Below are 144,179 nucleotides of genomic sequence, written 5' to 3'. Positions count from 1 at the left end.
AGCCCGACGCCACCACTAACCACCTCTGACCTCCCTTCCACCTCTTAAGGACTGGATTACTGTTGTTTCAAGCAACTGTCATCAAAGAAAAAAAGCTGAAAAATGTGACTTTGCTATAATATGCACATACATCCACCCATACACTTCAGCTGCAAAACATCATGGTTTCATGACCTTTTAAGTATGCCAAAGGATCCTCATGAAACATGAGAGTAATGTAACATATATACTACTGCAACATGTATGGACAATGGGCAAATGTCACATTTAGTGTATTTGGTGCAAAGATCTAAGAAAGTCTGCAGAACAGTGTGGAAAAAAAAGTTGTGTATAAAGTCCAAACACCAGTATTGATTCATCCTCGGATTATTTCTCAAATTATTTTTAATGACCATTAAATATTTAGAGACTCCAAAAATATGGGACACGTACTGCTGTTTGTCTAATTGACTAACAGCTTCAAAGCAAACTAAACTCAGATTCTGACATTTTCACTTTCATTCAGAAATGTACACTACCAGTCAAAAACCTTTGTTTTCTCTTATATAATGACCTGGTTGACTTCTTTATGAATCATCTCATTCTTACATTATGACCAGAGGTTAGGTTTAAGTTATGTTATCAAAAACAATGAATTTCGGTTTCCAGTGTTAAAAAATGTAAGTATTTCTGCCACAGTGTGAGTAAATGAGAGCTTGAAATTTGATGGAAACAGTGTCTGTGTCTTGCATTGCACAAAGTCATATATTAAAGCTATACCTACCGATGTGGCATTTCTCACAGCTCTTAGTAAAAATCTGAACATGATCAACTCGCCTCCCTCCAAAGCCCCGCCCGCTTCTCCCTGCCTGAGTTCTGATGCTCTCCTCCTGTCACCTGATGCGTGCGGTGGAAGCGGAGGTGGAGGCAGAGGTCCAGTCCACTTTGGCGTGTCCACCGATCCCTCCTTCAGCAATCAGATACATCATCCACCTGCTGGGCTCCTGTTCATCAGTAGATCCTGTATTTAAGGGTCTGATCTGTGCAGCACGGGGTCAGTGTCTTCACTGCACCTCATCACCTGGGCAATGAGGTGCCCAGTAATATATATAATATATATAAATATATATTATTATAATATTATATTATAGATTCTAAAATATATATATATATATATATATATATATATATATATATATATATATATATATATATATATATATATAATAGTTATAATTCATTTATCATCCTACATCATCCTACATTGTGTGACACCAAGTTCATGTGCCTGTATGAGTCCCAGGGTCATAAAAGCTGAGCTTTGGGCAGACCTGTCTGTCCAGTACACCTGACTCCTGGACTGTATCTCCATCCTTCATTCACCGGACTCCTGTTTGTTCCCCTTGGTTGTTGTTTCTGTTAATAAATTTGTTTTTTCCCCTCAACATGTGCATTTGAGTCCTATCCATTCAAATCCCCAGACAGGAGACTGGTCAGTGCCAAGAGGAGCAGCGCAAGTGAAGCATCAGATTCAGAGGTACACATATCAGATGCGGGACGGTGGTAATGGATCGGATGCGGGACAGTGGTAAAGGTTGATTGACAGGAGGCTCAGCCAGGGTCGGCCAATTATTTCATTCGGACCAAATAAAATGATTGGTCAGAATTTTATCAGAAATATGAGCAATATATGAGAATTAAACATTTTTGAGTTTCAATACCTGGTGGATTTCTTTTACATTTTAGTTTGACACATGCTTATTAGGAGCATTTTAAGATGACAAAAGTGTAAAAATGCCACATCATACGGTATAGCTTTAACATCATACTGATGAGAAGAAGAAATGAACCAAATGTGGAGGTCATTATAATTCTTATAATGTAAGACTTTCTTTTCCTGTAAATGAAGGTGTTCTTTCCCAGGAAACTGAGGTGTGTGAGAACTAGTGAACGGTGGTTTGTATATATTTTTAGATTAAAGTCCTCTGCAGACATGTCAATTCACTATGCAGTTACATTTGTCTTTTCTTCCTGTTTCTAGTTTCCCTGTTTTTGTCTGGTTTTCATTTATTCTTTGCTTTTACATTCATATTTATTCCTCTTTTCTGGCTCTTTAGACAATCAAACCTTGCGTACAGCTGAGTTCAAGCCCTTCGTTGTGTTTGTGAAACCACCATCAATTGAGAGACTGAGGGAAAACGAGGAAAAATGCCAAAATCATATCAGGCAAGGACGACAAGGGAACAGCCAAGCCCTTTACGGTGAGTGTCTGGAGCTGTGAGAGGGCTTATGTCTCACACAGGATCACTGATCAACATCACTTATTATTTAGAGATTAGTCTTGTCTGCATTGATTTAGAAAATGGCCGGAAATTGTATTATATTTATCCAAACTTGTTCTTTTCAATCCAATTCAATCCAATTTATTTATATAGTGCCAAATCATAAAAGTCATCTCATGATACTTTACATATTGAGCAGTCAAAACCAGACTCTCGAGCCTTTAACTTGATCGAAGTAGTTGTTATTGCTATTGAAATAAAATTAGACTAGATGAAAGTTTAACGATCTCAATGAAGTAATTAAGTAATTTTTGCAGAAAATAACAGGATACAGAGTGTACCTTTAGTAACAGTCAGAGGACAGAATAAACATGTAGGGACAAAGTTCATTTACAGCACAAAGATTATCCAAACACTAAAATGGTCTAATTTCAAACAGCAGCCACATCAGGCTTACAATAGGCTACTGAAATGTAATAATGAATGTCATACTGCTGTTTTCAAGTCATATAAGGTGGGGGATTTTATTTATTGTTATAATTTGACAGTTTCCCTATTACTGATCAGAGACTGAAAAAACAGGGTAGGTAAAATTCAGAGGAACCCTGATAAAACAACATATTTGATAGAACATTAGCCACTGATAGACAGCAGTGAACATCAACCACTTCCTGCTGATATATCAGTGTGTTGCATGATACGATGGGAACGACACACTATCAGTGGTAATGCACATGTATTGAAAGGTGGGGTACGAGATCTTAGAAAAACGGTTCGAGCAAGCTTCATTTTGAAATTACTCAATTCAAAAGTCCAAACCCCTTTCTTCAGACATTTCCTCTGAAGGCCACGCACAATGCTTGTTCCCGAGGGTTCACAAGCACTGCACAGCAACAATTTCGCTGGCTGAGGCTTTGGCTCCAGCCCCATAACAGCCCTGGCTCAGGCTACGGCCCGGTTACAGCTATGGCCCCCAGCTCCGGCTCCAGCTCCAGCTCAGAGCCCGGCCCAGCTCCAGCTCCGACCCCAGCTGAGGCGCGGGCTCCGATGCTGGCTACGGCTCCGGCCCGGCCCCAGCCCTGGCTCCAGCTGAGGCGCGGGCTCCGATGCTGGCTACGGCTCCGGCCCGGCCCCAGCTCCGGCTCCAGCTGAGGCGCGGGCTCCGATGCTGGCTACGGCTACGGCACCGGCCCCAGCCCTGGCTCCAGCCCCATACGGCCCTGGCTTGTGCACCGACGCCCACTAAAGCCCCAGCTCAGGCTCCAACCCTGGCTGAGGCTCCGGCCCCGTACGGCCCCGGCTCAGGCTCCCACACCGACTACGGCTTCAGCTTGCAGATCTGTGTACCTCATTCAATCTCCTCCAACACCCCCGCTCTTACAGAACAGCCCCAGTTCATACCTATCTGACTAATGTTACATTTCCTAGTGATTTATGTTAGTGACAAACAGTTTGCTGGTGAACTTTCCATCCTAGTATAGCTAATATAGCCAAGCTCTGGCTCTGGCTTCGCTTCCTGTACAAGCGCTCCAAGCCTCTGAGAACGCACAATTCATTCAAGAAGGGGTGGGGGGGGCAAATGGCAGTTGAGTTTGATAGACATATCACCATTCAATCACCGTTTAATCGCTCAAAATGATTGGATGGTGTTTTTTCAGTCCTGTCCATTCCACAGGTGACTAATTTTTTTAAATTTTTGTGTTAGAGCATTTAATTATTCATTCATTCATTCATTTTCTGAACCCGCTTTATCCTCACTGGGGTCACGGGGGTCGCTTGGGGCCTATCCCAGCTACTTATGGGCAAAGGCGGGGTACACCCTGGACATTTCGCCAGTTCATCGCAGGGCTGACACATAAAGAATCTCTCTCACATTCACACCTATGGGCAATTTAGATTAACCAATTAACCTATCAGTGCATGTCTTTGGATGGTGGGAGGAAGCCAGAGTACCTGGAGAGAACCCACAAAGACACGGGGAGAACATGCAAACTCCACACAGAAAGGTCCTACCCCCATCAACTGGTGTTGGAATCAAACCCAGGACCTTCTTGCTGTGAGGCACGAGTGCTAACCACTGCACCACCGTGTCGCCAGCATTTAGTTAATTGGTTGTAATCGGGGTGTGAAGGCGATTTTAAGCAGTATATCACCAGGAAAACATCTCGCACCCTACCTTTAAGCATGGAAATTAAAAAAAAAAAACAGTGGATGTATTCAACTTAGTAACTTAACAGAAATATTCGAGTTAACCTTAATGTGATGCTGCATAACATGCTCAATGGAAAATTCATTTCTCTGTTCGTATGTATTAGATACAGTACAAAAATGTGTTATAAGCTGTTAGTATTGTGAAAAGACAGCAGGACAGTTAGAGAGGTATTTGTTTTTTATTTGATGGTTCAATCAGTCAATCAATCAATCAAATTTTATTTATATTATGCCAAATTACAACAAAAATATTTCATAGCACTTTACATATAGAGCTGGTTGAAACCAGACTCTTAGGCCAATTTACAGAACCCAACAGAATCCTCCAGGAGCAAACACTTGATGACAGTGGCGAGGAAAAACTTCCTTTTGACAAGCAGAAACCTTGAGCAGACTTCGACTCCTGGAGGATGGTCATCTGCATTGACCAGTTGGGGAAGAGAGAGCGAGTGAGATATTGGGGGAGCTGAAATGGGGGAGACACAAGGATGCACAGCAAACTGAACTAGAACTGGTTAAAACTAAAGCAGCTGGTGCTGGTATAATTACCAATAGCTAGAACAAATGTCCATAACTGTTAATACTACTACTGCAAATACAAGTATTAACAGTGGATATACTGCTACTGTATCTGTTAGTACTTATAATAAAAACCTCTACCAGTTTTGTAACTATATAATAAACACTATCACAACTATATGGATGAATGATTAATGATGATGGAGGCAGAAGAGAAGCAGGACCACAGCAGCAGATCCAGATATGATCCATGAAAACCTGTCAGGCGATAAAACACAGAGACTCTGGAAAAGAAGTCAAGTGTTCAGTGTTCAATCAATCAATTAATCAAACTTTATTTATATAGCGTCAAATCATAACAAAAGTTATCATATAACACTTCACATATAGAGCTGATCGAAACCAGACTCTCAAGCCAATTACAGAACCCAACAGAATCCTCCAGGAGCAAATACTTGGTGACAGTGGTGAGGAAAAACTTCCTTTAACAGGCAGAAACTGAACAAGCAGACCCTGACTCCTGAAGGATGGTCATCTGCCTTGACCAGTTGGGGTTAAAGAGAGAGAGTGAGAGATCTAGGGGGGACACATGGACACCATGCGACTCTAATCCACTGAGTTTAAAGCTGTGGGAGACTTTCGTAACCAATTTTTCATCAAATCTGTAAAACCCCAGTCATAGCCTAAGTATCACAAATCCGTAAGTCTTTCTGTGATTACGCACCTGAATCTCTTCCCTCATGGTGAACGATTTTGAAGTGCCATCCACCATAAACAAACCATGTGTTTACAAACAGAGCCGGGAGGTAACTCGGGCATCTTTGGAATTTTGTCGCAATGTGCATTGTTGGAAACAAAGGTTTGTGCAGCTGCCTGGCAGCGCAACCATATGATATTATATTTGTAATATGATATTAAAAACATGACATGGAAACGGCTGAAATGCGGAAACAGCAGGAGGGAAGCGGAACTCCAGCCGTTTCCGCGTCATGATTGCTGCAGCTGCCAGGCGGAGTTCCGTTTACTCCGTTTCAGTCGTTTCCGTGTCGTGTTTGTTTCATCCATGTAATATCATATGGCTGCACTGCCGCTGCCAGGCGGTTGCGCGAACCTCCGTTTCCACAATGCACGTCGCAACAAAATTCCAAAGATGCCCGAGTTCCCTCCCAGCTCTGTTTGTAAACACACGGTTTGTTTATGGTGGATGAAACTTCGAAATTGTTCACCGTGAGGTAAGACATTCAGGTGAGTAATCACAGAAAGACTTACGGATTCGTGATACTAAAGGCTATGATTGGGGTTTTACAGATTTGATGAAAAATTGGTGACAAACGTCTCCCGCACCTTTAAGCCTCTGGACATTCACTTTGAAATAGTACAAATGTATATACACTGTTACCCATAAACTTGGAATAATTTTGTTTTCAGACACATTCCTCATTTTATTCATATTTATACACATAAGTCACCACCTTTGACACGGTGCAATGACTACATACTGAGTCTTAGCTCCACTTTATCTATCAAGAGTAAATCACATTTTCACAATAATCTCATGAAAAGAGGTAAAAAAAAATATTATATCCCAACTTATGGAAAACAGAGCATGATATCTCAGTTGAGTGTTTTATTAACCATCCACAAATTGTGAAAATAAGCATTCATAACTGGTAGGCCTGTAACGGTACACGTACCGAACTGAACCGTTTTGGTACGCACCTGTTCGGTTCGGTACACAGCTGTACCGAAACGGCACAGTATGATGAGAAAAAGAAAAAAGAATGAAAGATGTTGTTCGATGCGGAACTTTAAATCCGCGCAAGTTTCACACGGACATATTGAGGGAACACACACTGAACCGAAATATGAAATAGCAGTTGATATAAGGTTAAAAAAAACAACAATATGATGTGAACCTGGAAGGAAGGACTGAAGACCCTCCACCATCATTACAGTCCAGTTTGGATCGGTTCAGGTCCTGGTGAAAGACAACAATGTGGAAAGAGGCGTTAATAAGACGGACGTTGTTTGGCCCCTATGAACTGCGGTAGTTCTAAAACACTTACACTAGCTCTGTCTGTTTGTCTGTCTGTCTGTCTGTCTGTCTGTCACGCACGCTATATAATAGAGGAATAAATACAACGTTGAAAGTATGTAAAGTTTCACTTTCGTTTCACGACAGCTTTCGTTACGTTAGTTATGGACCGCACCCCAGGTATATAACTGCGCGTCCCCCCTACCCCCCGGCTCCGACAAAAAAAAAAAAAAAAAATCCCCCGTGCACACAGGCACACACAAATACACACAGTGTCCTAAACAGTTTGTTCTCTGTCCTAAAATAAATAATTTGGTTCATTGTGTTGTCAGTGTTTCTCTTCAGTTTGTTTAAACAGAATACCAGTTTACCCTCTTGTTAAAATTGCACTTAATGTGGAATTTTTGTTTTATTTCTATGCAGAATGTGAACTGACAGAACTGTGATTAGAGTTTTCTTGTTTGTTCGAAACTACCTTTCAAGGGAAAAGTGCAATGCTAATGTTTTAAATACATTTAGTAATATTAATAATTTATTTCATTTTCTATTTGATTTGTAGCAGCAGAATTATATTATTCCTGTTTTTCTATATTCTATTATCTCCAAAAATTGGGGGAAAAATGTTTTAAAAAATTCATAAATGCATTAATAGACATTTTGAGGGGTTTTCTTTCTTCCCATACCGAACCGGAAAAAATGAACCGTGGCTTTGAAAACCGAAAACGTACCGAACCAAAAATTTTGTGTACCGTTACAGGCCTAATAACTGGCACAATACCTAGTCAACAAACAGCTCATTATTGGGTCTAACTGACACATAGCTAGCTAGTAACATGAGCTACCCCATTTCCAGAGCAAAACATGTTAACAAAATGGTAGATGTAGTAAAATAATATGCTAATGAGTTAGTAACATATTACATCACATATTGCCGTACTGTCTGTAGCTGGCAAATTATATGATCATCTCTGAGTGAATGAATGGATACCAAGGTAGCTATTTAGCAGGTAACTGTGGCTAGTTAATTTGGTTTTGACTGGGATCATGAACAACATAAATGTCAAGCTAACCCACACCCAAAATGTCATAAATTTCACAGTACCTTAACTGACAATATTTCAAATTTGAACAGAAACACAATACCTTAAATTCCATAGTTAATGTGTATTTAGGTTTCAAGGGGATTTATATGTCTACAGTCAGCATGTAGACTGTAGATAAGGTGGGGTTATTGTGGCCTTCTTACTTAGAGAACCATACAGAAAAAAAACAGAAACACCATGTGGCCGTTGTATGTAACATACATGTGTGTGAGAGTGATGAGGTCATCCAGGCCCAGCATGGGACACACATGAAACCAATCAGCCGCTGTTCAGAGCTGCTGTTAGATTCAGTGGATATGGGGAGCAGCAGGGATGGGTCGATGGTGGGGTGGGGTGGTGGAAGGGGTGTTCTGGGGGTAGATGATGGTTTTCCCAGCTCCGCCGGGCCCAGCTCTTACTTTCTTGCTCGCGTGTCTCATTCACCACGGCCGCAGTAAGGCCACGTACTGGGTCACCGACACACTGAGGATGACGATATGATGGGACACTGAGGAGGAGTGAGCGCTGTCAAGGGGATGGAGGCTGACTAACCACAAGCGTGCACTAAAATATGTGTCCAGTGACAATGGAGTCTGCAGGTGGAAATCGCCTTGTGCAACTTGGCAGTGATTTCTGTTTCATACTGTATATTTTTTATTGAGAACAGATGCTACAAGCAAGGAAATCTGACACGTGCTGTCATACAGTACACCTTAAAATTTTCCACCTTATGGCTACTTGCACCATCACCATTCTTCAACCTCCACCTTTAGCCAAGATGGAAGACTACAAAATTGACTGCTGAGTTGGGATCTTCACTTGAGCATTGAAATGCACCAATAAAGACCTGGTGGCCACTAGGTAGCATCTGAAAGGATTTTCATTCAATGCCAAACATTCCAGTGAAACAAAATAAGGATGGGATTACAATTTTTGCACTTTCAGTATTTTTATTTAGTTAGGATTTGGCTGACAAAGCTGAAGGTTGCTATGACATCACAAAAGTGTTTTTTGTGGTTTTTTACCAAAAATTTTGGCAACGACATAAGAATATTTTTATGTCCACAAGGCAAAGGCCAAATTCAGTGTGACATCATTATATTCTGCAAAAATATTTTTATACATATTTTTCAATACCATACTTCAAAACAAATAATCTTAGTTCAGACTGCAAGTATTCCACTGGAACTATGCAATCAGTATAGTGAGACCTGAGGTGACATTGAACAACAAAAACATGTTTTACTAAATGTATTCCAAGTCTTATGTTCATACACAGCCTGGCCAAAAAAGTCACCATCTGGATTTAACAAGGCAAATAGTTCAGATCCTTCCATTGGATAAGTTTTTTTAACCCTTTAACTGACAGAGTGAGTAGTGAGTATTGGACTGTATTTCAATGGGGGAAAAGGTCACGTGGTCTGATGACTCCAGATTGACCCTGTTCCAGAGTGATGGTCACATCAAGGTCAGAAGAAAGATGAAGGAAGTGATTACCCATCATGCCTAGTACCTATAGTACAAGCCTTTGGGGGAAGTTTTATGATCTGAGGTTGGTTAAGTTGGTCAGGTCTAGGTTCAGTAATGTGTCCTGCTGAACCTCAGTGTACTGAATGACCAGGTCTTGGGACCAGGGATTTTTTGTTCCCTGATGAGACTAAAATATTCCAAGATGACAAATACCATGCTTAATCAGTATCAGATTGTGAAAGTCAGGAGCATAAGACATCATTTACCCATGGATTGGCCACCACATAGTCCAGACCTGAACCACACTGAGAATCTTTGGGATGTAAAGGAGAAGACTTAACAAAACAGTCTGACTCATCAATACAAGATGTTGGCCAAAAATTATTGCAATTGCAGTAGTGCTCTGGCTGAAAATAAATGCCATGACATAAACAACCACCCTGAATGTATCCTGTCAAAGGCAGTTGAAACAAGAAAAGCACTTGGAGAGTGCAGACCTCCACCAAGGCAGATCAGTGGGCCACCCCCGATCACCACCAAAATTTAATCATTTCTTCCTTGTGCCAGTATCAACATCTCCTGAAAATTTCATGAAATCAGTCCATAACTTTTTGAGTTATCTTGCTAAAAAACAAACAAACACGCACACACACAAAGCAAAGTGATCACAATACCTCCTGGTGGAGGTAAATGAGTGTACACCCAAACTTAAGTGGTTTCTAGAGGCATACAACCATGTGGCTGTAATTGTACTTCTTATATGAAGGGATGTCAAGGTTATATTTCTATCCACAATTCACTCAGATGAAGACAAGAAAATGTGATAAATAGTAGTGTAACATGAGGAGGGGAAATGTCAAAAGGATATCATCTGATTGCTAAACAAATCTACCTACAGGTGTAAGTAACCTAATACTTACCCTGAACCTGCAGTGCTGTATACCATATGTGGCTCACGAGGTAGAGTGGGTCGTCCAATAACCGAAGGGTTGGCGGGTCGGATCTCACTCTGTCATAGTCATGTACTGTTGTGTCCTTGGGCAAGACACTTCACCCACCTTGCCTCCAGTGCTGCTACTCACACCGGTGTATGAATGCGTATAAATGTACAGTGGTGGTCGGAGGGGCCGTAGGCGCGAATTGGCAGCCATGCTTCCGTCAGCCTGCCCCAGGGCAGCTGTGTAATTTACCACCACCAGAGTGTGAATGTGTGAGTGAATGAATAATGGATCCACTGTACACGCTTTGAGTATGCATTCGTAGAAATGTGCTATATAAATCTAATCCATTGATTATCATTATTATTACCAAACTACCAAGATCAAGAAAATGTGGCAAATTCTCTACTTGCTACGTAAAATGATCTGTTTGCATGGAGCATTCTAACATGAGGCCAGTGATAAGGCCAAAGTGTAAAACACAGACACAGAGTAAAATCAACTTTGTAAAATCCTGGTAGAGGTACACAGTCAGTTTACATTACTCCCACAGTGAAATAGAGCTATGCTTCAGTCTGCTCCTCGTTTCCCACTAGGGGTCTGGAAAACAATGTGTTTTAGTTGTAAGAAACATGACTGCTAACAATCCACGGCTTTAGCTGTTATTATTCACTGTCCCTTTATTAGCCCCTTCTATTCTCCTAAGTAACACAAATGTACCTGCATAAAACTGTGCGACAGGGAGGCATATTTTAGCCAGGTAAAAAAAAACCTTGTTCTGTGATCATGTTCGTGTACAGTGACAGGACATAAGCCAGCACAGATTTGCTCTTAAAGCCACTGAAAAAGAAACTGTTGTCGAGTGAGTCGTCTCAGACATAGTGCATTGACCGCCAGCTGTATTTCTCTCAAACAGACAGGTCTGCTTTAATGATAAAGCTGAGAAACAGTTGTCTCATTTCAACAGAGTGGTCAGACTTTAGCTCCACTGTTTTGGCCAAAGAGGATTCAGAGTTGGTCTTTACGCAGCACAAACAAGCAAAAACAGGCTGATTGAACGTACAATGCAGGTTGTAATGATATAACAGCACAGATAGTGCATTAGCAGACAGCTTTTGACTCATCAGAGCTGTTTTAAATACAAAGACAGGTGTGTTTTACTGGAATCAATAAAATCAGATTTTCCACTGTGGACAAAGTGTGTGGTGGTGTGATATCTGAGGCCGACACGTTCTGTTTTATGCCACGTATTATGCCAAGTATTGAAAAGGTTTATAGTCCCATTGGGCTGATGAGTTTCCTTTCAAGACAGATGTTACACTCTGAAAAATTACAATATATATTAAAGAAAACAAAGAAATACATAAAAACAAGACATAAATACAATAAATCAATTAAAATGTATTAAGTGTAGACAAAACTCTGTGGCAAAACTAGGCTTTGAGTCGCCAGCCTCAGATTGTGCAATGAAAACTGCCATTTATCAGTGTTGGAACAAAGTAGTTAAACAGGCACAAGACGCTACATCATTTCATGTGGAAATTAAGCAATCTAATGGCATTGAGGATAAATGAGTCCCCGGTGTTTTTGCTCTCAGATTTGGCCCTCCAGAAGTGGCATCAGCTCAAATTGCCCTCTGAGGAGAGCGATCCAGCACCAATCATCAGATGCCAAACACTCACTCGAACTCGCCCAGCTTTCCATTCGCCTCCTTCAGCATTCTACCCCTGTTATTTCACCCTACATCTATCTTATAATTTTCATTCTGATTCTCTTTCCATCTCAGTGTCCCTTAAGCAGCTTCCTGCTGTGATTAATGTTCTTTTACCTGGAATGGCCTGACTTGAGACATATGCATAGAGACTTGCCGGTGGACATGGAAACATCACACACACGAAAGAAAAAAGCAAAAACAACAGCAGTTTATTTAGTTTCCAGGACAGGTCAGAGAGGTTGTCTTCCTGGCACTGGACACAGTGGTCATCTGTAAGTCCTGGTCCAGCTGAGCTCAAACAGAGCAGAAGGGGGGGATTCGGTCCAGATGAGAGAATATAGCCCCACAGTGGATCAGTTTCCTCCACAGGCCAACAAACCTTCTGCACTCCCTGAGCTGCTTTCAGTCCTCTCATCCTTCAGGCTGATAAAACCATCACATCTTCCTCACAAAAGACAATAGAGCGTGAGATAACATAGATTTGTTTTTGTAGCTGCCTGTGCGGTTTTATACTGTACATGCATGACAGCCGAACAAAAAATAGCAGACAGGGCTTTTGCTAAGTGTCACAGTGAGTGAGTGTTTATATTTAGCTGCGCAACTAATCCATTATGAAGCGGAAAACCACCAGAAATATTCTGAAGTAAGACCTGGCTGGAGAGAAAGTCTCTAAAAACTGAGCCGTTTAGGACTTTTCAATTTTAATGAGAGAGTGTTTATGTGCGTACACAGTGCGTGCACGTAAACACACGCAACACAAATCCAGCGTGTGTGTGTTTGTGTGTGTGTGTGTGTGTGATTGAGTTTCTGCACATGAATGTGCATCTGTGTATGTATTTATAATTGTGTGTTTGGCAGAGAGGTCACTATAAAACTGAATCTGTCCAGAAATCTAAAGTTGAGTGTTCCCAGTAAAAACATAAAGCTAAATCAGTGCAGCTACTTTAGCCCCACTGTTGGACTGAGGGGTAGAATGAGCCAGGACCCACACAGCTGAAGCCAGAGTGGACCACAGCGAAGCGATACCTGTGCTGCTTTCAGTATACTCTAAGAATACAGGAGCCTCAGATTGGTAATATTTACTCCTAGCCTGATAAAAATACAGCAGTTGGCTTTTCCTCCAACTTAGCACAGGGTTTTTCTCCTGGCACCGGACAGCTGATTTGCTTAGTGACTTGGAAGGCTCTTTGTCCACCTGGAGGACCCCTGGTCAACCCTCCATGTCAGTGTGCAAAGATTTTATGCATCTCATTTGTCCTGATAATGAACACATTTTACAATTGAGGTCACACTATCACTTGTTTCTTCAAGAAGTCTGAGAGGAATGAGATACAAGTTAGTGTAACCAATGGAGCTGCTGCTGTTGTTGCTGCACTTGACATAACCCTGTTAACCCAGACCCCCACTTTTCCACCATCATGCATACAGCTGATTTTGAACTGTTTGGAACATTTTGACCAAATTAGTTCAGAACACAGAGAGTTGGTTTTCCAATTAGAAGCAAAACATTGAAAGTTTTCCCTTGACCTGAGGTGTGACCCATTCTGGGCAAGTCATACTCTTCAGACAAGAATGAGGCCGCAAATAAAACAGCAACATTGGAGTAGTCTGAGAAAACAGAAGGAAAAAAACGAATCTGCCAGCGAAATCCTATGTTTGGAGGCAATTTGCTCATCCAGAAAGTAGCAGGAGGCGGACTAAGCTGGAAGCTGAACTTGTCATAGAGTTGACCAATGCTGGTTTTACCTGAAGACAAGCTCGTATGAAAATAAATTAAAAAAAGCAAGGCTTCTTAGTAAATTTGTCAAAATTTAGAACTGGAGGACAGAATGATATCCATATTATGATCTGACACATCCTTGATTACGATGGTTCCCTTCAAAACTATTGGAAACTTGGGTTGGGCCACAAAATGGCGCCAATGTCCCAAAAATCCTGAACGGAAATGGTTCAAGAACCAGAGCTAATTTGGTGGAAACAACCACCACAGTACTGTGGCCATTTTTATATTTATGCCTCATACCCTGCTTAGATAAGAAATGCCTTGTTTATGAAAAACAAGAAATTTTTAGAGTTTTTCTTTGGCATTTTCCACTTTATTTGTTCATATGTTTTTTTTCTCAATTACATGAAAACCCCCAAAAACCTGTGTAATCTAGTCTGTCTATCTCCATCCCTCTCAGGTCACTATCACTCAGGAGTACGAAAATGCTTACCCAATCACACTCATGTTGAAGAAAATTTCTGCATTTAAATGCAGCTCGAAGGTTCTTATTGTTTTGTATATGTGGAAGAATTTTGAAGTATTAACAGATGTACCCCAAGGGAGGTGAATGCCATGTGCAACAACTGCAATAGTCATCTTTCTTTGGGCTAGACTAGGCAAATCTTTCAATCTGTTGGCCCCAGCAGTCTTCATTGTGTGTCTTTTTGCTGCACCACTATCGTGTTGAAGAGTTGTTAGCATTGCACACATCATTTTTAAGAATGAAGTATAGATATACCAAGTAACAGCCAAAACGCAATGAAAGTCATTGGTGTTAAATCATAATGGAGCTGTATATTGCAAGATTACACTGTAACCTCTGTGGAGAGATGTTTTGCAGGCCTAAAAGTCAATCTGTGCCATGTTTTTTGTTTCCATTTTGGTGCCAGTTCCCATAAAGTATGGTAAGCTTTGCAGCAGGTTTGTTCCTGACACCAAAAAACATTGTCCACAAGCTGTCATTTCAAATTAGATCCAGACAGGCAATCATGTATGTTTTACATGTCTGTCTTTTGTAAAATGATGGTTATGTTTGTCCTCTGCTTATTTTGAGGAGGTTTTATTTTCTTTGTGAATTGGATAACCGTGCGTGTTCAGCAGAGGAAATGATGAAAATTCCTTGAGGTCAAGTTCTTGTATGGGCAAGTTTTAGTGCGTGGTCAGTGCCAGGGTTCAAGTGTGGGTACCATATCTCCGGGAGGTTATAACGGGCTCTGTTCAGGCCACTTTGTGTTTATTTGCGTGTTCAAGGCCATGTAATTTATGTTTACAGTATGTGAATTTATCTCCCCTTGTTTACTGTGGCTGATGTTTCTCTTTGTAGCAGATGCTCAACTTAAATTGAACAGTTCTGGCTTCACATGGTTTGTACATTTCATTCTGATCACTGTCTTTTTCTTTTTTTCCCCATCTATCCATCCTTCTCTTTTCTCTCTGTACTCATGTATACTGCAGGAGGATGACTTCCAGGAGATGGTGAGAACTGCCCAAATCATGGAGACTCAGTATGGACATCTGTTTGAGAAAGTCATTGTCAACGATGACCTCTCAACTGCCTTTAGTGAGTTGCGTTTGGCGCTGAAGAAGGTGGAGACGGAGAATCACTGGGTTCCAGTCAGCTGGACTCACTCCTGAGACCTGCACAACACATAAGAGGGAAAATAAGGCAAGGGCTTTGACAAAACTATGCAGGTTTTTATCTTTGTGTCTGCTGTGGCTGGTGTCGGGGGGGAATAAAACATGACATTGCCAGACTGCTGGGTCGCCGTACTTGAGCTGCACAGAGCTAAAAACTGGCTCTAAACTTTAGCCACGGTTTGGATATGGATGTTCAAGTCTGACCAGATCTAACACTACTCTGGGTCAACGCTCAGGGCGTCTGTCCAGGGTACAGTCCTTGGACATTACATGTGGGTCTTAGTCTGGGTCATAACCAGGGCACGAGTTGGATTTCTTTAGTCCAAACCAGAATGTGGAACGAGCCTGGACCATCACAGCATCAGCAGTTCTGCCAGCACATCAACAACCCCGCCAACCAGGAATCCCAATTTTAGCGTGTTTATAACTGTAGACCATTAGAAACCAAAGGGATTGATATATTTCTTCATGGTGGACGATTTACATGCACATGTCTGTAAAGAACACAACTTATGAGGGGAAAATGGGCAGAGAAGAAACTATATTTGCCTTGTGTCTTACTGTATTTCTGTGTTTCTAAAATGCTTCCATGACTGTTACTCCAACATCCAAACAAACATTTGTCAGGTACACTTTCAAGAAAGGGCAATAAGTGTATTTTATTTAAGAGAAATTAATATATTTTCTAATATCTTCCAGTTATTTTTTCATACTTTTTATATACATACCTTGACATTTGAGCAACCTGATCCCAACTGTAGCCACCTCTCTGTCAGCCTTTTATGCTACAGGCGTCTCCTCTTGCAGTCGGGTGTTTTGATTTCATCTAGTTTTCCCCCTACAAAGCACATACAGAGCCATTTTATTTAGGTGTTACATATTCCATTTAGGAGCATTTTGAAAAGCCACCCTTCATATGAAGGTGCCCAGCATAACAGCTTTGCCATTTAAAGTCCCACAACTGGACACATTTGGCAGCGTGTAAGAAGAAAATGTTCACAATTGTGTTTTATTAGGGTGGAGTCTTTATTTTTACTCACATAAAAATTGCTTTAGTAAGGCTGCTAATAGAGGGTCCATCGCACACCTCCAGCTTCGAAATGCTAAGTAGCTGCTCCTGGCTTTACGAGAGTTATGAATTTATTGCTAACATGAGCCTCCAATTCCCAGTCATACTTAGTCATTTTCTTTTACTCAGTACTTAATATTTTATATCTCTATCATATAGATAATTAGCTTCCACATCTGGGTCATTAATTTTTTTTTAAGCTTCTTATAATCTCGAGTATCATTATTATTATTTCAAAGTTTTGCTAATGCTTTGAGTTGGAATAAGATGAACAATATTGCTTGACATCTATAACTACATTTTTATGAGGCTTCAGAGTCATGAATCAAAAAGCCTAGGTTAGCTTAGCATCTAGTTAGGACTGAAAGCAGAGAAAGAAAATAATTAGCCTGTCTGGAAATTAGCCGGGCGCTTTCCAAAGTATATAAATATTACTTGCACAGTTATGTGAGGGTACAAACTTGTGCTTTTTACATTTCTGTTTTCATATGGATTAAGCAACAGGGTGAAACATGTCATTTAATTAGTGTTTCAAATGTGGAAAAAGCTATGCTACCTGTTTCCTTCCAGCAAATGATCATTCTTTGCTAGGCTGATTGTCTGTTGATGCTAGTTTGGTACTGAATATAAAGACATGAACATGGTATTGATCTTCTTATCGAACTCTTAAGAAAGTGAACTAATGAACATCAGAAAATTATTGTAATCACTTAATACTTCTTTAAAATTTGAAAAATCATCATATAAATTCTCAGAAAACATGATGATTCTCCCATATGCTAGCTGTGTGACCAACACAGTGTATCTTGCCCAATGTCTTTTTCTGTATATTTATTTTTACTTTTTTATTAAACAACAATATCCATGTTTGATTGTCGTCAATTTTCAAAGAGGTGATAAGGACAACAGTATCATGTTAAAGTATCATGTTAAAGGGACTCTCACAACCCTCCTGATCTTAGATGTTTTTTTTTTGTTTTGTTTTAGTCTACTTTTGCGTTCCCTTTTTATAAATCTTCTAGTTCCCCACCTTGTAGCTCATCCCTCTGCTGTATTATTAATCAGAATCAGATTAGTACAGTCACCAGAAATATTTTTAATTCCTTGCTGTAATTGAAATGCTGTTTATGAGGCAAGTTGTATGAAATGACATATTCTTGATAACTGCAACATTTTATATTAAAACAAATCCCAACTAAACTGTTTAAAATGTGTTATTATTGATATAATTAATTTCATTTGCTGGGTGAAGAAAAGTGAGCTATGATGTGAGGTGGAACGCTATGAGACATAGATTCCAGTGTCCCTGGGATTTATGCCTTTGTGTGCCATTCACATCCATCTTTGTTCGGTTTGGAGGAAAGTCATTCAGAAACATCTGTCAGCTGCTCTACAGAGGATCACTGTGGAGCGCACAGTTAAGTAAACAGCACTTACAACTTTCATCTTGGAAATGACTACACATGAAAATGGTTCTTGTCAAACTCTCTGTATTAGCTTTCATAAAAATTCTGGACCAATCCCAATATTTAACATAATGTGCGTGCACTTGAAAACCCTCGGCCTGACTTATCAGGCACATTACTGCCCCCAGTGGCCTGACTTATCAGTGCATGACAAAGTTTTTGGACAGACGGATGGATGGACGGCCAACTGATGACAATACCCCACAGCCAGTGTGGCTGAGCATAAAAATGACAACTTGGCAGATAGCCAAGCCCCATTTTTTTGCCAGGAAAATCTTTATTTATATATATGAAAATAGGTAAACTTAATAGGTCAAGGGAAAGTGAACATGTATGATAAAAATCAAAGTTATTCTTAGGATATACTGCATGGGCTTATTTTTTTTAGCTTAGAATCTCTATTTTTTAAAACTGTTTTTCAATTTTCAATTGATTCAATAGAAAAAAAAGTTATAACCGATAGAACTCAAGTAACTTAAATTTATTGACACCTCTTGGCACTGACTTTTTACCACATTTTCACAATACTATTACTTTGTCAAAAAATTCAAACATGTTTTTATTGTATTTGTTACTTTTATTCATTCATATTATTACTGTCTTAAATAAGTTTTCACACACTGTTTGTAGAAAGATTTATATATTTGATTATATTTGAACATACTTTTAGACACCTTAACCACTTTTTTTACAAGACTTGAAAGAAAATGTGTATATTTGATGTCCATTTCTGTAGCTCCATAACCAGTAGTGGAGCCACAACACAAAAAGCATTTCATATACCCTACATTACTTATAAGATTTGCATTTTTTGTTGTAAGTTTGCCATTAAATTGCATATTAATTACATACTAATCATTAATAAACACAATTTTTTTTTTTTTTTTTTTGCAGTACTTAGTGTGAGCAAGCTGGCAGGCTGTAAGATATGGTGTTGGCCATTTTAAGTCAATGCTCCAGAGATTCAAAGACTTTTAAGCCAGAATTGGTACAATATTGTACATGTGATAATTAAGTGTGATAATTAAGTTCAGATCATGCATTGGTGAAATGCAGAGTATTGGCATTCTTTGAAAGACAATCTACAATATAGCAACTTACCATTGTTTTTTAAATAGTTATACATTTCAGTGTTTCTAGACCTATATATATAGTTTGGTGTGCAGACTCAAATGCTGCTTGAATAGACAGCTGTCTCTTTATTAATAGTTGACTTTAGGCTATCCATCCATCCATTCTCTTCCGCTTATCCGGGGCCGGGTCGCGGGGGTAACAGTCTAAGGCTAGACTTTAGGCTAGTTCAGATTTAATTCCCTTTACTATATAAATTCTAATTAGAAATAGCAAGTGAACAATAGACCTCCCCCATTCCTCCAATACAAGGGATAGGAGAGCTTTGCAAGATTTGCACCCAAAAACCACCCACAGGAATAAACGTTGCATCCCAAAAAGAATCAAAACAAACAGATGGCAAATAGGTCAACTATTACTTCTACTGACAGTTCAGTAGGTTACACGTTAGAAAGTGGAAGATCGTGGTTCACATCCTTGCCAAAGGAGCATTTTTTTCTGCAGATTTTCAAATGGGGGGGGGGGGGGGGGGGCACAGATAGGTAAATACGCCATTGGATATACATACTTATACATTGTGATGAATAATAGTGACTAATACCCCCCATTTGTGCCTGAGTGCCCCCTTTCAGCTTTCTTGTTCAAAACCCCTGGGGGTGTACCGCCCCCGTTGAGAAACCCTAATTTAAATTAATGTAAGCTGAAAATTAAAAATGTTCTGGTAAAAATGTTTATGTTTTACAGTGCCCTGTAGGCTCCTAAGTTCAATCAATCAATCAATCAATCTTTATTTATATAGCACTTTTCATACATTCAGGATGTAGCACAAAGTGCTTTACATATAAGTTTAAAAATCAGTACCACCACCCACCCGCACACACCCACCCACCCACTCACATACACACGCACACATATGCACAGCCACAAGCACACACACACTTAAAAAGACTAACTAAGCACGAGAGGACCAGAAAGTAAAAGTAAAAGAGGAGGAGCTGTCTCAGGGAGTCATCTGCACCAGGAGGCAGCCGCCGACCCCAGCAACCAGGTGCCAGCGACACAGCACCACATCCCAACCAGTGGGAAAGGGCCACCAGAAAGGAGCAGACCCCAGTGAAAGAAGGCGCCACATATTTATATATATGTAAGACATATATATAAATATAATATAAATATTAAACATTAAAATGACAAAACAGAAGCATTGGTTGAAAGAATCTTAAGACATATAAAATTATAACGATAAAACCTTAGTGGATAAAAAGGGCATTAGTTAAAAGCCAAATTAAAGAGGTGGGTCTTGAGTCTGGTTTGAAAAATTTCTACATTCTCTGTGGCCCTGAGGTTCCCTGGCAGGCTGTTCCATAGGCGAGGAGCATAATGCTGAAAAGCTGCCTCGCCGTGAGTTTTTGTGTTAGCTTTTGGAACAAGTAAAAGGCCAGTGCCAGAGGACCTCAGGGTCCGCGAGGGTTCATATGGTAAAAGCATGTCTAAAAGATAAGAAGGAGCAGGACCATTAAAACATTTAAAAACTATTAAAAGGACCTTAAAATCAATCCTGAAACACACAGGGAGCCAATGCAGTGATTTTAAAACCGGTGTAATGTGAGCCCACCTTCTGGTCTTCGTCAGCACTCGAGTGGCTGAATTCTGAAGAAGTTGGAGTTGTGAAATTCTATCTTTGGGAAGACCAGAAAGCAGGGCATTACAGTAGTCAATTCTACTGGAAATAAAAGCATTCATCAGCATCTCTGTGTTGGCTTGAGAGAGAACTGGATGGACTCTGGCTATGTTCTTAAGATGACAAAATCTTGTTTTTACAATGGATCTAATATGTGGGATGAAAGTGACCTCAGAGTCAAAGATAACGCCCAGGTTTTTTACTTGTTCAGATAGGTTAAAAGAATACGCTTGTAGTTTTGGTAAGTATTTCTCTCTCGTAGCCTCAGGACCGATAACTAAAACTTCAGTTTTGCCCTGGTTGAGCTGCAAGAAGTTTTCTGCCATCCAGGTTTTAATAGCTAAAATACAGTTAAAGAGGGCATCAATTCAAGTTAACCATAAAGAAAAATAAATAAATAAATAAATGACCTAACCAAAATAAATAACCTAAGTGGAATTGTGACATTACAGTTTTTCTGAATCACTAAAATACAAAACCGCATTCTCTGACTCAACTAGTCAGCTGCACAAACTCATTTATCAATTCAAACACTCTTTTGACACACCCTTAAACTGATTCTTGTACTTAGACACAATTTTCTCACCTGTAGCACTTTTTTTCCACAATTTAACACACATTCTCATTCTCTAAAATACATTTCTCACTGTTATACACATGAGCTGCAAAACAGTGAACACAGGAGGCAAATGCTAGACACAAATACAGCACAGTTGTCAATAAGTAAATACAGCCACTCAAAACTGAACACACTATTTTCAAACCAACTGCACATGATATAAGCCAGTTCAAAGTGCACCAGACACCAACAATGGATGGAAACAATCTAAGAGGCAGAGGATTCTATTTATGTTGTGGTTTGGGACATTTTCCAGAAATGGGAGTGGTTCAGTATCAACCAGAGTTTCATAAATGATTGGCATCCACACAAAAATATATATATATATGTGTGTATATATATATATATATATATATATATATATATATATATATATATATGTATATAGTACTCACTTTGGAAGTCGCTTTGGAAAAAAGCGTCTGCCAAATGCATAAACATAAACATAAACATATATATTGGGGACGCACCAGTACCGCTTTTTTCCAGACTGAGTAAAAGTACGAGTATTTACATTTGAGTATTTGCCGAGAGCAAGTACCAATACGAGTACTTAATAATCCCATTCCAGTTCTTAGTTCCTTTTGTAAACGTGCTTTATTGTAGTTGTCATTAGTCTGACTGGAACAAAGTGCTGCTACTGACATCTACAGTTTTTTTCAATTGCTTACATACGAAACCGTTGTGTAGCACACAATTTCTAAAACCTTTCACTCAGACTTCACAACTCCACATCAAATCAGCAAAACCATAAGCTAATTCTCAGTCTTGACAGTTTTCAATTTAGCTTTTAAATTTTTGCATATCAATACACACAATTCTCTACCTAACACACAAAAATCTATCAGGAAGTAACTTGATTTCCGATTTCAAACACAACCAATCAAAATGCCACACTTATTCATCAGAGCCTCAGACTCTGCCCTCACATGTGCAAGCAATAATTGCTTTACTGAACACCAACCAAACACTGCCTGACACTGGCCTATAAATACACCAAAGGTCAAGTTACCTGTCTTGAACAATGGATAACAACAATGCAGAGAGAGACAGGGGAGTCAGAAGAGGATGCAGAGGACGGCAAGGGGTTCGAGTTCATGGAGGACACTTTGGAAGAGGAGCAGGAAAAGGAAGAGGACGCTTTGGAAGGGGAGCAGGAAGAGGACGACTTGGAGGAGTAAGGGAAAGAGAGGAACCAAGAAGAGTAGTCTGATGAGATTAGGGCTACTCTGATGATCATGTCATCAATCATGGGTTGACTATGAGAGAGGCTGGACTCAGAGTCCGACCTAACTTGAGTCGATTTACAGTGGTAGCCATAATTCGACCCTTTTGAAATGAGAACAGGTATGCAACAATCAACAGTAATATACATGTACAGTAATAGCCATTTCTGCATGTATTCTATTGTAGCTCAAAACATCCATTGTACGTACTGCACTACACTGTATGTTTTCCAGAGTGGAAAGACGACAGTATCATGGAGGATGAAGTCGTATATTCTCACAAGAGCAGGAGACCACAATTGTGAATATGGTTTTGGCAAATAACGGCATTAGAATCTGTGAGATTCAAAATCATACTTTGCAAGATTAAACCATATTCAACAATACTGATGCTGTAAGTCTTTCAACAATACATCATATCCTCCAGAGGAATCAGATCCAAATGAAGCAGCTGTACAAGGTCCCATTTGAAAGGAACTGTGACAGAGTAAAGAACCTGTGCCATGAGTATGTGGAGGTATATACATAGCACTTCCAGTACATCTGACTTTCATCTGCTGAGACAGACTATTGTATTGTGCATATCCTGATCTATTCCTTTGTCTGTGTAATACAGAGAATATTGGAGATGGATGCCCACCCCATTCTGCATGAATACATCAATGTGGATGAGGTGGGATTCAACCTCACCAAGTCAAGACGGAGAGGGAGAAATATCATTGGACAGAAGGCAATCATCAATGTCCCAGGCCAATGTGGAGGAAATGTTACCATGCCATAACTAATAATGGTGTTCTACACCACCTTGCAACACTTGGCCCCTATAACACTGGACCTATCCTGACATTTCTGGATATTCTTCAGGGAATTCTTGGTCCAAATGAAGACAATCCAGACCAGACAAGATACATGGTTAATATGGGATAATGTAAGCTTTCATTGCTCTCAGTTGGTCCAAAATTGGTTTGTCAACCATCCATTTTTTTCTGTTGTAAACTTGCCTCCATATTCACCTTTCCTAAACCCAATTGAGGAATTCTTTTCAACATGTTGCTGGAAAGCGTATGATCGCCGTCCCTATGCCCACCTGCCATTTCTCCAGGCATTGGAGGAAGCATGTGGTGACACTGATGCTGCCTCTATCCAAGGTTGGATACGCTACACAAGAAGGTTCTTTCCTCGATGTTTGGCAAGAGAAAATATAGCATGCGATGTGTATGAAGTATTGTGGCCAGATCCAGCCCGGAGGAGAGATGGACCCTAAATACACACCCAACTAGCTCTCCCTCATCAACACACACACACACACACACATACATGCACACACACACACACACACACACACACACACACACACACACACACACACACACTCTCTCTCTTTTTCATACAAATCTCTATGTTTTGGTTGCTGTATCACCATATGTGGTGGTTGGTGTACTTCGCTTTGTTTTTTTGTATGTGCTGTACAAAACTGAATTCACAACAGCAACTGATTTATTCAGAAAAATACATATTTTTGGTTCCAGTATTGCTTGGGTTGAGTTCTATTTGCATGTTACTGTATTTTCACTCTAATATGGCATTATATAAAAATTAAAAAAAATCCATAAAAACAAAAGAGCTTTAGATTTAGAGCAACAGAATGTAAATGATATACATAAGTATATAATACTGTGAAAATGTGTTTATGATGTGAGACAAATGCTTGCTTTTGAGATATGTTTAGAATATTTTGAATACTGTGTTTCATTTTGCAAGAGATAGGCCACTTTTTGAATTTCATTTGAGCAATAATTGAATTTGCGTGTAGAGCTTTGAGAAAAACAGATAGAGCTTTGAAATTGTGTGTAGGCAATTGAAAAAAACTGTAATGTGTTGGAATGAGTGTTTCTCAATTAATCCACCAGGGGGCACCGCTCTTAATTAACCATACTGGACAAATACCACAAGGAAGAGTAAAGTTTTTAAGAAGAAGAAAGTCAGAAATGGCAAACATGCAGATGACAGGAGTAACACTAATGTGATACTAACCTTGCAGCGTTTTTGCTAGTAAGGTTTAAAAGCAAAGCTTCAGCAGGTAGGGAAAAGATAAATGAGCGATAAGTTTCATTTTCACTTCCGCTGGCGGCGGTCTGCACTGCTCCATTCCCCTGGCCCAACCCTGGGTAGTTGTCATAAATCTGTCAGAAGTTTTTCACTAACTCACACAGTTGCTCTTTGAACAGATCCTCTACCTCTATGGTTCTTGGTGGTATTCTCCATCTGAGTACTCATCCACCAGCACCTGGAAAATGGATGGAATGTACACAGAGGATGGACAGAACACTCCGTCCGTATCTGTCTGTCTTGAATGTTACTTGCAGTCTGCTTTACTTTTATCACCGTCATTTATTTTGAAAAATCTCCACACTCTTCACACCCCCCACACATTATTCCACTGCCGCGTACCTGCTGCACTGAAGTGTGAATGTCACATGGCCGTAAATGGTATCGGTGCTTTTGTATCGGATTACTTTTACAAGTATGAATACGAGTACACACACTGAGTATCAGAGCTGATGATGCCCAATACTGGTATCGGATCGGGGCATCCCTAATATATATATATATATATATATATATATATATATACACACACACACACACACACACATATATATATATATATATATATATATATATATATATATATATATATATATATATATATATATATATATATATGTGGTATATGTGGTATATATATGGTATCGGATCGGGGCATCCCTAATATATATATATATATATATATATATATATATATATATATGTGTGTGTGTGTGTGTGTGTGTGTTAGGGTGCATCAAACCCCCCTTTTGTCAAGTTTTTTCCTGTCCCTAGTCTAAAAAGTTTCCATTTGAGTAGAAAACACTAACTGTAAAATATTAATTAATTTTGACCATGTTTAGGTGGGCCACCACACGTTTGAAAATTTGAACTGCAAGATTGCTGAATTCAGCAGGCTCAGAAAGTGAATATACCATTTAATACACTTAAGTCAAGTAAAACTTCCTAAGTTGCTCAAATATGCTTTATAAATCTTACTATCAATAGTTTAAGCCCTAATTAAAATATAAATTAAAAAAAAAATACAATAAATTTTCAAAGAAATTATTGGAAAAAGACCTAAAAATGCCATAATCTCTTGTTAGTGCCAAACTGATCTCTGATGAGTTGCCCATTTGCAGTATGTGTTTTAAAATAAATGCATGTAAAAACATATGAATGAATTCTTTGAAATGGGGATTTTTTGTTAGGTGATGATTATGCATTTGGAATTTCCATTTGACAATTCTGGTCAAGGTCATTTGACACTGAAAAATGGGTAAAATCACACGTTTTTGCTGATTTCTTTATTGCCTAGTCTTATTTCACAGATATGCACTCAGGGCTTTCACTTGAGAACATTTGATCCTAGATTGCCCATCGGGTACCCTCCCTTTTCTTCAGTTCAGCAGGTACTAGATTTCTTTTTCCAGACAAGGGTGGGTGGCTGTGGCTCAGTTGGTAGAGCAGGTCATCCAATGACCAAAGAGTCGGCGGTTCGAATCCCGGCTCCGCCTGTCCACATGTCGAAGTGTGAACTCTGAACCCTGAACCCTAAACCCTTGCTCCCAGTAGGGCCAGCCTGCGCCTTGCACAAGTTCAGTCCACTTACCATAACACATTCTCAGTGTAAATATGCCAAATATGCTAAAGGTAGTGAAGAGAAGAAGGTGAAGCACCCTTGGGGCCCTTTGAAGAGAAAAGGTGGCCCTGCAGATAAATAGGAGGAAGTGATTGGCCCTTCACTGAATGCTATTCCAGCCACTCAACTTCATTTGGTAAGAACAGTCCTTCAAAGGTACAGATCACTGCCATTAGCAAAACTATAGCAAAAGAAATATCTCCAGAAGTTGAGGTAATATGGAATAAAGCCAGAGTTCCACCAAAGGCCCACCATAACTGTGTTCTAGCTGCGTGTGATGTGATCATCCTCTGGAAAGACTGTCATAACCCTGGCTGATCACATCACACACAGCTAGAAAGCTAGGATGCAGGGTGCTGCCAGGCCCTACTGGGAGCAATGTAGGGTTCAGTGTCTTGCCCAAGGACAGTCGGAGGCGGGATTCGAACCGCCGGATTCGAACTTTGGTCATTGGATGACCCGCTCTACCAGCTGAGCCACAGCCACCCCCATTGTCTGGAAAAAGAAACCTAGTACCTGCTGAACTGAAGAAAAGGGAAGGTACCAGATGGGTAATCTAGGATCAAATGTTCTCCAGTGAGAGCCCTGAGTGCATATCTGTGAAATAAGACTAGGCAATAAAGAAATCAGTAGAAACGTGTGATTTGATCCATTTTTCAGTGTCAAATGACTTTGACCTTGTCTAAAATCATGTGACCTTGACCTGTACATGATTTGAGACCTTCATAAATGACAGTAGCATCCCCCAAAACCTCTAATATGACATTTGCATGAGCAAATATGGCATAACTAACCGATAAATGCATGATTTTCCATTGAAAAATGGGTTTTCTGCACTCGGCTGATGGGCACCCTAAAAATGGGATGGATTGGAAGAGAAGTCCCAAAAATGAGATGCCCTAATTGATGCACTGAATGTCATCAACGACTGCACTGAGAGGGGAGTTAATGCCACGTCTCCACTACATGAACCAGCTCGACTCGACTCGGTATTCCTGGAGACCTTTTCCATTACAAGATACTACTGACTTTACAGTACCTGGTCGTCATAGCGATGCAGCGTGTTACTTGCTTGTCTGTTCAGAGAGTCGCTGATAAACTCGCTCATTGCATGTTGTCTCGTCTGAATTTTTACGTCAGCCACCAAAGACTGATTCTCCTCGACCGACCATGGTGTAGTTTTGTGATACCAAAAAAGTAGTACCGGGTACCAGATTCCAGGTCTTTTTTCGTAATGGAAACGCAAAAAAGGCCTAGCCGAGTCGAGTCGAGCCGATACCACGTAGTGGAAACGGGGCATAAGTTAAGTGCAGACTATCTCTCTGCATCAAAAAGTGAGGATCACTACTAAAATGTTCTACAAGTTGTTGAAGAATCCAGGAGATCTGTTCCAAATCTGTGGAAACGCAAGGCAAAGACTAGCACCTAATTATTTTACGAACTGTAGCATTATACTGTTGAACATTGTAAGGCAAAACACATCTGATACCACTGATGTCTTAATGTACTGTACTTGTAAGTTGAGCTAAAACTGTTACATTTATATAGTAATCATGTGCCGAAATTTCAAAATAATTGCTTGAAAAAGTTGTCGAAAGTTTCAAACTCATCTCAAATCTACCTTGCCATTTTTTGTTTATTTACTTGTTATGAGTTTATAGCAAACAGGAATGAAAAAACAAACCAGTCAAAACTTTGGATTTTTGAACCTGCCGAATTCGGCGGCCTTGCAAGTCAAATTTTCAAACGCCCGGTAGCCCACCTAAACAAAAACAAATTTTGCTAAAATTTTGCAGGAATTACTTTTTCACTAAATGGAAAAAAGTTAGACTAGGGACAAGTAAAAAGCAAACACTGCAAAAAAAATGGGGGGTTTGATGTACCCTAATTTATTTATTTATTTATTTATTTATTTATTTATTTATACACACACACACACACACACACACAGCCCTTTCCTCAGCTCAATAAGAGAATGTTTCTGTGCATGTCAGTAGAAGGTCTGTGACTGAACCCATATACCAGGGAAAATCTGTTAGAGGCATTGAAGATGGTCTGTGATGATGCAAGTGAGGAGTGTTGTTAAAGCTGGATCTGACATACCAGAGGGTTTTTCACCCATTACCTGGAAAGGGATAATATGATGTGGATGAAGTCCTTTTCGCAATGTAAAGTTGCTACTTTACAGTGTTACATGTACTCCATGTGTCTCCCCCTACCTCCCCCCTCTTCCCCAGTCTCTCTATATCTCCATCGCTCTCTCTTTTCTCCTCCTTTACTCTCGCTCTTTAACCCCAACTGGTCAAGGCAGACGGCCATCCTTCAGGAGTCTGGGTCTGCTCGAGGTTTCTGCTGTTAAAGGGAGGTTTTTCCTCGCCACTGTCACCAATCACAAGTGTTTGCTCCTGGAGGATCCTGTTGGGTTTCTGTAAATTTGATTTGATTTGATAAAGAACTTTGTGCCTCTGTCTGTGAAAAATGCTCTATAAATAAAATTTACTCACTTACTTACTCTGGCCAGATGCTGCACAAAGACATGATGCTGAGGCAGAATGACTCTGTAATCAGTTTAATTTGAAGATGTACAAGATTTATGAGTGTTTTATAGTGCTTTTCTTTTAGAGTTTGCTTTGGTCTTTTAAGAAATGCTAAATGTATTTACAATATGTAATAAACATTATTTGTGCATACCCTGGTTGCAGTGTTTTCCATTTTGCTGAGTAGTGTGTAATGACTGCTCTGTAGTGTCTACATGTTGCCTGGTTGTGTGTGTGATCTGAAAGCCATGTTTGCTTTTGAGTGCAGGTTAAAACAGTTTTGAAGCAATTGTTTGCTTTTGTAAGAAAAGTCAGAGATTTTGTGAATGTGGTTTGAATTCTGGGTTTAGTGTTTACAGTTTTTGAGAAAAAAAGGTGCAGCTTTGGAAAAATGTGTATAGTGAAAAACTGTAAAAAAACAAAAAAACAAAAACAAAACAAAACAAAAAGAAAAACAAGAATTGACACAGTATAGTTCATTTGTAGTTCTAACATATTTAAGGTGTTTTTATACTCACTTTTTGTCTCTCATTCAATATTATTCCTCTCTCCTACATTGTTCACTATAATTACATGCATATTTCCAATTATAACATTTAGGTGATGACATCATTTAGAAACTTCTAGTGGCTTTTAGGACATACAATAGATACTTTCCTCACTGAGGAGCTGGAAACACTGAGTGCAAACATTCATAGTGTACATGGAGTCCAACATCAACACAGTGACTTCTTAGCCTAAACACCCTAAACCTAAAAAGGCAACTAGAAACAAGTTGAGTTCAACCAGTACCATGTGATAAAAAAAACCCCTCAAAAATATACCTTGTTGTTGTCACATCACCATTAAAAGCCCACCACAAGACAAAACAGAATCTATCCTTGCTACCTGAACATACAGGCGGACTCTGAGCACCAAATCGAGACTCTGAAGGTCTGTTGAATCAAGGCAAGAGTGAAGGAAAGGCTCTGCTGAAACCACCAGACCAGCACAGCCCAATTAAACCCCAGTGTCCTTCTCCAGAATGGGGCCAAATTACTAACTCAGATGTCACCCGACTTTGAAAATTGTTGTTCTGCAGATGGGGTGGAGTTTGTGGGGATGGTAAAAAGGGACTCTTGAGAAGTCCAGCCTCCAACTAGCAAGCCACCAGAGATTTTCATCTGTCATCCACTTGATGAAGATCCAAAAAAAATTCCCCAGCTGGTGCAAGTCAGGTTGCCTAACCTTCACATTTCCTCTCTTCCACAGTCCTCACCTTGATGGCAGTGAGGAGCAGGGGAATGGGGAGAGGGGTTCAATCAAAGTGGATAAGGACACAGTAAGAGGTGGGATGAGGTAGCAGGGAGGGTTATATGAAGGTGAGGATTCTCAGACAAAGGGGAGGAACCTGCTCCTTTGCTACCATTATGTTTTTATGTCTTTCTCTCACCCCATTTTTCTTCCTAATTAGGATGACTGAGTGGTGATGGGAGTTACATACAGGAATATGGCACTGTCCCATTATGATCTGGGAGCCAAGGCAGGCTGAGTGTGTTACTGAGTGATTGACCGAGCATTTTCCCTTCCAAAAACCGTCAAGCTCAATGGTCCATGTTTAACACAAGGCTAATGCCACCTCATGTTATCCAAGAGAGATTGGTGGCTGTGAATACTAAAGCTGCATACATAGATGTAGGGACTAAGTGAGTGTGAATAGACCCCATTTCCTCTCACATCATAATGTCAAAGGGATGGGTCTTCGGGACATCATCACCCAACGACTCTGGATAGAAAAAGTGTCTTCATTGGAGACTTGGAGGAGCCAAGATAGTTGGCGTCACCTCTTTTGTTTCATCCCAAGCACTCATTTCACTTTGTAGTTCCACCCATCACACCCAACACCTTGAAGTTCATGTCTTTATTCACCTATCTCATTTGCTATAGTGTCTTTTAGATGTTTATTTCACTGTGTCTGACATGAGTCTGTGTTTTGATAGCACTCCAAGTCCCCTGCTAGGGAGTAGTAATCCTTGCACTCACAAGCTATTATTTTCCTCCAACATCCAGTAGTAGATGTTATTGAATCTGTTTCTGAAAGCACTAATACTTCTCTGCAAGTAAACATTCTGTAAGCCTTACAATGTAAAAAAAAAAAAAAAAAAAAAAAAAAAAGTGTGTTAGCAACAAAATATATTGCAAGTATGAAAAGCAAAAGTAGTTGTCAGTGTCAGTTTTACTCTTGTATGTGATGTTTTTTGAGTTTTTTTTTTTTTTTTTTACAGCTGCATTCATATGTTTGTTCCTTTTTACAACATGTTTAGCTTATTTTAACAGCTACATGAACACTTTAGGTAATGTAATCTACAGTAATAACATCATATTCATTACAATCATGTTTGTAATGTGGTTCTCCTGTTTTTAAAGAGTTTATTCAGCTAACATTCATCCTTTATTTAACAGGACTACATGTCAATCACAAGCTATTTTACAGTCTTACTTTGTAGATATGGAACATAAATATTCAAACTGATAATCATGAAATATTTTATTTTGAAAATCCATATTGCGTCTCTGGCTTTAAGCATCATCTTGCCTTTGGACGTTTGTATAGTCATTGACAGTCCTTTCCCATCAAACTGGAACCATTGCTGTTTTGAACTATGAACCTAATTTTGATCCATTCTGAGCATTTTCACCGCAAACAAATTGGTTGCTTCCTAGCTTGAACCAAAAACTAGTAGAATTTCCCCTTGATGTGAAGTGCGAACCATTGTGGCTTCATCTTTTAACATTCTACAGTTTGGAAAGAGAGGATGGAGACAACCACGATGCAGAGGTCCAGAGACTTCGATGGAAAAACTTTGGGCTGTGTAAGGTGGTGATTTAGTATTGACTGAGTTTTAAAGGGGTCATATTTTGCAAAACCCACTTTTATTTGTCTTTGGCACGTTTATTTGTGTATTTGGGGACCCTAATAGTCACAAAATTCAAATTCACAAAGTTTGAATTTGAACCCTACAGGTGCAAAGTTATATTTATATTCATTTTGGCAAAAATCAAGCGGATTTCTACAACTCATTTTAATTTCTTCTTAATTTGTTACGTCTATAACTAGTTACATCTCGACATTTGCACATATAGGGTCAAGACTTCTGATGAACATTTCTCCAAGTACACCATAATTGTTTGTCAGCAGTAGTGGTTCCAGTCCATACTGAAAATATGTCCACATTTCAAGCCGATTACCTAAAATGTTCCGTTGTTGGTTGTATTAATGAATTTGAGTGGCTGAATGGGACAGAGCAGCACAGCCAACAACCTGGAGGGGGTGGGGCGTGAAGTAGCTCTTTTGCATTTAAAGGGCCAATGCTCAAAACTGCTTTTCTGGTGTCATTACTCAGAAATAGGGTTGAAGATGAACCTGTGGAGTTTAATTAAGGAAGAATCCAGACCCAAGCAGAGCATTAACAGTTTAGACCACAGGGAAATGTTTTAAAATGCATAATTCCATTTAAAAAAAAAAAAAAAAAAAGCAAAATATCACTCCTTTAAGGAAAATATAATTGCAAAGCAGTATAAAGAGAGTAACACAGCTCATTTCACATATAATAATAATAATAATAATAATAATACTAAATTTTTTCAATAGGCGCCTTTCAGGACACTCAAGGTCACCGTATGAAGTTGTTAAGAATAAGTAAAACACAATTAAAATTAAAGCTGCAAGCAGCATTGGGCAAGACCTCGCACCGGGCAATCCGCCTCCCGCATGATCCGTCTCCCGTGCGATCTGCCTCCCGCATGATCTGCCTACCCCGCAATCCGCCTCCCGTGACCGTCGACACCTCAGCTCCACTCACACCTCTCCGTGCCGATACCAGTTCCCACCCTTTAGTGTCCGTCCTCCTTGTATCTCTACAGAACACCAGCGACCCTCTGCTGAAACCACAATCACCTTTAAATGAGACTTTTATTTTGGAAACCGTACTGTGTGTATGTGCATGTTTTGTATGTGAGGGAAAGAATGAATTTGAAAAATGAATTGAAATTGTATGAATAATGGAGCATAAAAGTGATGATTTATCACATTTAAGGCTATTATTTTGGAAAAACCTATTGTGTGAGCATGTGTGTCTGTGAGAAAGAGTACTTTTGAATGAAGAAACATTGTACCAACAGTTGAGCGTTTGGTCATAAAAATGAAAAGAAGTTATGTAATAGACATCATGTAATATTTTTAAAAGGGGTTTTATTTGGAAAAAATGTACTCCGTGTACTTTATAATGTGTGCAAAATGTCCAATATCCACAATATAATGCAGCAAAACCTGTTTTAAAATGTGAGGGGGAGAAAAAAATAAAAAATAAAGTCACTAACTAGCCTAGGTTTTGAACTCATACTTCCTGCACAGTAGACCAGTACTTTAACCACTGGTCTATTATCAGACACATACAGGTGTACACTGGTAAGCCATATATAGGAATTTTGTCATTGTGAAAAGTGAAAGTAAACATACTCTTCAAAAAATCACCATAATTCCATAACCGTAGGTCGTATCTGAAAAATTCTTTCACTTTTGGATTCTGCAGACTTGTGGGAATTTAATGAGGTATAACGTTTCATTCAAAAGTCTGAAATGAATAAGCAGTAATTGCAGAAATGTAGAGTAACTTTCAAAGGCAGATTGCCAACTTCCTGTTGGAGTTAGCTCATGAGTGTCAGTGTATGATTTGTCGGGCTCAATCAGACCAACATTTTGGTATTTGTTTCATGTTTCTGTGACATTCTTACTGGCTGCTAGGGCAGATTTTGTGTGTTTTTTAGTACATAGGTGGTGCTACAGAGTCCATTTTGGCACCCAAGGGGTTAATTTTGATATTAAATGAAAGTGTTCACCAGCCATGACATACATGGAAAATTTGGTGAGTTTTGGAGCATGTTAAGGGGGTCAAATGGCAGTCTAAAGTGGAAAAAGTATTAAAATAAACAAATTGGTATAAATGAATAACCGTACATCATATCTCAAAATTTTTGCATGTGAGCATTGTGGTGAGTCCCGTGAACGGATAGATATGTCACATGTGGGGAAAAACTCAAAAGTGAAAAATGAGTTCCAAACATTGCAACTTTGCAGGCTTCTAAAAAAAAAAAAACTAAGACAGTTATGGAAAAAGTACAAGATCACTTTTTTGAAGAGGGTTCACTCTCTCTTTTGGTGCTATTTAGAAGTCAATACGACAAATGGTGTCATCGGAGTTAGTTTTAAAAATTTTATTTTGAAAGGCATATTGCAAACTTCCTGTTGGAGTTAGGTCATAAGTGTGAGTGTATCATTTGTAGTGCTTCATCCAACAAACATTTTGGCACTGGTTCCATGTCTCTACAACATTCCTACTGGCCACTAGGGCCGTTAAGGTTTTTTTTCACATAGGTGGCACTAGAGAGCACCTATGGGGTAAATTTTTAGATTTTATCAAATTTTTCGCCAGGCCTGACATGTGTGCCAAATTTGGTGAGTTTTTGAGCACGTTTAGGGGGTCAAATTCCAGTTTAAAGTAACATCGGAAAAAGAAAAAACGAACAAATAACAATAGGGCCTTGCTTGCAGGCAAGGCCTCTCACTGTGTGAGAGGGCCTTACCTTTCGGCTCGGTCCCTAATTACACATATACATATATAAAACACATAGGTACATAAAATGACAGTAGATATATCCACGAACAGATAAACTAAAATCAAAATTTACAGACTTAAAAAAAAAATGTCAAAAAGTTAATCTGGACAGGGTAATATGTTACCAGGCTGTGGTCCATCATCAGTTGTGTACCACTATCCATTATTAATGCATCCTTGATTAGAATAATTTCCCCTCAAAACTAGATAGACCAAAATCCTGAACAGAACAGGCTCAAGAACCAGAGCTAATTCAGTGGAGAGAGCATACGAGGAATTCTGTGCATCTCTGTCTCCTTCAAATAGTATTTGTGTCACATTTTAAGACCCATGTCAAACCTGAAATCAGTAAGTAGTTGCATCTGTTTAAAGTGGACAGGTGAATTTGGATGCCCCAAGAACCCAAAACATTAGTGCATCGGTGAAAACCACTACATACAGAATAAAGAAGACATGGAGTGATTGGGGAAAAAATGACCAGATCAGAGTCATGAAAACCTGAATAACATAATGACCAGTATACTCTTGGTGTCCCAGTTGGAAGGACTGAGGTATGAAGGGTTGAAAAACTATAATCTGAAAAGTACTAAGTAACTAAAGCTGCTGGAGGAAAAACAAGCCCCAAAGTATAAGAACTTAAAATTTGTCATCGAGTACATGTTCAATTCATTACCTGAAACAAAGGCAACAATGATGGTAAAAATGAACATATTTTATGTAGGCAGCACAATAAGGGGCCTAGACCATTGTTAAAGTCCCCAAAGTGTACAGTTTTGTCTGTTTTCCATTGAGACCAAAAAAAACCACATTTGCAAATTAGTTTTCCTCTTCACTGTCAGCTATAACGAAGGGCTAAGCAATTTGACCAAAGCCAGGAAACTGCATATGTGAAGGTGCTTTAGATGAATGATGATGTAACACTGAAAAATAGCTTGTGTGTACATTCATGTGTGTGTATGTCAGTTAAAGACACACAACGTTAAATGGCAATGCCCTGCAGTAAGTAGTAGCAAAGAATGAGACACTCCTATAAATCTCCATGTAGTTCTATAAAAGTCTGCCTGTGCTCCCTGACTGATTTAAGATAACAAATCTCCTTCTTCCTCTTAATTCATCTTTTTCCGTCATCTTGTGAAGAGTGAGCTGCCATGTTAGTAAAAGGACCAGCAATGGTTTCTCCAGCTCCGATTTGAGCACTAGCACTCACCAAATCAAAGAGCAGCTCTCCGCTTCTCCACTGTTCAGACTGTAACAGTTTAACAGAGCGCATTAGGAATCGGAGGATTTATAGTTAGTAAAGTTCAGCTTTTATTTCAGATCTCGAAGATTAATGCCGTCCCTGCTGCAATACAGTAAGATCCCTTGCAATGCTTGCTTTCTTTTGATGTATTTATTTTCATGTCCATAAATCCATGCATTAACTGAACCCATTGTTTAGGAGATGGGGGTTAGAGCCAGACAAGAAGCACAGGAGATGAAAAGGAGTGATTAGGCTGTGGAAAAGGTAAAAAAGTCCTGTCATAAGAGTTGTACAACGTCCCCCTGACACATTTCGGAAAGCATTAAAGTGAGATGTCACGTTGCCTCCCGTTACAATCCACGCTGCAATCATTTAGATTTACTGTGTTAAAATTACAATGTCAGGGCCAATATCCTGAACAACTGTCTGTGTGATAAGTCCTGCCTTTGTAACATGACAAATTGTACATTATGAGCATCAGAGGAAGTTAGGCAGGGTAAAGAAGGGGGGGGACCCCGGCTCCTGCTGAGATTTCTCATCTCATTCTTCAATGAGCCTTTCTTTCTTTCTGAGTCTTACTTTTCTTTCTGGGCCGTTCCGCCTTCCTGCTTTCGCCTGGCCTTTCATGTGGTGACTCAGTCCATCACCACGGCTTCACGGTCGGAGCCTGCCAGCACTGATGCCGCTCTGTTTTCCCCATCCCTTGTAAATGCCCTTGACCATAGGGATTCTGTACTGTAGACTAATGGGCCTTAAGGCCAGGAACTTCCGCCCACCCTGTCTCCTCAGCCTAATTAAGCTCACCATTACCTCATGTCTGTAGGCAGAGGTCTTGGGGGCATGTTACCTTGAGCTGTATTTCTCAATTACAAGTCTTTCAGAAAGCGAGGTGAGGTGGGGAGTCAGAAGTGAACAGGGGATGTCCTTCATTCCTACTTGGCCTGAGAACGCCTTTTCACCCTGATGAGAAGGAGTCCAAACCATAACAACACATTTGGGTCTAATAGCTGTAGCGCAGTTGGTCATTAATGCGGAGTGGCAAATGTATACACTGCCTGCTGGGGCTGTGCAGGTTACTTCAACTCTGTTTGTGCTCTTTGAAAATGAGACTGAGGGGTAAAAGTTCATCTCTGGGCTGAGAATTCGTCTGACACATGTGGAGCTAAAGCAGGGTACAGGGGCCGAGGTTACACAAAGGCACTGACTATGTTAAGGGAGTACAGAGCTGTCCACCTGTATTTTCTTAAACTTTCACTGCAGCCTTCCCCCGAGCCTTGTTGGCCTCTATCGAAGCAGTTTTAATTGCACAGACTCTGAGCTGTCATCTCTAAAGTTAGAGCACTTTGGAGGTCAGGACTGTCTTTGTGTGTGCTACAAATTAGCCTCAACGTTGCCAAATTTCCTCTGGTTAAGGTGAGCGAGCACTGGAGCAAGGAAAAGAAATGTCACCTGATGTCCAAATGTGTGTTTCCAGAGCACAGTAGTTTTGTTTTGTTTTTTTCTATTATCTTGATGAGTTTTCAACATGGCTGTCATTCGAACACCTTTGTGCAACTTTGTAAAACCCAATACATGCAAATGTAAGTAACAAAACAGTGTTTCTCCACTGTCCAATTATACACCACTCCAATGGAATGTAGTGCAGCGTCCAGCCTGGGTATGAGAGCCTAGCAGCAGTAGCCATGCTGACCCTGTGTAATGACGCTAAGTGGATTACAAGGAGGCCCTGGTCAGTGGTCATTAATATTGAGTCCGCTAGAGTTACCTCCATGTGGCAGCAGCTGCACCACAGGGATTGAGCCCAGGACCTCCAAGACACCTGAGACACTCACTGCTCTATGCAGAGCCTCTGAGACTGGCCTCAACTAGTGAAAAGAAACTCTGAAATGTAAAGGAACTTGGATTTTAAATGTAGTCTACACGTAATGGCATTTTGACTTCAAGCTGTACCGTATGATTTAGCATTTTTACACTTTTCTTTTGTCATCTTAAAATGCTCCTAATAAGTGTGTGTCAAACTAAAATGTAAAAGAAATCCGCCAGGCATTGAAACTCAAAAATCTTTAATTCTCACATATTTCTGATAAAAGTCTGACCAATCATTTTAGTCGGTCCGAATAAAATAATTGGCCGAACCTGGCTGAGCCTCCTGTCAATCATCCATTACGGCCATCCAGCATCCGATCCATTATCGCCGTCTCACATCCGATATGTGTCCCTCTGAATCTGACACTTCACTGGTGCTGCTTCTCCTGTCACTGACCACAGTCTACTGTCTAGGATGTGTATGGACAGAACTGACATGCACATGTGGAAGGGAAAAAACTGATTTATTAACAGAAACAACAACTGAGGAGCACAAACAGGAGTCTGATGAATGAAGGATGGAGATAAAAGTCCGGAAGTCAGCTGTACTGGACTGAACAGGTCTGCATAAAGCTCAGCTTTTATGACAGTGGGACTCATACAGGTACATGTACATGGTGTCACACAGTGTAGGATGATAATTGTATGGACTATGAAACTTCAAATGTACACGGAAAATTCGCAGAGGCCGCGCGTTCACAGTGCGCGCGCCCATCCTCTGGGCACTGCAGTGAAGACCCTGACCCAGTACTGCACAGACCAGGTCTACTGATGGAACAGGAGCCGCGGGCCCGCGGCAGGTGGATGATGCATCTGATTACTGAGGGAGGGGTCCGCGGACACGCCAAAACGGACCGGACCTCCGCCTCTGCTTCCTTCTCCGTTTCCATCGCGCATGAGGAGAGAGGAGGAGGAGCCTCAGAGCTCAGGCAGAGGGAAGGGGGCGGGGCTTTGGAGGGAGGCGGGTTGTTCATGTTCAAACTTTTACTAAGTGCTGTGAGAAATGCCACATCGGTAGGTATAGCTTTCATTGCTGTCAAGTGTTATTAGATGTTTCCACATATCTCTAAGAAGATAAGGTCTATCAATCAGGCAGCTCATTATCTTAAAAACAAGAAATATCAACAACACTTCTACTGAGTTGATGTAGTGTAATTCCATTGATGGCCACTAGATGCTAGATCTCTAAAAATACTTCAATAATAGTTCATTCTGGTCTCATTTGTTATATTTGGGTCCTGTAGCATTTTCAGTGGTCTATTTTTGCTTTATTGGTAAGACTTTAGAATTAACAGACTTTATTTTGTTGTTGTTTTGTTTTGTTTCGCATCACAAATGTCTAGTGAAGTTCTTTTTTGTATCATACCAATGGGTGACATCATGGTGTGGTTGAAATAATTTTTCTTGGCTATTTCAAGTCAGATTGATTAGCATTATGCTTTTATCTTTGTGAAAGAAAGAGATGCTTTTCCCCCTGGTTGTAGTTATTAACAGATTTTCAAATGTACGTATATAATAATAAAGTGATGAAGTCTTGACATTTTATTTTTAGGTCATCTTCACTGCAACAAGATAATAGTCTGACCTATGTTCAATGCCATACTCCTCTGTACGAGTCTCTCAGTGAAAAGAGCATGTTTCTCACTGGAAATGATTCACAAACATCACATATCAATATAGCAATTCATCCAAAAATATATATAACTTTTTTTTTTTTTTTTTTTTTTTTTTTTAACTTTTTCAGGATTTCACTGTAAACTGCCACTTAATGCAGAGCAGTACAATAACAAGGTGGTACTCCTACCTTTAACAAAGATGAAGTCAGCTTTAGGTTACAGTAATAGGTTAACTGGTGAGTCTAGTGTGATGATTTGTGTGTTGTCTGTCTCTATATATTAACCCTGCAATGAAATGGCGACCTGCCTCTGCACACGCTCCATACAGTCCTAGGAAGGATAAATGGTTGGATGTACAGTGGCATTGTTACATTCTTCATCTATATTCACCAACCCTCTACAAACTATTACCTTTGAGTGCACTTAAGAGTGTGATACATTTTGCTGCTTTTCTTCAGAGAACAGTGACAATCAGACTAATACGACAATTCAAGCAAATTTACTAATCCCACTAGGAACAATTTGGAGCAGCACATTGTACACAAAGTAACATACAAACAATAACTGGAAACTCTATAAATAAACAATATTTTCAGTCATGATATGTGATGTGACAGGCATTGGAATATGTTTATTCACAAAGCCCCTGCACTGCATTAAGGAAATTTTTGTGAGCTTTTGTGCTACACACAGTTGGACATGTTACAAGACCCATTACACCATATCTACAGCTCTACCAATAATGAGTTCAGTTTTGGGTAGCCAAGGTTGGAGGGATTTTGTCTTGTTCATATGTCCACATGTATATATGTATAGCCCATTATACTGACAACATATCTAATGGACTTGTGGAGGGAATTTTTGCACATTTTACACAAATGTGCAATGATGGTGTCAATGATGAACTGATTAATTTTTTGACAAAAGGTCAATGTCACTGTGACCTCACAAAGCAGACCTTTTGGTCAAATGTGTAACAAGATAAAATGGATGACATTTTATATCTAAAAATCAACTTCCCTTTAATAACATAACATTGTGATGTTATTTTAGCATATTGCTACATTACTTGTATGTCCTTAGCCTTAATGTACTGTGAAATACTCATACATACAATACGAAAATAAGAATAGTTAGTGATAGACAAAAGTTGATGTAACATGTATCAACTCCATTCATTCATAAAACTTTTATTCTGTCAAAGACCAAACCAGCCAGTTTGTTGACTGACAAGCTTTGAGTGCTATTCCTCTACACATTCTTTTTCAGCGTTTTGCAGCTACGTTTATATAAAATGGTGTACCATTTTTTTCTTACTCCAGTAGCTTGTCATTAGTGTCATACAGTAAATCATTTCATCTAATGGACTATCTGCTCTGCTGGTTTCCAGCTGTGCAGCCTTTATGTCTTGTTCATTGCCCCGATCTCTCAAATATAACATCATATACATGTGTGTTTACCCTGAGGGTTTAGAGCACGAACATGAGCTAATATGAGCAAAAGGTTGGATTCCCTATAGACATGTGAGGACATCATTTATAGTTTTTATACTGTACTCCACAAGGCCACATATATCATCACATTATGAATGTCTGTGTTGATGAATGTAACAAGCTCTCCTGAAACCCCAGCGGTTGATAGAATGTATATGTTATCATCATTGAATGTAAAGGCCTTTTAACAGAAGTCATACTGTTATTGTCCTGTTCTGGGAAACACAATGACATGTTAGGAACTCTTGGCATTTCTGTATCAACTCACTGAAGGTCTCACAGGGGCTTGACCCTGATCATGACAATCACAGATGTTGCTCCCAGAGCCCAAAAAGCTACGACTTGGTCCCTGAACCACCACACTTTCAACCATGTTTTGACACCTCATCTTTGTGGATGGCTAAAAAAGAACATGGGGTGGTTGCAAATATACTCAAAGTGGTCTGTTTGTGTTTCTAATCAGGCATCTGTTCAGCCTTGATAGCCTTCCTGCCCACCTGGGAGGTACAATGGGAACTCACATGATCTGAAGAATGGATGAAAAACAAACAAAATCAGGTCTGAAAAAGTTAGAGGGGTACCCAATAAGAGAAAGAGGAAGAGGAAAAGACTCTGCTTTTCAAAGAAAGAATAACAAGAAGCATTTTGCAACGGGTCATGTCTCTTTATGAGGTGACGTAATTTCCAATGAAAACCTATTGGTCCAGTGAGAAAGCCACTATATTATGTGTAAGAGCTGAAAGGAGACTGTGGCTACCAGGTTCTGTCCAGGCCAGACCTCATGGACAGAGGACACATTTGTGAAAAGAGTTGCTCTACGGAACACGTTATGCTGTCAAACTGCTTGTGACTCACATGAAGGAAACCATGTGGCATGGTCTTAAGACAAACAAACAATAAAATAGCTCACCTATGCCAACTAATAACAGTTAGTTTTATACTCAAGTATGATGACTTTCGGAACTCTGAGGCACAATTGAGGAAACACAGGATGAGGTCAAACAGAAATGGCAGCCATAAGGGGCATCTGACAAGTGTGGTGCCAGGAAAAGAAAAAGATGCTTAGGGCCTTGTTAGTGAGGTGAAAGAGTGGCGGGAAGTTGTTCCCAGCAGTGTTTTGGAGCCTGTGTGTCATATGTTAGCAGGTGTTGATGGTAGGGAGTGGTGCTGCAGCAGCCAGGGGAGCAGTTGAAGTTTTGGCGGCAGACAATAGGCCCTAATGAGTGATGCTCCACAGGGTCCAGTTTACAGGCAGCCAGAGGTTGAGAGAATTGAGTGGCCTCTTTAACTGAAGCCATGTGAAAAAGAGGAAACGCTCATGGTTCAGAGTCTGGCTCCTGGCACTATGACCACTCTAAAGCCCTCTAGAGAGGTTTACGCCGCAAGGATCAACCAAAGCCCCTCCCACAAGTCTGTGTAACAAAGTAGCTGAAGCAGCATCAGCGGCACTCACACGCAGTCCGCAGACAGACTGATTAGTCCTCTGAGCTTTGTGATTAGACTACAGTATTAGCATTGGAACAGCACACACTTTGACTACCTTGTCTTGACTTATTGAGAAACATATTGTATTTCCAAAATTCTTAAACTTCAAATGTAGATGCCTTTTATACTGAACAAATAGACAGAACAGAGATTTTACACTGGTTGCACTGGGGTGTGATGTTAACGGTTGGGTGGTCTAACGACATCTTGTTGTGTCTTTTTGTGGCAATGACAATAAACTGAAACTGAAGTGAACTTATTATACACAGAAGATGGATGGATGGATGGACAGACGGAAGGATGGATGGACGGACGGACGGATGGATCAACGGACAGATGGATGGATGGACAACTGTTTGGGAACAATAGGCTTTCATTTTGTCACAGTCATTTTGGCTCAGGTGTGATCACAATGACTGATGTTCAAGTAATTTTGTTAGAACCAGTGACACAAGACTTGGACCCAAATGCACAACCAACAGACAGGAATAAAGTTAAAGAGTGTTTATTAAACACGGACAAAATTAACAGTTCACAAAAAGGTTTCGTTAAGGAGTCTTCGCAGGTCAGACTGTGTGAATTCGTCACGGCGTCCGAGACCAGCAAGGGAAACTCTCTGCCCGGGTCGGGAGCACACGAGGGTAACCCGACTAGGAGGAAACAGAGGAGAGTCAGGGGACAGACCAGGTCATACACAGAGGATCCAGAAAACAGGCAACGGTACATGGGGATAAAGCAAAGCACTAACCGTGAGTCCAGGCAAAAGTCGAAAACCAGTGAGGCAGAATCAGGCAGAGGTACAGACAGGGATCAGGCAGGCTCAGAAGACGAGGAACAAACCGGGTCAGGAACGAACAGACAGGCAGACGAACAGGTTCAGAGAATCGCTGGTAAGTATACACAACACAAGGAAGGAATACGAACTGGCACAGGACAGGGGAAAACACAGGGCTTAAATACACAGAAGGGAGGGAAGACAATGAGACACAGGTGGAACAAATCAGGGCGGAGACAGGTAATCAACACAGGTGAAACAATCAGGGAGAGGAAGCAAAGACACCAGACATGACACAAGAGGAGGATTAACAAAATAAAACAGGAAATGACACACAAGACAGACAAAACATACAAGAGTCCAAGTACTGATATGACAGTACCCCCCCCTCTAGGGGACGGCTCCAGACGGCCCAGGGACCTCAGGATGGCGCTGATGGAAGTCCCTGATGAGGTCTGGGTCCAGAATGAAGGACGCCGGTACCCAGGACCGTTCCTCCGGCCCGTAGCCCTCCCAGTCCACCAGATACTGAAAACCACGGCTACGGCGACGGGCCGCCAGAAGACGACGCACAGCATATGCTGGTTCTCCATCCACGATCCGGGGTGGTGGTGGGGGCTGGGTGGGGGGTACCAGTCGGCTCTCCTTACAAGGCTTGACCTGGCTGACGTGGAACGTGGGGTGGATCTTCATGGTCCTAGGTAGCCGTAGGCGGACAGACACAGGGTTAATCACTTTAGAGACAGGAAAAGGTCCAACAAACCTGGGAGCCAGGTTACGGTTTTCCACCCTCAGAGGCAGATGGCGCGTGGAAAGCCACACCCGCTGGTCCCGCTGGTAGGACGGTGCCGGAGTTCTGTGACGGTCGGCCATGATCTTGTAGTAGCCGGTTGATTTTAACAAAGCCCGTCTGGCCTGTAACCAGGTCCTCCTACAGCGGCGGATAAGGGCTTGGGCCGAGGGAACGCTGACCTCCTTCTCAGAAGCGGCGAACAGGGGTGGCTGATATCCGTAGACCACATGGAACGGGGAGGGTCCTGAGGAGGCGCAGGGAAGGGAATTGTGCGCGACCTCCACCCACATGAGCTGACGACTCCAGGACGCTGGGCTGTGAGTGGCCAGAATCCGCAGGCCGGACTCCAGCACCTGGTTGACCCGCTCCGTCTGGCCGTTGGTCTGGGGATGATAACCAGAAGACAGACTAACAGATGCCCCAATGAGGGCGCAAAAGGCTCGCCAGAAACGGGCCACAAACTGAGGTCCCCTATCAGAAACCACGTCTCTGGGAAAACCATGGATTCTACAGACATTAAACAGGACCGCCTCCGCCGTCTCTTTAGCGGAGGGGAGTTTGGGCATAGCCACAAAATGGGCCATTTTAGAGAATCTGTCTACTATAGTGAGTACCGTATTGTAACCATCAGAAGATGGGAGACCAGTTACAAAGTCCAAGGAAATAGCCGACCAGGGTCTCTTGGGGACCGGTAAAGGCCGTAACAGGCCCGCAGGTGCCGAATGCGATGTCTTGCATGACGCACAGGTGGGACATGCTGCCACGTATTCCGAAACCTCCTTCTCCATATTAGGCCACCAGAAACGTTGCCTTATGACGAACATGGTGCGCTGAACCCCTGGGTGGCACGACAACTTGGAGGTATGAGCCCAGTGAATCACCTGAGGATGGACACACACAGGGACAAACAACCGACCAGGAGGTACCCCCACCCGCACATCACAGTCCTTAAGAGCTTCAATAACCGTCTTCTCGATAGACCAGTGAAAAGCCCCCACCACACAGGAATCAGGTAAAATGGTGACAGGTTCAGAGACAGATTTAGTGGGGGAAAATCTTCTGGACAGAGCGTCCGGTTTACCGTTCTTAGAACCCGGCCGATAGGAAGGGGAAAAATTAAACCGGGTAAAAAAAAGAGCCCACCTGGCCTGACGAGAGTTCAGCCGCTTTGCAGACCGCAGATACTCCAAGTTCTTGTGGTCGGTCCAGACCAAAAAAGGAATCTCCGTACCCTCCAGCCAATGCCTCCACTCCTCCAGCGCCACCTTAATGGCCAGCAACTCCCGGTTACCGATGTCATAATTCCTCTCTGGTTTAGATAACCTCCGCGACAGGAAGGCACAGGGATGAAGTCTGCCATCACTCGGGGATCTCTGGGAAATGACGGCTCCCACTCCCACATCAGAAGCATCAACCTCAACCACAAACTGCAAAGTAGGGTCAGGAACGGACAGGATGGGAGCCGTGGTGAAAGCCCTCTTAAGACGGGCAAACGCCTCTTCCGCCTCAGAGCTCCACCTGAAAGTAGTCTTAGGAGAGGTGAGGGCATGTAAAGGGGCAGCCACATTGCTGAAACCCTGAATAAACTTGCGGTAAAAATTAGCGAAACCTAGGAATCTTTGTACCTCCTTACGAGAAGCAGGGGTCGGCCAATCCCTCACCGCACTGATCTTATCCGGGTCCATCTGGACGTTTCCTTCACTGATAATGAAGCCTAGGAAAGACACTGATGCTTGGTGGAACTCGCACTTCTCAGCTTTGACATAAAGCTGGTTTTGCAGGAGTCTTTGTAGGACCTGTCGAACGTGTAGGACATGTGTCTCTTCATCTGGGGAGAAGATCAAAATATCGTCCAGATAGACAAAAACAAACTGGTTCAACATGTCCCGAAGGACATCGTTGACCAAAGCCTGAAAAACAGCTGGAGCGTTAGTCAGGCCAAAAGGCATCACCAAATACTCATAGTGACCACTAGGAGTATTAAAAGCGGTCTTCCACTCATCCCCCTCCCTTATTCTAACCAGGTGATAAGCGTTTCTGAGGTCTAATTTGGTGAAGATTTGAGCGCCATGTAAAAGCTCGAATGCTGATGACATCAGAGGAAGTGGATAACGGTTACGAATAGTAATATCATTGAGTCCTCTATAGTGAATACAGGGTCTCAGGGTCGAAGAATGATGAAAGATGAAGTCCTCCCTGCAACTGCAGTGACTCCTGTGGCTAAAGGCCTGAAAGGGAATGTGTACATTGAAATATTGAGTTATACAAGACTTGTAATGGTCCTGAAAATATGCCATCTATAAAAAAAAAAAAAAAAAAAAAAACCTTGCAAAAAAAGCTTGAGAGGTATTGGTGTACTTCTTTATACCTTCATTACATTGGGAAGAACCTGTGAGAGAACTGGCAAAATATTATGTGCGCAACAAATCCTTAACTGGAGTTCAAACTCAACAAATATCTTTCAGTGTATATACAAATAATACTGTATCTTTTTTATTAAGGGTTCAGTACATAAGATTTACATGTACCTGTGCACTTATATGAAGGCTGAGCTGGATTGTGTTGTCTAGGAGCTCATTTTTTAAATTAGACTTTTCTAAGCTAAGTCTTGCTATTGTTGCAATAGAGCAGAAGAGTGAAAACTAATTTTCAACAAGCATAACATTACCTTAAAAATGGAGCAAGCTCTTGTCAACAAATGACCATCTCTCAGCATGCAACACACAAACTTCACACAAGGACATGTGAATGTTACATGCAGATTTTCAGTTCCTTTCCTTTCCTTTCAGTTCCAAATAAAACACTATGTCTAGGTTGTAGTTGAAGGACTTTAACTATTTTCCTGGACTGTATTTTCCTGGGAAAACATTTCCTGTGCAGCAACAGGCTTTGCTTCACAGATGGAGAACACACATACCCTACCCTATATCTGTAGTCAGCCCTATTGTCATCTCTCCATAAATACCTCATGGTCAGTGAAACACTGCTGATAGCTGCCAGTCATGTGTGATGTTATAATGTCAGCCACCCTAGCACTGACCTCACTGTCCTCCTGTTGAGTCTACATGGAAATGCACAATGTGGAATGGAAGGAAATAGCCAAGTGATGGTAAGGGGTGGTATGGAATTTAACAAATTGCTACCAAGTTTAAAAGATAATTTCACTAGTGATGGGAAGTAGTAAACTACATTTTACAGTACTACATTTTGGGCAAAGAAAGGAAAAGCAATGAATTGTTGTTTTTACTCTATCATTGCCTCTCCTCTGTACTTGGCCTTCATATGCAAAAAAAGAAAGTGTTCCTCAGGCAAAACATCAACATAGAGCCTGAGGAAGAAAACATGAACCTATTTAGCTTCACCAACAACATGTACATTTTTGCTTGTGATCTATGCAAACTGAAGACACTGTAGATTTAATTGTTGAGATTCTGTAAGTCATATCAAAACTAACCAGTAAAACAACAGGCTTAGTTTTAATGGTGGGCATTACCTTTTTTTTTTTTTTTTTCATTTTTAAAATGTTTTTGTTTTAGTTGAATTTGATTAAAAATGTTTACCTTGAATTATACTTGAGGTTCATGAAACTTGGCAGTAAACTCAACTGAGTGGAATATCTTAAAGATATAGTATATATTTTTATTTTATATTCTCTTGATTTTGTATGAATTGTACAATTTTTTTCTCCGTGCTTTTAGTTAAAGGAATAAAATTTTTTGCTTTAGTGTAGCCAACTTCTTTCACTGTCAGAGTTGATAGTGATAATTTAAAAAATAAAAAATATTGCTGGTTTAGATGAGTGGTCCCAGTGGTCAGTGGTTCTATTGCTAATAAAGTCTGTTGTGCTAATTCAAAAAACGTGAAGAAATAAAATGTCAAACCCTACTTAGACTGATGTTTAAAGCCAAAACAACCAAGTGAACTCTACTGTGCTTAAAATAAATGAAGTGATGAACAACAGAGTTGTCTCAGCACAATCCTGTCTAAATTATGTTTGTCTGTTCACAGGGAAGTCTCTTTTTCTTGCGTGCCTTTTACAATGATGTGTCATTATTTCCAGGGAGCAAAATAATTCTCTCGTTCTGTCTCTGATTGGTCTGGCAGCGCCAATGCTGGAGCTGCACCAACACAAAGGTCTCAAGCAGCACCTCGTTTGATGACGGGCGGACAGGGGCATCCCAAGCCGGCGTCTCCCTCAGCCACAATAAACCAGTCACCCCCTCTTTGTCTGTTCTCACTCCCTCCTGCCTTCTCCACCTTTTCCATTTCCATCTTCTGCTAGACATCTATCCTCATCTCAGCTGGCTCTTTTTATCCACATGTTCTTTTTCGCCTCCTTTACAAAAAGAGGCCTTCACCACTCTCATCCACCCCCTCCCTCTTTGCCTATTATTACCTCTTGTCTTGCCCACTTTACTCTCTCCTACCTCAGCTCAGCCTTCCTCCTCAGACTGGTGAGGAGAAGGACCAAAGGGCCCCTGATGTCTTCCTGGAGAGGTTGTAAAGCTAAAGTCAAACTGTATTAGGGCTTGCCGAACATTGGCGAGTGAGGCAGTGCCAAATGTGGACGGCCTCTCAGACCACACTTTCAAAATAATAATTACGCCATTAGAGATGAAACGAGAGAGACAGAGGACCAAGGAGGTGAAGGGAAGAGAAAAGAAAAAGAGGGAAGATCTGTGTTTTTATTTAAGAGTGCTGAATGTCTTGAAAGAGTAGAACCAGCTGTTATCTCCAGGCGAGGAGAAGACAGCGGCAGTGGAAGAGGAGTACAGGCATCGCGGTCAGTCTAGCAGAACAGATCTTGCCAGCTCAAGGGTATTTAGAAGCCTTTATCTAGTAAACAGGTCAAGGTGCAGGCAACATATCCTCACATGAACCAGACCAAGGACTGCTTTCACATTTGCTTTTTAAAGCAAGGCCCTTTTTTTTTGCATTTGTTTTGATAGAGGACAGCAGTGACAGGGGGAAAGAGGAAAAGGGGGGGGCTGCACAGGGCTGTGCTCAGGCTCATACCAGGATGCTGTTTTTGTGTAGTCAATGTCTTCAACACCCCAAGGTCAACGAGACATAGGCTGGTGAAGCAGGATGGCAGAAGAAATGTGATCCCAGTCCATGCAAGTTCTTTATTTAGTACTGAGGAGACAGTAGCATAAAGGCTATTCCTAAATAAAAATAGGTTTTAAGAACAGTTATTTCTGTCATTTCTGGCATCATGACTTTGTCAGTCATAATGGCAACAACAACAGAAAACAAAAAAGTGTAGTTTAATGAGGTTTAGAAATAGGATGGGTCTTTTCAGTTGTTTCCTCCACCATTGCAGACAAAAATCTGTGATCCAGGCACAAATCCTTTTTAAAGATGAAGTCATGTACTGACTGATGTAGTATAGGTTGTGTTCCACCCTAACGTTAAACACAGAAACTAGAACATGCTCCTTTTCAAATAAAGTCTAATATGCGCTTTTTGGCCTTTTTTGTTTTAAGTTCAGAAAATAGTGTATATTTTACATCAAAGTTTTAATGAGAACATGTTTTATGACATATGTTCACTAATCCGATTCATTCTACTGAAATATCCACAAGCTAATATAGCTTTTAATTTGTTAGTATATGAGATTTATAATGGTCACCAGACTTGCATATTTTTTAAGTGGTTACATGAAGTTTGTGTTTCCATCTGGGAGTTAGTTGTTTGTTGATATTAATCAACTCTATCTCTAAACTAATAGGAACTTGTGTTACACACTGTAGAGGAGCTGAAAAGAGACTCTGACGGACTTGGGAGTGACCATTAGGATTTACTTGGAAGACTGACCCAAGTCCTCTACAGTAATTTGTGTACATGGATGAAGGCAACTGAACCAGTCTATAGTTTAAAAATGAAGTTAGCTCATGTCAGCATGTGACCATCTCTACACTTCTATTGCATATTGCAAAGGAAAAAAAATACACTTTTCTCCTCTCGTTTGGTAGCTTTAATTACTGTTTGGGGAAAATTTGTGTCCAGATATGTCCAGTGAAAACCGTGTGTCTCCAAATGTGTTGATTTTGAAGGATCAAGTGGTCCCCCTCATTCTGAAATTACGTATTTTACAACCCTCTCAGATTCACTGGAAAATGCTTTGCCATAAAGGCATTGCATAAAGGCCTGTGTAGAATAGTTCAAATGGCCTCAACATAAAATATGTACATCAAAATGAAGCATATATGAAGGCAGCCGTAAAATGACACAAAAACGTCATGTACAGGAGTAAAACACTGACAGAAACCGTTTTACAGCACAATGATTTCTGTCTTTCTGATTGACACTGACATGATGTAGGAAAATATAACCCCTTTAACTCCCTGACTTTCAGGAAGGTCAAAGAAATAGGCCCAGGCATAGTTCATCTGGAGCTGGTAGAGGCTCTATAACAGGATGTTTGCTTGAAAACATGCTGTTTTAACCAGTTTCTTGACTTTTAACTTTGGCTGGTTGGTTGAAGACCTTTCCACTCACTTCACAACTCTGCCACAAAAAAACATGCCGTTGGTCAACACAGGGGTCAAAACCACAGCCATGGAAATGTTAGCAACATGCTGATTAGTTAAACTCAGTGGCTTGACTCAGTCTGAAACACACTGTACCTGCTGTGCTTTTGGCTAACTGAAACTCTGTACAATATGTGTAAAAGTACATGACAGGCCAATTAACAAAAACACCGCTAACGCTGCAGTTCAAGCTGTCAAATACATGTATGTTATCTGTTCTGCGCTACAACACTGTGGACACTTTCCCCCCCTGTGTTATATCTGCTCATGACATCCATATTACTAACATGGCTTCATATTTGTTTTTCTATTTTTACATTAAATGACAACTTGCAGATTTAAAGAAAACACTATAAGTCAGTTAGAGGGGTTGGGAATATTCAAGTTTATGGTGACATGATTTTCTCAAAGATATGTTTTGTGGTTACATGTGCTCATTTGTCTATTTTGGAAATGCATAAAAGCTCTTGCAAAGTTTCTCCGTGATTTTGCAATAGCAGCCAAATATCACTTTGCAGAATTGCAACCAAAATAAACAAAAAGTGTTTTAAGTACTCTAGATGTAGACTTTGTCATTGGTTTTCCCCAAAAGCCTTACAGCCATAAATCTTGTGTTACTTCTATATTTGACAAGCATCCATCCACTCCAAAGAAAGCACTGGCACTAAGAAATCGCCACTTGAAATACATACTATACACAGTATTTGGAAACCACAATTACAGGTTTATGTCCATAAGGAGCTCAAGCAATGATACTGTTGCAAAAAAAAAAAAATCAACAGTATCAGATTTTGTTTGGGGAGACTCATTTAGAAAGGATGTATGGTTAGTTTTTAATTAATTTTTATGTGTGCAGAGTGAGCCTTGAGTGTAGATTCATTGGTGTCAAATGTGAGATTGACCATTATGCTGATGCACAGTGAGATCACGTTGTCATGGCTGGTTTAACATGATGTGATTTGGGGAATAATTCATCCCTTTTTAGCACCATTACTGCTCTTTCAAGTATGAGGAGGACCCAACTAATTTTCCATGAGCCTCTTGTATGAGTGCCTACTCAAACAGTCCATAAACCGGGCAATTACTTCTAACGACCCAATGATCTCACTGTTGTCTGTCGCAGGAAAAAAAATAAACAAGATAACTGTATTTGAAGCAAACTGGAGTAATTGTGTGCTGAAAACTGCCACATGTGTGTCATAAACTGTTCCGCAGAAGAGAGGTCATCAAGTCATCTTGTCTGTAATAAGTCAGCCTTTCTGAATCCTGTTTAAAAGCCCCTGTCTCTCATGTGCCTAAAAACACAAGAGGATTTGGGGGAAATTGACAGATGGGACTCTGGAGCTTTTTACAACCAGGGGATGTGGTCATGGCCTCTTGTTAGAGTCACTTTTACTGTTTTCTATTTTAAAAATTCATATGGATTAGTGCAACATATCTTGCAGGTGCTCATTACAATGACCGGTGTCACCCTCTTTTCCTTTCCTGCTTTAAACCGCAACCAGCCAATGAGCCAGCACCGAACTGGATTTGACACAAAGCCTATAAAAACATAAAGTGCTCTTTTGGAGGATGTGACTATATGCCTGAATGTGGAGAAAAAACACACAGGAGATACGCTTTCCAGCTCCCTTTTAAAAAAAAGCAAGAACAGTAGTCGTTGGTGCACCGGCTCATCATCGCTCTTGTTACTCACGCACGACTTTGTGTATGTTTAATCTGAGTGTTAATGGAGTGTTGTGGAGGTTGGACATGTTGTGAAAGGAAGCAATCATGATGTCCGTGCATAAAGAGAAGCCAGGCCACACTACCTTTGTGTGTGTGTCATAAGTGTGTTTCCACGTGGTTCAATCAACGACTGAACTCAAGCATTGGAGGTATGGCATGGGAGCACTTGTGTTTATTATCCTGTATTAAGTTTTAGTCAAAGAACATCTAAGACCGAGCAGGTGCTTCTGAGCATAGAGCATATTTGTTTTACTTTGTAAAAGACCCAGACGGCGGAGACCGTTTCATTTAATCCGTTTTAAAGAACTGCAATTAGGTTTGCTAATGAGACCCTGGGTTAGATATATTAAGACCCTCGCTTATTCTGCTTTTTCTTCCCTTCTTTTTTCTAGTTTTCCATTTTCCTTTTTTCACCTTATTGCAGATTGTACACCTTCAGAGAGAAGCAAACTCCAACAGAAACACACACTTTACGTCAGCTCTGTGTGAGTTTGCTCACTGTTGTGTCTGAGTTCCACTTTCTCTCTGGCACCCTGTTGCTGATTCTCAATGCTTCCCAATTTAGATGGCCTCTTCTTGTTCCAAATAAAATACCAGGGGGAGGGTGTGACTCATATATCCAAGTCCTCCAACATTCCTCCAACAAAAATATCAACATCCAAAATGATCTCTCTTGATACTAGAAATGAGCTGCTGTTTTGCTCCTCAGCCCGGAGAGGACTCAAAGTGATTGATTTTCACCCCAGCTCAGGCAACGCACCCTACAATGGTTTTAGAGACATACTGGATCCACCTGCTGTTACCACCATGCACCCCATGCTGGAAAAGATAGGTGTCTGCTTGAGTGGTGATCTTGGCATATAGAATGTGCCAAGCAAGGAAAACACCAGAGGAAATCAGTGGTTTCAGTGGCCATCAGATACTCCTTTTTTGCCATGACATTGACTCTCCTTCACTTATGAGTGTCATTGACACTCATAAGTGAAGGAAATTTTCAGCAGGGAAGAGGATGATCACATGCAATGAAAACATTTCTGCACATTCACAGACTGCGTGTCATCATGTGAACATACCTATATTTGAGTATGTGCAGTTTCACCCAGCAGAAAGTCTCAAAACTACATTTTTTTATTTGAATATCTGATTCTATTTTACAGTATTTGTCTTTTCTGTCATAAATAAAGCTTAATATATACCTGTCTAAAATGTTGCCAAACTTATTAACCCTAAACCCGATTTAATGTATTTGCTGTGTGTGAACAGAGACTATCCACCAAACAGAGAGTGTTCACTTCCCAATGTTTGTCTCCAGGACACTGCCAAACTGCCAGTGAGAAGGGAAATAGGCTCTCAAATATGTGGTCATGGGAATGTACTGAAAGGAAAGCATACACTTATGTTACTATTATAACAGCATTTGACTTCACATTTTTGAAACTTTTTTGATGTCATGTTATATAGTGAACAAAAGCAACATTTATATGTGACTGTCAAATTCAACATTTAAATTTTACAATTATTCAAAGCAGATACGTAAAAGAGATTATGAGGAAAAGAGGGGGAAAAAATTGTACATGCAGTGTAAGTTCTGTGTCTCTCTGGGTTTTGTCTTTTGTTTTGGTGAATTTAGACCCAGCCCCCGTTCCGTTGTGTTTGCTTGTATCGTAGCAACCAAGTGGGGCGGTCATGGAAACGTGTGTGGTTTCTATGGACACCGTGGATGGCGAACTGTTGAATGTTAAATGTTAAGAAAGGGGCAAAAAAACCAAAACCAAAACAAAACAAAAAACAAAAACAAAAACTGAAATATCGGGTAAGTTTGTGCTTCAGTTAATTTTTAAGAACACACCATTGCTTTTTATTTTGCTTGTTAGTTTGATGTTCCTTAAGTACGTTAATGACTGTTTACATGCCGACTATGCATCTTGGCAACAGATAAAGGACTAACTAAACTTTATTCTGTTACGTTAGTTAGCATACTAAATGCGTAACACGAAGCGGTACAAACACGTATTTGCATCAAATGTCTCCGTTTAACCATGCTTCGAACCACTAAAGATTTTATTGGGCATCAAAAATGCACACATACTCACACATACAGATCAACTCTTCGCAGCACTAAAATGTATTGAAACATTACTTTTACAGAAGTTAAATAGCAGACATAATGAGTTTAAGTTGTTTTCATACATACATACAAGTTTATCCGAGAGGATTTGCAGCTTTAGGAAATTTGCATTTACCTTATCCCTGGTCAGGCATTTATGAAACAAAACGAAAATAAATATTAAAAGTATGACAAACGCAGTAATACTGAATATAGCTAACATATATATATATAACACACACGCACACACACACACACACACACACACACACACACACACTCTGACATAGATCATGACACAAACATACAATAGTGCGGGTTAACAGAATAGACAGCAACAACAGCAATAGACACCTAATACAATCAATAACTCAACATCAAAAACTAAATGAAGTGAAAGAACACTATGAACATAAGCCATAGTACTGAAACCTTCCAGATCAGCTAATGTTTATTCAGTATTTTCATCTGATACAAATGTATTCTTCATTTTTGGTTTAAGCCCTTACAGTCTACAAAAGAAAATGTTAAATAAACTAAGATAAGAGTTTGGATGAATTGCTGGGCCAGTGTAAGTCATGCACTCTTTCAAGAAGTGTGTCACTGTTACTGTTTCAGGTTATCAACGCTTCAGAAATGGGGATAACACTGAGCAGAGCAGCTCAATGGACCACAGCCAGCTCCAATATTGGCAAACTTGAGTTCACACCAATGAATGAGTTGTTGTTGAAAGAAATCCTCAGCTTTGTGGAAGAGTTCAGCTCCCAGCACCCACAGCAGGCAGAGCATGTGTTCAAGGAACCGCTCCAGTGGACTACCACTTTAGTGGCATCTGATTTCAAAACAGACTATGACATCAGGTTGGTCTAATCATGAGGTAGGCAGCTGGCTAGCCGCTGCTTTCAGTATTACGTGTCTGTGCAGGACATGCTGTCACCACGGTGTCCAAATTTATTTGAACTTGGCTGTACTCAAAGCATGAGTAATTAACTTATTTTTTAGCTTCAGTGAGTCTGAGATCATTCTATTTGATTTCATCAGATGTTTTGATTTACTTTAAGTCTATTAGCTTTATATTTCTAAGCTGATAGAGTAGCAGAAAAACAAAAGTACAACCCGATCTCTTAATACTAAACAATGGAATTGATTTTTCTTGTCTTTTCAGTGACTCAGTTGTTCAGTCCCAAGAGAAAGACAGTGAGGGCCATCCACTGTTGCTGCTGTCCCCTCCTAATGTTTATGTACGCAGCTTTAGCCAGCTCTGTAAACTTGTTCATCTCACAAATGATAAAAAGCTGGAGGAGGTTCGAGCATGTCTTGAAGGTAAGCAGACTGACCACAGGATAGGATTTGAATCCCATTTGCATCCTAAGTAGTGCATCACCAGCATACCTCTATAACCCACAGACTGCATTTGTTTGTCCTCCTTGTTATTCTCTACAACCATCAAATTATTCTGCCATCCATAATTCTTTACAGATACCTGTTTACTGTGCTTAAGGGCACTAAAGATTTTGGTTGCATCTGGACTTTTTTTTTTATTTCCAAAGGATGTTTCATAAACAGCCCTTCAGTGCAGCTTAGTCCATGAAAAAAAGTATATTGTCTCTGAGACTAAGCTTTAAAGCTTTGTAAGTAGACTTATCCCAGTCTTTTCTTGGGAGCTACACTTGTTTGTTCAGTGGCCCTACTAGACATATCTCAGGAAAAAAAGAACTTAATGCCTTCTTTTCATATGAAAAACCAACACTTATTTTACAGATAATAGAAACCCTGTAGTGAAAGTTCTTGGTCCCAGTTTTGCTGCTGAGCTGGAGGGAGATAACCAAGATGAGACTCGTCTCTTTGCCAAAGTGAAAGAGGAAGAAGAACACAAGGACACAGACGATAAGGTGAAACTGTTCCTCTTGCTTCAGAACCTGGACAAGCAGCTCCTAATCAAGCTTCTCCATGAGATTTCTCAGTGGGTGCTTCCCTTCTGTCTCCTACTGTCCTAGCATTTCATCATTTAATTTAGATGCAGAGCTATCGCTTTATCACTTTCACTCAGACCCTTGAAGTAGATTTGCAGAAACATGTGGTTATTTTTGAGTTTACAAAAGTAACCTCGAGTGGATGACATGAATTGGATGTTTGTTTTTGTTTGTTTTTCGACATTTTCATTACAGACAAGTAGAGCTTAACCCTGCCGCAGTGAAGAATGAAGTGGAGATGTTGAAACGGTCCTGCGGTAACGGGGAAAGCAGGCTGCTGAAGTCAATTCAATACACATCAGGTTTAAATTATCTCCACATTTTACTGGGCTGCAAGAAAAGCAATTGCTATTAACATGAATATTGGATATTACAAAAATATATAAAAAAGCCTGCATTCTGCCACCACAAAAGACATGGAAGACATTATATCTCTCAAACTGCCATTTAGTCAGTGTGTTTTTTACTTCATTGCAAAACATTTGTCATATAATGAAGCATTCGTTTAAAACCAGCACCTTCCAAAACAAAGTTATAAAGTGATTTGCAATTAAATACATATAATAAATGAAATCCAGAACTTAAGATAAAAACAAGACAAAATAATTTCAGTACATGCAAGTTATACCAACAGTTAAGAAAAGGCCATATAATAAAATTTTGTCTTTAGATGACATTTGGAAAAAAATATTGGGTTTATCTGCCTGAGACCCTCCAGCAAGAATTTTTACAAATTTTTTTCTTTTACAAACTAAGTGATAATTTAACAATTTCTTGACTGCCCTCTTTTCTTATTTTTAGATTATGAATTTTCAAATGGCTGCCGTGCCCCTCCATGGAGACAGGTCCATGGTGAGATTTGTTACCTTGTGATTGAGCCTTGTGACTCTGAAACCCTGTACATCACTTGCAGTACTGCTGGAGTTTTCCTCAATAGGGTAAGCAACTATAGCAGCTTCATTCAAAATTATCTTGATTACTTTTGCCTTGGATAACAAAATGTCCAGGGGAATCTTGTAGAAATACATCAGCTCTGTGCCAAATCATTCAGATCTATCAGTCAGCCCTGTATGTATTTAGCGCATACATGGCTACACATCAATCTAGTGCTGCATTATAGTTAGATTGCCATTGCTCTGTGGTATAATTATGATACTGCCTCCTTCTGCTATCTGTGCTTTATCATTGTCAGAATAACCTCTGAGCTACAACTACACTCTGACAATGGTAATGTGTGACAAAGACTAAAGTTGTTATGTGCTTTTTTTTCTGTTGGGATTTAGTCATTTTCATACCACAACATGCTTCCTGGTGCACATGTTCCAACAAATTAGCTTATCTCACGACACTATTTTCCATATCTACTGTCACAGCTGCCTGCACTGTGCCACCCAAGAACTAACCAAAGCCGGATAACTCCAGAATTGATAGTGAAGATTTCCAGACCTATGGACCACATTGGCACAACCCTGACAGAATGTGGAAATTTGCATAACAGGGGAAAAATTATAATTCCCTTGCAGATTGAAAGGAACAAGGCTGATCCTTGAAGACATCAGTCGACTGGCTCTGATTTGGCTCAGACACGTATGATTGTACAAGTTCAATAAAGCTGTTAGGTGGAGCATCCAGTTTTCAAGTTCTAGTGGTATTTTACACTAGAGAGAGGCTGCAACCTTACTGCAACTGGGCATTTGTTTCAGTGCCTTCAAAGGACCCACCCAGGATTTCAGTGTAGAGAATACTTCTTCATATAAACAGATATATCTGTATTTATATGCAGCATTAACATTTGTCAGGGTGGTTAATACATTTCTCTATGACAATGCTTTTTGATTTATGTACACTTGTTATTAGTAAAAGGGCCCTATAATACACATTACATTGTATTTAAAATCACAAAAGCAGCAGAATGGGTCATGAAGCACCTCCCTACACCCTGGTCAAATTCTTCAAGTGTTCTATTGTGTGCTTGACAGGAATCTTTCTAAATGTGTTTGCAATCATTTCTAAGAGAGGATTTTGCACACTGCAGCCCCTTTCACTCTTTCACTGACTTTGCTGACAAGTCATAAGTTTCCTGTCTCTGTTTCTTCACCTGGAAATAGTTCAACTGAGGTGTAAAAAAAAAACCAAAACTAAAACCTAAAGCCAAATGGGTGACATTGATTCAAATGAAACCTCAAAGAGCAGTAGTGTCTTAAACCTAATTTAGTGGATTACATGGTTTTACACATCTCCTTTGAGGCTGCCTGCAGCTACTCAGAGGCTGTCTAACCTCAGCTGTTCCAGCTGACATGTGGGTCACATTATAATTGTGGTTTTTAGAATTAATGAAGCAGTTTTTTCACTTTGTTTTCACAGGGCATAAAACAGAAGGGGGAGGAGAATGACTACGAGCGAACAAGTGATACATATGAAGACCTGGTTTCGCTCCTGAAGAGTAAATCTCCACAGTTTGCCAAGAACATAAACAAGCAGGTACAGTAAAATATAAACAGATGTAACACATAAAGAGTCCTTAAAGTGAAGATGCAGTGGTGTTGAAGTGCCTCTTTGTCCCATGAACAAGGTCCCTCTCTCTCACTCTCTAAGCCACTGATTTGATTGGTGATGTGTGTGTGACTCATATGTGTAAACAGAGTTTGGATTGTGTAATCACTGTCTGTGCTGTTCCCCTCTAGTGAGCTAGTGTCTGGTTGTCACTGTGTTGAAAAATTTCTGAAGCAACCTCCTCTGTGTTCCAACATCAAAAACAACCCAGTCCTATTCCGCTAACCCCCTTCATACACACTCATGCTCATTTCCAGACATTGAGATACATGTGATTTATTCAGTAGTGTTATTTCCTGCTTTAGTAATTTGACGACATAACAAATCGTCTCAACAATAAACTCCAGCTGCAACCAAAAATCTGTTAATCATTTAAAAATATTACATCTTTAGTTTTTTCGTCACAGTCATGCTGATGTTTGTTGGAAAAAGTGGCATCATCATAAACTCATCTGAGTCATTAGGGTCATTCTGTTCATTGCCAGCCCTGCAATAATTCTTTCTTTCTCTTTTCATATGTCTTTTGTATTAAGTTTTAGTTTTAAAAACATTTAGTATGAAGTGAGTCTCTCTAAAATGTTATTATAATCAAGAATAATATTATTTATCTACAACACAAACTTTGCTCTTAAAGAAAAAATCAGAAGTTCATTTGTTTAAGTACTAGAATTTACAGATGTAAACCAAGAGTTACTTGGAAATATATTTCTCCCAATGATTTTTTAAAAACAATTGTACTTAAGAGAAGGCTCAGATCCTTTCACTAAACTATTCGGCATGTGAAGTGCCTCTGGGACAAAAGCTAAAGACAACAGAAATGCAGTATTTTGGCAAGGCAAATGCTTTATGAATTGTCCTTGGGTATTTTGAGTGCAAGAACTTCCTTTGACTGCTTTATGAAGCCTCGCTGAACTTTTCTCCTAGAAAATAACACCAAGACTTTACAGAGGATGTCAAATTATGGTTCATCAGTGTGACTTCTTTATAGTAGGTGATAGATCTAAAGATGACTTCGTAATTTGCCACGAGGTTAGCAGAGACCTTAATAAACCAATCAGTAGTGCCAAGCTGAACTGCATAAAAAAAGACATTGAGGCTTTAATGTTTTACGAGTTCTGCATGAGGAGTGATGCCTTCAGTCACGGTGATCTAAAAATGATGGACAGCTGCAGTAAAAATGGCTGTGAACGAGTTTGCGGAGGCACAAATCATTGTCAAGGTCTTTTTCTCTTGAATTCCTCAGCTCCTTTGATATGTACCTTGCACTGTCCTGTAACTTTTGGTTCACTCTTACTGCTGAATATTTTCTCTCTGCCTCAGAGAAAAAATAATCACCCTCATATGATGGGGTCATCTTAAAAACGCCTTGCTTTGAAGCTCACTTGATTGATTGTTGACAATAGCAATCAAACGGTGCAACAAGTGTCTTACATCTCAGATATTGAGTAATTGCAGTCAGTCTTGCGGACATGATCTATTCCAGTTTTAATGTTGTATGGAGTGTCTGTCAGAAACACAATCTTGCATAGCTCTGGCTCACTTTCCTGATTGCAACGCAGAGAGCCTGAATTTTGGAAGGTGATAGCCAAAGAAAACAACACCTAATCTCCAGACATATCTGCTCATTTCCAATGTGAGGAAGCAGGTCTTTTTTAACAGTTCTATTAGATGAGACAGCCTCAATCAAATGAGCAGAGGCAGCCAAAGGAGACGAGAGGGGCTGCAACGCGGGGAGGAAGCAGACTCTTCTTCTCTGTTCAGTGTTGTGGATTCGTTTTGACATCACAGCGTGATTGGAAATTGGATGTGCTGGGTATTTGCATGTGCAGGACATTGACTGAAAAGCAAAATCACTGTGGCTTGTAGCTTTGTTTTTATTATTCATATCCTGAAATTAATATAGACTGCTTCACTGTCATAATCAGTCAGTAGAATGCACTTGAATCTTGTCACCGACAGATGTTTTATGGCCAATGGCTTCAGATTTGCTGCCCTACTGATTTTCCATCAATATGGATCAACTAATTAAATTCAAGGATACACCAAACACATGCAACAGTTGTGGTATTTTGTACGCAGGCGTGGAAATAAAAAGTTAGATGAAGAAATAAGAAGCACTCTAATGATTGAATGTCACCTGCCATAAAATTGTAGGCATCAGTCCTGTGTAACACAATGTTTGTGTCCTGACCTGCAGCGTTTTCAGTTGCAGAGAGGCATCTGTAATAGGTTTTTACTGTGGCATGTTAAAGAATCTGGAGTGTTCCCTTCTGCGCACACACATGTAGTTTGTCCATTTCACATATAATAGAATTAAAGAAGGTTGGTTAGCCTAATAAAGTCAGACTGTGGGTCTGCGGTCGGGTGAATTGACTTGTATGTTTCCAATAGCAGGTCACTTTGTGTTTTATGAAAAACAAGTCTTTGGAAAAGTGATTGGGCATGCTTGGCTCAGGCTTGTGCATGAACACAGCCCACAGAAATACATCTTAATTCTTTTTCCCTGCCCTTAGAAAATGTTGAGCCTCTAACAACCAGTGACAGTCTGAGCTATTTCTGCAAAGCAGGTGTCTATGATTAAAAACTCTCCTGCCTGGAAACCATTCATATGTGTCTTATTGGCATTCATATATAGGTTGTAAAGTTTGCTGAAAAGACCTTCAAAACTAAAAAAAAAAAAAAAAAAAAAAAAACCTGAATAACGGTGACACAAAAGCGTTACTTTGCCTGTGCCAACTGTAAGGCTTTGGCTTGAGGAATGCACAGGAACAATAAACTTTTTGATATTGTTCTGCCAATTAACAGAGGGGGACCTTTTCACTGCAAAGCATTTTATTTCAATGTCTCAATAAAGACTGACTTGTTATGCAGGCCTGCAATTGTTCAGAGCTTTTATGTGAATTTTATGTTTCTTGTGTGTCATTGATATAGCTCTTTAATTTTTATTTGCCTCTTCTTGGAGCACAAATGCCAAAACTTTGTCAGACAATAATATTTGATGTGTTTTAAATAATGATAAGACAGTCATTACAATCTCATGGTGGAAAATATGATGCACAGCTCATCAAAAAGCAGAGGGGAACATCATCAAAAAGATTTGTATGCTTATGTAAGTATTATTAAGAGAAAATTACAACTTGAACACATACTGTATATTTTTACAAATTACTTTTCTTGTATATCATAGCACCAGCCATTATGATGCAAACTGAAAGAAGCCTTTTTCCCTCACTCTCCAGCCTATCTCTTTCTTTTTCCCCTTACTAAACAGGATTGTGCAGTTCAAGAACTTCCATCAACACAAAAGATCCAGCATGTGGAATCGGTTGATGCAGAGGAACAAGGCCAACCCCAGAGGTCTTACGAGCAACAGGAAAAGAATGTGCATGAGAAGGCGAGACAACAGCATACGGCGAACAAGGCAGGCGGCAAGATGAAATATGAACCATGTCCGAGATGGAAGGATCTTGGTCTCAAGTGTCCACCTGGGTATGTGATAATTCCCCTCTTGTAAGACATGTCCTGAAGTATCAACAGGCCACCGTATACACCACGTGGTGGTGGTGGGGTTCTTGTTGAAGAGATGTGCTTGAGATGACAGTGATGCAGTCAAGTCTTGGCCACATATGCTCAGGATGTCTGCCAGCAGTCACACATTGTAAAGACATGGTTATATGGTTTATAACTTTTTGGGCAAGTGCAAATATTCGTGATTGCACAATGATCTAAGTTAATAAATAACTGTGTGGAAACCTTTTCTGCCCAATTACAAACAGAGAACTTGGGACAAGCCTTAGAAAAAAAAATCACAAAAAGATCTATCACATATGGTCTTTGATTGATAAATAGATCTAGCAAGGGCTGAGCTGTTGCAGCTGTACCATGTGATAACTGTACCCATTTGAGGAGAAACTGGCTCATGATAAAAGCATCTAAATTGCCTTTTTTTTCTCTTTTTCTTTTAAATGCCCACTGAACCCTTGTCTCGAATTGTTAAATAATGATTATGTTAGAAAAATAACCATTTTCAAAATAGAAGCAGGCATAATGACTCTTATTTCATATCATTATAGGAGAGCAGAGGAAAAGAAACCCAATAAGAGCTCTGGAGAGGAAAAGTCTGGTGAAATGTACAAGAAAAAGATGGCAACAGGAGCCAAGAGTAAGATGAAAGCTGACTTTTCTGTGTCCTCTTTACCTGGACACCTGTCCCCCCTGAAAATGTAAGTGTCCCTAATGAGTTGTCGTTTGTCAGAACCTATTAGAGATATTTTTTCTACAGGTTGAATAACTTACATAGTTCTTCGGTATTCATATATAGAGCGCTGCAGAGAAGTGTTTTTTGCAGGCTAGACTGGAGGTAAGCATTGCCACAGTCCCCCCCTCAAAGGTAATAGGATTTTTCCACTGGCTTCCAGTGGCTTCCACTGGCTTTTGACTTTAACAAGCTCAGTGGCAGACAAAAGTTTATAATATGTACTAAGGGTGGGACAAAATTTAATACAGGAATATATTTTATTGCATCATACTTATACAATTTATCTTATCATGCTAGTGCCCATATTGATATTTTTATTAAAACATGCTGACACTCTAAGCAAACTTCCCTGCCTATTTCATGTACAAGAGCCTATACTTCTTGTAAAGATGGACGTTTTGTCAAGTTTGTGTTAAACAGGCACCAAGCTACGACTATGCAACACCATGTGGTGATGAAGTAATTCCTGCTTTTTTTCTTTTAAGTGGTACCTCTTCTTATCCAGTCACACAAACCTTGTTAAGTATTATTTTTGTGATAGAGTTTTATTGTCGTTTCCTGTGATTCCCACCCTCAGTGTTTTATTCAGCAAGATAAACCTCCCTAAAGAAAACAATTCTTAAGATTTTTCAAACATAATTGTAATCTCTATAAAAGTAAAATACTAAGATTAGACTGATATCTATGGAAGCGATTCGTTACCATTATCTAAATTAAAATGCATTTGAAGAAATGCTTTTTCATTTTTAGAATATGGCTGCGTTATTTGACTCATAAATAAAATGAGTAATCAATCATCCAGTCTGCATTTTCATTTTTTCTTATTCAAGACTGCCCATTCTTTAACTTAATTAAAATGAAAAAGAAAAACACATTTGAGATTTAATTTTAAAAATCTGCCCCAGCAAATAGTTACCAAAATTCAATTTGAAATCAAAATTCAAAAATTCAAATGCATTAGTAAAAATGCTTTTTCATTTTAAGAATGTGGCTGCATTATGTGACTCATAAATAAAATGAGTAATCAGTCATCCAGTCTGCATTTTCATTTTTTCATTCATTCATTTCTGACACAATCAAAAAGAAAACAAAGGACATTGCTTTTGCTTTTTCGTGGTCTGCCCTGCAAAAAAGCTACCATAATTCGAAAATGCATTCGCAAAGTAAGCAGCGTTAGCAGCAGCTCTCCACCTCCTCTGTGCTGACTGTGGTGGATATGGTGGTGTGGAGGGGCGCTGTGTACATTTGCCGTCAGATCTTGGAACCAGTTCTGTTTAAGGATCATGGAACTAGTTTTGTTAACAGAACTCAGAACCAAGCTGTGCTCCGACCTCCAAGCTCCGCTTAGTGCCCTCAAAGCTCCTGTGGGGCTTGGAGGTGCTCTAAACTGCAGTGAACTGGGAGACCAAGCCACATCTCCACAGACCTTGGATCTAGTTCCGAATAATGCTCTCCATCAGGTCTGAGGCATAAATAAATACACATTTGCACTCTTTTGCTGTTTGTATTTTCTTTAATGCTGGTGAATGTCATTTTGTTTGACTTCATTAATGCCAACCCGAACTCCCACATCACCACATCGTGCACTGCAGGACGCTGGGCTCCGAACACCGGCTCCTGCGAGCTAAGCAGATCTGAGAAAGCTTATTCAGATAGTTATTGAGGGGTGGATTGATTCAGACAGAGCACTACTGAAGGCCTAGGTGTGAAATGCATGGTCCGCTGCTGTATTTCAGATACCTAACCAAAAACCCCAATGACTTTGAGATAAGAGAGCAGGAAGTGTAACATGTTAACTCATTTCCAGGTTTTAAGGCTCATTTATGCAGGATTCTATTGAGACCAAAATGCTACTTTATCACCAGTTGAATTTGTGGCAGAAAAGCGCATCTTGCAAAAACAGTTCACCTCCTAACAGAGCCCTATGTAAATTCTTTTCCTCTCTCCTGCTCTTGGCCGCTACAGCACCTCATCTATCTCTATCCTTTGCATCTGCCAATGTACACAGCCTGCTGGCGTAATAAACTGACAGTTGAATCTAGCCACTGTTCACGAATATCATTCTTTGCTCCTCATCAGTCAGTGGACATGCAATAAAGACCCTCGGATGCATTCATTCAGTCACAGTCATGACTGCACTCCACCCAGGACAGTGTGTAGGCCTGGCAGCTTTCACCAAGGTCTTGTTAGGTGTTTATCATGTTGCTCCCTGGAAATTCTCTCTATCTGCTGGCTTCTTATGATAATGTGCTCCCCTGGAAATGTGATTTGTATGTACATGGGAACTGTCTCTCAGCGGTCCGATTTGAATGCGTACCAAATTTCATTGCTCCACAGTGCCCTATTTTCATAGAATGGTGATCCAAGTGGCCTGAGCAACTTTAAAAAGCCATCTGCATTTCTGTTTGTATCTGTGGTCTAAAGAGTTTTTACACTGTGTATGATGACCACTCCAGTTCTCCACTGACATTATTCCAATCTTTATTTTCCTGCTGCTTAGTTGTTACGGAAGTTCAAACTTGACACTTGAATTTCATTGAAAATCCTTGATGGATCTCCTTGTGTGGGATGGCCATGTTGTATTTCAATTTAAAACACAGGATAAAGGATTTCGCAATATTATATTCCAAGTTTTTCTTTGAATATCTATCATTTACTTGTCACCCTATACCACACCTTTATAGGTTTGCACTCTGAAGTGCACTGTTTTTGCTCTTGGCTCTTGTTCAGTAAGACCTCAGCGGGAGCTTTGCCAGTGGAAGTTTTCAGTGAGAGTTCAACCGAGAGTGAGGAGGAGGAGGAGCAGCCAGAGCGCCGTCCAGAGAGTAACACTGACCTGCCCTCTGAATACTGGCACATCCAGAAACTCGTCAAGTATATCAAGGTACGGACACATCCTATGTTTTCATTCTCTGGTGGATCTACACCAGAAGAGTGATTTCTGCAGAGGACTGTGTAGAAACCTGCAGCCTAAGGCAGGCCACAACTGACAGGAAACAGCAAAGCGTGCACTCTTTTCTTGTCATCTGTACAAGAATTTTTGTGTCAATCTGAGTCAGGTTTCAAATATGTCTTGTGATTTTGAAAAAAATTGTTGCGGATGTACAGAAGGATCACCATAACCTCTGTTATCAATGACAGTAAACACCCTGTCACGTTCTTCCACCTGTCTGTTTTGCCTCAGTCACATGAATGCAGCTCTCAGTTAAAAAGAGATGTCAGATGAAAATAACTATAGGCTCCCATTTAAAGTGCTGCTTTGTAGGAAGATGCTTATTGAAGTGGTTGGCTGGGGCTCATGGATTCCTGGTTTCTGAGCTCTGACACAGGCCTGTTTGGTTGCACATGTGAGCCAAGGCGCAGGGGGAAAGAGCTGTCTGATGGCAGCAGCTGTACGCACTGCTTGCCCACACCGCAGAAGCATAAAAATGAAGCGTGCCTGTGATAGCTGTGACAGGGCATATGGTGAATATTAATGTGTCAAAACATGGAAGGAAAAGAGAAGAGGACAGAAACACCAATGACCCAGACTGGCTGGGAATGTCTCTGACCACTTGACTTCACAGATTACCTTACCAAGCTCAGTAGATCTCATTATCTATTTATCTGGACTGTATCATTTAGACAGATGATACTAAAGTGGACTGCATTTATTTCAACAGTAATCTGTTTTGCTGTACATAGCAAACCCATCCCTTCATATTAAGGTATACTTCATATGCAGCTCAAATCCCCTGCACTGATTTACATAAAATAGATGAATCACTTTGTCTGGGGGCGAAACTGTATTTCGCAAACTTTCAGTATCAGCAGAATTTAGCTTGGATAATTACCAATAGCTAATTCATGTGACAAACCCAGAAGGGCCAAGTCATACTCTTTAACATGAGTCACATTTACATTTTGTTGTGGTCATCATATTGCAATCTGCAACTTCACCACTAGATGCCACTAAAAACCACACACCGGACCTTTTCGCCATATTCGTGTCAGAATCATAGCACCAGGGAACCACAAAATTACCTCTGAAGTCTTACCAAACACAGATGTGTGGGGATAATTAGTCCGGTATAAATCGGGTTTTAAATTATGTTACTGCTTTTATCTGTCCTATTTCTTGGTTGAGAGTTATGGAAGTTGCTTTAGCGATTACATATTAAATTTCTAGCACAGTTCACAAGAGTCATGTCATTACACAGCATGGAGAGGGATCATCCCCAATATCTCAGAAGAGCAAATTAGTAGTAGTAGTGTAGCATCATAGATGATGAGCTTGATGACATGCATGGCAGAGTGTGGAGCATTTTTCTGACTTCTAACAGACTGAACGTGTATTTTGTGGTAGGTTATTAACTGGAAGTATTGACATCATATCTTGTGGAGAATTTCATGTAAATTAAAGTATGAATTTGCTTCTCCCATGTGAATGTGCTGCACAAAACACGGAAATGAGGGATTGAGTTCTAAATTTACGTCTAGTTTCACTGGTCTACAAGGAAAATGCTTCCAGAATAAAAGTAATGAAATTTTACCGCATGAGAGTCACTGATAAAGAAAAATCAAGTCAAAAATGCTGGTTGGCTGAACTTTCCAAGATACAGCCTTGGGTCAAAATGTGAAACTCAAGAATTAACGAGAGAATGGGTTTGACTCAAAAGGAATATTTGTCTCAGAGCTACAAGATCTACTTCAAAACACTGTCTCCACATTAGAATACATTCACTTTACAGGTTCTATTTAGTGGAAGATTTATAAAACTATTATATAAATGTACATAAACCAATATATATGTGTAATAACACTTAATCATATACCTTGAAAACATTAGCAAACTGGCACTTTTGTCATTTATTTTCCAATTAATCTTATTAAAATACGTAACATTTAGCACATTTAATGTCTGAAGCAAATCATTTCTAAAAAATTGTAGACCAGTGTTTTTAGTCAGGGAGGGGTCAACCTCTAATAGAAAATAAAAAGCTTTGGTAGAGGAATACATGCAGTTTTCTTGTTAAAGCAACACTATGGACTTTTTCAGCCTTCGAACCATATTTTCAAGGTCATTTTGGTGGTACAACAACGCGCAGTAGGTTCAATTACACTTTAGTCGTTACTGTAGAACAGGGGTCACCAACCTTTTCTCTTTTGTGAGCTACTTTTACGTAATGAAGTTGCCGGAGGGCTACTCTAATTTAGCAACATTTATTTACATACCTAATTTTCATACATACGCATATTTTGTATAATACGTTTGTGACATTGTGTTGTTCATTTATTATTTTATTTATTTATATTTCTTTGTTTTAACATTTACAATACTTAACAAGTGTTAATATGAAACTATTATTTTACTTTCATTAAGGAAATCAAAATTAGAAAAAAACAGATGCAAGCATTTGCATCCTGTATTCCTAAGTATTTTAATATTATGTCAAATATTATGAAATGGAACAATCCTGCATATTCTTACATAATTATTAAATACAAATAATACATACCTGTATCTGCATTTTTAATACTTTGAAATTGTGAAAAGGAACGTTGTCATTCACACAATAAAACTTCACCAACGTGCTGCTGTATTTCTGAAGGATTTGACCTTTTCTAAATTCACATATGTTGTCAAAACATATCAATTAAAAACAGAACAACTTTGTGCACATAAATCCACCATCCCCCTGTCACTTCTACTGAGTCATCACACTGGAGTAAAACACAGAGACACCTGTTAAGGTCCGACTCCAGCTGTCTGAGCGCATGCGCACGTAGCGCACTTTTTGCGCTTGTCCAGAATGTGAACCACTTTAATGATGCCTCTGTTGAAGCGCTGGCCTTGGTCAGTTTAGTGAACATGGACTGTTGTTTTTGGACTTTAGTTTTCAGCTCCTTCTCCTTCACCTTCTCTTCACGGTGGCTGATTCCCACCGGAGAATCTCCAGAAAAGTTGCTGTAAACTTTGGTGAAATTCCGCTCCACATTGCATCTTTTACCGACTGCCGGGCTCGCGCCACAGATCAGACACACACACTTGTCAATCACATTTGTCCAACATTAGTCCATGTCTCATTGTTCATGAAAATAACTCCCTGACTATAGAGGGTATGCATGTGACGTCACTGCTAGCGGAAGTCACTGCAATTATGTCCAGTGAGTGGCAGAAAGAGGGAGATGAGTAGTGGCTTTGATTTGAATACTGCGAAAACTTTAGAACAATCTAAAAAATGGGGAAGAGCCGTTGTGCCATTGATTGCACAAATAGGTTTAAAAAGCACTCGGAGCTATCGTTTTCCTGGCGACCTAAAGCCAAAGACAGAAGAAGCAGATGGATCGCTGCAATTTGTAGAAATAACTGGAATCCAGGCAACAAAACCTGGATTCGTGGTTGCCATTTCGTGTCAGGTAACGTTAATTTATGCTGTATTCTTGTGTAAAATCATACCTTAAATTACATATAATTTTGTCAGACATTACTTCTTAGTAAAGCTCTTAATGTTAGCATCTGTCATTTAGTTCTATATTTCATAACTGAAACATTTTTGTCTTCAGCTGTGTGATTATGAACCTTGTGCTCTACATAATTTGTGAACTAGCTTAAACTGAGGCTAACCTAGTTTTCCAAGTAAGGGGGTACTCTAAGCACAAAGCTGTTGTAGCTGTGTTGTATCAAGTATTTGATGTTAACTCTGCTTAAATATCAAAAGTACACTCACTTGGGTCAATACTAAGGGTTAAACTCCAGTAAATCAGTAGTGAACTGTGAGCACTACTGCTGGGCCTTTACCTTGGAAATCACCGCCAAGAAAATACGTCTTCACTGACATAAACCTCAAAAACAATAGCATGTTGACTTGAAAGCACTCACCAGCTGTAAGTAAGTAACGATGGCGAGGATGTCAACAATTCTTTGGCTTTTGTATGCTTTCAGGCTTTGCATTGGGTATTTTCTCGGCGTTGAAATCAGGTACATATAAATGTCAGGATACGTGATTTCCGGCCACATATCAATGTTCATAGACCACTTGTTGTTTGGTAGTTGTATGGATCCATGTCGAGTCCAGTTGTCTTTAATTTCATGTTATATTCCACATTTTTCCTGGTCTCGCTGTAGTTACTGCTGTGCTCCGCCATGTTGAGCCGGTTCGTTTTTGCCACTCAGTCTGACTTAGAGGGGCGTGGCCCAGGGGGGAAGTGACGTATCTGCATTCCCTCTATACTCGGCCCACATCATTGCGGGGCTAACCCACTACCTGCCTGGCATCTGGCTCATGCTGCTCCTCCTGGGCCCTGCCCCTCTCCAATGACAGACAGAAAACCAGCGCTTAAGTTTGATTGACAGCTAGCTGACCGTTTCATCTCGGGGGGGGGGGGGGGGGGGGGTGGCAGAACACTTGTATTTTGATTGGGTGGAAATTTAGACCTGTTCAACCAAATGACGAATCAACTTTCTGTTCTTATATTATTGACCCTTGGCGAGCAACTGGTAGATAGCGAGCAACGTGTTGGAGACATCTGGACTAGTTCTATTTTTAGAACAGGCCTGCGGGCGACTCACGTGGTCCTTGCAGGCACCAGGTTGGTGACCCCTGCTCTAGGGTGCCTGTATTGCCTGCACTAGCAGTGGCACTATGCAACTTCTGGTTTCGGGTAGGAAGCCCTACACAAAAAGAACTACAAAATTTAACTGCTTTACAGCATACATCGCATCCCCCCTCCACCTTCAGAAGACGAGGCAGGTAAACAAAGTTACGAGTGAAGAAAAGCTACAAATAGGCTAATGGCCATGGCTGAAGCAGCAAGAAAAACAAACAGGGTAAGGGTGTTGTCTGAAGAGACAGAAAAAAGAAAGCATGAGTGATAAAATAAGAGGCTGGACAAGGGTGAATATTGGCCCAGCTTTCACTCACTGGCGTAAGCTGAAAGAGAAGGCCAAATGCCCCATCAGTGGAGACCGAGCAGTGTTACTTTTGGACTAGTAAGTGTAAAGCTTACTATGTTTCAGGCGAATGTAACTTGAATTTACAACATTACAAATCAATCCTCGATTTTTTGTATTAAAATATGAATATGATGACCACACAAACAGCATTGTATTACAGTTCCCACAATGAGCAATCGCTTATAGGCTGTTATATAGTAAGACGGCGTATTAGGGCCACATAAAATAAAAACACTTGTCACGACGAGAATAAAGTCATAAAATATCAAGATAAAACCTATAATTTTATGAGAATAAAGTTGAATAGAGAAAGAGTCATAATTTTATGAGAATGAAGTCGTGATATTATCAGAATAATGTTGTCATATTTAGAGAAGGAAGCCATAATATTACTGGAATCAAGTTGTACACACTCGTGGCATAATGGAGAACTTGGAACACTTTGTGAGGAAATAGTTTCATTTGGGGTTTACGCATGGTGCAATACTGAACCTATTAGCTCACCATCAACACATTATCATTAGTCCAAGGACTTTGAAGCGAGTTTGCACGTTTTGGTTTGTTTTGTTGTAAGAACCGAACGGATTTGGAGCAAATTGCTTCCTGTGGGGAGGAGAAACTGACTGGAAGTTTTAAAATTACAATGTTATTCTCGTAACATTATGGCTTTATTCTCGAAATATGACGACATTATTCTCATAATATTACATCTTCTTTCTCATAAAATTATGACTCTTTTTGTGTTGACTTTATTCTCATAATATTATGGCTTTATTCTCGAAATATTACGACTTTATTTTCACAGTACCAAGCGTTTTTATTCCTATGTGGCCCTAATACGGCGTTGTAATATAGATCTGTTGATTTGTCATTTTTTTCGTTTCTGATATTTTTAAAAATAAAACAATAATGTTTGTGTAAAATGCTGTAAGGCTACTTTACCTGGGCTGAAGACATGGTTGTACATGCATTACTTGTCTTGCCTCAGGAAGTTTGCTGGCATTAATGGCTTGTCAACAAATGTGTGAGTATTACCGAGATACAGATTTTACACTGTTGTTAGAGACAATACTGTTTCTTGACTTTAGAAACGGTGCGAGCAACCCCGCGAGCAAAAGTTCCATGGTGTTGCTTTAATTTACATACTCAATGTCAACAGCTTTGTGTTTTTGTGTTGAGTTATGCAACTTTGTCCTAAATAAAACCATTCACAATGCAAGTTCAAGTCTACAGATATTTTTAGCAAAGCAAAATAGAATATAATGAAAGGAAATTCCCAGTCTAAAAGTAGCTTGCTACTCCTTTCAAGAAAGGAAAAAATATGTAAATAATATGAAAGAGGCAAATTCAACCTCACTGGTTTATATATTTTATATTTTCAGAAGTATTGTGAGCCTTTAGAATTGTGTGTTTCTGTTTCGACAAGATGCAGCCCTGCAGTAACCAACATGTCCCAGTATTCTATCTGTCTGGAAACCACACAGCACAGTATTTATGGGGTTTGTCCAGTAGTCATTTTATAATATCATTACCATCAGACGCTGAAACTTAACTGTGAGCCAAGTTAAATATCTGTTTTATTTTAGGAGATCTTTTTTCTCCCCCTTTTCCCTCATGTTATAGACAGCCATTTGTACTCGAGGAAGTTTAACACTTTCATAAAGTGACACATGGATGTTCTGTTTTGTGTTTTAATGATATTTATGTAGGAATATTTGCCTAGGGGTTTCAACGTGTTTATTTTTGTACCTGTATGACTGGAGATCTGTGCATGTAAAATGGTTACACAGGTCTCTACATAATCCAGCATGGAAATTTAAGTCTGTGTTTAGCACGAATGTGACCGTGATGTATGTGTGTGCTTGGATTTGTGTGGTAGCTTGTAGGGTATTTCTTTAACATACTGTACTTACATAGAAAACTAGTTTTACCATAAGTCAACTGCTGCTTCCAGTCTGCACTGCCTCAGTGCCACAGTATGAAACATATAAAACATCTTTTATATGTAGATGTACAGTATGTAGGCCTTTTGTTAAAAGAAGACTGGAAAGAAAACATAGTAAATGACAAAACTAAATAGACATTAATGTACAGCAGATCACTAGAAGCTTTTTCCCTAGTTAAAACAAAACAACTCCACATGTAAGTTTAGCTACTGTTATAGAAAATCATTTGAGTATTTTGTCTGTGTTTGAATACAGACTAAATTCAGCCACTGCTGTCAGTTAGTTTTGCCTGTGGCTGCGTAAATATAAAACTATTTTCATATTTTCACAGATATGAATATTGAGTCTGATATACAATGTGTTGTCAGTTTTCAGATAAACATTTCAGTATTGTGTGTTGTAAACATTTTCATAATCTCCTTTTTTAATATCTTCATAATGTATTTCTGTTGACTGAGCAGAGGCCCTTTTCTCATGCTGTTTAAGCACAAAGTAATGGCAATTCATTGATTATTTTACCACCACAAAGTCTTAAATTAATCTGGATTAGCAAGCCCAAAAGTGGATTCTTGACAAACATGCTTTTGTGCTCATGCGTCATTAAGGTTGCTCCCCCTCTGCTGGGCAGACACAGTACTACTGCCCGGCACTTCTCTCAAGAGAGCCATTCTGCTAATTACTTCATTCAAAGTGTACAGGAGCCTGTATCATTGTATTTTCTCAACAGAGATGAATGGTCTAACTTAATTATACTGTTAGCAGTAGCATTTGTGATTCTTTTTTAACAACTCCATTAAAAGATTACTGTTTTTGCTACTTGTAATTCATTTATAAGCAGTTGTATCTAGGGATATTGCAGACAAGAATAACTGGATTATTTCCTTCTCATGACTTAATCATGAAATGAGTTTCTGACCAGTGTGTGCTGTGCACGTTTTAAGAAAGAAAGACTTATTAAGTGATCAAGTTTTATGTTATACGACATCCTATGTCAAATATGAAGTAAGAAACAACCGGTAATAATTCATTCTGTCCTTGTCCAGTACGGTTCCCATAATAGAGCAGCAGATAGGGTTTGTTCTTGTCATTAGTTAGTTGCCTTCCCTCTGAGTCTGCTACGGTCTACAGAGAAGCCTGAAACCTCATGCATCCTCTGTGGCTTGACCTCTGCCAAGAGCTGATACTTCTCTCTCACACTGAGTTCTATAAAGGCACTGGCAGTGGCCCGAGTCCACCTGTCACTGGGCCAGCTTTACAGTCACACACACTTATGCATCTGAAGGCTTATATTCTGTCTTCCCTAGTGCAAGCCAAACTCACACACACAACAAAACACCATTAAGAAAAAAAAGGGCCAATAAGGTCAACAGAGTATCATTGCCAGCCCTGTTAACCCCATTCATGCTCCTGCATGTTTAGTGGAGTGATTTATAGGCTTGGAGTGGTTCAGGGAGTACTGTTTGAGTCTGCAGAATCTAGTTTGCTGCTCCAGAGAAACCAGACCAGAATAAAACCTCCATTCAGTAGGCTTCAGCTATTTAGTAGCTCAGCCTGAGACACCTGCAGTAAAGGAAGAGACAAAATGCGTAAAGCATCTTTAAGTGGCTGATTTCAAATTCACATATAAGTGTCTTTAATCATGACTAAATGAGCTCCATTAAACTGCAGATTAATGATGATTATCTACTCAAATATTACGGTCCAAACCCTAGAATGAAACTTCTATAAATTCTCTTAATGGATAATGAAGTCATGCCTGTAGTTGTAAATGTATAAGAGCAACACACCAGTAACACACACTGATTCACGCATTAACCCATAAAGATCCAGTGGTACTTTTGTGGCAGTTCCCAAATGAATTTTTCTCTATATTTAACCTTTCTTAAGTGACTTATCACCATTTATTGTAATATTATCCTCTTTATTTGAAGTTATTTCAGTGTAAACAATATATTTTCCAATATTTCATTCACTGATCATGTCTATGTTCATTAAAGCTCAGAGTATATTCAAAAGTTATTAGATCAAAACAGAAACAAATCAATAAAAAAAAAAAACTTTTTCAGCAAAAATACCATTAACAAAACATTAAAATAAGTGTGTCCATTCACTGTCATTGACCCAACTCCATGGGTTTTTGTGGTGAATCAATGTTGTAGAAGATGACGGTGTTTTCATAGTAAGTACGGAGCCTCTGAAATGGGTCATATCTGATGACCATGAAAAGACTATTTTACACCAATTATTTACATATATTGATAGGATTAGTGGGAAAAAAAAGTCCTCATAAGTACTCATATCTCCCTCACTACAGCAACAAGACCCTCTATTGTGGCTCTTTGATGCCACTTTGAGTCCTTCTGCATGAGCATGTTTCTAATGGCTGCCCATTTCAGAGTGCCGCTCAGCACCTCGCTCCCCCAAGTCGCACAGCTCAAGGCTCAGTCGCACCCAAATGCGAGTTAAGTTAGATGATCAGATTGAGATGAGGATGCCATATGATGTGTTAGGCATCATTACCATGTCAATTTGGGAGTAAAATGATAAGTGTCATGATCCCTCTTTGTCTGCCAGATTCACTCAACAGGATGCAAATGATCCAATTCTCCACAGTCCTGGGGAATGGGAAGATGTACAGTGTCAAGGCTAGTGGTTCAAAGGATTAGCCAGGTATTAAACATTTTAGATCAGTAGATGGTTTATTTCATCTGTGGCTCTTTTGGTATTTATGGGTTAAAGTTCCCTGACTGAGAAAGAATGCACTGGACATAAAGAAGAAAGAAATGGTGATGTGGGGTTTCTAACATGTGCATCAGTAGAATCTGTTTTTACCAGCATTTGGGTGTCTGTTAGGGTCCACAGTTTTGGATAAATCCTCCTGATTTTTTTTGCGTGACTCCCTGAGGACAATGACCACAGATCATTTGTGATTTCACACTGGTCCCTGGAGGTCAAAGGCCAAGTTTAGGTAAGTTACCTAAATTCCCATTTGTTAACATGGCAGTGGACAGAAAAAATCTTTATAAAAACAGATTGGCTTTGAGTCTAATTTAGCACATATGAGTACAGTGTGAAGATCTGGTGTCACAGAAACTGACCTTTCTGTGACACCTGTGTATACATTCATTCATTCATTTTCTGAACCCGCTTTATCCTTGCTAGGGTCACAGGGGTTGCTTGGAGCCCATCCCAGCTGCATAGGGGCGAAGGCGGGGTACACCCTGGACAAGTCGCCAGTTCATCGCAGGGCTGATATATAGAGACAAACAATCACTCTCACATTCACACCTATGGGCAATTTAGATTAACCAATTAACCTATCAGTGCATGTCTTTGGATGGTGGGAGGAAGCCGGAGTACCCGGAGAGAACCCACGCAGACACGGGGAGAACATGCAAACTCCACACAGAAAGGTCCCACCCTGTTGACTGGTGTTGGAATCGAACCCAGGACCTTCTTGCTGTGAGGCACGAGTGCTAACCACTGCACCACCGTGTTGCCCTGTGTATACAATTTTGTAAAAATCACTACATCTCTTAGTGACTGGTAATATTTTTTGTAATATCAGCCTGATATTTGATTCCGTACATAGATCATTAGCCTTTAAATATAAAAATGACTCACTAAAATTGGCTGAGAAACATACACTGTGGTACTTTTTATCCAGAGAGACAATATTTCTGTTCACTTGTATGTGTTTACAGGCCAATGTTGACCTGTCACTACTTTGAGGGGCAGGAATGATGTAGCAGCCCTGCATTGGCTGCTATATTGTCTATATATGTTTATTATCTCTGACCTCCTGTGCATCCATGGCTGATTTTTATCATGTCTCTTGACCAAGTCTACCCCAAGTACAAACGTAGCTTTAGGGTGCTACACACAGAGGCTGAGGCATTTTATAAAAGTATAAGTGGAGACAGCGCAGGAAAGAAGATTTGAGACTGATTTAAGGTGAGCTCTGGGTTTGTTTTATTTTATGTTTTGTCAGAGAATTACAGAAAAGTGTCTCGGCATTTTTGTGTGAATAAAGGAGGGTTGAGGTGATGATTTAGCGTCTTTTGGAAGCATTAGACTTAGACAGACTTTATTTGTCATTTCAGATTTTACATCAACAATGAAATTTTGAAGCAGTTGGCTCAGCAGGCACCAGCAATAATACAAACAGGCTCTATATATACAGGGTACTATATACAAGATAGAAGAAATATGCATATAAAAAAGAACTATTTGTGAGTATAAAAACTATGGAAATATTGCAGTTATATTGCACATTAGAACAGTCTAGTGTTCATGAGGGTGGGTGTGTAAAGGGGGGATATTATGGTGAGTTCAGCAGTCTTATGGCATGTGGAATGAAACTGTTTCTGAACCTGGCTGTTCTGCTGCGAAGGCTACGGAACCTCCTTCCCGAGGCCAGCAGTGATAACAGTCCATGATGGGGGTGGGAGGGGTCTCTGATGATGTTCTGAGCCCTGGTCAGACAGCGTTTCTCTGCAGTGTTCTGGATGGGAGGAAGCGATGATGGTTTTTTCCACTTGTCCTCACCACCCTGTAGGGACTTCTATAATCAGAGGCATAACAAGCCCCTGACCAGACAGAGATACAGTTGGTTAGTATGCTGTCTATAGTGCCCTTGTAAAAGGTGGTGAGAATGGGAGGGGGGAGGTGTGCTCTCCTCATCTGGCGCAGAAAGTGCGCTGCTGAGCCCTCTTTACAAGGGCCCCAGGTTGTTGGGACCAGGTCTGAGCATAATCAAATTAATTCTGATGTAACAAATACTTAAGTCCCCTAACTGATCAGCTGATTCTCCAGTGTCTTAGAAGTTATTTTCGTAAAGACACAGCCACTAGTAGCAATAAGTACATATAAATGGATTAGAATAATTAAATATTATCTATACAAAATAACAACTAAAGCCATATTATACTACCTTATACCGTGGTACAATACATATTCACCTCAAATGAGTTCTTCAATATTATTTGTCTCCAGTTTGGCCCCTCATGATGCACCAAAGTGCATCTGTCTGTGTCTAGCAAATCTACTGCCACTGCTTTTTGCTGTAGTGATTTGTAAAATACTTCCAGTGCATGTTTTTCCATAATATTAAGACATTCATTGCCCCTGGTAACAGTAGCACATGTCATGACTGGTGGAACCTCAGTCAGGTTTATGAATGTAACTCGCAAAGGTTTCATCTGCTTTTTAAATTGATTAAATTGGATGTATTATGTCCTTGGAAGTTTATCCTCGAACCTGTATTTGTTATTACACGTTGGTGCTAGAAATAGTAACCCAGCGGACCAGTACTAATACAAAGTTAATATATCTCCATGAAGCCAGTGTATAGATATGAATCTCAGTTTAGAATTTCTTGTTCAGAGGTGTGTGAAACTTGTTCCAGTCTGAGCATCTGCCCCTATCATGCGCAGAAAGAGTCAAAGATCTTTCACCATAAAAAACTGTCAGATGTTGTCAGTGTTTTAAAGAATGTCTCCAATACTTCTAGACCAAAGCTAACAAAAATGAAAGCATATGATCTGTTTTCTGTTCTCTCAGCTATCACCGTTAAACATTTTTTCTTTGCTGTTTTTACAAGGTATGAATCTAGCATTCCAGATCCTTTGAAGAGTGAGAAAGGAGGAGACAAAGGAAGCAGTAGATTCACTGCTGTTAATGGGCGAATGTTTCACATTTAGGCTAGCATCATGATATGGAGAACACATGTGCATGTTATCCTGCTGTGTCAGAGCACTGCTTTGTGAGGGAGTTATGATCAAACTCGGCTTTAGACTGTGGTATAGGCCTGCGCTGCTGATGAGCCAGCCCCTTCAGCAGCTGTATGAAACGGATTACTCCCCCAGTCTTCGACTGTATGTTGATGGCCAGTTTTCAACTTATATGTACCTGATAGGAGGACATGTTGCATTCTGCTTTTTGGTTGGTTTAGGTAATCTATTTAGGATGGTCCTGAAGTCTCAAATTGTTTGCAAAGTGTGCAACTAATAAAGACTCATGAAAACCTGGAACGGTAGAGGCGGCCTTGAATCCACCAAATGAGAATTGTGTCTGTGGCACATTCAAACCACTGCAGAACAGCAATAATATCTGATTGTTCACTTGCCAAGAGATTTTGGACTTGACGTTTCAGTGTCGCATATCAAAGCCTTGTAGCACTTCTAGTATTACAGCAGCTAACTGTTGCATTGTCTTGCCCTGAACTTCTGTTTTTATCTAACTACTGATTTTTTTTCTTCTCCTCTTCTCACGGTCAAAGAATCAAAACCATTGCCTGTCAACAAAGTCTGTTATGCAAGTGCATATAATACAGGCTAAATCTGGTAATAAAAAACACCGTAACTGCCTGCCTGGTCAGTACTTTCACCATCTCAAAGCACCAACCCTAAGATTGGTAGTTTATGTGCCATAATGCTGTCAGTATTCATTCACATCAATGACAGAACCTGAATTTATGCTGTCTGTGGAGGATCTGAAAAAAGAAAATATTTGAAGAAAAAAAAGAAAAGCAGTAAGATTCACACACATCAACACGGAACCACACACGGCTTATTTTAAATCTTTTTTTTTTTTTTTCAGCGAAGATATTATATTTATATTAAAGGAGGGGAAAAACTGAACTCCCATATTCACTTCCTCTGGTCCACATGTCCCAGTTTAAACATCTGTATTGTTTCTTTATTTGTTCAGTTAACACATCATAGTTAAGTGCCATAAAACCTAATCAGGTCACTTTCTTCTCCCATGTGTGAAGGGACTTCATATTTAAGTCAAAGAGCCCACATCCCTTGTTGACTCTGAAATATTTTTAGTTAGTGAGTTGCTAATCGCAAGGGTGCAAGTTTTAAAAACATATGTGCAACTGCAAAAAACAAGTGTCAAAACATTAACTGCTGTTGAAATGCTAATTTATCATTAGTTTCAAGGTCTCAGTGCTAATAGTGTTCTTTATCATCTCTGGGGCAGCGTCTGATGGTTATTGACCTTGGAGCTGCAATCGGAGCCCAGTGCTCTGTTAGCAAATAATTTCTTTCCATTAGTGTTTACCACCAGAAGGCTAAACACTTACCAGGCTGTGGTATAAACAAAACAACCCCAGAAGGAGTAATATAATGGTGTGGGAGGAGGAGAACAGAGGGGGGCTTGAGGAACGCCCTTGCTCCTTCTCCGAATGTCTGTTTAATGTTTCTTTGTCTCTGTTTCTCCTCCTTTGTGTCTCTCCTTTTCACTCATTCATTTTGTTTTTGTAGGGAGGTGACCAGAGGTTCACTGTGCTCACTCTGTGCACCTTGATGGACTTTAATTTAATGCAGGAAACGTGCCAACTGGCCATCCGGGATGTAGGTGGCCTCGAAGTCCTCATTAACTTGCTGGATACAAATGAAGTCAAATGCAAAGTGAGTAGCTGTGCCAAAGCTGGACCTGGATGGCCTGCAGGCATGAACAGAGCCAGGCATGTGTGCCAGCCTGTGTTTTAGTTACAGAAACATTAGTGCTTGTTGGAGAGCATGCCTTTAAAGACACAGGGTAGCAATTATTCACCAGTAAACCTAATGACATGTGTGGGTGCTTTTTAATTTGCCTTTATTATGGCTTTTTGTCTTGTCTATTTTTAGTGGAAATGTGGATAAATATTTGATTAGTAGATAGTGCTGTATGTTGTTTCTAAGCACAGATGGAAACCTTACCTTAATGAACTGTTTATTTTTTCCTTGTAAAATGACTTATCTTACTAAATGTTATGTTTGTGTGTAATAAGATTGGATCCCTGAAAATCCTGAGGAAAATTAGTTCCAGTGTGCAAATCCGTCGGGCCATCGTTGAAATGGGAGGTTTGCAGAGCATCGTGAAAATTGTGGACTCAGAAGAAGAGGAGCTCATGGCTTTAGCAGCTGAGACCATTGCCATCGTGGCTAGGTTTCCTAAAGCGAGGCGCACCGTCAGGCAATATGGCGGTATAAAGAAACTGGTCAGTATAAGTCCTGAGAGGTGTGGTTAGTACAGATTGAAAACTGCATCATATTGCCAGCAGTTTCTGGAAGATTTAGATACAGTGTATAAAAATTTTATCATATTGTATCATTTTGGGCCACCATTAGTACCTTATATTTTGCAACAATCTGGAGAAGCTGAGCTGATAATAAATAAATAGGGATGTCCGATATTGGCTTTTTTGCCAAAAACCGATATGCTGATATTGTCCAACGCTTAATTTCCGATTCCGATATCTGCCGATATCGCTGCCGATATATGTGGGACATTAAACTAATTTTAGGTAACATCACATATCTCCTGTCATGGAATTAACACATCATGCGTAATTTTATTGTGATGCCCCATTGGATGCATTCTCAAATGCAACAAGGCTTTTAAAATGTAAACACTGTCTGTGCAAAGAATACATACTTCAACTTAACTCTTTCCCTGCCAGAGCATTTTCCAGTGAGTTGGTAGCCAGCGCCAGCCTTTTTGGTCATTTTCACTAATCTTTGGAGGCTGACTGAAAATGTTGTGTTAGGAGTATGTGAACACTGAATACATCAAAAGAAAGAACAGAACTTCAACTTTTAAACACAAGAAACGATTTTATTCTATCTTAATTTGTTTGTGAGATATGAACATTTGAATATTGGTCATTTTCAGGAAAAAACTGAATTTTGAGCAAAAAACTGAGAAAACTGCATTTTTTTCCAAAGATATTGATTTTCAAGATAAAATTGATTTCCTATTTACATTTTTGACTCTTTCTCATTTACCAACAGTAACACTGTATTCCAAATCACAAAATAAAATAATAATAACAATAATAATAACAAACAGCGCTAAGATATCCCATCATTCCACAAAATATTAGAGGAATCTACACCAAACTTTAGACCAAACATCTTCTAAAGCACCAGGTTCCTTCTAAACTTATCACATTTACATACATCAGTTATAAGTCTTCCACATAGTAGTTTAGTTTTTTGATATAAACACTTCAATATTCCTCATTTTCAAGAAAAAAAGAAACAAATGCACTAAATACTGTAGGTTTCTGGCCTTTCCTTGGCTGTACCACATCCTCCTGTTGGCCTACCTGCTGTGTTTGATCTGTAAATAATTATATGGACATCTAGTTATTTATCTTTGTATGAATTTATGTATTTATTTATTTCATACTAAAGCCAAATCAAACAGTGTCTTACCTGTGTCCCTGCTGACATTATACAGCTGAATCTGTTCTGTGTCCTCAGTCTGAATCTGAACTCACTCTAACAGATGAACACTAGCTGTCCTTTTTCTTGTCCCATGTCTGTGTGTCTGTCTTCTCCTTGAATGTCCTCTATAAATGTCTCTTCTCTCTTCCTCCTGTCTGTCAGTGTCTCCGTGTCGCTCTGTGCCCCCCCCCCCCCCCCCCCCCCCACACACACACACTTCGTGTCGGACCTGAGCCGCTCCGTGTTTCCAGTGTTCCGTGTCCGTCTCCCTCACCTTCTATTTCTCCGTTTCTGTCTCTAAATGGTTCTTCTGTAGCTCCATCATATATTGAATTGTCAGACTCTGTCTCCATAATCATCTTTAAGGCTTTTGAAACTGCGTGCGGTTCCTGCACAGTCTGCATTTCCTCATTCACTGACTGCTGCTGGATGCATTGCCATGGGATACGGAGACTCCAGTGCAAAAACATTAAACCTGGTCCGTCATTTTTCCGAAAAAACTGCTTAATTGTTTGTTTCTGGACTAAGGAAAGTAATTCACACGATCCGCAACAGCTTCAACTACAGTATAACAGTGAAAACACGGAGTGACGGAAAATCTCATCATTGGCGGAGAAAGAGTTAAGTTGTGGAAAAAATGCCATATTTATTTATTTTCTCTCCCTCCCTCCATGAGTCTATTACAGTGTGGCAACTCTACTACGCAATTTTGAAAACTGCACATTTCTTTCAGCTACAAACAATGCTTCATTTACGCGTTGGTAAGTGCCGGTGAGATCAAGGCATTATTTTATCGGTTTTAATGAGAGGCAAAAAAACTGATACCGATATTCACCGATATTACATTTTTATGCCAATATCGACATCCCTATAAATAAACAATTTCCAATAACTTTAAACTCAACTTTAAATTTTAAAGTCCACTTGGGACGAACAACAATCATTAGATCTAGGAAAAGTCATTTTAGTTGCTTCTGATGCTTTCCACATTGATTTTACTTTAATTCGTCATAGTGGTGCCCAGAAAGGCTGGGGTGCTGAGTCTAAGCCTTATAATGGCAGGGAAAACTTTAAATACCACTGTAAAGTACAGTGGCATGGAAAACCTTTTACTGGCAACACTATTACCAAGCATTACTGTCCTACTGGGGCAGGTTTTCCACTAAAATATGTGTGATTGACCACAAACTTACTAAACCATAGACACATTGGAAGATTTTGAAGAATGTTGGTCTGTACAATAGTCACATTGCACTATGTGAAATGTCAAGTAAGGAAAAATAACTCGTTCCTAGGCATTGGAATCGTTAAGAATTTAACGATTCCAATTCCATTATCGATATTGCTTATCAATCCGATTCCTTATCAATTCTCTCATCGATTCTCATTGGGTGAGGGAATAAAAGAGTACAAATGGGTGTGTTTGCATTAACTATCTTTTATATTTCCATCTCTGCACAGAAAATATAACATATACAGTATGTACAAATAATAATAACAGATGACGCTGGGCCAGTTTGAGGGGGGTTGCAGTGAAAGTGAAACTAAAGACGCTTTACTAATTCCTCTATTGCCGCATTTCTACTACGTGGAACCGGTTCAACTCGGCTCAGCTTGTCTCCTGTTGCTGTGCACCTCATTTCCTTTCCCTTCTTACCTTCGGAAACTTGTATTTGAGGAGTTACGACGCTTGTTGCCCACACTGGAACCGGCCCAGCGTTCACTCTGCCACTACATTCACAAGCGCCACTAAGTAGAGTATCAAATACGTGACATTCCTGTAAATTAATCACATGCTGTGGACAAATGTTTGAGGATACTGGATTCCACCCTTTTGAAGACATGAAAGCTTTGCAAGTGTTCCAAGTAAGTGGACCTGGTGTCCTCTTTTTAGACCGTTTCTGCCTCAACGCCATGTTGGCCACGTTCTGACCAAAACAATGCAGCGTGCATGTGATGTCATCACACATGCACAATGAAGGCGGAATCGATAAGTAGAATTGTCAAGCAGGCAGGCAAATGATTCCAAGGAATCGAGCTACTGGGAACCAGTTCTCAAAAAAGAACCAGTTCTCAATTCCCATCCCTACTCATTCCCCAACATTTTTGTCTCTTGAAACAAAAGGAACATTTACAGGGTTCTTATTTCTACTTATTAACAACAAGTCTGTAATAAAACATGATTTGCTTCAAATTAAAAGAACTTCAGTATAATCTGAATTAAGATTGGAAAATTGGTCTGATTTATATTGCTGATATGGTTGAAGGTTTTATGTAGTCTGCTGCTGGGTGCTGGTCATTTGTTGTTGCTTGGTCTCTAAGCTAACAGCAGCTGGTGGTTGCACATTGTTACTGCTGTAGAGGAGCAGAGGAGAAGTACTAAAAAACTCAGGGATGTGTATAAGAACTGCAGAAAATTTTTAGAAAAACAGATCCAAATCCTCACATAGAAACATACATACATACAGGCAGTTATTATGGACTGGGGCGCTGCTACCAATTGTGGACCCCATGGAAGGTAAGCATTGTGGGCCCTTTAGAATATACATTATCTATATTTTCTGTCCGACAACAGAAAAGACTTCTGTTGTCGGAGTGTGTGTGTGTGTGTGTGGATGTGGGTGGGGGGTGTGTATATATGATCGTACTGTAACAACTGTACTATGTGGTATAGGGGTGCATTTCATAAGTATGATAACAACCGCAGTGGGTGTGAAAACACAAGTAAAACCTAATTTTGAATGTCTGACTCCCAGCTTCTATGCCTCTCTTTTACTGCGGAGCTTACACGAAACTTTCACAACTTCTATCCTATATCCACTGGGCCCCCTGGAAATGCTGGGCCCCATGAATTTGTCATGTTTACCCCCCCCTTTACAGCACCTCAGATTACGGATGTAGGCAACAGACAGTCAACACAGACTCAAAGCACATATAAATGCTTTTAACTCAAATGCATTATTCTGCATCTTTTTGGCTGCTCGATACAAGGAAGTAGCTGTCATGGTAGAGGTGGATGTTTTTTAATGTTTTGAACAACTTTGAATAACTTTCAACTTTCAAAAACAAGATTAAAAAATATTCTTTCTTTACTGAAACTGTATATTTGACTAGAGAAACACATTCACAATTAATATTTCATGATTTTTAAAGAGTTTAACCTTGATTAATCAAATTAATTTAATATATTGCCCCTACTTTGTTCTTGGATTAGTTCGTTCTTCACAGTGAGTCATACAGGTAGTGATATACTTTTTTTTTTTTTTTTTTAAACCTAGTCTTTGAAATTACTGGAGTGGCTGCTGTGGTACAACAGATAGAATGTCCCCTACATCCTCTGACCTGCATTCATGTTTGTTGACAGAGTGACCTGTGATTAAAGCCTCTATGCCTTGTATATTTTCCTCAGCCCCAAATCGGATGTTCTCATGTGCAAGTCACTCATGGAGGCAGATTAATTTCACGCTATGCTATGAGACCACCTTTGAACTGTGTAGTGTGTAATAGCTTTGCCTGCTCTGTCTCACTGGCCAGGAACTATGGATTAGAACACTGAATGATGGCCATAAACCGTCACACTGGGCTTTTCAGGCCTAACATCAACATTCATCCTGACAGTTTTCCACTCCTAGCATCTCTGGCTTTTTCATCCTTCAGACCCAGTGGTAATAGAATTTTAATTACACCTTTAATCACAGCCAGCATTTTGCGATTTCCATCTGGAGCCATCTATTATCACCTCAATTCAGAGAAGCAAAGTTTACAGAGTCCTTGAATTTATGTCAAGTTCACTGAGTTTGTTTAAATCTGCGCTGTGAAGGTTTTTAGCTTAAACATGTGTTGTCTGACCACTTGTCTACACACATTTTTATATATTTGTGTTTATCTGCTGTTCATGTACAGTATGTCCATGTGCTTTATCTTGCTGTTCAGGTAAAGCTCCTGGACTGTGTCTCTAACTTAGCCAACCTGAGTGTGAGGCAGGAGAAGGATGTGGAGATAGCTCGTTGCGGAACTCTGGCCCTGTGGAGTTGCAGCAAGAGCACCCGGAACAAAGATGCCATCCGTAAAGCAGGGGGTATCCCTCTGCTGGGACGCCTGCTCAAATCTCCACATGAGAGCATGCTGATCCCGGTCGTGGGTACCTTACAGGAGTGTGCCTCTGAGGTAATGTATAAAGCCTTATATGACACAAATATAAAACCTGGCTGCTTATGAAGGTAGATTTGTTTCTTTATTATCCAATCAAAAGAAAAGTTGCCTTAACCCAAAAAAAAAAAAAAGTTCAATTAAAAAAAAACCTTCACTTTAATTAAAAAAAAAACACCAACACTTTTCAATCAAAGAAAAAAAGTGTTTGGATGCAAAAAAAAACAATATTTGAGACCCAAAAATTGCATTTGAAGACTTTTTTTCTTTGATTGAAAGGAGTTATTTTTTGATTGAATTTTTTTTTTTTTTTTTTAATTGAAGTCATCTTTTTTGGGCCATATTATAGGTAGGATATTTGTGTCTTTATTAGTCAATCCCCAAAAAATATTACTTCAATCAAAAAAATATTTTAACTTTACTTAAATAAAAAAATTCCTATCAAAAAACACTTCACTTCTGTCAAAAAATATTTTTAATCAAAGAAAAATGTGTTTGAATGCAACAAAAATATTTAAGACCCCAAAAAATTGCATTTGAAGACATTTTTTCTTTTAAGTGAAAAAAGTTTTTAATTCTTTTTTTTTTTTGTTTGGACGCAAACATTTTGATGCAAACATCCCGCAGTGGGTGGATGCTTCCCCCATTGGTCAGACATGTTTGAGTCAGAGCCCTGTAGAGGGTATGCATGTCACATCACTGCTAGTGGAAGTCCCTGCGGTTACGCCCACTGAGTTGCAGAAAGAGGGAGATGAGTAGCAGCATTGGCTTCAATACCGTCTAAACTTAAGAACAATATTTAATAAAAAAATGGGGAAGAGCTGTTGTGAGATTGATTGTATGAACAGGTTTGAAAAGCAGTCGGAGCTATCATTTTACAGGCACCGAAAGACAAAGAAAAGAGAAGTAGAGGGATCCACAAATCCAGGAAACCAAACCTAGATTTGTGGATCCTGTTTCATGTGAGGTAACTTTAATTTATGCTGTATTTTGGGGTAAAATCATACCTCAAATTACGTATTGTTTTGGCTAATGTTACTTCTTAGTAAAGTTCTTGGTTTCATGATCAGATCTTTCATGGTTTTTGTCTTCATTTTGTGAATATGAACCTTGTGCTCCTACATGATTTGTAAACTAACTTAAACTGAGGCTAACCCTAGTTTTTCAAATACAGGGGTACTCGAGCATAAAGCTATGATGGTATATTAGGGCCACATGAGAAAATAAAAACACTTGTCATTACGAGTATAAAGTCATAAAATATGGATATAAAACCCATAATTTTATGATGAAGTCGAATACAAAAAGAATCACATTGTTATGAGAATAAAGTCGTAATTGTAAAAAAACTCATAATTTAACAAAAATGTCATTCGTTTATGAGATTAAAGTCATCATATTCTGACAATAAAGCCATAATATTACAAGAATAATGTCATAATTTAAAAACAGGTGGGAAAAATATCATGATTTACAAAAATAAAGCCGTACCCTGCTCATCCAAAGCAGTAGTATCTGTGTTGTACAAAGTGCTTGATATTAATTAGATGTAAATATCCTCAGTATCAGTAGATCATGCACACATTCACTGGGGTCAGTACACTGTCTACTGTAAATGGACTTTGGATCAGTTGGTTTTCTGCCCTAGTTTTGGACCCTGGTTGTCAGTAATGATGAAACATATATTTGTTTCGGGTAAAAATAGTGATGATCCCCTACACCCTGGATGTCAGGATATGCGATTTCGGACCACATGTCAATGTTTGTGATCCACTTGTTAATTGGTAGCTTGTATGGATCCATGTCGAGTCCAATTGTCCTTAATTTAATTTCATATTTCACATTTTCCCATTCTCGCTCTGTTTACTGCTATACTCTGTCATGTTTAGCAGGTTGGTTTTTGCCACTCAGTCTGATTTACAGGGGCGTGGCGCAGGGGGGAATTGATGTATGTGCATACCCTCTATAAAGAGAGTAACAACATCCTTTGATGTCGCCACTCTGGTGATCATGTGGTTCATGTAAGCCTGACTTGCTCCAAATGAACTAAGCACTCCCATGCTGTTCAATGAGAGAAACAGTAGTGAGCATGGTAACTCTAAATAAGCCACTCACATCCGTAGTGTCACTACTGTATTTATTGTTGTGTGTGTTATACTTTTGAGTAGTGTGGTTGACCACTGAAAGGAGTACATTTATTACTTTGAAAACTTAAATTTTGGGGGGAAAGGTTGGTGTTAGCTTGGATAGGCTACTTACGTGACAGGTGCTAACTTTACAAGTTCATTCATTCTGCAATTGTACTGTACTTGTAAGGAGAGAGACAATTTACCATTTTTAAGTTTTACTATTACAGGACTGTGGTACAAGCAGAAAACAGTGGTTAGCTGTGAGAACACTGTGTGTCTGCCAAGCTCTGCTCTCCTGATAACACAAACAATATGGCATTAACCAGCGAATAGCATAGCAGCTAACTTAGCATGTTACCATTAGCACAGACACTAAACTCAATGAAAACTCAACAATAGCAAATTCAAAACTCAACACAATTCTTATAGGATGAGTCAGATCTTACAAGCGCCAAGTGACAGAAGTTTTGCTCCCTTTAACTCATGAATAATAACAGTAATGAACTTTTAATGGCAGAGCTCAGCTCTATAGCAACTCTCCTCCTATGTAGCAAACAAACACCACCAGGTTCAGCAAAACAACTAAAATAAAATCCACTGATAACAACATTTGTACTAATGTTACCTTATCTTAAAAACTCCATAATTTGTGGTTATAGTGGTTAGATCTCAACAGCTGGACAAGTCAAGCTAGAAAATAATAGGGCTACAGATTAAAATCCAACGTAACAGTTGTTTAACCCTTTCATGCACTGTCCACTCCAGTGGACAGTTCTTCTCCAGCTGTTCTCTTGTATATTCATGGGTTTTGTTGTTTTAGTTCCATATCAGCCAACACAGTGGACGCTTATGCACCATGCCATACTCTGTAATTCAGATCATTACTGTAACTTTACTGTTCTTGATAAACCTGATCTGCAGTAACATGTTTGAGTGTAAATCAATTGTTATTTGTTAGACCAAAAGGTTATTTTTTGCATATTATCTCCATGAAGTTAGTAATCACCAGCATTAGAATATGTTAAAATGTGAGAAGACATCAGATTAGCAGCATTAAAAATGTTTTTATTTCATTGTTTTCATATCACTTTCTGATATTCGGTTTTAAACACGTTTCTTTACTTCAAAAATTAAATGCATGGATATTTTGTAACTCCACAGAAAAAAAAAAACTCGATCGCATTGTTTTTTTCATGGCTAAACACTGAAGAAAAAAAGTCTTGACTAAGGTTCTCATAATTCGTGCATGAAAGGGTTAAGATATAAATTTCTACAAATGCTAACATACCAAAGAAAACAGAATTTACAACATAAATGTCCACTAACACAGGAAATATACTTTATAATTTGAAAGATGACGATATCTTAGCGCTGGAATTGCTAGATCAGCTGCGATGTGTTCCGACAGCGTTGCACTCAGTGTAGGAACTACCAGCCTCTCCAGAACCCGGAAGTAGGTCCATATTTCATCCCCCATTTTTTACAGCAGGCGTCTGCACAAGTGTGGCTACTCTGATAAATATATCAAAGACTCTGGTTTGAGTGACAAGTGTCTAACCAATGACATTTAATATAGGATTGTCTTTGTAGAACGTGAAAGTACCCATTTGGCAAAGTACAGGTATGCGGTGAAAATCCGTCTTCCATCTCCATCCTATTGATACGCACAAACTTTTCAAATGACAGTATTTCTTTTCCACAGACAACATTAGATGCCTTTTCAAATGTACACCGAGGGGAAAAAATGCAGTTTTGTGGGATGTAAATAACGTAAACAGCGTAAGATCCATCCGTTTCCATTATAAGCTGCTGTGGTGATGCAGGTGAGACAGCGGGCACATACTGAGACACTAGCATGAATTCTGAGAAGCCCCTGGCTGTGGACTGTAGAATGGGGCATGTACTTGGACTAATATGCTACTACATAGTGTGTTTTACTTACTGTTCGTGCTCCTATCTCCTATCAGTTACATTGGACTGTTTGCTAAGTAAGCACCTTGTTCGGCTGGGCGCTTTGGACCATACATGCGGCACTGGTGGGTGGCACGGAGCCGCTGCAGCACCACTGATGGCACTGGAGCTCCGGTCAGAGCCCCGTTCGGAGTTCTGGTTGAAGTCCTGGTGGGAGGCCCAGTTGGAGTCGCAGTTGGAGTCCCGGTTGGAGTCCCGGTCGGTGCCTCGGTGCCACTGGTGGCACGGATCGCTGGTGCCATGGAGCCCTGGTGCTCTGGTGCCCTGGTGCCATGGAGCCGCTGGCTCTGTGCTACCCTCCGGTACCGCATGTATGGCCCAAAGGGCCGAGCCAAACAAGGTGCTTCCTTAGCACACAGCCCAATGTAATTGATAGGAAATAGAAGCACGAACAGTAGGGCCCCATCCCAATTCACCCCTTAGCCCTACCCCTTGAAACGGAGCTGTGAGGGGTAGGGGTTGAAACATTCCCTTATGAAATGGGACAACCCTTCGCGACCTGTTACATCATCATCAGTCATTGATGCCGCTATAAACAGATGCGACAGCTTTGTTTCTGAAAGTATTCACTAATGCCGTCAGTATCTTTAACCATCTCTGTTGCATGGGCTTTGGTCATCTTCTTTGTGGCTATCAACTATAAACCGCAGAATCGCGATCAATAACACATTGAAACGGCATTAAACGAACGACTGAATGTTTTTTTTTAATTGAAAATATTTTTTTTGGTTAAGGCAACTTTTCCTTTGACTAGATAATAAAGAAACAAATCTATCTTCATGGATGCTGATAATATGTTGGTTATTTTATATACTTCTCTTATGGTCAAGAAATCCTCGGAAAATAAGTTTGAGTAATAGTGTCTGAGAGGCTACTTTTGAAATGTAATAGCTTACAGATTTCTAGTTTCTCTCTTAAAAATGTAAGAAGTAATGTAATATTTCATATTACTTCATAAAACAAATTAAACTTAATGAAACTATTCTGCCTCTGCTTGTGTGTACAGCGACCAGCATGGCAGATAGACAACAGGCCTCCCAAGAAAAGCCAGACACTGAAACTTCTCTCCAAAGCTTTTACTTGAGATTTTACTGTAAAACTGCAACATACATACAAAACATGTCTCAGTTACGTTCATTTCTCCAGCACATTAACATAGGATTATACACTCAAATGAATAAGAAAAGACTGCTAGCTCGATGCTAACACAAATGAGAAAACCCATAGACACGCTAACGATTAGCATTTACAGATCAACTTAAGATTCATAACGTCTTTTAATCTAGCAATAAAAGTTCACATCAGAGAGAAGTTCTACTGTTCATTATCATAACAACTGAACATAAAATACTCACAGCAGTGGCGATTTCTCATAGACTGCAAGGGAAGCCCGGCTTCCCCTAAAATTACGAAAATTAAATGGTTAAATATGTTTGGTTGTGTTGACATTTCATTGACCACAAATGTGTTAGAACACGTTCATCTACCAGACGAGTTCGTTCAGAATCTGCTTTATCATAAATCAACGGACGCGATGTTCACTTCTCATACATTCCCGTTGCGCTGTTTTCTCATTTGATCTCTGCTCAGTGTATTTGTCCGTAGACGCCAGGCGTCTATGGGCTTCAATGGGACTGAGTGGAACAGTTTTTTTCATTGCCTGAAAACTGGACGGTAATTGGATAAATGCCACGATGTTGTCCCGCCCCTGGATGCCGGACGTCTCTGGGGGTAAATGGAGCTGTGGGTGGAGCTCGGCCAGGCTGGACGCCAGAATCCCACGTGCTGATTGGACGATCAGTCGAAAGGCTGAACCCCGTTTGATTGACAGCTATTTTGAGATCTACTCCTTCACTGACACAGTTCAGTTTAATACCGTCGCACATTCTGCTGCGAAATCAAGAGAGAAACCACTACAAAATTACTCGTTCATTTCTTGCACTGTAAATAAAACACACTCATTGTACTTCCTTGTTTCAATTTAACATAATTTCAGCATTTTCTTGTTTCAGTTACATAATTTAATCATTTCTTGTTCGAGTTGAATATCGTTTTGTAGATAGTTAAATCAATCAAACTGTCGGCTAGGTCGGAGTGAAAGGAGCATCTCTGGTTTAAAAAGGCTGAAGTCTTACACTCACAACACAATGGGCCAAGGCAATCTAAGCAGAGAGGACACTGGTCCAGTCCCTGGAAAAGACGCCTACTTGGTACGATAAGGTCACTGACCATTTTCGGAGGGCCGAATGTATGTTTAAATAACAATTTTTAAAGTTTAAATGACAATTTTTTAAATTTTTTATTTTTTTTATGTAAGCTGACAATGAGCTTCCCCTGTCTGAAAGACGAGCAGCCGCCACTGACTCACAGACAAACATTCTTTCTGGCCATACAACAGAATGAGAAAACGTGTTTGCTTTTTCCTTCCCATGTCTGCACTGGCTACGGCAACACCGAAAGTACAAAACACACGCAAATGCAACTCACTACGACCACCAGAGGGCCCCCTTTGCTTACTTTTAACAATAGAACATCACAGAAACATTACATATAATCACTTTTCTGAGCTAATGTCCTTCCTTTCAGCATCTAGTTACCATTCTAATTCAATGAATTTTGGCACAAAAATGCCCTCAGTGCCCTCAACAATTAGTCTTTAATTGATGTCTGACATATTTTGAATTAAGACTGGAAAATTAAGTTTTAAGCAAAATCATAGAAACAAATCACTTCATACTTATAAGTGTTTAATCTTAAATAATATGTTCAGATTAGGGATGCACCCATCATGAAATTGGTCAACACAGATATCTAAAATGTAATTTCAGCCTATAGCTGATGCCAATCCTGATTTTACTTTCTCTGTCTTTATTTTGCTTTTTTATTTTCCCCTTAGCAAAAAAATCTTCATTATAAATATAAAAATAGTTGGTATTTTAACATCTTTCATCTTTTTATCACATTATGAACAAACTCAGATACAAACATTCAAATTTATGAAAAACCTTCAATATGATATGACAGCCATTGATGAAAAGACATCTTAGATGCCAAAGCAGATGTTGGCCAGTAGTAGAGTATGTTGGCTGATACTGGTGTCAGGCCATATTGGTTGATTAGTAGTTCAGAAAGTTCAGAAGCCTCTAATCACAACATTTTAATTAGTAACTACAGTTTAATCACAAATGTTACTCTCCCTGAATGGAAAGGATTACAACTATATTTATTTGGTTATTATAATTCTGTTACATGTAGGGTAACAGCTAATTACTTCCCAAAACTGATAATATTTCACAGGCTGTAAATTTTCTATTTTTTTGATCAGTTTAAAAAGAATTGCAAAGTTTTCTAATGTAATTTACAATAAGAATCAATAGCATTGTATTATCCATAACCATCCAGGCTAAGTTACGATCTTATGAAACTATATTGAAATAAAACTACACAAAAACAGAAATTATATATTAGATAAACATAATATACAGTATCAAATGCCGTAATTGAAAAACACAAATATTTGTAGTACAAATGGACAATGGTGGAAAAAGTTTTCAGATCCTTTACACACTGTGAAAATCCTCAACTATAAGTGAATATTCTGCATGCAATACTTTGCACCTGCATGAAAAAGTCAAAGGAGTCACCGTGCAATAAAATGGTCCTTGTCAGTTTTATTATTGTATATGATTATTTTACTATTGCATTTATGTAAATGATACATTTTACCGCTGTACATGTTTAAGACTATGCTCATTTGAATGACTTTATAAACTACTGACTAGCTGAATCTACAGAAATGCATCACATTAATGTTTGTAGCACTGCGAGAACCATGTGTCTTTTCAGTTTGGTTTCCAGCTAATCAAAGAGTTTTTAAAGAGTTTATTTAGTTGAAGAAGAATGAGAAGGGAACACTTTATCTTTCAGTTTATGTTCATCACAAACATCCAAAATCATCACGTTTGGTGATATGTGGTTTTTCATTAGACAGGAAGAGGATGGAAAACTGTAACTGTAACTGAAGCAGTCAGACACATGTTTGCATCAGATGTAGTGGAGTAGAAGTAGAAAGGAGCATAAGATGAAATTTAGACTTAAGCACAGTACTTTCATTCCAGCACTGCATATAGGTTGTGCTTTGAATAATTCTTGTTTAGAGTGTTTGGTCTGCTGTTGTGTCTTTACAGGAGAGCTACAGAATTGCCATTCAGACTGAGGGTATGATCAAGGATTTGGTCAAAATCCTAGGCAGTGACAATGACGAGCTGCAGATGCATTGTGCCAGTGCAATCTTCAAGGTGGCTGTTTTCTTCATCACTGCACCGAGTGTTCATAAACAGAACTGGAAAAAAGGATACCAAGTAAAACTGCTTTCCTGCTGTAGAATCACTGTAGCTCTTGTCTTTTCATTTTTGTACCTGAAGTGTGCCGAGGACAAGCAAACCCGTGACTTGGTTCGCGAGTACAAAGGTCTGCAACTGCTAGTTTCACTGCTGAGCAAAGCAGACAACAAGCACCTCCTGGCTGCTGCCACTGGGGCCATCTGGAAGTGTTCCATCAGCATGGAGAATGTGGCTAAGTATGCCGGGTCTCACCTTATTACCTCTCATTAACAGACATGAACTCATGCACACACATATCTAACATAGCAGAGATACAGAGCACATTGTGGCCATGTCTTCTGAGATCTATGATTATGTGTTTGTAATTAGTGGTAATAGATTTGTATGACTTTGACAAATCACTCACTAGTCAGGAAAAGCAATCTAGTGAACCTCATTGTACAAGGGGGTTAATAACAGGCAAGTATTTTACACATGTGCACATGTTTGCAGAGCTAATGCGGTTAACAGCAGGCTTGAAATAGGAAAACACTAATAGCAGCAGTGAACACAGAAACACGGGGGCTCAACTGACTTGCGTGCATTAGCGTCGTCATGCCATCAGAGCATATGCTACTTTTATGGGGGTTCTCATTCATTCATGACAAGATGTTTCACTTTTTCCACTCTTGGGCTGTCATATCTTAGTTTCTTTTATTATTGTGTCTGGTTGAATTGATTATTTAGGGAAAATGTAAAGTTTTTGTACGGATTCTATTAGCTCTGATCTTTTATGTGACTATTTCCCGCTAGAATTTACTCTTTTCCACTGTTAACAAAGGATGAAGTAAACGTGTTGATTTTATAGACTACAGTGATGTGTTACTCAAGGCCCTGGTAGTATTTAACAGAACTGAGGCATACTGAAGGAATCAGCCTATGCTGCTTGGTTGATTTTCTAATGTCAGAGAAGACGCAGGCTGACAGAGCCTTTAATCATTTGTCATGTAAGGCATGAGGTTTATTTAAGTGTCATTTAGCCTGGTTCCTCCCGCAGTGACATTTCTGGAATGGTTTTTGACTTGTACTTCAGTGTCAGATGATTTTTAAGTCAGTAATTTTCCTTCTAAAATAAATAATGCTCAGGAGCCATGCCCTGGCAGCCTGATACATTTCCACTGGGGCTCCCCTGAAAGAGATTAGATTTATTTATTTTTTATTCGGTGTGAGGTAGAGGATGTAACTTACAACCCACATGTTCTGACCTAATGCCTCGGTAATGTATTAATCTATTCAGAACCGATTCTCTTCTCCAGGAAACTGATAAGACATCTTTTAATCATTTTTATGGTAAAGAGTCTTTCTGAGGCTTTGTGCAATGCTCGTTTCCTCTGACTCTGTATTGTTCAGGTTGCAGTGGAATCCTAAAAATAACAAAAAAAAAAGTAGGAGCACTCACACAGATCTGTCCTCACTTCATATATCAGAACTGACAGAAAGATATCCTGCATTTAAAGTCAAAGTTAAGTCCTTCCAACTGGAACAGAGTATCTGCTGCCACATCGAGTTATATGAGGAGTCCTTTACAGGAGCAGAAGCAGGACAATAGCATTGTTTTAAACAAAGATGGACAGATCACTGTCTCCTTTGCCTGTAACATTATAGAAAACCATTTAGCAAAAGTAATTCAAACCGTTATTTAAAAGAGATGCAGGACTGTTACTCCACAGAGTAGACAGGTTTATGATACTTACACTTGAATTGACAAAAAATTTCAAAAATAGGGAACCCTCCTGACTGCAGCTTGGCATAGTGATAAAACAATTTAACTGCACTAGCAATGAGTAATATGGCAGCTAGACATACATAGGCAGTTTGCCATATGTAATGACTTGTCACACTGTTGCTATGTAAAACAGTTACACAACTACTGATAATAACAATAATAGAAACAATTATAATGGCGCCATTAATCACATGTAAACCACATTTAGTGACACTTCATTAATAAACACCCAAAAACACTCTCGTTGCCCTCTCTCTAAATTTAACATGTCACAAAGGCATCTTAGTGGAAAGTGGCGGAATATGACTAGTTTTCACATTCTGTGGTTTCTTTTCCGTGTGTGTGTGTTGATTTTTTTCTGTTATTTGGACAATGTCTGGTGTGAATGAAGGTGAAATTTTGGCTACCTCTTCAAGAGGAAACCAGCATGATGCACGGTAAATGTTTTTAATGCATACTTAAATTTGTAAGTGGATCTGTTTTTTCATACTCTCTCCAGCTTATTTGAATCACTTAAAATGTCTAGGTCAGGCAACAGCTTGGAATGAAGTGACCGAGCCATTACTGTCAAGGAGGAAAGGCTGCTAATGGTAACAGGGTTGTAAGGCCATGCGCTCATTTCAGAATCAATCATAGGCTAAGTGGTGTACTGAAATGAAAATCATTTCGGAATATGTTTTGCTACAGCAATAATGTGAGGCAGAGGCTGGGTTGTTTTTTCCCCTTTTCTTTCATTAAGTACATGGTCAAATGAAACCAACCTTGTGGCCCACTGCAAACAGCATGTTTTTCTTTTATGTGACTGATGTCTTGCGTGGTCTGGACAGTATAGAGGTCAGAGGGACCTCCACTCAAGACAAGTAGCAGCATATGTTAGCCATTTTCAAGATTAATGGGGCATCAAAATGAGAAATGATTGATGCCTGAAAGTATAATTACATTCATAACCTAAGTGTGTTTGTTTAAAGACCACATTGTCATAAGCTTGTATTTTACACAGAACTGCCAATATTACAGAGAGGAGAGGTAGACCTGAGCCAAGGTTGTGTTTACTAGGGAAAGCCTTTGTAAAAAGCTTGGAAGCACTAAAATGTTACTTTGTGCAGATTTATGGATGCATCAATATGTGGCCCTTTCAGCCTGTGTACGGAGGTGTTATGGACACATAAGAAAGCTGTAAAAAGCCCTAACAAAAGAGTGAGGGAATAAGTTTGCAATGGAAAGTCTCAACTGCCAAGTCTCGGACTGCATTTGCCAATGCAATAATGTTTGGGGTCAAGACTGTGGGGTTGGCTTCCAATTACTGACTACCCCTCCATCGTACCTCTGTTCCAGCCTCATGATGAGCAGACCATAATTGCTTGTCCAAATGATACTTCAGCTTTAGCTCATGAAGTTATTTACTGCTTTGCTGTTTTAAATGAAGTACAGTTGTCTGTTTGTCCGTTTTCAGGTGATTTAGGAACTATTGCCCTCAAATGGTCACTGTAATGACTGTACTTTCACCTTCCATGAAGCTGTAGTATCAGTGGTGGAATGTAACTAATGTTATAACCCGGCTCTAGGCCATGACAAAAAGATGGGAGAAATACACAGTGCTAACTTAATGCAAAATATTTATTAAAGCATAAAGCAAGAAAACCAAAATATACAAATAAGTATGAGGTGTGTATGTCAGTAATATCAGTAGTGTACATGTGGATGTGTGGATATATTAGTGTAAGGTTGTATGGCTGAAAGAAACAAAAGGGTAAAGCAAACAAAAGGTGCCGGTAGAGGGGAGAGGGAGAAGAGGAAAGAACGCGCCACGCTGGATCTGGCACTTTTATGGACATCAGGAACACCAGGCCCAGGTGCTCCCAATCACTGTGATGCATCAGCCAATTACCTCGAAAGAGAACACAGAATGATGTCACAGCCAAGCGCATACACAGACTCAGCCACCTAAGCAGGGGCCATCACACTAAGTACTGTGTTTATGTATGAAATGAAGATACTCGTACTTCATCCTTCCATAAAGCCATAGTATCAGTGGTCGAATGTAATTAAGTACTGCACCTAAGTATGAATTGAAAATCCTTGTACTTCATCATTCTACTCCACTACATCTCAGAGGCAAATATTGCCCTTTTTACTTAACTCCATGTGTCAGGCAGGTTTAGTTCCTTTTCACTTTACAATTTTTCAACTCCTTCATGTCCAGTGAAAACCACATATCTCCAAACAGCATGTAAAGTAGTTCAAATGCGCTCATTATTAAACATAAAGAAAATGCAACATACACATTAATACAGCAGTAAAATTAATCCAAAAACAGTAGATATAATTGTAAATCACAGAAACCGTGTCACTGCATACTGACTTACTGAGTAGTTTTCAGGGTTTTCCCCCGGTTTTCCTAGTGCTATAGGTGCTTTGTTTTTGTTTTTCATGTTGTTTTCCATACTTTATTCATTTGTTAAATAAAACATTGCCCTTAAATTCATATTAACATTTTTGTGGAGGACATATACAGAAGAGTAAGGTTTTTAGGATGCTTTTGTAAGAAAATGTGACAAATTTCAATAAAAATATATACACGCATAATTTTGCACCATTCATTTTGGACCATTAATATTGCCATATCTGTGTATAAACATTTGGAGAAGGTATAGGACATAATAAATGACATCCAAACAGTTTTAATACAGAATTACTTGCACTTGCACTTAGCTGAATGAGGAAATAGTAGACAATCAATCATAAAAAATCTGTTGCACAGAAGCCCCGCTGTGGTTCCTGTGTCTTCTGACAGGCTTTATTAAGCTTCCAGTTGCACAGAGCCCAGTGTTTGCAGTAGAAGCCACTTCAGGCAGCTTTGTGTAATGTTACTCTTGCCATCACGTAATTACTTCAGCTGGGACTGGCTTAACAAAAATAGACATGACTTACTGATCCATTTATCAAAAGTTATGTCTGTGATTACAAGATAATTCTACTGTAGTCAACTGCAGATGACACTTTGGTGATGGCATAGGAAAACCATTGTTTTTCTTTATAGTGTATCTCACTGAAGTTAACTTTGGCAGCTCGTCTGTTCATTAGCAGTGTTTTCACTTGCAAGAATAGGCTGTGTGTCAGTGGACCCTGACCAAACCAAATGACCTTGGCCATCTACAATAGTCTACGAACCAAAATGCCAGCAACCGTAACTGTGAATAAAAACAGTTGTCAAACTTAACTGTACATCAGAGGTTTGTTGAGGTTTTTTGCAACCACATTATATTCCTTTTAAATGTTTACTATAGTTTACCACTCTATAGCACTGGCAAACAAGACTAAATCACAGCAAAAAAGCGAGGGAGCATTTCCAAGCCACAGTAAAGCTTCAGTCACAAGGGACAACTGTGAGCAGCCGTGGGAAAACTGCCTGTACTAGTGTTTTACAGTAACTGATATGTGCCCATGTTGGAGACTTGTCTCTGCCTCCTGCCATTGATAACATTTTTTCATTTCATTAGCTCATTTTCATGCAACTTAACAGGGTAGTTCAGAGTTTCTGACATGGGATTATATGAGGTACTTCACTATAGTTAGTGTACTGCCTACAATGGATTGTGGTGAGTACACTGCTAATTTGGAAAAAAGGACACTAGTATTGAGAGCTAGTATTGAGAGCTCAGCTATGTACTGCTGTTGATGGGGACACCAGCAAACAAAAACAATATTTCATCTGCCTTTAAGAAAGCCCACCTAAGGAACTAAATATCAGTCTGCACTTTATTTAGAATATTTTCAGCATTTAGCTAGCTTTTTCTAATGAAAATTAAGCAACAGTCTTCAAAGTTAGTTGACTCCTTTGGCAGAAAACAGAAATTTTATCTTACAGATCCTGGGAGTTTATAAACTAAAGATAACTAGCAAAATCTAGCCTGATGGGGCTGTAGCCTGTTGCAAGAGCAGGGGCAATCCGATGCACAACTTTAAGACCAAACCTATGGCATAGGCGCTTGTGGGAGCCATGCCACAAGGAGCCTGCGTAGAACTATAAATTAGCCTTTAGTCACACAATAACATAACAAGTTAACCACAGCTGCTACTGGTTTTTCTGCTGGCGTTGTCCACAGCAGTACATTGTGTAGCTTCCCTTCCGGTTTTCCTGACTTCTTCTCCAACCCAAGAGCATACTGACCACCATCTACTGCCATGAGTATGGAGAATTACCTCATACAACCCCCACTTCAGAAAATCACAACTAATCCTTTAAAAGATTCCACTTGACTTGTCTGTGTAAATCAGTGTCTTTTCCTTTTCTCCACCTTGAGAAGGTTTGGAGAGTACAATGCCTTGGAGGTCCTGGTCAACCTACTAACTGATCAACCTGAAGAAGTTCTGGTCAATGTAGTGGGAGCTGTGGGAGAATTTGCTCAGATACCTGAAAACAAGGCCACTATCCGCAGGTGTGGAGGAATAAAGCCACTAGTCAACTTGCTCACTGGAACAAACCAGGCATGTTAAAATTCATTTTGAAATGTCTTTAAATGTACATGTTTTTGCTCTGTGTATTAATACCTGCTTCTCTTTAACCAGGCGCTGCTTGTGAATGTGACCAAGGCTGTGGGTGCCTGTGCCACAGATATGGATAACATGGTGTAAGTCTCCAACCCAACAAGATGTTCTCTGACATTTACAGTTCAGTTTATGTAGGCCAAACATAACCCGTGTGAGATGTCTGTTAAAATGTGATTAGTGGCTTACTCACTGTCATTACAGAATTAGCTCCAAACACATAATATTTTGGACAGTGTACTGAAGTCATCTGTTTTGACGAGGGAATAACAAAATCTCGAGGATGCAAACATGGTATCATTAAGCTGTCATGGCCCGATGCTTAAAGAAATCTATGCTTTTTTAATTTGTAATTACGCAGGTAGTTTTTCCTTTCATCCCAGACTTAATGACAGATTTTTAAAGCTTTGTTTATTGTACCTGCTGTGTTAAATATGGTTGTGGTTTAATTCCCAGTGTTTTACTATAGCTTTGCGGTCACTGTCAGGACCTGAGCTGGTCAGATGAACATACCTAAAGCCCTGCCCTGTCCAAAACTACATGGCTGGGAAAGCGTAGCAAACCGCAGTCCAGAGCAGCCTTTGTTCTGTGTTCATTTAACTTAACCCACTACTGCACAACATTGTGGAGCTTCCATCTGTGCCTCATTGCTTTTACAAGGCTGTTATGGACTACAAGACCCTTCTTAATTAGCTTTGGACATAAATATAAGTTAATGTCTGAGTTTGCATGGTTAGCTTCCTGTTAATGCTATGCTATTTGCTGAGAAGCAGAAATGAATCGTTCAATAAAAGCAAAGCATATTAAAACAAAGCCGCTAACTGTGGTAAACTTCACACAACAGGCAAAGTGTTTTGTTTCAGTTCATCATGTTCTCCATGTTTTCTCACAGTATGTATATTTAGGCCAGACCTAGTCATTTTTCAGCCTTCACACTTAGCAGTAAAGTGAACGTTCTCATTTCATCGACCACTTTTTGTACGTTTTGTGGTGATGGCTTATTTTGAGACATGCATGTGTACAGTATTTTGCTGAGCAATTAGTCTAATTCACATATGCTCCAGCCCATAACAGCCTGGTCTGTTTTTCAGACTTCCATGATTAGAAAGTGTTTGGCTAGATAACAAATATGATGACGATATATGCTTATCCCTGTTGTTGCTACAAAGTTAGCTACAACATTGCTGCCAGTTAACATGACTTCATTTTACCAACAAAAACTGCTTCTCAAATACCACCTTATGTTGATCAGTGCAATCATTCTCTCATCATCATTCTGATTTAGGTCATCCATAACTACTGCGATCCCAGAACAAACACTGATCACTTTCAAGGTTTCCATGAAATACTCATATGTTTGTTTTTATTCTCAACCAGTAGGCAGTATGTGGTTAATGACATAGCACTTCCTCCAATGAATCCTGTGTAGCTACAAGAAGGAACACACGTTGTTTAATGCCTCCAGGGTTTGTGGTCTCCTCCTCTAATCCATCACTGTCAGCTGCAACTTCATTGCTAATCTGTTTCATACCTGCTTCATGGGAAGACGGAGCTGTTTTGGCGGATGATATGTCGCTTCACTTTTGTTTTTGCTCCGGATTTAAGAGGCCCTGTAGACTGGAATCTGATGTTATGATCCTCCTAGACTGATTTATGTGCAAACGGAAGACAGATGGCGCAGGGGACGTCCCTGATGAGTGTTCGCCCGTTGCCAGTCACGGAGATACTGTGATTAGGGAGTGTTTAAGTAATTATGACAGCATTCAATGTCGGCCTTGTTGGTGGAAGCACACATGGGGAACACGTTACATGTTATTTATTCCAGACAACGGGCGCACTGTGGCGTAATTCTCTGGGTTCCCAGACCCTGACTGCAGTTTTGACTGCAGTCATGTATACGACATGAAATACAGCTCATGCTTAAGTAAACTTCACTCTGACCCAATGAAATATACAGCAACCTGTCTCTGGCTGTGTTTGATTTGGAAAGAGGTCCTCTTTTTGGCTTTGGTTGAAAAACAAGTCACCAACATAAAGTGTAAGTTTGTCTCAGTTTCTATTTATAAATCTGTGTATGAAGTGGCATACACAGATCCATGCAAGTTAACCTCTTGCCCCAGCATCCTTGAGCTTTTCCATGGAGTGATTTGAGTAAGCAGACAGTGGGTGGGTTTCAGGCCGAAGGGAAACTGAGCAGCAGCGAAAGCATGTTGTGATTAAAAGCCAAAGTTGAAATCAATTGATTCTTTGATCCTGTTTGGCAGCAGTTTTGTCCAGCTTGCTGCTGGCCAGGCTGATACAGCCAAGAAATAAACATGATAAAAAAAAAAATTACTCTCAAATCTTTCAAGCATAAAATTATGCTTAATGAAAGACCTTTCTGAGACCACAGTCTGACACTTCTTTTCTGTCTTCCTTGTTCATTCCTTTCTCATTTTTTCCTGCCTTCTCATACCACTGTTCTGTCTCTTTCTCCCTGCAGAATCATTGACCAACTTGATGGAGTCCGCCTGGTGTGGTCACTGTTGAAAAACCCTAGCGCAGATGTTCAGTCCAGTGCTGCATGGGCTCTTTGTCCGTGCATCAACAATGCAAAGGTACAGAAAATCAGTCCTCCACATCCATGTACATTTGTCTTCTCCCCCTGCCCTGTGTCTGTGTGAATGAACCAGGCCAAAGTCACACAGAGAGGCTGTAAATCAAAAAAGTCTGCAGGGTTCGTGTTGTTTCAGAATGAAAGGTTATCTGGGTTAGATTCCATTCACCAAACAGAAGCTTGCTTATATCACCGTGCTTGTCTCTGAAGCTCTGCTCCCAATGTGCTGCTGGGAGGTTAGCAGGGGCAGAGCGGTGTCAGAGGAGGCTTACATGAACCTCAGGCTAATATGAAGCAGAAAAGTCTCCTTGGCACACCGGGATTGGTGAATTGGGAAGCAGGCAGGAGAGAAATACTGAGTAATATCCTGTGGCATGGCTTCTGATTTCCCAGCTGAAAATCTCTCAACATGCTACTAGTTACAGAGGCACACAATCCAGGCAGCACAGCATAGGAGTAGGACAGTTCTTTGAAGCCTATCCTCTAATGAAAACATTGGCCTATATGTTGAAAATACAACAAGTACAAAGGTGGCTAGCATAAGTAACTAGGAATGTGTTGCATCAACACAGATTTATTTTTATTTACAATTCATTCTAATCAGGGACTGGCAAAACTATGTTTACCCTGAGGAAATCCAGATTTAAAACTACCATAAACTCTGTTGCACAATGAATAACTAACCTCACTAAAGCAAATCTGATATTGATGTAAAATTAACTGGAGGTTTAATTAATGTGGAAATTCTTGCATACCTACATTAATTAATAAATTAAATCCATCAGGATGCTGTCAGGACTTAATAAATGTAATAAGAAGAGGAAAACTGAACAGAATGGAAATTGTTCTAGAGTAAAAGCTAATTTAAAGAGAGTTTAAACTTTGTGTTAATATCATTTTAAGGTAGTTATAAAATAGGGTGCAGCACAAATCAAAGTTAACCATGATTTCATTTGCAACCCAGTCTTTAAGTTTGGGGGTCAAAGCATGTGTTTTCTTTAAAATATTAGGAGCTCCTCTGTGCCATCGTTGCAGGTCTTTAGCCTAGTATTACACAGCAATGTTGTCAATCAACTCTAATTTCACTTCAACATCAGCAGGTCTTTGATCCCCTGAGCAGTTGTATCATTTCCAAACACAAACGTAATGTTGTTCTATTAGATTATCGCTGTGATTAAGGTAAACAGCTTGTCAGTTGGACAATCTGGTTAAGTTTAAACAGATATATTGGGCCCAGACAGGTGTCTTGGGGGTGAAATCCTTTTTTTTTTTTTTTTTTTTTGCTAGCTGGAATTTCTCTGGCCTAGAAATGGAGTGAAAATGATGCATGGTAACCATATGGCGGGAGAAGGGGGACTGTTGAGTGTTAACAAAGTTTGACAATGTTTGTCTGGACGTCAGCGTGCCAATTTTGAGGGAAATTCATGAACATGCTTTTTGGGTAATTTTTCAGAGACAGGGGCAATGACAAGAGCTAAATAGTGCTTTCTTGCCCTCAGCTCGATAGCTGAGGAACCTGATATAGCTGCTTCAATGCAGTTGTTATTTAGATAAAAGCCCCATGTGGTTTGAGTTAGCAGTTCCATAGTGGATTTATGAAAAAGCTGTGGTATAAATGCATCTGCTGGATGCCCCTTTGCAGACACAGGCCAGCTCTGTGCTGTGTGTCCATAACTTTAAGTAGTTCCCTATCAGGAGTGTAAGGACTGACTCATTCAGTTATTTTGATTTTTTAATTAAGGAAGTAATACCCTCCCATTCCCACCTAATAAAGTGAATCATATATATAGCCACGTATGTTGTACAGGCCTAACTGCCATGTTGAGGGTGTCACACTGTTCTTCTGACATTCTCAGCTTGGCTCACTCCCCTCAGCCTCAGATCATGCACAGCAGATAATGTGTTTTCCATTTCATTTTATCCAGCATAAGAGGAGAGGAGAGAAGGGATAGGGAGAAAGGCCTTTCCGTGTGTAGCCTCATAATGCTGCGCTTTTCAAATATGGGGGCCCGTCCAGTCCATGAAAGAGTCGACTGCAGCTGGTGACTTGAGAGAGCTTCCTCTGTCGCAGGGACTCCCAGCCAGCCGTCATCAGTATTCCTGAGGAAGGGCTTCCTGTGTGCGTCGGGGGGTCAGCTCCTGGACTCACTCTCCCCTCCTGCCCTGCACTGCACACACAGCTCATCCTCTGGCATAGCATCACAGAGCCCCATACACCACACTCTGGCCTCATCTCAGCTGTGAGGTCTCTGTTACAGAGCTGAACACAACAGCCCATCCAGTTCTCCCCAAAAGTAGCTCAAACTGTACATCAGCTCCTGCTTTTTGTCAGTGCTGAATTACATTAAATCCCTTAATTTTGTTAATGAAAAATGGCCATTCAGTATTCATAATAAATTGAGTGATTACTGTTCTCTACAGTATAATACCATATATCAACTGTGGACATGTAGATTGACGTTGAAATGGACTCAAATTAAGTGTACTTTGTGATTTGCGTCCATAATTGTATGCCTTTGGGGAAATTTCTGTTCTATTTTCAAAGCACTGAACATTACAGACTCGGTCACCTTGATGTATTCTTTCGTGGCTGGTGATACAGTGAGTTGTGATTTTAAACAGCGGCCTGATTTGCCAAGCCATACCAAAAGTCTGTGTTTTTGCCAGCTCTTCCACTGTGGTTGCCTCAGCACTCTTCACCAGCCTCTTGGTTTGGTAGGCATCGCCCCCTAAAGTGCCTGAGAATCCTGCGGTGCTGCTGGTGCCATGAACTCAAACCAGAAAGCCTTGAGTATATGCTGTGTGTTCGCCTGGGGCAAAAGTTTTAAATGTCACTCCTAAGCTCTAAATTCTATGTTTCACCCATATTATGACAAGCTAGGGTGAGAGTATGAGAGGGTGACAAAGATGTCAAACTTATTGCTTGTTCACCCGAATCCAAAACACAGTTTTCTATGAACACAGAGGGTGTAGTAGTTATTATTGCAAGTGTCTGTTTTACTTAGTTCAACTTTTTTTAATTACTTAATTCAATAGGGGCAAATAATACACACAACAGACACAATAAGATATTGATTTGGAAGATGAAATTGAAAATGAGATACATTTTTTGTTTCACAGTCCTGTTTATAACGACATGAGGAATGGACCCCTCAGTAAAATGTCCTCCATTTATGTTGATTTCCTTTGGTTAGATGATTAAAACATGGGTTGTGCTTTAGGAGGCAAACCTTTTTGAAGCGACTTTTATTTGCAAAGTTTGGCAAACTAAACTCTGACTTTGATTTTGTAATGAACTGTGATGCAATGTGACCACTGCAACTTTGTTTTATGGTGTTTTGTAAATCCATGAGGCTGGGCACTTTGTGTGACATTAATAAAAAAAATCAATGAATCCATCAATGACAGGATCCCATCATTCTTAAAACCAAGATGAGTAGACAAATGTAGGATAAAAAAGGTTAAGGTTAAAGAAAGGTTAAAAGAAAAATAGGGTCCTGACTCTTGTTTTCTACATTGTATATATTTTGAGATACGTAATGTGGATCATTTGTAACAGTCTTTTTGCCTTTTTAATTTTTGGTCCAGCCCTGCCCTATGAGCACCCGATTATTTTTTATACATGTACAACATTATAATATGCACTGTAATCAGTGCAGAACCCACTATTAATGTATTTCTTTAAAAAAATATAATCCCTTCAGGAACTGAAATAATTACATTGTCAGTACCAGTACATTTAGATACAAAAATACGTACAGGTAGAGCTACTTAGGACTAATTCCACTTATTTATTAGATTTTTTTTTTGATTTCATACTGTTTTGTACTACTTTGTAGTGATGTATGGCTATTGTTTTTATAAAAGAAATTGTATCACTATATATATATATATATATATATATATATATATATATATATATATATATATATATATATATATATACAAAAAAACACCCTCAAATTCAGATTAGTTCCTGATTGAGCTTTAACCTCCTCAAACCCAGGAAATATCAGCAAAGTACAAGCTTTTTTTTGTTTTTTATTAAATAAGTGCCTATATTGGAAACATCATGATGCAACAGTTTTTTCAGATGCAGTTTTTAAAATTTTTATGGAATGTCCTTTGTGGTGGACAGTTTTCTTATCTTTTTTTTGTGTGAAGTTGTGAAACTCTTGTCCACAAATGTGGACAGAAAACCCATAGCTGGGTCTTAGGAGGTTAAATATAAACATTTAACCTAACAGAATAATTGTATGCATTATCTGGGGATAGTTTTCAGTCAGGGCGACACGGTGGTGCAGTGCCTCACAGCAAGAAGGTCCTGGGTTCGATTCCAACACCAGTCCATGGGGTGTGGGACCTTTCTGTGTGGAGTTTGCATGTTCTCCCCGTGTCTGCGTGGGTTCTCTCCGGGTACTCCGGCTTCCTCCCAGCATCCAAAGACATGCACTGATAGGTTAATTGGTTAATCTAAATTGCCCATAAGTGTGAATGTGAGAATGATTGTTTGTCTCTATATGTTCAGCCCTGAGATGAACTGGCGAAATGTCCAGGGTGTACCCTGCCTTTGCTTGTAAGTAGCTGGGATAGGCTCCAAGCGACCCCCGTGATCCTAGTGAGGATAAAGCGGGTTCAGATAATGTCAGAACACCCTTTTACAGACTGATTTGCACTAATGGAACTTGTTCCCTGTACTCATGAAAATACTTTGTACTTATTCAAATGCTTGTTTTGTCCAAATGTCCTTGCTGTACCTGTCCTCTTTCCCCATCTATTGCACTACCTTCCTCTTCATCGTCTTGTTATTGTTTTACAGAGCGAAACAACCAGCTAATAAGAAGCCCTTTTTCACTTTAGGATGCAGGGGAAATGGTGCGGTCTCTCGTTGGTGGATTGGAGCTGATTGTTAATTTGCTGAAGTCAACAAACAACGAAGTCCTGGCAAGCATTTGTGCCACCATTGCCAAAATAGCCAAAGACAAGGAGAATTTGGCAGTCCTCACCGATCATGGGGTCGTCCCACTGCTGGCCAAGCTGACAAACACTGTAAGTCTAGATCAGTGCTGGAGACAAACAACAAGGTCTTACTATTAAACAACACTGTGCTTACTGTCAGTACACAAATTACTGTCTTTACAGTGGATTTTAGTTGCTCTTTTCCTACTCAAATGCAGCATAAATTCAGGTAATGAGAAGAATGTTGGTAGATATTGCCAAGAGTCCCTTACAGGGTTATACTTGAGCTTGTTCCCTACATTGGAAAACTCATCCTCTGGGGTCCAACAGCATCATGTTGTTCTGTGTGCAGACTGATGACAGGTTGAGACGCCACCTGGCTGAAGCCATTGGCCACTGCTGCATGTGGGGCAGCAATAAAGCATTGTTCGGTGAGGCGGGGGCTGTTGCCCCTCTGGTGTGCTACCTGAAGTCTAAAGACAGCTCGGTCCACCAGAGCACAGCCATGGCCCTGTACCAGCTCTCCAAGGACCCCAACAATTGCATCACCATGCATGAGAAAGGAGTGGTCAAGGTCAGTGGCAGCAACATACTCACTCCTTAGTAGAGTATTTTATAGATGATTTACTACGTAGTCATTTCTTTTATTGTATTTGGTGTTTTTGTGACTAAGTCTGGCATAATTGCATTGAGTAAAATGTGCATTTGGCCTTCCTTCACCCTTGTTTTAGTGATGTGTGAAAAACACTGAGTAATAAACTTTGAAAAGCTGTGACTATTTTCAGAGCCTTTGACCAATGGAGCAGAAACAAAGTGGGTTTTTATTCGGCGGCGGAAACATGACTCCACTTTCTAGCCGTCATGGGAATTCAGAAAAGCAAACAGCTCAGTGTGTGCGAAGTGCCATTTCTCCAGTAGACCCTAGATGCCATTACAGCACAAGTCAAAGGGCTGTAGCTGGGGGTAACTGTTGCTAAGGGCTGTTCCTGAATATCAGGATAGAATGCAGCAGCAATGATATGGCTCAGGCCCAAGGAGCAGGGTCATAGCTGTTTAGGGCTTCAACAGAACGATGTTTTTTTTATGGTTACCCCCCTTCATTGTAATGCTACATCCACCAGTTCTCTTCATCATGGCAGTTGTGTAGTATTCTTCCAAAATGAAACAAGCATTGTTTTGTCTAACAGTTTGGCCTGTCGGGGTCTTTCCATACTCTACTCCAGAGACTGTTTATGTTTGTGTCAGACTGTCAGTGATATAGAGATTTTGCAGGGAGATTATCTTATAATTTATGACTTGATGATCACAGTTGATCATATAGGCCTATTTCGACGTTTAGGAAAACACTGCTATCTAATTCTCTAATTCAATCATACACAAAGACTTTCTCTGGAGAAATCTTTGTGGCAGCAGTGAGTTTAAATCTTTTATTTTCTTCTACTCAGTAACAATTGCGATATAAATTATGAAGTGGTCATGCAGTCAGATATTTTTTTCCCCATGTTCATTAAATGGTGTACTTTAGCTTGATCTGCTGTTACAGTGTATGTGGTTCAACACTAGCCATAATTGGTAGCTGGACTGAGCACTGGGTGTTCTGAAAGAGTTATGTCCAATTTGCAAAAGTCGTTAAGCTGAATGCTTTTTGTAGTTTGAACCACGACAAAAACTTCTCTCTCAGTGCGTTTGTGTGTTGCAATCCCAGTGTGAGTTTGTGTGCGATTGGGCATGTGTGTGTGTGTGTGTCTGTGCAAAGCATGCCACCCTTTTTAATCTGTGTCTGTGTTTGCCCTTATTAATGTACCAGTTAAGAGTTGCAACACCACTCCATAATATATTTTTGGAATTTAAAGAGCTTAATTTCTAAAGGCCACGTAACTGCATCAACATTTCAATGTTTCATTTGTTCTTAATCTGGAACTTGGAAACACACACCCACACACACCTACACACACACACCACACACACACACACCTACACACCTACACACACACACATACACACACACACACACACACACACACACACACACACACACACACACACACACACACACACACAGGCAACCTCATTGTTCAGTCTGGCCTCTGTCTCAGCCAGCCTGATACTTACCTACCTCCCTGAACCCTGAGGAAACATTACAGTGCGAGAGCTTGTCAATCTCCACTGTACAGTCAGCGCACACACTGTGTTGCTCTGCTTCATGATATACAGGCAGCAGGTAGAGCGAATGTGTAAAAACAATATGTGCAGTAGGTATGAATAGGTTGGAGAGGGTTTATTGAGGACTGATATGGGTCCTGTCTGTACACTGTGTCTAATTTATGGCCCTGTGTAAAACTCTGGACTGCCTCTTGTATTATTGCACCCATATTTCAAAAGAAGTTTTTCTGTGCCGTTGAGAAGCTTTCAAAACATGTTCACCCGCATGTAGTATATGATTTCAAGTGATTTCTCGCTGCAAAGGTCTTTCTTATTCCAACCCTGGTTTAAAAAATAACTCCCTCTCTCCTTTGTATTTAATGGCACGGTCCTCTTAAGATTCACAGAGGAAATTAAGCATTGAAAAGAAAGCATTTCACAATGGAAAACACATTAGTGACCCGTCGCACTGTTTTTATTCTACCTTTTCCAAACCCTTTAAATTTTGCTTAATCAATTATTTATTTTCAGTGGAAGGAAACACACAGCACGCTAATTTGATTTTTGGGACAAAACTGGGTTTTGTCTACTAATTGTGTATTTTTCTCCTACATATTTTTTTGCATCTGCGGGCATATTTTCTTTGGAATCTCTGTGCCTTTCAGATGAGACCTTATTCAAGAGGAGGGATTCAGGTGCTTGCTCAGAGGAAATGCATACCAGAGCTTCAGCTTGCTAGATAAATCACCCTCACCGTCTAATTTGACATCCACTCTTGATATCTCACAGTTTCATACGGATGTGCCTCATTTTCTGTCATGTACAAAATCAACATGCTTTCCCCCTTGTGCTTTTACATTTCTTCCAAAAATGACTGGGGATTGTTTGCTGAAACCATAAATCCTTGTAGACAGCTTCAGCCAGCTATTTGTATTAAAGGGCCTCTTTCATAAGAAAAGCTTTGTGAAGTAAATTGATGAAAATTACAAAATGCGGATGGTAATTATTAGTAATTTTCAACTGAAAGTATTCCAGAGTTTTGCTTTTGCCAGGTCTCACTATGTATTGTAGGCTTTTTACTAATCTAAATGAGAAAAACATTTGCACTTTTGTGGCCATAAGCACACTCCTGTCCCAGCAGTGTTTGTGTTTATTTGAACTTCTCTTTTAACATGCTCAGGAGTGAATGTGTGCAGCCAAGCTGAATATGAGGGAAGCAAAGCATCACAGGTTTACTTTAAATTTCTTCGTGCTTTGTGTGAAACATGATTTCAGGTTGTGGGTGTGGGAAGCAGATGATACAGGCGCTGTGTGCTGCCTGCTCTGTTATGACTACCATGTTTTTTACTTCGACTGAGTGTAATGTTGTAGAGTCTTTGACTTAAGCCTCTCGTGCCTCACACCCATACTTAAAATGCCAAGTCGTGTTCAGCAGGTTGAACAGGCCTAGGGGTTCAGACTGAGGCTTCCCCCTTGCAGTCACTAAGGCTTTATTGAGACTGCCTGCCGAAATCCATCTTTTGGCATATTAATATTGTATTGAGGTTGATTTTCTTGAGAGTCTGGACAGCTGAAAACCACATGAAATTTAATTTTTGCAAAGTTCATTCAAACTACATTTGAAGATTGGACTTGTACAAATGCATCTCAGTCTGGACGCTTCAGACAAACGTCACAAAATGATGAAGACCTCCAGAGTGAGGGAGAGAGAAGCGAGTAGAGGGGTTTTCTCTATCAGTTTGAAACTACAGAGGACCAAACTAAATTCAGCCTCAGTTGATGTCATCACCTCAAGAAACAGCCCTAGTAGAATCTTGATGCCATGTTTTCATAAATGTTTATCTATTTGTCAAATGAATTAGAATCAAACTATTAAATGACTGCATTTTGTTTCCGGAAGTAGCATGGGCCATCTAATGCACGGCTGTAGTAAAGAGAGTGGAAGAAGTATAGGTCCTTGTAGATCATACTATTCTGTTGCTATCATATCCAAAAAGGAGGCCCAGGAATCATTGCTTGCCGGAGGGCAAACATTTTGGTCAGTTCGAATGTCTGTCTGTTTGTCTGTATGAGCTCTAGCGGTCACATTTCAAACATTAGTGATATCAAACCATGACCAAATGAATTTCCATATTCTCTAGTTGACCTGATTAGATTTTGGCAATAGTAGGCCAAAGTACAGCTGAGACATAGGTCAAAGTTAAAAAAAATGGATATTTCGCCGTAACTTCTGTCAAAATCATCGTATGGACTTGAAACCAAAGCCAAATTGTGCATTTTTCCATTCTGCATCCAAGGGTGTGCTTCATGACGTCATAAGGGTCACGCCCTCATTAGAGCCCCAGGGGGTCAGTAAACTCAGTTTTTTGAAATTTCAAATGGCTGTAATATCGCCAATATTCATCCGATCATGCCAAAATTTAAAATGCAATATCTCTGTGCAAGTCCCTTCTAATATGCCAAATTCTGCAACTGGAGGTTGCGTGACTTCCGGTTGCTATGGTAACATATATAAAATGTGTTTATCGTTAATAACCCTTCTATTCATCGTGACAATTTCAAACTAACACCAAATTATTGGAAATTCAATACTCTATCCATTACCTACCTCTTTGTCATGCAAGTATATATAGATTTTGAGCTATTGGCATCTAAATTGACCAGGGGTCAAGCACCTAATTGGCACATTCACAAAATGGCTTCTATCTTGAAAACAAAGACGGATATTGACTAACTTTGTAGATGGATATGGTCTTTCATTGGCACTAATTTTAGTGACCTTTGAGTTTGACCTCTCAAGGTCAAACTCATGGTCGTAATTTTCAAAATTCCCTTTTTTTTTACGATAACTCCCTCTATTTTGCAGACAGAAAAACGACTAATAACCAATTTTAAAGTGTGAAAATTTTAAAGTGTGTTCTCTTTCAAAGGCCTCTAGCAAGCACACTGCCTATGGCAGTTTCATTTGGTCTTTTCATCATGATCCTGTACTGCTGTTACTACAACCATTAATTCGCACAGATGCTGGGAAACAGCTGATCAGTCATGTGAGTTAAATGTCATCAGAACCTCAGCAAAAAGCATGAGTGTAAAAACTTTTGTGCAAACTGAGGAAGGTTTTTTTTACAACCTGGATGTCTCTGTGACCCGTTTCTAATATTTCAAAGTGCTCATAAAATATATAAAGTATGTTATGGAAACATGGCTAATATACGAAATACTACATAAATTATTTTGTCGTGACGGTAGTGGATGGAACACACATAAGTTTACATTTATTTTGGCAATTTTTTGAAGATCTTGTTAAATTTTGCGATACATTTGGATGGAAATCTGAGTGCTGATTCAAGAGCTGCCCCCCCTCCCTTTCCTCTTCCTCTTTAGAGACACAGTGAAGGCATCTTAACAGTCTCTGGCTCACTGGAGGCTGCAGGGAATGTTGTTTACCTTGACTTCCCTCACTAACTTCCCCTCAGCTCAGCTAAACACTGCTGACTGTTTGTGCTGTTTGCCTACACAGCGCAGCCTGAAACATGGGAATGCTGGGATAGACAGCCTGAAGGAGCCATAATGGCTGTCACACCTGGCACGGTGGGATTTCACCTTGAACTGCAGGCAGGCAGGCAGGCAGACGTGGTCCAACAGAGCGTACTTAACACTGTGACACCTCCATGTGTGATAGGATATGTGTGTACACATGCAACAATCTGTGCAGGCCTCCCAGACTCCACGGCTGCTCCCCCCACTCACCTCCCCACTCCCCCCACTCAGCAAGGGAAGCTCATTCCCCAGCTCCCCTTCTTGGAGGTCAGGACTCACTGGAGTTCTCTGAAGTGCAAAAACCTCAAAAACTCACGATTCAGTTTTCAAACGTGGGGCAAATGTTCATGTTACCACACTCTGGGAATATCAAACAAGCAGTGTATTATATTCTTAGAGATCCCAGCTGGGAAGGAAAGAGCAAGCTCAAAAAAGCCAGTAAAGAGAGACACGCTTATCTTAGCCTAGCTGTGCGCTTTGGGAGACCTTATTTGGCTACGTCTGAATAACATGCTATGAGGTTGGCAAAAACGCTCCTTCTGGCACTTCTCAGGCATCCTCTTGTTTCACAAAAGGGACTTGTTTAGCAAGCTGCATGTTTTCTACAACCTGTGGATGTAAGTTTGCTCTTGGAGGTGTTTTGGATACTATTTAAAAATCATATAAAACCCGAGGGCAAATGTTTCACATACACTCCTTGACACTGGTGCATTGAGAGGAGCTGACTCTTGGACCAGCTGCCTGACTTTTTTCCCAGCTAAATGATGTGATTTTCTCAGCTACATAGATTACATTCATATACAGCCTTGGTGAACCAGATGCTGGTTCACCTCACCTTTTGTCTGTTTCCTTTTCACTGTTTATCTTTGTACTGACAATCCTGGGAATGTCTTCTCTCTTTGGTTGTTTGCTAATAACACAAATGTGCAGTGTTTTAAGTTTGTATGTAACATGGAGATGGGTCAAGGTCAATCCCAGCTCTGCTCTGACATGCATTATGAACACAATGATAACCTGGGAGGAAGCAGGCTCATGTTTCACATAGAAAAAGGAAAGAAATAAGGGAGCGTGAAGTTGGTTCCATAAATGGAACCAGTTCCAAATATGGAACTGGTTCCGTTAACGGAACCGGTTCCGTTTTTCGTTCTCGTAACCAGTTCCGTTTATGGAACCAGTTCCGTTTTAGGATCCAGTTCTGTTCATGGATCCAGTTCCGTTTAAGGATCCAGTTCCGTTTACAGAACCAGTTCCGTTTAAGATCTCAGAACCAGTTCTGTTTATGGAACCAACTTCATGCTCCCAAGAAATAAGGATTAGGAAGATTGTAAATATTAGTAATGATATTTAGTGTTAGAGAAGATGAACATGACATTTCAGTCTGAGGAATACCATCATTTCCTATGTGTATATGTCTGAAAAAGAACGGACATTTCAAATAGTAGTAAGGAGCTGGAAATTCACCATAAACTTGTAGCTTGGGTTGCACCAACAAGGATTTATATTTAAATGGATTGAATCATCTGTCAACTTTGAATGATATTGAAACAAATGTGAAACTACCTCAAAATTGATATAGAATTACAGAATTAAATGTAAACCTTTGTCCATTAAACATACATTAAATGTGTAGTGTACCAAACTTTCATAATGTTATCTAATATTAATTCTAAATTAACACTAGAATGCACTTTACAAGTTTTAGCAATTTGTGTAGTTGTCTGTTTTTACTTTTTATTGTTTGGTCTGCATGTTTAAAACACGTCTAAAACTTCTTACCTGAAGCCACCATGAATAGAGTATTTAACTAGTGTTCTTCGGCAAAAATATGAACTGCAGTGGTGTAATTTTTAAAAAAAATCTTAAATCAAAGACATTTACTCTAAATCTAACTCAGATTTAGAGCTTACTGTTGCTTTTTGTTCATTTCCTTTAATAGGGACAGTAGATATTGGGATTGTTCAAAGGATCAACAAGGATATGGCATTACTGCAGTGAAACTGGGGAAACAATCCTTGGTGTGTTCAAACACCATCCGTAAGCTGCTGACTTCATACACGTTGTCAAAGAGTCTCTTTCAAATCCTTTTTCGTTCGGCTGAGAACAAGGTCTGCAGGGTTTAAAAGAAGATGAGATACATCAGCAATTACTGTATTTATCAAGACTACATTATGTTTAGGAGCAGGGAGACCTTAAGTGCTTAGCTGAGGGATGTAATATTGCCGTTGGTTCATTATAGATGTAAACAAGACTATCCGAAATAATTACAAGTGTGGCCTAGAAAACCTCAGTGGCACACCATTGTGTTTTTACAACGGAGCACACATTGAACAAATTTAGATTCATCCGTTGCACCAGAGTATTTATGCTTACATTAACTTATTTTGATTCAGCCCCACAGTCGCCCGCAAACATAATGGAGTGATTTTGTTCAAGATAAAGTTGGGGGGAAAAAAACGCTTCCCCATCCAAAACACATGCCACTCAGTGGTATGCCATATATCCAGTGTGTTCTTTTCTGCTTATTTGTGCAAACCCTTTGAACATTTTAAAATCTTTTAAATCTTCAATTTTATGTAACCAAAAAATAAACTTCCAAAGCTGGAGATTTCTGGAAAGTGCAAAATTTGTTCTGCAATAAGATCTAACAAGATCCATTACACAAGCCACTAATAGTCGGATATAATCTGACCTTTGGAGCAGTGGGAAGGCTGTCGAATGGTGTGGTTCATGCTTAGGTTTTTAATGTTGAACCTACCCTGCATGACTTTGAGAAGCGTGTGTGCTCACAGCTGTATCCCCTTTGCTGAGGCATGGTTTGGAAGGGTGAAGTGGGACATGCACAGGGACACATGCCAGTGTAGCTTTAGACTGTCGCTGCACAGCCACTGTATATCTTTTCAGTAAGCAGTTGCTGCTTACATAGCATGTGCTGCAGCTGACCAACTTGCTCAACTGATGTTCTTCCAAAGCTGTATTACTCCACTGTTTAAAAATACAGATTCCTTGAAAATGTTTGCCTGTTGTAACCTCTTTCCCATGTACCACTGCAGCCTCTGATCCACATCATGGGTTCTGATGAAGAGATGCTCCAGGAGGCGGCAGCTGGATGCGTCCGCAACATCCGACTTCTGGCGCTGGCCAATAGGAAGGTCCAGTTATTCTACTGACGATCAACACACAGTGTATCCCAGTGTTTCCCCTAGTTGTGTGAGAAAAGTGTTTCAACAAGTGTTTCTAATACATTACATTAAATGATTTGAGCCGGCTTTCAATAAAATGTTTTATCTTGAATTGAGGAGTGTATATTTACTTTTGTCCCAACTTCCATTCTAGCAAAGTGCCTTTAACCCGACCTACGCATTTATATCAATTACCTCATCAGGAGTTTGTTCAAACACTTTAGGAAGCCCTTCTGTACCTCTCTGACTGTCTCCACTTAGAAACCATGTTGATAAAAATAAATTCTCCTTATTTGTGTTTGATCTTATGCCAAACATCCCATCCAATCTTTGGGACTAAACAGTTCAGAGCCACCTTCTCTACAGTAACATTCCTAAAGTAATCCAAACTTGACCGCAATATCTAAACAAGAGCTACATCTGCATGAGCTGCTTAGCCTCCTATACAGTTTGTGTACTCTATACGTCTATGAATATTTGTAGCATATTTTAACTCAGAAAACACACAACCCACAACAAGACTTGAATAAACAGGAAAGCTCACCGATGGTTGTGAAGCACCAGTGTGGAATACAGAAGTCTGCACCACGGTTCTTATAAACACAATAATACGAATACATAAATTCAAGCAATGTTAGCGCAAGTGGAGAAGAAACCGCTTTAACAATTAGGAATACAATAGTCTGTCCTGTCTAGCACCACAAATATTTTGAATTAAATCATGATTTTCCACATTAGTCACAATTTACTTCCAGTGCTCTCGCATTTTGTTGGGGCATTTATGATAAATAATAAAATATATTTCACAAACAAGCTCATTACTTTTATCAATAAAAGCTAAGTTGCAGATATTTGGCCAGCTGGGATCATCTCTTTACCAAAACACTTGCATGGCATTTAGGCAGCACTGACTATAAACAGTTCATTATGGGGAATATGCAATGAGCTGCTCTGCTTTTCCTGCTTCTTGATATTGTTAGTTTTTGCAGTTGAATAGTTTAAATGTTGTTTCCACAGTAAGCATCTGGTTTTTTTGCACTGTACATATTTAGATACCTAGCACTCACATGTGAATGTGGCTCTTTGCAGCTGATTGGGCTTGTCTGATCCTTTTGTCTTCTGTTCTTGTTTATTGTAAACAGGCCATGTCAGGCTTTTTGCACAGCAAATTTCAATGAGGGCCTGTTGGCTTTCACTGCTGCCACCCTCTCACGCGTCTGACCGCCTCTGCGTCTTTCTGATCCTGCTGTCCTGGTCTTAGTTAGCTTAGACCCTCAGCACTTCACCACAAAGACTGCCACAAAACCTTAGGGGACTTTCATCATTAATATCAGCCACGTGCTAAAATAAAAAATTAGCAAAACATCGAAAATATGTGGTCGAAAATCTTTTCTGCACTTTGAATTTTAAACAGTACCGGCTGTTAGCAGGGGTCACTAGGAGAGCACGGACAGAGAATACCTGAGTGAACTTTAACTTGACTACTCTAAAGAAGCAACTTCCTCCAAGAAAACAAAACTAGGAGCTGAAGGAATAAGCCAACGTCTCCAAACCATTTAAAGTAAGTAAATTCACCAAGATTAATGGCTCTTTAATACTGCGCAGTGCTGTGTGCCTAATGTCAAAACAGATTCTGAAGGAATGCTTAAAAGCAAAGTATTAGTCACTTGAACAAAGCCGGGAATGTGTTATTTTCTTATTTGGCTTTGGCTTTCTTTTGCTAATGCTGACCTTTTCGCACTGTATATTTAGAATACGTATCGCTGTCCTCCAGAGATGTAAATTGAATGCTGGACTGTCCCTTCCAAATTTTCAATTTTATTATTGGGTATCACATATACAAAAATTCTTATTCTGGTTTAAATCTCTCCATCCTCCATGGTGTACGTTAGAGGTGAATTCATGTGGTACATCCTCACCTATGGCCCTGCTCACTTGCCCTATTTCCACTCATCCTTGTGGCTTTACCAACAATCCAGTTTTGAGGTCCACTCTCAAGATCTGGTACCAATTCAGAAGGCATTTCAAATTTATTTCTGCCTCTATTCTAACCCCTGTGCTGAAAAACCATTTATTCCAACCAGGTTTATCCGACCCCATTTTCACTATTTGGCCTTATAAAGGCCTCAGAACTTTTAAAGATTTTCACAAAAATGGTTCATTTTGTAGTTTTGCAGATTTATCAAAGGAGTTTCATCTTCCTCCTTCTCACTTCTTTCGTTATCTACAAATTAGACATTGTGCTAAATCTATATTTCCAACTTTTCCCTCTTCACCCTCAAACCAACTATGCGATGAGTTCCTCTCTTTTGACCCCTCACAAAAGTCATGTATCTCAAAGATTTAAAACAAACTTTTGTCTGTGGACAGCTCAACTACCACTAAAATTAAGACTGCTTGGGAGGGTGAGTTAAGGCTTTCTCTACAGGACGATTGGTGGGATGCCGCTCTTAACAGAATTCATACCAGCTCAACTTGTGCTTGACTTACATTTATTCAGTTTAAGGTGTTGTATAGGGTTCATTTTTCTAAGTTGCGCTTGTCGCAGATCTATCCCACCATAGCTGTGATAAATGTCATACTTCACCCTGCAATCTGACCCATATGTTTTATCTGTGCCCAGCGATCTTTTCATTTTGGCAAAAGTACTTTGACATAATTTCTAAGGTACTTTCAATCACAGTAGATGCTTCTCCTCATATTGGCATATTTGGCTGTCTGGAAGATTCCAACAGATATAGTTCTAACCAGTTGGAGGTTATCGCTTTCACCTCATTATTGGCAAGACGCCACCTTCTCCTCCATTGGAAATCCACAAAGAGTCCTTCCAGTACTCAAGTACTCAGTGGCTTAAAGATATTATGTCTTTCTTAAAAATTGAAAAGATTGGGTATTCTTTGAAAGCCATCCCTTCTAAGTTCTATAATAAATGGCAGCCCTTCTTAACTTTCTTTGAATCACTTCCCTCCTTTTCTTATGATTTATGGACCCCCTCCCCCCCTCCCTTTTTTTTTTTTGTGGGTGCGTGTGGGTGTGTCTAGCTTTTTGCTTTTGTTTTGTTTGGTTTTTGGTTTTTGATATTTATATATATGTATATATTCTTTGCATGGAGCCTATCCCAACTGCAGGTTCAAAAAATGAATAAATAAATGAACACATATCCATTTTACTACAGAATTTTCTTTCCTGTACATATGTGATTTTACTTCTGGTTTTTAGGGTAATTATTTATTTATTTATTTATTTATTTATTTATTTATTCTTTTTCTTATTTTCATTGTGGGTTTGGTTTTTGTACACCTTGTTCTAAAAAAAAAAAAAAAAGAAAAATGCCAAGTGTGGCTCTGAATTCAGGGTTGTTGTTTTTTTTTTTTTTTTTCTATTTTTGACAGGACAGTGACGATTATATTTTTCTGTCAGATTTGTACTACCTGAATTGTTGAGTTTGTCTTTGTTGTGCCATACTTTTTAATAAAAAAAATAATTTAAAAAAAGTATTCATTAGGAGTTGTACTAAAGCTACAACAGCAACCATTAAGTTATTTGACAGTAGTGACTGTAGGAATGGAGATAAGAGGAAAAAGACAAAACCGGGTTACTTTTGATAGTCCTTCTGTTCATCATGGTGGCAGGTCCTTAGTTGAAATGGAATTATCTTAGCATGACACTTGGAAGAATGGTCAAGCAGCCTGATTCTGTCTAAAGAGATAATATATCTAAATCCTCCTAATGCCTATTGTATTTTGTAGCTTGTGTACCTTCTGCTTTAAATATGAAAACTTGTTAACTTCTCCATTCCTCTGGACTTTGTAGCTACACTAGCCGTCTTGACTCTAGCCCTTTGCATGGTAGGTTTTCATGTCCTCAAGCCTAATGAGCCTTGAATTAACAAATGTAAAACACTTGTAGAGAAATATGGCTTTGCATCTTTTGTGAACCTGACATTGAACCTTGTGTAACACTGGGAGAGGCTGAGAAGAAGTAAAAAGTTGAGCTCAGGAGGTTGGCCCTCAGGCTCATTGGTCATAAAGCCACAGTTGAGTGTATTAGTTGGGCCACAAACCCTCTGAGAAAAGAAACTGCCACTTTTTTTGGCTTGCCATCCAACACAGGGACATTATTCACGGGAAATTAGAGGTTGTGCCTCCTTGCCTCAGCAGAGGCAGCAATTACGTCCAGCTCTGGTCACCATTCAAGATTCCATCACTTTACGGAAGGGATAGAAATAGTGGAGGGATATCCCTGATGTTGTTGCTCCTGTTTTGAGGTCACCGGTGCCACACCCCTGGATCTCCACTCAACTGTTATGTCTCACTCATGGCCTGACCTTCACCCTGTCCAGACTCTACAGACATTTCCAGTAGGTCATTTTGATAGATGTAACCACACTCAAGGACTTTATTACATATAACACAAGACTTATGTGTGGAAAAACCCTCTCTACACATGTGAAATTTGTCTGTCCACATTTTGGGTGGACAGAGTAATAAATATATCGCTTATTTTTAACGTCAGGCAGTTCTTCAGAGAGTCAGCTGTGCATTGTGATATTAGAGGAATTGTTTTAACTGCTCTTTTGAAGTTTTTTTTTAAGATCCCACATGCAGCAACAATTCATAAAAGAAACTAATGAGCAGTAAAAGTTTTCCAAATATTACAAGTGGCTTTCCGTCCCCTCTTGTGTCTAAGGACCTTTTCCTTAATATAAAATCATAAACTGTCGCACAGCAGCGTGGTTTGCTTGTGATTCTGCCATTAAAAACATTTGTGTACACAACGGCCTCTCAGAGCTCTGTCCAAACAGAGGCCAATGCTCTCTGGTAGCCGAGGACTGGGGAAACTGAACACAGCTTCTGTTCTCCATCTGTAAATTAACTTTTATATCATTACAGCATGCTCACACCACCAGACCTGTTCATGTGTCGAGCTCTCCCACCGTTTGTTTAGCGGCCTGCATCTACACATCAACTTCCTTCCCTCAGCAGTTCACAAGATCTCACAGTTTTGCTCTCCTCTGGCTGTCTGGTGATCCCTCTTCAATACCCCCGTGGATTTGGAGGACATCTTTAAAGGATTTCATGGCCCTAATGAATCTCGATGTTCCGTTTCATTAAGTGTAACTAACAAGCTGGCATGACAATAAGTAAACGATGAAATACCACCGAATTTGAGCCACATTCAAAGGCTGCAAGAGTAATGTCTCCATAAAGGTCTCAAATGTATCATTAATACCTGGTTATGTCAGCCATGGCCTTTGCTTGTGTATATTACTTACATGCATGAGTTTTTTCACAGGAAGCTTACAGTGTTAGAAGGTGTTAGCTTTGAATTGAGTGGGCTGTACAGACCACCATCGGACCACATCAAACACCAACAGCCTTTACACCTTCTCTAAATCATCACAAGTGAAGGCTTTGATTCCATGTTAGACTTTAAATACGAAGCATGCAAAAGGACATTTTAAAGACATGAGGAGTCAGTCATTCTGCAAGGTATGACTGCAGAAAAATTACACTTAAAAATATTCAGCTTGAGCCAAGCATAAGATGACCATGATCAGTGTCAGCTCATTGACTGAGAATATACACTCATGACCAGTTTTGCCAATGAATGCTTATTTTTCTTCATATTTTTCTTCAATGTATCTCCATGTGGACATTTAAATAAAAAAAGGTAAGGAGTACATTTTGCAAAAACAGCATGTGTTATTCCAAAATCTTTTGGCCATGAGTCAAAAGAGAGGCAAATGATGCCACATCTAATCTGAACCCATTATTTGTCTGTCTTTTTAGACAGCAAAATGACAAAATGTAACAAAAGCAGCCTTATCAGCTTGCAACCTAGAAATTATGTACATATGCATTGTATTTGCAAATCTAACTATGTTTTGTGATATTGACATCTGCATTGTGCTATAAATGTAATTTGTGCCTTGATTTTGTTGCAGTGTTTTCATTCCTGCTCATGTGAATCATTAGGCATCAGATGATAGTAGTACTTGTTGAGGTTAGGAAACAAATGGTGTTGGTCTCAATAAAAATTAATACTTAGTAGTTGCTTTTTGACAGTTTTATTCTGCATTAAACCAAATAATTAATCCATCTCTAAACCTTAAACAAAGTCCTGTGAATGCACAGCCATATAATGTTTGCTGTCCAGTTGGTTGAATGAAATATTATCTGTGAAGACTTTACAGCAGTGTTTTTCAACCTTGGGGTCAGGACCCCATATGGGGTCGCCTGGAATTCAAATGGGGTCGTCCTATGTCATGTCTTAGAACATGAAAATAAGCCTGTTAACACGTTATGTTGTCTTCCATAGTTTTAAGTGTTTGAGGAAGTTCTAAAAATTGATGGATATTGCATTGTATTTACTGGTGAGCTTTCTCTGTCAAACCTCTGACATTTTCCCCTCATGATTAAGAGAGACAGAGCAGAATGGACTCCGTGCACGGCTTTTCTTGATTAGTCATCCTGGCTCATCCTGAACTGTTTTAGCACTCAACATCTAAGCATTTCTAATGAAACAGTCTGTACACACTGGGTCTGTTGTCTGCCTGCTGTAGTCAGTGTAGGTTTAAAGGACAGGGCTTTGGTAGGTTACGCCTGTCAGACACATTAACAGATCATACATTGTTTTTATACCTCACCTTGAAATTGAGGAAATCATGAAATCTTAGATGCCGCTCCTCTGATTCTGATGAAACTTGGAAGACTGTAGCTGAAAAATTACACTGATTGGCCTCCAAAGGTAACTGCATCTTTCTTTTTAAAGAAACAACATGTTTGCAGTTGTTTTTAACCACCCATCTCACTCTACAACTCCCATTGTAATGTGACGTGATAATTTTCAGTTTACCCTTAAACTGTATGTTCACAGGATTTTTTGCATGACCTGAAGTCTTTTTGGACCTTTCCATCTTCTTGCAGTTACACCAAACTGAAAAGGAGAGGGTAGTGATAGCCAACAGGCAGTTATATTCATTTGCAGACAAAGGATAATGTCTAGTAAAGATGCTCAAAATGCCAAGTTCCTCACACAGCAGACAGTGATGAATTGGCACATGCTCCCAGCAGCACAGCTGTGAACCATAAGCCGGGCCAGGTTTCCCTTGCTGGATTGTGAACCAACCGGAGAGCTCCGTATGGCGCTCAACCAAAAATTATATTATCCTAGAATTTTCATCAGGATCTTTTCATCAAGCTATCACATCTCTGGACCTGAGGGGAAGACATGAAAGTGAGGGGAATAGCACCAAATCAACAAATCATCAGCAAGGCATTATAGAACATCCTATTTAACCCTGTAACTGATTGCATGCTTTCAGACATGAACACAAAGCACTAAACCATTGTCCATGCTGCAGCCTTGAGTTTCATCATAGAATTTAGAGTATTATTTGTACAAGTGGACAATTAGGCATTTCTTCATACATGTATTTTCTAATCTGGCATGGTGTTACATGTCTTTTATGTGACATTCCCATTAATTCGACCCACTCAACTCTGATATTTTCTTTTGTCCTTTATTATTCTGACAATGAATGTCCTTTCATTCAGCGTGATGCATAAATATCCCCATTCCAGGCTAGTTCATTGCTGTCTGTCAGTTTGCCCAAAGATCTCTGAAATTCTTCAGGGCTTAACAACTGTCTGCCTGCACAGAAAAAATGAAAATGCTGCAGACTCAACAACTAAAGATAGTAGCCTACAAACAGAGTAATCGAAACATCTCACACTGGCATTATAAATGACCTTAGTCAAATGTGCCTCTAACATGAGTGAGTGGTTTTGGCAAAGCTTAGGTGCAAAAGAATCCAAACGGCATCCTCTAAGGCTAAAGTATGGTGCCTACATATGGTGTGGTACAGCAGCGCCAAAACTTGCTCTTCCTTGAAGTGTCTGCTTGAGGCTGGTCCCAAAAGTGAGTCAGTTCCATAGACCCCTGTGATAAAATAACTCTACAGCAGAAATAAGCATGCTTACATCCTGGTAGAAAGGACAGTTGATCTCTTTATAACTCTTAGAGGACTCAGCCTGTGTAACATCTCTGTCCATTTGTTCTGCTGTTTTTCTTTCTTTCTCTCTCTTTCCCTCTTTCTCACTTCTCAGCCACACCTCCCCATCACTTGAACACCCTCACCTGTGAGCACAGCTGGGCTCATCAGGTAGAGGGTATATATTCAATTCTCTCTCCTCTATTCTCTGCCAGATTGTATCTACCCCTGTGTGTTACTCTCCAGCATTTTCTTCTGCCTGCTCTTCTGATCCTGATCCTGTTTGTTCCTGACCTACCTTGCTCGCTGCCTGGAGATTCACCTGCCTGCCTGTTCGACCACATCTGCCTGTCTGAGCCCCCAGTAACCGACCTGCCCCTGTCCGACCATGTCTGTCTGCCGGAACCCCAGATGACCGACCCGCCTTCTGCCCCCGGCCTTGTCTCCTGTCTGCTCCCCTTTGGCTTCGTCTAGCTCTATTGGTTACCGACCCCTCGCCTGTCCCCGATTCACCTTCTGCCTGCTCCTCATCTGTTGCTTGTCTGCTTGTTAATAAAGACTGTGCTCATTGAGCACCTTAAACTGCACTTGGGTCCTCCGTTGTACCTGTTTCAGTACAATCTGGCCACAATGGACCCAGCAGATGCCAGTTCTATCCGTCAGGTGCTGGTGGATCAGAGCACTCTGGTGTGCGAACATGATCATGCCCTCTGGGGGATTATGGACTCTTTAAAAACCCTCTCCGGGGAGGTGGGCTGGATTGCAGATCGGGTCTTCAATCCCTTGACGGCATCTGTTTCGGCGCCGGTTCCTCCTGCTCCGGTTCCGGCTCCTCCTCCATTTCCAGCTCCGGGGCAACCATCCGGTTTCTCCAGTGAGCCCCAGGTAGGAGTGCCCGAGCTATACTCCGGGGATCCTGAGGGCTGTAACCCTTTCCTGACCAACTGTTCAATCCTGTTTGCCCTCCAACCCCACATGTATGCATCAGAAGCAGCCAAGGTTGCCTTCACTATAAACCAGTTGACTGGCAGAGCTCGGTTGTGGAGAACAGCGGAATGGAAGAGGGGCACAGCCGCCTGCTCCTCTTCTCAGACTTTTTCTGATGAACTACGTAAAGTGTTTGGACCTGTGACATGGGGTCAAGACGCCACAGGTGGTCTGGTGAATTTAAAGCAGGGAAGTCGTTCTGTCACAGACTACGCCATAGACTTTCGCTCCTGGAATGCAGATGCACAGTGTGGCGCTTTTCTACTTGGTTTAGCACCCCACATCAAATACCATCTGGTCTCATTTGACCTGCCACCTTCCCTCGATGGCCTCATTGAATTAACCACGAGACTGGACTGGCGCATGCAGGTGTGGAGAGAGGAACATCAGGAGGGAGCAGACTGCAGTTCATCCGCTTGTCTTCAGGGGCCATCTGTCACTTCCAGTCCTCGCTCTCCATCCTCAGCCACCAGAGAGGTGGAACTCGGACTGAGGGGGCGCTCCAGCCTGACTCTGGAGGAACGGGAACATTGTCTCTGTGGAAACCTCCGGTTATACTGTGGCCAGGCTGGACATTTCATCTCCGGATGTCCCGTTAAAGAGGAGGTCTCAGCAGCCAAAAGGGGCATTCTGCTGAGACGGTCCTTGACATCCGCCTTAAACTCCCGCACTTTGTTCCACGTACAACTCCTGTTGGCTGGAGGTCCTCTTACCCTCTCAGCTTTCATAGACTCTGGGGCGGATGTTAATCTGATAGACGAGGAGCTCATCAGGCAGTTAGATGTTGATCAAATTCCTCTGTCCTGCCCTGTGTCAGCCAGTGCACTGGATGGACACCTTCTGGGAACTGTTACGCATCAGACTAAGCCTGTCTCAATGCTTCTGTCAGGAAATCACCACGAGACCATCCAGTTCCATGTTCTGAAGTCACCTGATCAACCCTTAATCCTTGGGTTTCCCTGGCTTCAGCGTCATAACCCACACATAGACGGGTCCACGGGGTCGATCCTAGGATGGAGCCCCGCCTGTAAGTCTATCTGCCTCCAGCAGAATCATGTTTTGAAACCCCCAGTCAGCTCTGGTACCACCATAGATCTGTCCCAGGTTCCGCCTGAGTATCACGACTTCAAGGAGGTCTTCAGTAAGGCCAGGGCCACGTCACTGCCTCCGCACTGTCCTTATGATTGTGCCATCGATCTCCTGCCTGGCACAACTCCCCCTAAGGGTCGTCTCTATTCACTGTCCACACCTGAGAGACAGGCTATGGAAACCTATATTAATGAAGCTTTGGCTACATCCCCCGCCAGGGCAGGTTTCTTCTTTGTGGACAAGAAGGACAAGACCCACTGACCCTGTGTAGACTTCAGACTTCACGGTCACGGTCAAATCACTGTTAAGAACCGGTACCCTCTCCCCCTCATATCTTCAGCGTTCGAGCTGCTGCAGGGGGCCACCATTTTTACTAAACTGGATCTGCGCAACGCGTACCACTTGGTATGGATCCGAGAGGGGGATGAATGGAAGATGGCTTTTAACACCCCAAAGGGGCATTATGAGTATTTAGTGATGCCCTTTGACTAAACCAATGCCCCTGCAGTTTTTCAGGCACTTATCAATGATGTCCTCCAGGATATGTTAAATAAGTTTGTGTTTGTCTATCTTGATGATATTCTGATTTTTTTCTCAGTCCAAGCAGGAACGCGTTCATCACGTCCAGGCGGTTCTGCAGTGCCTTCTTGAGAATTCCCTGTTTGTAAAGGCAGAGAAATGTGAGTTTCACACCACGTCCATCTCCTTCCTGGGTTACATCGTGGGGCGGAGTCAGATGGAGATGGATCCAGAGAAGGTTTCAGCTGTCACCTCCTGGCCTGTTCCTGAATCCCGAAAGCAGCTGGAGAGATTCCCGGGGTTCGCTAACTTCTATTGGAGGTTCATTCGGGGTTATAGCACCATGGCAGCCCCTCTCACCGCCCTCACATCATCCAAGGTCCTGTTCCAATGGACTAAAGCAGCGGATGAGGCCTTTAGACACCTTAAGGACCAATTCAGCTCTGCACCAATCCTGCGGGTTCCCGACCCTGAGAGACAGTTTATAGTGGAGGTGGATGCCTCTGATGTGGGGATGGGAGCAGTTCTTTCCCAGCGGGCGGCCGATGATCAAAAAATGCATCCTTGTGCTTTTTTTTCCAGGCAATTGTCATCAGCTGAGAGAAACTATGACATCGGCAACCGTGAGCTGCTGGCGGGGAAGTTAGTGCTGGAGGAGTGGCGGCACTGGCTGGAAGGGACTAAGGTTCCTTTTCTGGTTTGGACAGACCATAAAAACCTGGAATACATCCGCACAGCCAAGAGGCTCAACTCACGTCAAGCCCGCTGCTCACTGTTTTTTACCCGTTTTAACTTCTCTCTCTCTTACCGGCCAGGTTCCCGAAATATCAAGCCCTGTCATGCCCTGTCATGTCAATTCCTGGGAGGAGAGCAGTGACCAGCCAGACCCAATCCTCCCAGCCTCACACCACATCGCAGTCCTCACCTGGGAGGTGGAGGAGCGAGTGAAAGCCGCTCTGGAGGATCAGCCAGGTCTCTCCCCAGAACCGTCTGTTTGTACCGCAAGAATTAAGGTCAGAAGGTTTACAATGGGTTCATGAATCTAAACTTACCTGTCACCCAGGTATTCAGCGCACCACTGAGATGCTGCAGTGGCGGTTCTGGTGGCCATCCCTGGTGAAGGACACAGCAGAGTTTGTCAACGCCTGTCTGGTCTGTAGTCAACATAAGACGTCGTCCACCTGCCGACCACCTTCATCAACCCTGGTCACACATCTCCCTGGATTTTGTCACTGGGTTACCTCCGTCTGAGGGGAATTCTGTCATTCTGACAGTGGTGGACCGGTTCAGTAAAATGGCTCACTTCATTCCCCTGCCCAAGCTTCCTTCAGCCAAGGAGACGGCTGAGGTGGTTCTCCTGAACGTTTTTCATCTTCATGGCATCCCGGTGGATGTGGTTTCTGATCAAGGCCCCCAGTTCACCTCTGTGGTTTGGCAGGAATTCTGCCGGCTCCTTGGTGCCTCATCTAGCCTGTCATCAGGGTTCCATCCTCAGTCCAATGGCCAAACGGAGAGGATGAACCAGGAAATGGAAACCCCTCTCCGCTGTATGGCTTCTAATCATCCTGCTACCTGGGCCAAACAGCTTTTGTGGGTAGAATACGCCCACAATACCCTCTCCTGTTCTGCCACAGGACTCACCCCATTCCAATGTGCTTGCGGGTTTCAACCTCCGCTGTTCCCTGCAGCGGGGGAGGAGTCATCCTGTCCATCTGTTGAAGCTTTCATCCGCCGCTGCCGACGGACATGGGCCCAAGCCAGAACCGCACTTAAGCGAGCGGCGAACAGGTATTCTACTACCGCTAATTGTCGGCGCTCGCAGGCTTCTCATTATCAGGAGGGCCAGAAGGTCTGGCTGTCCACTCGAGACCTGCCTTTAAGGACCGAGTCCAAGAAGCTGGCTCTGAAGTTTATTGGTCCATTCCTCATTGATAAAATTATAAATCCGGTAGCTGTTAGGTTGAAGCTGCCTCGCGCTATGCACATTCATCCTACTTTCCACATCTCCAAAGTGAAACTGTTTCGAGAGAGCCCTCTGATGCCAGCCTCTCAGCCACCTCCTCCGCCACAGATGATTGATGGTGCCCCTGCCTTTCCCATACACCGTTTGCTGCGCTCTCGGCGCCAGGGCAGGGGTCTCCAATACTTGGTTGATTGGGAAGGTTATGGCCCTGAGGAGAGGTTGTGCTCACCAGATCCGGAATGTCCAGCTCATCCGGGAGTCCAGGCAGTGGCCTGCACCCAGATCACCCGTCTAACAATCAGCGTCGCACCACAGACAATGGTGTGGTTTCTTCCTCCCGTGCTCCTGGTTCGCCGGCGGAGGAGGAGAGTCAGTCATCAGAAGAAGAGGAGGGGTCAAGATCTGAAGATGAACCCATGTCAGACCCCCATTGACCCTCCTCCGGACCCCTCCACCCACCCAATCCTGTCTCTTCTTTTGGGGACGTCAGGAGCCGTCCCTTGAGGGGGGGGTTCTGTAACATCTCTGTCCATTTGTTGCTGTTTTTCTTTCTCTTTCTTTCTCTCTCTTTCCCTCTCTCTCACTTCTTAGCCACACCTCCCCATTACTCTGCCTGCCACACCTCCTCATCGGTTGAACACCCTCACCTGTGAGCACAGCTGGGTCACTTCTCTCTCCTCTGTTCTCTGCCAGATTGTACTGTATCTACCTCTGTGTGTTACTCTCCAGCGTTTTCTTCTGCCTGCTCTTCTGATCCTGATCCTGTTTGTTCCTGACCTGCCCTGCTCGCTGCCTGGAGATTCACCTGCCTGCCTGTTTGACCACGTCTGCCTGTCTGAGCCCCCCGGTAACTGACCAGCCCCTGTCCGACCACGTCTCTCTGCCTGAACCCCGGATGACCGACCCGCCTTCTGCCCCCGACCTCGTCTCCTGTCTGCTCCCCTTTGGCTTTGTCTGGCTCTATTGGTTACCGACCCCTCACCTGTCCCCAATTCACCTTCTGCCTGCTCCTCATCTGTTGCTTGTCTGCTTGTTAATAAAGACTGTGCTCACTGAGCACCTTAAAATGCAGTTGGGTCCTCCGTTGTACCTGTTTCAGCCTGTTAACATAATGTAGCTACATTACCAAACGTTAACCTCTATGCTCTATCAACCAGCCTGCTAATTAGGTCAGTTAATGCTAGTTATGCCGCGTTTCCACAATGTGGAACTAGCTCAGCTCGACTCGGCTCGGGTACCAGATAGTATTCCTGGAGACTGTTTTCATTACAGCATACTACCGACTTTACTTTACGTACCTGGACATCATAGCGATACAGCGGGTTACTTCCTTGTCGTATGCTCAGAGAGTTGCATGTTGTCTCATCACACTCATGCTGAAATTTTACATCGGCCACCAAAGACTGAATCTCCTGACTGAATGGTATAGTTTTTTGGGCTGTCATCATGTGGCTTAACCTACTGCTATATTTACTGTAAACTTACCTGCTTTTTGTAAAATAGCGGGTCACAGAGACAACTCTCTGACCAATCAGTGGTCTGCAGTGCTTACACGTCACGTTTTAGTATCTGGTCCCCAGTCCTGGAACTTCGGTGGAGGTGATACCAAAAAACTAGTACCGGGTACCCGATTCCAGGTACTTTTTTGTAATGGAAATGCAAAACGGCCGAGTCGAGTCGAGTCGAGTCAAGCCGTGCAGTGGAAACACAGTATTAGTGTATTCATTCACAGCTTTGTCAAAAAGAAAGTCCCCACCTGGATTTAACTAAGCAAGTAGAAAAGAGCCTCCTATTGGATAACTACTGCAATGATTAATATGTGTCAGTTGCAGCAAGTTGAGCAGTGAAGAGCCTCTCAGTTATGAAACAATCATCAGTTTGATAGATTTGATAAAAAGACCATAAAGATTGGACTGTGTTTCAATGGAAAAAGGTCATGTGGTCTGATTAGTCCAGATTGACCTTGTTCCAGAGTGATGGGTGAATCATGGTGAGAAGAGAGGAGGTTAAAGTACCCATCATGCCTTGTACTTACAGTACAAGCCTGTGGTACTGTTGTGATCTGGGGTTGGTCTCTCAGTTATGTGTCCATTAAATGGGTTCAGCTGAACCTGAATATACTGAATAACCAGGTTTGATCATTACCTGATTTTTTCTTCCCTGATGACACAGACATATTCCAAGACAACAACACCAGGATTCATGGGGATCAGATAGTGAAAGAGTGGTTCAGGAGCAGCCCTGCGATGAACTGGCAACTTGTCCAGTGTGTACCTAGTCTTTGCCGATAGGTAGCTTGGATAGGCTCTAGCACCCCTGCGACCCTCTTGAGGATAAGCTGTTCAGAAGATGACTGACTGACTGGTTCAGGAGCATAAGGCATTATTTACACATGGATTGGACACCACAGAGCCCAGACCTGAACCACACTGAGAATCTTTGGGATGTGATGAAGAAGAATTTACACAGAGGACCAACTCCACCATCATCAAACAAAACTTAATGCAGCTCTGGAGAGAAATAAATATTGTGACATTTATTGTGACATTGCATAAACATTGTGTGGCATATCACAGTGTCACAGTGAATGTTCTCTGGAATCAAAGCTAAAGATGGGCCACTAAAAGTGTTGTTTCTGAGACTTTTTTTGTGGCACTATTGTGTATATTAAGCCAAGTTGTTATTGTCACCAAATCCAAGTGTACTTGGTAACACTTATCCTGGAGCTGACATTTCCAGGTGATGTTTGTCTGAATGTGAAAGATTTAGGACAATCAAGTTTCTTAAATGGAACACAGCATCAATAATTGTGTTTTTATTGATGTATAATCACTGGAAGAAGCAGTTTGTTTCCATCTACAGGAGGAGCAGGTAACCTTTCACTATAAACACTATTACAACTATTTGGATAAATGAACAATGATGATGGAGGCAGGAGAGAAGCAGGAGAACAGCAGCAGGTCGAGAGAGGATCGAAGGAAAACCTGTGAGGCAATAAAACACAGAAACTCCGAGGAAGAAATCAAGTCAGAAACATGTATTTGTATTTGCTGGGGCATGGATAAAGGAGAAGAGGAGGGGAGAGGAGGACAAACAGGAGGAGGAGGAGCAGACAGGAGGTCAGACAGGAGGTCAGACAGGAGGAAGAGCAAATAGAGGCTCAGTGTATCATGAGGATTCTCCCAGCAGTGTAAGCTTATAGCAGCATAACTAAGAACAGCCTGAACTGCTCTAATGATAAGCTTTATCAAAAGTACATTTTTAAAGCTTCGCTTAAACATAGAGAGGGTGTCTGCCTCCTGGACCAAGGCAGGGAGGTGGTTCCAAAATAGAGGAGCTTGATGGCTGAAGGCTCTGGCTTCCATCCTACTTTTGGAGATTCTAGGAACAACCAGTAAGCCTGCAGGTTGAGATTGTAGAGCTCTAGACTGTAGGGAACTAACAGCTCTTTTAGATATGGAGTTGCCTGACCATGAAAGGCTTTGTAAGTGAGGAGGAGTATTTTAAAGTCTATCCTAACTTTTACAGGGAACCAGTGCAGAGAAGCCACCACGCAAGAAATATGGTGTCTGATTCTGGTCCTGGTCAGTAGCATTCTGGATTAACTGAAGGGTCTTTAAAGACTTATTTTGGGAAAGTGTCATCAGTAGGCCTATTGGTTAGCAGCACGGAGGAACAGAGCAGAGCTGAGGCAACATGTCCAGGTGCAGACCATAGTTCCTTTATTCATTCTCACCAAAATGCAGGGAAAAATATTTAGAAAAAGAGACAGGTAAGAAGTTAAAATATACTGTCTGTGCAAAGCATCATCCGAGTCCAGTACAGGCAGCATGCACACCACACAATGAAAAAGAGCAGCCTTTTATAGGCTGTTCTATCCCCTAGCCTATCCTATGCTGAATACAGAGGTAGGTTTACCATCCCCCCTATTAACTATTTAAAGATAAAAAAATTCCCAACAGTTCCACTATTTACCCCATTAACAACATACAAAATATATACTTTATTAAATTAACAGTCAACTATTTTAAAATATCCATAAGATAATTTTAATAGGTCATTCAGTTAAAACACCCCTGCTATTCCTGCCCCAATGGTCCCTACCGGAACCTTCTTAAAAGGTTCTCCGGCTCTCCGGGGATTCTTTTTGAGGAACACCTGGGACCAGGGACACAGGCAAGTTACTATCATGCAATTACCCCCCAATATTACCTATTCTTTTTCCTCTGTTTTCAGACCACATTGCCACCAAGAGTGACAACGAAAAATAAACACTTTAAAACATAATGTGCGTGTGTCTCTTATTCAGTAATGGACTTGCTACATTACATTTCATCCCCCCTGTTTTAGGCCATAGTACCTCTAGTCTTCATGAACCCTGCAAAGGCAGTCAGCCACAGTATTGGTCTTCCCTGCTTTATAGTAGACAGTAAAGTCGTATGGTTGAAGAGCCAGGTACCAACCTACAATTGGCATCATATTGGCATCTTTCATCTTGTGTAGCCATTGGAGAGCGCGATGGTCAGTCTCCAGATTAACATGCCATCCCAGCAGGTAGTATCGGACAGACTCCATTGCCCACTTCATAGCCAAGCATTCTTTTTCCACTGTAAAATACCTGGTCTCTCAGTACAGCAGCTTCCTGCTCAAAAAAACAACAGGCCTCCTCTCACCATCCATCTCCTGCAGCAGGTACCCGCCTAGGCCGATTCCAGATGCATCAGTTTGTAAAATGAATGGTTTGTTAAAGTCAGGGGTCTGTTGCACTGTGTGTTTGTTTATTGCTTCTTTTAGATCCCTGAAAGCAAAGTCACATTGATTTCACCATTTCACCTTTTTAGGGGCTGAGGCTTTGGTAAGCTCATTAAGCACTACTGAGCGGTCTGCAAAGCAGGGAATAAATTTCCTACACCAGCCCACTAGACCTAGGAAACTCTTCACCCTCTTCTTCATAGTTGGAATAGGATACGAATGAACATTTTTCCCACCTGAGGCCTGAGTTTGCCATGCCCAATCGCAAACCCCAGGTACTCCACCTCTCTGAGCCAGACAGCAATTTTTCGGGTTGACCGTTAGGCCAGCAGAGTGGAGACTTCTTTCAGATGAGCCATGTGTTCTTCCCACGTCTGGCTTTAGATTACCACGTCATCCAAATATGCTGCTGACAATTCTGAAACATCTCTAAGAACACAGTCCATCAGCCTTTGAAAAGTGGCTGGTGCCCCCTGGAGTCCAAATGGCATAACTTGAAATTGGTACATAGATACATGAACATGGAGTTTTGAATGGTGTCAGCTACTGGGCCTCTGGAGCCAGTGCCACCTGCCAATAGCCTTTGCTCAGGTCTGGGGTGGTGATGTATTTGGCTTGTTCCACTCTCTCCACCAGCTCATCAATCCTGGGCATTAGATAAGGGTCACACAAGCATTCAGATAGCGAAAGTCAATGCCATCCTTCTGTGGCACTAGAACCACAGAACTGCACCATTCACTGCTGGATACCTCAATTATGCCCAGTTCCAACATCAACTTGATTTCCTCTTTTAAAGTTGGCACCAACCGCTCTGGTATTCTGTAGCTTTTTTGATGTGGGGGTACCTCTTTCTTCAGCCGTATATAGCACTGTACCAGGTCAGTGTAGCCAGGGGTGTCCTTAAAGAGCTCTGGGTCTATAAGAGCCTCCACCTGTTTCTGCTGGGAGACAGACAGATGTGTCATGTCCACAACAAATGACTCCCCCGACTTCCAGGTATGAATTTCTCTTGGGTATCTCCATCCTGTACAGCACGGATCAAAAGCTGAGGGACCGCTTCCTGCCGAGACTGAAACTCTTTTAACAGGTTCACATGAAACATCTGGTGCTTTTTGGTTCTGTCAGGCATAAAAAGTTAATATGTGACATTACCCACTCTTCTGGTGATTTCATAGGGACCATGCCACTTTGAGAAAAGTTTGCTGTCCAGTGTGGGGAGTAGTAACAGCACCTTCTGGCCTGGTTCAAAACTCCTCTCCCTTGCCTTGCAATCATACCATGTCTTTTGATTCATTTGTGCTGCCTTCATAGATTCTTGTGCCAGTGCAGACATTTCCTCCAGCCGTTGCCTCATCTTTACCATATAAGCCACCACATTCTCTCCTGAGGGGGTTGGATTCTCCCAATAATCTTTAAGGAGGGCAAGCGGCCCTCTTACTTGGTGTCCATGGAGTAACTCAAACGGCGAGAACCCAGTTGAGGCTTGTGACAGTTCACGATACACAAACAGTAGGTATGGCAACCACTGGTCCCAGTCTGCTCCTGTGTGAGACACAAACTTCCGCAGCATACTTTTCAATGTTTGATTGTATCTTTCTACTAGCCTTTCTGTCTGGGGGTGGTATGGGGTGGTCTTAATACCCTTAATTCCCAAAAGCTTATAAACCTGCTGTAATAACCTAGACATAAAGTTGGTCCCGCAGTCTGTCAGAACCTCCTTTGGTATTCCCTCCCTGGAGAAGAGTTATAATAGGCTACATTTCTGTGACTGTTTTTAGGGGGAAAGCTTCAGGATACCGTGTTGCATAATCACAGAGCACTAAGATGTATCTACAACCTGAGCTGCTGGCCCCACTATGTCCATACCAATTCTATCAAATGGTGTTTCAATAATAGGTAGAGGTTGCAACATAGCTCGGGGAATTTTATGTGATGAGGTAAGTTGACATATTTCACAGAATTGTGAGATTTGATTGTACATGCCTGGCCAAACAAACTGGCTTGCAATTCTGCATAAGGTTTTCTGGAAAGCCATATGCCCTGCCCAAGGCACTGAGTGGCCAAGCTCCATTACTTTGGATCTGAATTGCTAGGGTAATGCTAGGGCTTCTACAGTCCCTTTGCATTGGTAAAGAATGTCCCTTTAATGACATATGTAGCATCCTCCAAACACCCTGGGTTGCCCTGGTCTACCACTTTCTGAAACCAGGATTGCAGGGTTGGCTCATTCTTTTGTAAGGTCGCTACATCTGGTGGGAGTTCAAAGTCTATTGGTTGTGTAGGTTTAGTTATTTTTTCGTCAGATCTACTAACAGCACCTTTGAATTTTTCCCTTCTTTTCTGTGCTTTAGATTTAACAGGTTTTACATTTACAGGCTCAAGATGTTCTCCAAAGAATGGCAACTCTTGAAGGGTCTCCTCTGAACTCTGGACCCTAATTATAACCATGTTACAAGCTGTAGGTTGAATGATTGGTAGCTCAACTTCCTCAGGTAAGTTTTAGGTAGGATTTTAGGTAGATCTGTTAACAGGTTTTCAGGTAAGCTTTCACCCTCTTGCACTAAATCTAGCAAAATGGGCACATCATTGCCAAGGATTACATCAAAAGGCAAGCTGGGCGCTAAAGCCACTTGGATTAAAAATGTCTGCCCTCCCACGGTTAAATACACCTCTGCTGTAGGATACAGATGTTCATCACCATGGATGCAGCTAGTGATGATCTTTTCCTCACTCCACTTATCTCCATCTGTCTACCTGGACAAAACTACAGACTGAAATCCACCCGTATCCAAAAGTGCTGTTGTATGCTGGCCATTCACTGACACAGTACAGGTGAAGCACAGGCTGTCTGGGTTTGCATAATTAGGCTGGGCATACTAGGTCTAGGCACTACACAGTAAAGAGTTGGTTTTGTCTTATTGGTTAATGGACATGAATACTGAGTGTGTCCTAGGCCATTACACAGAACAGAATAGAATAGAATAGAATAGAATAGAATAGAATAGAATAGAATAGAATAGAATAGAATAAACTTTATTGTCATTGTACTCCATGTTACAATGAAATTGTGCAGGCCTCCCCCCCAGTGCAATTCAGCATAAACAAGATAAAAACACAATAGTATATAAATAAGACTTAAAAAAATATAGTGATGATAAAAATCTTAAAATAAATATTTAGACAAGACAGGTAAAAACTTAAAGGCTTTAAAAGTTTAAAAAGGTAGTACCCCAAGTTTACTTATTTAAAAGCCTTATAGCCCAGGGATAAAAAGTGTCTCTGAGCTGGTTTGTTCGGCTCTCCAGAGCCCGATACCTCCTCCCTGAGGGTAGGGGGTTGAAGAGGCACCGGCCAGGGTGGGATGTGTCCAGCAAGATGTTCCTTGCCCTCTTCAACCCCCTAGAGTTTGCAATGTCCTCCAGGGAGGGCAGGGGGCAGCCGATGATGTTTTGTGCTGCAAGGCTTTTTTGTCCTTGGCAGTGCAGCCGGCATACCACACTGTGACACAGTATGTCAGTACACTTTCCACAGTGGAGCAGTAAAAAGTCTGTATCAGATTCACATCCAGGTGGCATTTTTTTAGTAGTCTTAAAAAGTACAGTCTCTGCTGCTCTTTGCCGACTACTGCAGATAGCATCTAACCTCTTTAGTTGGGTTACGTGATCTGTTAGTTGAGTGTGACTGCTGGAAATTGCTAGATGTAAATTGACTATGTTTAAAGCCAACCCTCTTCTGACCAAAACCCTGTTCACCACCATAGGACTTACGCTGGGTTTGGTCTCTGTGTCCATGTTCTCTGTCCCGGTCTCTCTGGGCATGGAATGTGTCACGTCCAAAGGTGGGCTGCTTGGAACCTTTCCTGGCCTTATGAAGACCTCCGCCAGCTGCGCTGCATGCTCTGCGGTGTGGGGGTCATGCTTCCGGATCCAAACTTCCAGCTCTGGATGAACCATCCTCAAAAAGTGTTACAAAATCAGTTTCTCTGTGATTTCTTGTTTTGTAGATTTTTCAGGTTTCACCCACTTTGAGAATAAGTCTTTTAGTCGCACATAGAGCTCCTTTGGTGTTTCATCTGGCAGGATCTCAGTGGACCGGAGTCTCTGATGTTATTTCATACTTTGCAAGTATAGCTGCTTCCACTTTGTCAAAATCTTCAGAATCAGCAATGTCCATTTCAGTGAGCAAAGTTACAAGACAAAGAGCCCACTCATCCCTTGGCCACCTACATATTTGAGCCATTCTTTCAAATGTAGTCAAAAAATGTTCAGTGTCATCATCTAATGATAATGGTAACAGTTTTGGCTCTCTGTAACATCTGACATGGCCATATTGATTTGGATCTTGCTCTTCATAACCATCTTGGTTCATAGAGGGAGCAGGGTCTTGCTCTGGCTGCTCTTGGTGCCGCATGTTTTTCCATCTTATCGCTTGTTGACTTGCCTCTTTTTCCAGGCGCTGGTCTCTTACTGCTTGGGACTTTGCCAGTGACCTCACCAATCCAGCCAGCTCATCGAACTTGTCCTCCATACAACTGGCTGCCATGGTCCCCTGCTGCCCAGCCGATGTCCTTGTCTGTTCGTCTGGTTCTTCCTTGCGTTCCTGTTGTTGCTCTGTTCGTCTTGTGTTCATCCTCCTCAGTTACTGTGTGACATGGACTCCAGCTTCTGACACCATTTGTCGTCGGTAGGCCTATTGGTTAGCAGCATGGGGGAACAGAGCAGAGCTGAGGCAACACATCAAGGTGCAGACCATAGTTTCCTTTATTCATTCTCACCAAAATGCAGGGAAAAATAGACAGATAGACAAATAAAATAAAAAATAATAATAATAATAATAATAATAAAAATAGACAAATAGAAAGAGACAGGTAAGAAGTTAAAATGTCTGTGCAAAGCATCATCCAAGTCCAGTACGCATGCACACCACACAATGAAGGGGATAGGACAGACTGTCCTCTGTAGGGGATACCCTAGCCTATTCTATGCACCTGTTATGGCTCTGTGGGATGACTATGAATAACAAAAAATGTTTGACCAAATAATTTCTCCACATAAATTATGACATATGTGTATAATAAAATATTTTTGAATGTATTCTCTATATGTAAATTTTCCCCCAATGGTAGTAAATGTGGGAGGTTGTGTAATGTTTTTTTTGTTTTGTTTTGTTTTTTTGTCACTTTAAGAAAATGTCATGGACTTACACAGGCAGAGGACAGTGAAAGTGCTTGTGGAACTAGGAATAGGACACTGAACATGCTAGTGTAACTTGGACAATTATGTACAGGACAGGGGAGATTTTATTCATTTTTATTCAGAAATAACAGTTTCTCAACAGTTTTTGGTTTGAAGTGATTCCTTGTTTTTGACACAACCTCTGGCATTTGAAAACATCCTTTCACATGGTACAGAAGATGCTGGCATGCACAAAAACACAAGAGCAACATTATATAAATTGGGGTACAGTAATTTTTTGTCTCCCCCAGTACTCCAGATAACCAAACCTTATGTGTCTGAAATAATGTTAGATTTATTTACCTTATTAGGAGTTATCAAATCCAAATGTTCCCACACAGGGGAAATCCTCCTCTTCTTAGCTGGCTCCATCCTCTTACTCATCCTTCTCTTCTCCCTCTCCTAAATCTTCAAATGATCTCTCTCTCTAAACTCTTCAAAGTATCTCCAAACTATATCAACGCTATCCAAGCTCTAGTATCCAAACTATCCAAACTCTAGTATCCAAACTATCCAAAGTCTAGTATCCAAACTATCCAAACTCTGTTCAAACTCTGCACTGACCCTAACTCCCAATCATAAACCCACATTTTGAACGGTGCCTGAAGGGTTTATACTGCTGTCAAACCTGAATGACATAGAACCACCTCTGAACCACTTCCTGAAGCAGTCACGTGGTACAGCCAGGCAGTGAGGCTTCGGACGTCATCATTTTCAGCTCCTCCCCTAAATGAAGTAAGCCTCGATACACGCTTCATGGAAACGCCCCCTCCATTACTCAACACATGCTTCGAAGTCTCAGCACATCTCGTAACATCACTACTGGGGTCTCTTTTAGCCAGAACACCTGGGACCGGACACAAAGACACAGGCAAGTTAATTTCATGTAATTACCCCATCTATCTTCAGTATTACCTATTCTTCTTCTTCTACTTTCAGACCACATCGCCACCAAGAGCGACACAACGAAAAATAAACACTTTAAAACATAATGTGCGTGTGTCTCTTATTACCTCCACCAGGAGATATTGTGATCACTTTGTGAAATTTTCAGGAAATGTTGATACTGGCACAAGGAAGAAATGATTAAATTTTGGTGGTGATCGGGGGGGGGGGGCGACAGATCTGTCTTGGTGGAGGTCTGCGCTCTCCGAGTGCTTTTCTCTTTCAATAATGGACTTGTTACATTACAGACAGCCTGAGAAAAGCAAATTACAATAATCTAGTCTGGATGTAATAAATGCAGGGATTCATTTTTCTGTGTTAAAATGTGCCCGATTTAAGCAATATTTTGCAGATGAATAAAGGCAGTGCTAGAAATCTGTTTTATATGCTACTTAAATGATAAATTCTAATAGAATACAATGCCTAGATTCCACACGGTGGTGTTGGACTCCAAGGTAACGCCATCCATGGTGACTACTTCGCTAAACAATGTGTCCCTAATATTGGTTGGGCCTAATACAATGACTTTCATTTTGTCTGACTTCAACAACAGAAAGTTGTTGGTCATCCAGCTTTTAATATTGTGGTGTGTTGGAGGAGCAGCTGGGGGAAGTTTCCCAGCATGCATTAGGGCAAAGTAGTTTGGGATAGTTTTACAGTGTTCTGGGTTTAAAAGAAGAGTTGTTCTTGTTAGATAGCAGAGTTACGGTGTGTTTTACCCTTTTTATTACCTATAGGTATTGTGATCACTTTGCTTTGTGTGTTTGCGTGCGTGTTTATCATGCGCGTTTGCGTGCGTGTTTGCTTGTTTGTTAGCAAGATAACTCAAAAAGTTATGGACGGATTTTCATGAAATTTTCAGGAAATATGGATACTGGCACAAGGAAGAAATAATTAAATTTTGGTGGTGATGGGGGGGTGGGCAGATCTGTCTTGGCAGAGGTCTGCGCTCTCCAAGTGCTTTTCTTGTTAGTTGTTTTCTTGTGGAATGATTATTACCTCTGCCAAGGAACGGCGTAGGTTATGTTTCCATCGGGCTTTGTCTGTCTGTTTGTCTGTTAGCAAGATAACTCAAAAAGTTACGACAGATTTGGATGAAATTTTCAGGAAATGTTGATACTGGCACAAGGAACAAATTATAAAATTTTGGGGGGGGGGGGACACACACTAAGAGACTGATCTGCCTTGGAGGTCTGCTCTCAAGAGTACTTTTCTACTTTTAATTGAGTTCATTTTCGTGCACCATGTGCTAAGTTGCTTCTTTGTTTCATAACCCTCTGTAGTGGTTGTTAATTAATGGAGTGCTTCCTTATCAAGTTGCCTAAAGGAAACATGTAAAGGTGATCAATACTGGTCCAAGAATTGAACTGCATGACTAACTGTGGTGTACTGTGGTGTACTGGTGCATTATTAACGTTAACAAACTGGAAGCAATCTCTTAGATAGGATTTGAATTACAGTAATGCAGTTCCTTTAATGCCGACTGATTTTTCCAGTCATTGCAGGATGTGATGGCCTACAGTGTTGAATGCAGCACTAAGATCTAACAAGACCAGTTTAAAAGCAAGTCCCTTGTCTGAAGCAATCAGAAATTGGTAACTTTGACTAATGCTGTTTCTGTGCTGTGATATTCACTAAAACCTGACTGGAACTTCTATAATGTATTCATAATGTCCACTGGGTACCAATGGCCTCCTCACCCTCAGCTTGTTAACTCCCCAATTTTGTATTCTTGGAAAGCCATATTTAGTGACACAACAGAGGATAAGAGAGTTAAAAGAGCTTTGGGTGTTCCAAGTTGCAATTATTCCACACTGTAATTTCAAGGAATGTCTCACAGTGATGTCTAATGGCACTTGGTTTTGACTGTTGATTACTTCAAGTAGACAGACAGGACACATTTTGAACACACTGATTAGTGTCCAAAATACTCAACCCCCCCCTGAAAACAGTAATTGGGTCATTTTAAACAACCTGCAAATATTCTCCTCAGTCACATTTTCCACTAAAGCTGGCAAACTATTGGACAAATATGTCTGTGGCTTTACAAGTACAGTGTGTGCTCCAGTATGTAATTTCTCCTTGGTTTACATCGAAGAATTAAGTCCAACACTTAATTCTGAAAACATCAACTTAAATGAGGGGCAGATTATTGTCGCCAAGACTGGGGTTTTAAAAAATAATTTGGATTGTAATGCCGTAAGGTGTTGACATCAAGCTAATTCTGATTTTAAGTAACGGGAACCTTTCACAGACAGATCCTTTAATACACATTGAATTATGAAGTACCCTAAGGCAAAACCAGGGTCCATCCCACTGAATCCAGAATGTCTGATGAATGTCTGCATTTTACTTTTACATCCACTGACTTGGAAAATACACTCACTGTCTTACATCTGAGCATTAACCTAATGAGATGGAGATGTGGAGTTTTATTTTGGACCTTTGTCTGCCTTTGTGATGCAGTGTTTTATTCATTATATGAAAGTGTGAGGAGTAAATAAATGTTGTGAGTTTAAGACAATAAAACTTTTTTTGGACAATCTGGTTGAAGCACAATTTAGCTCCAGTAGATGTGACATAGAACAACAGTCTGAGTGACTTACATGCAAAAAATATAAAGCCTTTAAATGTAAGTACAGAGCAACATTAATTTACACTTACATTGTATTTTAATAATCTGTAATAGAGCAGTCAGCGTAAAGTGACGTTATTATAAAAGCAAAGCCCCAGCTGTCAGCTCAAGTGTCAGATTAGTGGGACTTTCGTTCATCCATTCATGCGCGTCACTAATTAGATGACGAGGCATTTAACACAATGCTTTTGAAAAGCATTGTGCAACATGGTCATGCAGTGGATAGCACTGTCGCCTCACAGCAAGAAGGTCCTGGGTTTGATTCCTACACCAGCTGAAGGGGGTGACTTTTCTGTGTGGAGTTTGCATGAGTTCTCTCTTGGTATTCTGGCTTCCTATTTTGTTTTGCATAAATTGTCCAACTTTATCACCGATACTGACTTTCTTAAACACAGGGCTAAGACATAAAATGGACTTGCCAAATATGGGAATTCACTTTCAGAATTGAAATAGAGGAAATATATAAATACTGTATGTAGAGAAGAGGATTCATATAAGATGTAATGAGACAACTGTGACATAAAATACC

General features: G+C 40.4%; 1 protein-coding gene across 2 annotated transcripts; it reads left to right on the top strand.

Moving 5' to 3' along the window:
- The first annotated feature begins 54,944 nt into the window (after nt 1–54,944).
- On the top strand, nt 54,945–117,636 carry odad2 (outer dynein arm docking complex subunit 2). 2 transcript variants are annotated; one of them, XM_030122883.1, is made up of 20 exons: nt 54,945–55,182; nt 55,488–55,645; nt 56,084–56,285; nt 56,491–56,597; nt 57,097–57,233; nt 58,660–58,776; nt 62,120–62,337; nt 62,922–63,071; nt 65,837–65,990; nt 80,260–80,406; nt 80,769–80,978; nt 86,143–86,376; nt 94,646–94,756; nt 94,883–95,037; nt 100,874–101,054; nt 101,136–101,197; nt 103,597–103,711; nt 108,571–108,759; nt 109,022–109,243; nt 117,402–117,636. In XM_030122883.1, exons 1-20 carry the CDS (start codon nt 54,959–54,961, stop codon nt 117,516–117,518), a joined length of 3,210 nt encoding a protein of 1,069 aa, XP_029978743.1. In that variant the 5' UTR covers nt 54,945–54,958; the 3' UTR covers nt 117,519–117,636. The 2 variants fall into 2 exon arrangements, with proteins under 2 accessions (XP_029978743.1, XP_029978744.1); XM_030122884.1 differs by lacking the exon at nt 108,571–108,759.
- Nucleotides 117,637–144,179: the final 26,543 nt, after the last annotated feature.

Source organism: Sphaeramia orbicularis, chromosome 20 (assembly GCF_902148855.1).
Source record: "Sphaeramia orbicularis chromosome 20, fSphaOr1.1, whole genome shotgun sequence".
Classification (NCBI taxonomy): domain Eukaryota; kingdom Metazoa; phylum Chordata; class Actinopteri; order Kurtiformes; family Apogonidae; genus Sphaeramia; species Sphaeramia orbicularis.
The sequence above is the reverse complement of the archived record's forward strand: the minus strand, read 5'-3'. Positions and strand labels throughout refer to the sequence as shown.

Excerpts from the sequence above, each read along its gene's own strand:
- odad2 (XM_030122883.1), top strand. The coding sequence starts at position 54,959 with ATGGGGATAACACTGAGCAGAGCAGCTCAATGGACCACAGCCAGCTCC. Across the intron at positions 55,183-55,487 it reads AAAACAGACTATGACATCAG|TGACTCAGTTGTTCAGTCCC; the intron begins GTTGGTCTAATC and ends TTGTCTTTTCAG. Across the intron at positions 56,598-57,096 it reads GTCAATTCAATACACATCAG|ATTATGAATTTTCAAATGGC; the intron begins GTTTAAATTATC and ends TCTTATTTTTAG.